The sequence below is a fragment of the Cololabis saira genome, chromosome 14 (assembly GCF_033807715.1).
Source record: "Cololabis saira isolate AMF1-May2022 chromosome 14, fColSai1.1, whole genome shotgun sequence".
Lineage (NCBI taxonomy): Eukaryota > Metazoa > Chordata > Actinopteri > Beloniformes > Belonidae > Cololabis > Cololabis saira.
The window spans coordinates 40,684,587-40,828,765 of record NC_084600.1 but is presented as its reverse complement, the minus strand read 5'-3'; the positions used below and the strand labels follow the sequence as shown (position 1 = coordinate 40,828,765).

The window sequence follows — 144,179 nt, the reverse complement described above, 5'->3', positions numbered from 1 at the left end:
TCATAACAATTGACGTGAGATTTCAGTCAAAGCCTGGAGAAGATGGACCAGCTGAACCCAGACAGCTGGAAAAGCTTGATCTCAGTTCAATGGTGTTTCACGAGCAAGTCCTCCGGCTCAAAGTGGCCCGACATGTACGGCTGCACAAGGTCAATAAAGCTGCCAGAAAGAGTGTCCGTTTCCTTTAGCCCTTGGGGGGTTTGATATGTGTGAGAATCTGCACCTTTTCCTGCAAGTGGGTCAGCATCAGAGAGCAAAGGACCATGTCTTTTTTTCTTTTCAAAAATGTTGAAAACCTGATTTCTTAATCTGTTCCTTTCTTTCTTAATCATTTAAATATTGCCTGGTTCTTAATAACACTCTTTTTTCTGTGGTGTTTCAAGCCCCATACGTTTTATATTGAATTTGGAAGCCACATGTTGACCATTTAAAGGCAAAGGTATCTAAATCAATCGGAATATTGCACAGAACCAAGGACATCCTCACTCATGACTCCCTGAATATGTTATACAGTGGCTTCATCGTCCCATTCATCACTTATTGTGTGGAAATCTGGGGAAATACATACAAAACAATCACAGACCCGAGTTTTATCTTACAAAAAAGAGCCATTAGAGTTATAAACAAAGCAGATTATCGAGAAGCAACAAATAGATTATTCATAAATTCAAATGTGCTTAAATTCAGAGATTTAGTGGACCTTAAAACAGCACAATTTATGTTTAAAATCAACAATAAAACACTTCCTGACAGTATTCAGAAGCTCTTCCAAAGCAGAGTTAGCCAATATGAATTAAGGGGAACATTTATGTTCGATGTACGATGTTCTCAGTTACAGGAGTTAATCTGTGGAACAGTTTAGATACAGAAATGAAAATGTGTAGCACGTTATTACAACAAAAGCACCTATAAATACAAAATGATTAATACATATAAAACAAATACACACACTTTGGGTTATTTGTGTTGTGGAAATTGAAAGGACCAATAAACTAAACTAAAAAAAAAAAAAAATTAAGATTGAACATACGGGAAAATAGAGAATGGCAGCGTGGATGGAATATATCCACAATTAGGAGGATTTAGTAAGTAAATAGATCTGGCAGCAGCAGATAACAGTGATTTGGTTTACATTGTCGGTTGCTTTTCCGAAGGTCAGCAGAGGATTTCAGAGCATCAGCAGTCACCATGAACAACAGCCTCCACCAGAGAGGAGGATGTAGGAGGAGTCAGGCGCGCTGCATCACTGCCCAGCTGAAGCACCATTTGCTATGCAAAGAGGTAGGAGAAGCGTTATTAGAGTCCTGCACCGGGGTGATGGGCCGGTGCAGGACTGTGTCCCAAGAACCAGAACCAAGCAAGGTGAGGCAGCGTTCAGTTATTCTGCTCCTCACCGGTGGAACAAACTTCCTGCAGACCTGAGATCTGCTCCAACTGTAGATCCTTTAAATCAGGCCTAAAAACATAACAATTAAATACTTACCTGCTGTATTCTACTGCCCTTACTTTTTAACTACTTGTGCTTTTTATTATTTTACCTCTTTTCTTATCATTTTATTTCATTTAATTTGTCATTCAAGTGTACTCTTAAATTAAATACTTATGACTTTTGAAAACCGCGCAAAGTTATGGATAAGCCCTGAATGCAGGCATTGTGACGTAGAATTGTCAACTTGGTTTAATTCACCATACGAATTCTTACAGATTACTTTTGTAATACTGTATTTGACCCTGTCTTTGTACGTTTTCACCTTATAGAAACGTAATTCTTGTCAGTCCTGACAGTGCGAAGGCCCTATTGTATCTGTAGGAATTTTTTCTTCTTCTGACAAAATGAGGGCCTTTTTTCCCCCCTAAACGTGCCCCAAAAGTCACTAAATTTTGCACGCAAGCCAGGCCTGGCGAAAAATTTTATATTACATGGTTTGCATTAATGGGCGTGGCAAAATGGCCGAAACCCAACAGGAAGTCGGCCATTTTGAATTAATCGTGTAATTTTGGCTAAATTTATGCCATTCCTTCGGCAATTAATACGGCCCGAATCGTAACGTGCACCCAGGTGTGTTATACATCAAAATGTGCGTCTCCATCCTGCGACGACGCACATTACTTTTCTCAGTCAAAAGCGTTATCGTGGCGACGCTAGACGCCAAAAAGTGCGCCCACCCTTCATCTGATTGGTCCATACAGATAAAACTTTGTGCCTCAAGCCCCATAATACAGTTTGATGTACATGCACGAAAATCGGTACACACCTGTATCATGTCACAACCTAAAGAAAAGTCTCTTGGCGCCATGGCCGAAACCGAACAGGAAGTCGGCCATTTTGAACATTTTGAATTAATCGTGTAATTTTGACGCAATTTATGCCATTTCTTCGGCAGTTAATACGGCCGAACCGTAACGTGCACCCAGGTGTGTTATACATCAAAATATGCGTCTCCATCCTGCGACTACGCGCATTACTTTTATCAGAAAGCGTTACTGTGGCGACGATAGACGCCAAAAAGCGTGCCCACCCTTCATCTGATTGGTCCATATTTGATAGTTCCTACTTTCTGCCATAACTTTTGAATAGTTTGATATAAAGACTTGTGGGTGGTGTCATCGGACATGGTTTTGAGTACTTGACATTCATTGGCCTGAATTAGCCCCGCCCCTTTTTCTGATTGGTCGATATTTGATAGATCCTATTTTTTGCCATAACTTTTGAATGGTTTGATATAAAGACTCGTGGGTGGTGTCATCGGACATGGTTTTGAGTACTTGACCTTAATTGGTGCAAATTAGCCCCGCCCCTTCTTCTGATTGGTCGATATTCGATAGTCCCTATTTTCTGCCATAACTTTTGAATGGTTTAACATAGAGAGTCGTGGGTGGTGTCAACCACTAAATGTCCAGGCCTGAAGAATCTACATCAAGTCATACAAGCTTCCACTGCAGCCTGAACGTGCACAAGGGTGGAGGGCCTGTTCATCGCTGCTTGCAGCTTTAATTTTATCTGTTATTTACTGTTTAATTGTGTCTTGCCCCTTTTAATGTTGATGTAAAATACTTTGAATTACCTTGTGTTGAATTGTGCTGTACAAATAAACTTGCCTTGCCTTGGCTTGGGTTAACCAGCTTAATTTCTATCAGCAGGAACCGGAACTGCTCAGGTGTAAAGCCTGATTTCTACACCATTTGAAGAACTGTTGAGATGTTCGAAAAAAAATAACATATGGTTGTGAAGCATGCAATTTTTATTTTTACTGCAGTTTGAATTGCTACCTTTGTACTACCGTGTAGTATATTAGCTTATCAGCCGGGATCTGGGCTATGATTGGAGGGCAGGATGAAAGGATGGGCTCAGTTTCATTGTCCTCATCCCTTCGTAACAGCCTGAGGGAACCAAACTATCATTTTTTTATGATAGTAAATATAGGTCGGAGTTGGTTTTTATCATTTTGTGTGTTTTGAACTGACTTTTTTAGTGCTTTATTTTGATGCGAGCATAAAAGCTCGGTTTTATGTTGGTTTTTTTTAATGGAAATGTTAGATTTGTTGGGTATTTTTGCTGTCAGCGCACAGTGGTCACAAAACATCAGCAGACAATACGAACAATTTCCACCAAAGCTGCAATTAAACGCCCCGCTCACACGTTTGGTTCGTTCTGCCTGCAGCACCTTAATTCTGCCCGTCTGTGCTGTGTGACAGACACGGAGGCAGAACAGCATAATATTTTGTTAAGGTGTTGGATATCTACAATGTCTTGGGAGTTAATAATAGATGTGTAATGGGGGAGAAATGAGTACTCTGAGAATTGGCAATATGGAAAGCCATAACTGGGGTTCTCCGCGCAGGTGAAACCGCTCCGTCACGAGGACGGTGAGAAAGGCCATGTGACAGCGTTCTGGCCCGCTGTCAGCCCAAGTGAAAGGCAAGCTAAAGATACACCTGACCATTTTCCAGGGGAGTGACCGCTCTCCGGTAACTTGTCTTTTACTTTTTTCTTTTTCCCATCTATTGATTGATTGATTGATTGATTGATTGATTGATTGATTGAATTGTTTATTTCGAACACACAAGGAAAAAAATATAACATTTTAAAACAAATTCAAAACATACAGAAAAAAAGCAACAACAAGAAAAACGTAATACAAACGGGAAAAAAAACAGTGTCCGAAAAGGAGCAGGTAGAAGTAAAACGTATTTAACCCTGCCCCTTTGTTACCTCTATTATAAATTAAACATGAATATTAATAATAAATAGCTGCTAATTTACCTATTAGGCTACATATTTTCCCATTGGTTGAGCCTTTGCACCTAACCAGCTAACAAACACAATCTTTCCTTAACATAACTCCACAATCAAATAACTTCCCAGAATTTTATTTTTGTACCGTTTTTTAAATTGATTTATATTTGTACATTGCTTCAACCCATTCCATAGATCCACTCCAACAACTGAGATACACATGCTTTTCCTTTTAGAATGAACACATTGTTTTTTTTTAATTAAATTTTCCTCTTAAATTATAACCCCCCTCCCTGTCACAAAACATTTTCTGTAAATTGCCTGGAAGTGAATCAGTTCTCACTTTGAATCTATTTGAATCTATTTGAATCTATTGCTAAATAACTTTTATTGACATTATTGAACTGATATTTATATATCGACTCTGGCATGCTTGTACCAGCTGTTTGCCACCCTGAACACTGAACATTAAGCCTCACCTGGAATCATGACGGCTGACAAATTGCTTCAGTGTTGTTGGGACTTTCACCGTCAGCCACCGCCTGTATATCATCTGTGTTCTTCCAGTATTCAGCAGCCGAACTTCTTCAGTTCAGGTTACACCCAGTACTGGAGTTGAGGGGGGATTAGGGAGGATGGAATCCCCCCCTGAAATAAAAAAGGTCCAAATCATCCCCCTGTAAAACTGCCATCCCCCCTTTCCATCCCTTATGTCATTTCATCAATGAATGTGGTTTTACTGCTATTTTAACATTTAGAGTCTTCACCATGTATGTATTTGACCATTTTCACCTGTTTCAAGTACATTTTCACTTGAAATAAGTAGGAAAATCTGCCAGTGAGACAAGATTTATCTTCTTATTACAAGCAAAAAAATCTTGTTCCGCTGGCAGATTGTTCTACTTATTTCAAGTGAAAATCTACTTGAAACAGGTGAAAATTGTTGTTTTTTCCAGTGATGAGTCTTGTTTTAAGTGTAATGAGATTTTTTTTTACTAAAATGAGACATTTTAACTAGAAATAAGACAAATATTCTTGTTAAGATTGTGAGTTTTTGCAGTGATCCATTTTACTTATCCTGTGAAGGACAGAGTCATATTGATAAGTTCAGAAAACAGTTTTTTATTGTTGTGTTTTGATGTATTTGATGTAAGCCCAGTGGATATTTAAAGCTTACAGAAGGCTGCATTTAACTGCTGCTATGTCATTCCTGCAGTATTTCTGCAGGTGTTTTGGTCAGTGCTATTATTTGTAATATATTATATTATTTGTAATCAGCACAAATTATCTGTCCCCATATGATAAAATCCACCATCCCCCCTGTTTTTTTTTACAACTCGAGTACTGGTTACACCCATATCCTCACCCACCTCTGACTCTACTCCTTCACCAAGACATCGCTCGACTGCCCAGACAGAGATATGTCCACCGAGGATCCTGCCAGAGTTTTTCCAGATAGATGATTCCATCTGGTCTCGCATCCGTCGCTCCCATCAACAACTCCCAGTGTGGCGCTGATCACAGCATTCTAACCAGCGTAGCCAAATCATTGTGGCGTAAGCTTTGGATTGTTTAATATCCATTCCCTCCCCTACAAGGTCCCCCTCCTGCATGTTCTTCTTTTCGTCTAAATGAAACTTGGGCCAATCCCAATACACCCCCTACTTTCTACCACTACCCCTAAAAAAGAAGGAACAGATTTTAGAGCACTTGAAATCTTCCCAGGTCTGTCCCAATACTCCCCCTACTCCTACTTTCAGCACCACCACTAAAATCAGGAAGCTGAGAGCCAAAAGCTGTTTTAATTTCAGCTGTAGCGCTGTTAATATGCCACTTTATTAAGTTTTAATATTTTTTCAGGCGTAAAAGTAACTGTTAAGATCCCCAACCTGGGCTCAGTTTATCCAAATAACGCCTGTTAAGAAATTTGATCCGATGTTTTCGGAGATGAGAAGAGCCGCCGGTCCGGGGGGGAGCAGCAGCTCATATACAGACGTGATCGCCGGGTCAACCTGCGCCGTCGTCCCGGGGAGAAACCTGCAGCTCTATGGAGAATTACCGCTGGCTGAAATAAATAATTTAGGAAAATAAATCTAACAGTTGTAGCTACGCCTGTTAAGAAATTTGCTCCGAAAATTTCGGGATGATGATGCCTGCTGGCTCGGGAGCTGATTTATGGTTCCGCGTTAAATCGACGCAGAGCCTACGGCGTACGGCGTACAGCGCCGCGTAACCTACGCCGTAAGCCTGCGTTGGTGTAACGCGGAACCATAAATCAGCCTTTATTCTGGCGAGGTTTGAAAAAGACGGGCAATCGAGTGATTATGTACATTCACTGAGTGAATATTATGAAAGTAAAATATTTCTCGCTAGAAATGTAATCAAAACGCATTTTTTATGCAGAAACTAACTCAAAATATTGATTTTATTCACTAAAAAATAAGAAATGTCCGCCATGTTTTTTTTTTTTTATTCAGTCCGCAAATGACGACGAACAGCATTCTGGGAAATTTTTCTAGCCCTCGGTCAACTAGGGTGCATCTGAAATCCCTAGCTGTGTAGGGCCAGATTGATAACCACTCGCCCTCGATATCGCCACTACCCCTAGGTGAAAATAGGAATTGGGACACCGCTACCCTCACCGGAACGTGCAAAATTTAGGGGTAGGGCTGAAAAGTAGGGGTGGGGGGGATTGGGACTTGGCCTTACTGTAGCATCAATCTCATGCCTTCTCACAGCTGAACACTGCCAACCCCTCCGGGTTTATTTACATCTCCAAACCCTGTGTCCCCGGCCGTGGAGGGGGTCTTGTGATATTTTACCACGAGATGTGAGGTTTTCTCCAATTTCTTGATCATTTGAATCAGTTGCAGTACATTTAGTGGGACATTCTCCTACTGTAATCGCCACAATTTAATCGTTATGGACTGGAAAGATTCATAATTCATGAAGATCTCCTAAAACTCCCACATTCCCCATTATAAAAAGAGCTCTCTCTACTGCAAAATCTGCTCACTATTCTGGACTTATTGGCGCTGGCGATGGAAATCTGAGGGTGTTTTTTGCGACTTTAAACAGTTTATTTAATCCTACTGACTCCCTCTACAACACCTCTACACAACCTCATGTTGTACTTCCTTAATGTTTTACTTCTAAAAAGAATCATCATCTACAAGTCATCAATACAACCTCTAGTTCTTCCTCACTTTCAACCTTTACACTCCCAACAGCTTGTGACATTGCAAAGCTTATCATGAAATCAAAATCTTCTCCTTGTATTTTGGATCTTAATAACAGCAATTATTCATTCTTCCATCACATCCGGTATAGTTCCCTCTTTTCTTAAATCAGTAACTTTCCGCATGCAGTTCATACAGATAAAATGTTTTAGTTCACACTCTTTTCCAGTAACCACAGGTGTTCCCCAGGGTTCTGTCCTTGGTCCGCTTTTCTTCAACATTTATTTATTCCCTCTTGGCCATAACGTCTGCAGATTCAAATCAACTTCCACTGTTATGCTGATGACACCCACCTGTATGTATCCACCAAACCCTCCTCATTCCTTTTACCCACCGAACCATCTTGACTGCCTCATAGATGTTAAGTCCTGGTTTTCCTGCAATTTCCTAAAAAACTCAACAGTGAAAAAACTTTAATTCTGTTTATTGGTTCTTAATCTACTTTCTCCTAAATTTGACAGTTTTCCAATCACAATTCATGGGACAACCATTTCTCCTTATTCACAGGCCGAGAGCTTGGGTGTCATCCTTCACAGCATTCCCTCATTTACAAAACATATCAATAACATTACCCAATGTTTACTTTCTTATTTTATCTTTATTTTATTTTATTTTGTAAAATAACTTGTCGAAATAAAGACAATTCATTCATTCATTCATTCTCCTTTTTGCCTGTTGCTGTCACCGAAAGTTGTTGCCACTTTGGTTCACGCTCTAGTTACTTCCTGTCTCGATTACTGTAACTGCCTCCTCGTTGGTCTTCCTCTCAAATCCATTGACAAACTTCAACTAGTCCAAAACTCTGCTGCCCGAATCACAAGAACTCCCTCCATCACCCGTATCACTCCTGTCTTTCAGCAGCTTCGCTGGCTTCCCATCAAATTGCATTGATTGTAAGATTCATCCTATTAACTTTCAAGACCATCCATGGCCTCACCCCCCCTACCTGAACTTTTACACATCAACACTCCATCTCATACCCCTTTTCCACCAAACCAGTTCCAGGGCTGGTTCTGGTTCTGGTTCTGGGCCAGTGCTGAGTTTGGAACTGGGCTTTCTGTTTCCACTGACAAAGAACCGGCTCCGGTCCAGAAGAACCGGTTCCAAGGTAGCACCAACTAGAGGGCTGCATTGGGATTGGGTCCCACCGGGTCCCGCGGGACCCAACGCGAACTCTTGCGGGAGCAGGCTGTTTGAACTTTGCTGCGGGCGGGAGCGGGCAGACAAAAAAAACACTGCAGGATCGGGATGTAGTCTAGCAACAAGATGGAAATCAATGACGTGGAAAAGAACCTCAAACAAGGTCTTTACAAAACAAAGACAAATCAAGGCAAGTCAGATCTTTGGAGAAACTGCGTATAGTGTCTGTGGAGCATCTTGGAAGAGTCGCAGGGATTGGAACCAGCAGTCGGTCAGCAGCATTCTCTCCCTCCACAGCAATGTAATGGCCAAGTGATTCATTTGTTAAATTAATTTGTTTCATTCGTTAACTTTGTCTATTTTATGTTATTTATTAGTGTTATTTGAGCCACTCACAGCCTACTCTTGTTATAATCTCAATCACATAATTGATGCGCGAAAGGCGAAAAAGCTTGTGCGATGATGACAATGATGGATTTGCATCTAACTTTAGGTTAGGTGACCTATGAACTGTCAATTATCCATCAAGCTCCACAATTATCATGTTAACATTAAATCAGATAGATTTGTCTGGACATTTCTCTTGCAGGACGGGACACAACATCAATGCATCTCTATTATTGTGCGGGCATGAATTCTCAGAGTTTTGCGGGAGCAGGTGGGAGTGTAACACACACGTTGCAGTTGCGGGCGGTAATGGTCAGAAATACAGCGGGAGCGGGATGAAGAAAACAGTCCCGCGCAGGGCTCTAGCACCGACTCTTTGCTGGTCTAGAGGAAAGAACCGGAGTTATTAAGACCAATGGCAATAGCAAGACTGGGAGACGGAGACATTTTCAAATAAACAACAAATTCATCTGGATACAACAAAGCATCATGGGTCTGAGGAGGAGACAACCTGTCTTTTAGAGATGTGTCCACGGAGGAGCTACATGGACCAAGTCCTACTGGAGCTAATAACTTGTTGTTGCTTCAATTTTCACGCAAACGCAGTGACGTAACTGACATGGCTCCTCTTAGCACCTGAGCTGTAGAAAAAAAAAAACGGTTCTCAGCTGGTTTGCAAGTTGAACGAGTTGTGAACCAGAACCAGCCCTGGAACCGGTTTGGTGGAAAAGGGGTATAAGAGACTGCGTTTCCATGCAGTCAATAACTCTTTTAAAACCCGAATATTGTCAATAACCCGAATTTGCACGGCCATGTAAACACCAATAACCCCTTTGAATAACCAGAATTTGCTCATATTCGGGTTTTTAAAAACCCCAATATGACCCCTGGGTTACTCCTTTCCTAACCTGAATATTGGGTCATGTAAACACCAAACGGAATATCCCCATCAAACGGAACAGGAATTTGTTTTCTGCACATGCTCTGTTCACAAGGAATCCTGGTCTTTTGAGTCCAGGAAGTTTTTATAAACACGGAGAAACACAAGACCAGGAGGAGACTAATCACTTCATAAATGTAATGAAGGATATGAACATTTCTGCATTTGTAGACGGTAGAAAGTACCGGGATAGAAGATTTACAAGAAGGTGAGCGGAAAGTTGCGTGAAGCAGCATTTGTTTAGAATTTGGATACAAGAAGAAGAAGCAGAAATGACGGGAATTGCGTCATCACGTTCTCCGTGCGTCGCTGGTTTAATCCAGATATCCCGAATGATTAATTACCATGTTAACGGAATATTCCAAATGTTTCAGTAACCGGAATATTAGCAATAACCCGAATTTTGACTGCATGTAAATGTAGTCAGAGGCTCAGGTCGTCGTCCTCCATCCAGCTCACTGGTCCGTCTGCTCATGTGGTCACCATGGGCTCAGATCCTCCTCTCCCATGTCAACATACGCAATACTGGCTCAGACTTGTAAATCCCTAATGAAGATGCATCTCTTATTCTTTGTAGTTTTTTTTAAATTGTTTTATTGTTTGGCCATTTTCTGCTGCATTGCCCTGTGATTGTTGAAAGGTATGTGTGAGTATAGATATGTGACGCAGGGGTAACAATAACAGGCCGTGCTCTGTTCAGTGTCCCTGCAGTTTGACTTTGAGTTAAATCTGGAGACTTTCCAAAAGGTTTCAAAGAATTTGCCTTGGCACTTTTTGGTGTAATAACATTAGCAAATAGATGGCTGCAATCAGCGAGCTGTAACTAAATTCATACCTGAATAGACAAATAGAATCATTGTAAGCAGGAGAGGCAGAGCATTAAGTCAAATGACTCAGATTCAAAAAGACAGAGAGCAAGCAGAACCGTTGGATGGGAGGAATGAAGAGCTGCATTTCTCTGACCATTTTATTATTATGGACTTCAAATCAACTCATTAGGCGTTTTGCATCCGCCAATATCAATATTTTTCTGCTCACCAAAGTAAATCACGTTGTTGTTTTACGGCCGGTCTAAGAGGTATTTTCAGAATTAGGCTGTATGTGCGCTAGAGGCAATCGTTTAAATCCCACACACTGATGCTATCACAAAGTCACAGTTATTCGCCAAGGATATTTATTTTCCGCGTTCAACTCTGGTTGACTATTAAAAAGTCTGCATTGTTTGACGTCTGCATTAGGCTTCAACTTCTAAATATAAACCATAACAATTTTTTGAAATGAATGACGATCCAGCGGAGTCTGGCGCTGTAATGTTGAGTCATTCGTCCTCTGCAAAGGCTGGGATGTTGATTTACGACTGCTGGAGTGAGTTGTGTGTTCACCCGTATGCAAATTCACAAACTTCTGGCAAATAAAAGTTTGTCAATACGATGGGCTGAAGTTGTGTTAGTGAAGAGGACGTGGCTTCGCTTCCATCTTTTTTTTTTTTTTTTTACCTTGTCTGCACACATATTAATGATTGATATCATGTAGGTAAAAACCGAAGGCATATATATGTGCATTATTGCTATATTTAATATATATATACATATATACGCCTACATACGCATACACATACATAAATATACACATACAAACCCAGTGATTTTTTTTTTCTGTTTTTTTTCTTCTTCGCTTCACTTCTATCTTGACATGAACTCCTTCGTGATTGCTCTGATTTTGCGTTTATTTTTTGTTTTTTACTTTATTCACGTGCGTCAAAAGAAGGTAACTTCATCAGAAATGTTCAGGATGTACATGTGATTGATGTCTCCATGTTGGAACAAGATAATAAATAATACTCCGACTTTGGGAAACCCTCGTGCAAAATAAAGCCCCGTGCTTTGATAATGAACACACGGCTTATGCCGTCTGTGTGCAGAATACCTCGAATTATCACTGCGAGCTGGTGATAATGCTGCGTGATCCCCTCCGTCGAACTGAAACAACTGACGTCGAATACAAACACCTCTTGCACTCAAAATATTATATTTCATCAGACGGCTTTGCTATATATTCACGAAGGCTCTCCGGGGGATAAAACATCTATCAGGAACAGAAGCATACTGGCATACATCCGCTTAGCCACATGTTTTGTGTAACTAATTGGATAACCACACCAACTAAAGCACGAAATTGCCTTTTTTTTTTTTTTTTTTTTTTTTTTTTTTATCCCTCATGCAGCAGCGGTGGATGCGAGCCCTCTCTGCAGGGCGTTGGTGGGGCACAGAGGCGCACACATTTATGAGTCATACATTTAATATGCTCTCCCTTCCTACTCATATCATAAACACTCAGAGAGATGGAAATGAAACATCCCATTTCTTCTCTTTAACCACATCCGAGACTTGGGAGTCGAGAGAGATTCTCTGCTCTCCGTCCTTTTTTGAGTATTTCTCCTCCATCCTGTCTGACTCTTCTGTTTCCTTCTTCTGACTGACACCCAAAATTGCTTTGACTCTCCTTGCTGCGTCTTTTTTTTCTTTCTTTTTTTATTATTTATTTATTTCAGTATCAGTGTAGTGGTGTATCAGTGTATGTGGGCGCTGAGTGTGTCCGTGTGTGCATCGGCTGAAAAGATAAGAGATTAGCATGAGTCAGATAATGATTCAAGACTCCAGGTGGCAAATGCCTCAAATTATGCTCTCCCTCTTTTCTCCCTCTTATTCCCTCTTTTCTGCCTCTCGTTTTCTCTCCTCTTTTGCGCCGCATGCATCCGCCGCCACTGCTGCTCTTTTCGCTCGACGCCTCCTCTCACCAGAACTCCCTCTCGCTCTTGCTCCTCTTCCTCCCCGACTGTTGCCTCCCGTTTCCGCATTGCCTGCAAAAAGTGTGCCAAACTTAATAACCCCCCCGGTGAACCAGGGGGGCGTGAAGAGGTTAACGTGGGGAGATAAAGAGGCTAAAGGCTTGATGGAGGCGCTGAAGGAGGATCAATGGCCAGATGTGGAGAGGGGGGAAACGGCAAGCGTGTCGGATCGGGGTGGGAATCGGGTATACGAATTCGAAGAGCTTACTGAGGGGTGGGGGGTGTTTGAAATAGTGGGACGTAGGAATGTGTAGTGAGAGGGTTACAGAGCGGCGTAGAGGTGGATGGAGGCAGGGATGGAGAGATAGAAGGAGGGGTGGTGATCCTGGGGGCCTGATGACTCATGGCTGCGCTGCGGTTTGTGCGTCACCGGCGCTGGCTGGAGGAGGAGATAGTGGAGAGGTCTACGCATTTAATTACAGCCTGCCAATTTAGACACACTGTACACGCGCGCACCTACACACACTTGTACAAAATAATATCGCAAAACAATTGTCTAGCAAGTGCAGTAATTAGCGGCAGACATGCAGCTGCTGGCTGGCAGCAGCAGCGCCGGGATACCTGCAGACTCCCCGGCTTCATGAGGGGGTTCGGCCGGTCTACGGACAGCCATCCCGTCCCAGACCGTCCTCCAGACACCAAACTTACAAGGGGGCAAAAGAAAAAGCACACACTTACACACCAGAAGTGCCCAAGCACATCTCTGAGCAGCTGCAGCACTCAGCCTGTGACTGGAATACGAACGAGACGCAGACACGTACGGGGCGACGCGCAGGACCCGCTTTGATGACGCAGTAAACACCACTCTTTCAGGCGATGTGGCACGCTTGAGAGTTTTCACAATCCCGCCCCGTGCGCCGCGTGATGCACGCGTCGGTCCCGCTGGCTAAAGGTCACCGGGCGCACGAGCACGGACTTCTGCATCACCTGGTATTCATGATGGGGGATTATTTATGCTGTTTTGGGTTTGTCGGAGGGGCCCAGCAAGGCTCGTGGTTTTTTAAAATGCCACATCTTAGGGACTTAGAGGGGTTTCTGGGTAGAGAAGCTGCTGGAAGCTTTGAAAAGCAAGAGGAAGTAGAATAAGGGTCTCTTGAATACACAGACTGGCCTTTGCAGTCAGTTTAATAGATTTATGATGTGAAATTTGGAAGTTTTCATTCATTTAAAAGAGAATAACACATTTTTTTCCTTTTTTAAACACAAAGGCCTCATTTCGAAAAAAAGAAAAATTTAGATAAGTGTTACGGCTTCCACTATTCCTTTAAATATTTCTTCAGAATGAAATTTGAAAGGTCACATAATAAAAACAACAATTTATATTTAAAAATCCGCTTCAGAAAGAAAACTAATTATGAATGTATTTTGTTTATATCTTAGAAATGTGTTAGATGTTATTTATCCTTCGATACAGGAAAGCAGAAAAATTAAACAATGTTTTTTTATTTTTCAGACCTCAACTTGCGTCTGGACTTGTTTTTTTGGTGTCTTTTTTTGTTTTTTTACCTTGTCTGCACACATATTAATGGTTTTTGGTGTCTTAATTCCTCCCGTCATCAGCAGTCGTTTTCAGGTGTCCGTTTATCAGCACTTGACTCCAATTTCTGAAGGATTTTTTATGGTTTACAGAAATTAAAAGGCCTATATCTTAAAGGAAACTGTCGGGTGACGTGTTTGTTTCATCTTTTGACGTAAAAACCTTTAAAAACCTTCAAAACATGGAATATAAAGACAATCTACATGAAGTCTGAGAGGAGCTTGATTTTAAAGCGTGCTGCTTTTCTGCTTAGTTCTGAATGTCTCCATTTAAGCGATCCGCAGCCTCCTCTCATTCACACAAAAGGCCCACCTTTCCTTTAATTTCTCTTTATTTGACTTCCCCTTCCTGTCCAGACACATTACCCTCCTTGTGCATCAATTACACCCCTAAGAGGCAGCAAGCCTCACTCTTAGACAATAGGAGCAATCAGTTGCCCTCTCCGCCCCCCCCGCGCGTGCCCCTTTACTCCACTCTATTTTCCAGCAGAGAGTGCAGAGAGGATAATTTCTCTAAACAGCAGCGTTGGGAGGAGAATGGCGGAGGGAAAAGGAGGCAGTGGGAGATAAAGAGGGAGGGAGAGCAGGCAGCTGATTGGCCGGGTCCCGTCACTCCGGAGAGGCTCGAGACGCGTCTGACGGCTCAACGCCACATGCAGATGTTTGCCGTCTTAAGCTGCGACGGGCCAAACGGCACAGCTGCTCTATAACCCTTAACACCGGCTCTCTAAAGCGTGAAATAGGCCCAAACAGCCACACAGCGTGACGCTGCGCTCGCATCCACCCAAATCATCCTGCAACAAAGAGGCTGATGGAGGTCGATGCTTAGACACTTCTGAAAAACTCATTACAGAAAAACAACAAATCCAGAAAGTGAAAGTACAAGACGCAGAAAATGTATGTTTCTCAGGTAAATCCAGTGAAATGTCTCCAAATCTTATGTTTTATTATATTATACGGCACAGATTACTTTTGTAATACTGTATTTGACCCGGTGTTCTGCCATTTTTTGCTGCTTTGCCAAAAAATGCTACCTAATGGTTTTCTAGAGCTACAATTTTACTGTTTTACTCCCTAAACCACGTCCTTTTCCCCCCAAGTGGTCCTTGTCTCTTGCCAGGCCGTCATTGTAAATAAGAATGTGTTATTAATGACCTACCTGGTTAAATAAAGGCGAATAAAGCCATGAATTGTTTTTTTTTCTCTCTTTATCGTATAATTTTCACAAAGTGTAATGCAATTCATGTCATGGGTAATGTATTTTGAAGGATCAAATACTCAACATCCCATATTATCAATTTTACATCGTGCAAGAAATGATTGGCGTCGCAATCAAACTTTGAAAATCGACTGTGCGCATGCGCAGAACCACAAAGTAGCATTTTCTGGCAGGGAGCATGGAATGGCAGAACACCGGTCTTTGTACGTTTTGACCGTATAGAAACGTAATTCTCATCAGTTGTGTGAAATAATACCTGGAAACAGGCATTGTGGCATAGAATTGTCAAATTGGTTTAATTCACTGTATGAATTGTTACAGGTTCCTTTTGCAATACTGTATTTGACCCGGTCTTTGTATGTTTTTTAACCGTATAGAAACGTAATTCTTGTACCTGCTGTACTCTACTGCCCTTACTTTTTAACAACTTGTGCTTTTTATTATTTTACCTCTTTTCTTATCATTTTATCTTATTTTGCACTTTGAATTACCTTGTGTTGTTGAATTGTGCTATTCAAATAAACTTGCCTTGCCTAAATTTTACATTTCATACCGAGTATGATGACGTAACAATGCACCAAAATTTCATTCTAATGTGCATTTTTGATGTATGTTTTGAATGACTATAAAGGAACTATTCTATTCTATTCTAGATTGGCAATTAGGTGAAGTAACCAGGAAGCAAGATGTGAAACATGACAGGAAAGGCTCCTGACTTATCCATTACGGCTATTCACGTGTTCATATCTACACTCCTCTTTTAAGAAATTCACTTTTTTTAACAAGAAGTTACAGAAATATGTGCGTTTACTTGAAAAAGTAATTAAAAATGGAAGAATCCTCTATTTTTGTTTGCCTTCAAGTTGTTGTATCGAAGGCCTGAGAGTGCTTGTACCTTTTTGTGGATTTGAAAGAATAAAGAAGGATTTGCTCTTCTACATGTACTTTTTTTTTTTTTTGGTTTTAATTAATTCAGGGGTGTTTTTTCCACCCAAATGTTTTCCAGGTCTTTCAATTTAACGCCTGTTTCCCGTCTATTCATGGCTGCTATCATGAGTCTTCAGCCTCGCTGTCCCGCGGGAGGGAAATCCCAGCTGTCGCTGAATAACTTTTCTGATCACTCCAATAAAGCTAATGTCCTCGGACAATAAAGGTTGCGGAGTCCATTTAACAGCCACTTAATGCATGAGCACACAAGTGGCGCGCAGACACGCACGCATGTGCGCACACACGGCCGCGTTCACACACGCCGTGTCGTGGATTAGCCTAACCAGGCTAATAAGCCGCTCAATGGGACAACTGGGAGTCTTCTGAGGCCGTCCTCAGCCCGGCGTCCCACTGGGGGCCCGGAGGGGTCCCGGGGGTAATTAAAATGGAAATGCTGCATGTGTGTGTGCGTGTGTGTGTGTGCGAGACATCCCACGTGTATTTGCAGTTCCAAGATTAGGTTAATCTACAATTACACATTTTTGGGGGGTAGAAGTGGATGTGATACTTGCAGAATAAGCAACTACAAAACTGCTGTGTGTGTATTTGTGGAAAAATATCAGATTTTTACTCCAAATTGTCTTCATTTGTCTGGGATTTGGCTTTTAGCTGATTCCTTTTAGTCTTTCTTGTATACCCTTGTTTTCACTAGCTGTTGTTTTAACCCAGGTCTTATGGTTTTAAGTTGTTTGTTTTAGCAGGTCTTGCTTTCTAGATAGGGTCGCCACCCGTCCCGTAAAATATGGAATTGTCCTTTATTTGAGAAAAAAATGTTGCGTCCCGTATTGAACTAATACGGGACACGATTTGTCCCGTATTTTCATTAATTTTTACACCATATTCTAGTTGAATTATTGAAATAAGTTAACTTTTACACCATATTCTAGTTGAATTATTGAAATAAATGAACTTTTACAGCATATTCTAGTTGAATTATTGAAATAAATTAACTTTTACACCATATTCTAGTTGAATTATTGAAATAAGTTAACTTTTACACCATATTCTAGTTGAATTATTGAAATAAATTAACTTTTACACCATATTCTAGTTGAATTATTGAAATAAGTTAACTTTTACACCATATTCTAGTTGAATTATTGAAATAAATTAACTTTTACACCATATTCTTCACCTGTATGTATATTATACATCTGGGCTGATGTGGACATACGTAGCATAGGAGGCTATTTCAGTTGCTAGTATGGTTGTCAGTCTCTACAGTCATGAAAGTTCAATGCTATTAAAGCATTTTAAACTTTAAATCAAAGCATTTTGTTTTTCATATAAAATAAACACATTTTTATTCAGTTTAGAAGTTTTAGGGCTTTTTTTTGGCTCCTGCGCTGCTGAAATCAGGGCGTCCCTTATTTCTATTTCTGAAAGGTGGCAACCCTATTTCTAGACCTACTTTTAGGATTTTATGTCATACTTTTAAACTCTTTTAGTGTGTATTTTTAGCGTCATAGCTCGCATTATTAAGTTTTATGTTTTATGTAAAGCGCTTTGCTTTGCATATTTTTATTTTGGTTGAAAACAAAACAAATAAAGATTGATTTGATTTGATTTTCTCAGGACTAATTTTATACAAAGAATACATTCATATATGTAATGCACGAGGAATCTAACGATCAGCAACATCATATATCTTAGTCTCATGTTGATAAAGCTGAATTTTTTTCCAGGAAATTTCATCCAACTTTACCTCCGTGTCGTGTTCGTCAGCACGCCGGTGTTTTCTCGTGACGAAGGCCGGAAGCTAAAAACTGTGAATTGCTGAAACTCCGGCTTCTCTTAGGTTTTTATTACCTGTGTTTGTTCCATCCATCCATTATCTATACCCACTCACACTCACACCTACGGGCAATTTAGAATCATCAATTAACCTAATATGCATGTTTTTTGACTGTGAGAGGAAACAGGAGTACCTGGAGGAAACCCATGCAAGCACGGGGAGAACATGCAAACTCCACACAGAAAGACCCTGCTTTGTTTTTTAAATACATTTATGGAATTACTCTGTCTATTTGTATTGATTATTCTATTACTTAATACATATAGAATAACTACAAATGCAAATCAAAACAACATGATCGATTTCACTAGTTATTATACACTGCAAAAACTCAAAATCTTAACAAGAATATTTGTAATTGTATAATTTTTAGTCAAAAAAAAATCTAATTACATTTAAGACAAGACTCAAAAACAACAATTTTCACCTGTTTCAAGTAGATTTTCACTTAAAATAAGTGGAAAAATCTGCCAGTGGAACAATTTTTCTACTTATTTCAAGTGAAAATTTACTTGAAACAGGTGAAAATGGTCAAATAACACGTTATTTTTCTGGTGATGACTCTTGTTTTAAGTGTAATGAGATTTTTTGACTAAAAATGAGACATTTTAACTAGAAATAAGACAAATATTCCTGGTAAGATTTTGAGTTTTTGCAGTGAGCGAGACTGCATTTGAAAAAGTTCCAATTTTCTTGACCACACAGATAAGCTCCATATCAGACTTCTGTGATGAGTATTTACTGGACGTGTTGATTGATACTCTAGTTAAGTTCTGTGACTCGTAACCTTGCCATACCTTAGCTTCCACTGAATTGACGCCACTGCCTGGGAGTCGAACCGGGAACCTTCTTGTGAGGCAACAGTGCTAACCACTAAGCCACCGTGCTGCCACCTGTGTTTGTTATATTTGTATTATTTCAATATGTTGTCAAAGCTGTCACCGTTTCAGCCTCCCCTCCTCTGTGAGGATGCATCTGAAATGAAATCTTTGGGTCCAGATTAAAGGACAGAACATGACAACAAGAACAGGGGGAGGGATTGTAATGAAGAGGGAGAAGTGAATGAGGTAAATGGAAGTGCGACTGATTTGAGCTTGACGCTCGGGGAATGATTGAGAGGTAAGACAGGAGGAGAAAATGAGTCTGCATCCTCCTCGTCTCTCTGCGTCTTTGTTTCGGCTCGCGGCCCTCATCATCGCCATCATAATTATTTCCCTCTTTCTTTCATTCATCCTCTTTCACCAGCCCCCCCACGTCCCACCCTTTCTCTGTGATGCTCACCACGCCAATCAGATCGCAACATGGCATTATGGGTCATTATACCTGCCGGTGGCCGGCTCTGCAGTCGAGCCGAAAACACGGGGACGAAACCGTTCTCAGGTGCATTCGTCTGGTTATTTGTTGCATCTCATTGCAGAATGGTAAGGTGACGGGGCGTTATGTAATCTGAGGGTCGTCAGAAAGCCCTGATGGAAAGATGCAGCGAGAGAGACTGATGCTGAGAATCACAGGAGAGGCAGAGGTAGAGCCACGAAAACGCTCAGGCAGCGGGAAAAAAAACACTGTGGTCATCTGCAGTGCGATGAGTCACCTGTAGGCAACACACACACACACACACACACACACACACACACACACACACACACACACACACACACACACACACACACACACACACACACACACACACACACACACACACACACACACACACACACACGTATATAAACCAGCCCTAGAAGAAGAAGCCTCTCCACTCCAGCCCACAGCTTTTGAGTTACATGTTGTCTCACGAGCTGCATCATCTGAAAGTGTTAAATGATCAAATCTGAAGGGGAGGGGGGGGTAGATTAAAAAGACAAATCCAACCTTTCACAGCCTCTTTGGGACATTTGACACATCACCCTGATGATGAGATGAGTAGCTAAATGTTAATGAAAGAGAGGAATCCGTCTCTGGATGCTTTACTGCCGGCGTGATGTCGCCGCTCTTGTAATTAGTTCAAATAAAATCTGTGGATGAAATCAGCCATCTGCATCTCGGGTGCATGTTTCCGTCTGCCACCCTTCTGCTCTTCCTCTTCCAGATCGGGTGTGAAAAGGTTGCGTCAAATGTTGCTGCGATCAGAGTGATTCATTTGTTCGTGCACGACCAAAACGCACAAACACGGCAGATGTGAGAGAAATCAGCAGATTGTTAGTCGTGTCTCCGCCGGTGTCTTCCGTACGCCCGATACCAAGTCCGTTAAGAACAAAAACCACCCGAAATTAAACAACTTTGTTATTGTATATGACAGAAACACTTTTAACCGTTTCAGATCCGGCCAGTAGGGGATGAAGAGTGGACACCTGTTGGTTTCTTTTAGCTGCCACTTTAACATCAAGCGCTTTAGATCATCTTGCTTCTCATGGGCCAGAAATGAATATATTTAACAATGAAGTTGAGCCCAAGAAATATAAATACAACTGGAAATTAAAGCTGCAAGCAGCGATTAACGTGCAATTTTCACCAATAAAAGTCAAGGACTCAAAACTAAGTCCGATGACACCACCCATGACTCTCTATGTCAAACCATTCAAAGGTTATGGTAGAAAATAGGGACTATGAAATATCGACCGATCAGAAGAAGGGGCAGGGCTAATTTGCACCAATTATGTTCAAGTACTCAAAACCGAGTCCGATGACACCACCCACGAGTCTTTATATCAAACCATTCAAAAGTTATGGCAGAGAAAAGTATTCTAGGGGGCGCTGTTGAGCTGTTAGGCCACGCCCATTAATGCAAACCATGAAATATCAAATTTATCGCCAGGCCTGGCTTGCGTGCAGAATTTGGTGACTTTTGGAGAACTATCAAATATGGACCAATCAGATGAAGGGTGGGCACGCTTTTTGGCGTCTATCGTCGCCACGGTAACGCTTTTGACTGAGAAAAGTAATGCGCATCGTCGCAGGACGGAGACGCACATTTTGATGTATAACACACCTGGGTGCACGTTACGGTTCGGGCCGCATTAACGGCCGAAGAAATGGCATAAATTGCGCCAAAATTAAACGATTAATTGAAAATGGCCGACTTCCTGTTTGGTTTCGGCCATGGCGCCAAGAGACTTTTCTTTAAGTTGCGACATGATACAGGTGTGTACCGATTTTCGTGCATGTACGTCAAACCGTATTGTGGGGCTTGAGGCGCAAAGTTTTCTAGGGGGCGCTGTTGAGCCGTTAGGCCACGCCCATTAATGCAAACCATTAAATATCAAATTTTTCACCAGGCCTGGCTTGGTGCAAAATTTGGTGACTTTTTGGGCACGTTTAGGGGGAAAAAAGGCCCTCATTCCGTCGGAAAAATAAAAACGAGAACGAGGATAGCAGACTTTGAGATACCTGCATCTTTTACCAGCCAGTGATTCTTTGCCTGAACAGAGTGTCTTGTAACCGAAATGACGGTTACAAGAGCTGCCTGGGCCCAATTGTGGGCCTTTTGGTCACGCATACACCCTACAGTGTTGGAGTATCTTTGGTTCAGTGTTAGACAGGTTTCATGAGGAAGGCAGAGTCTGTTGTCGGCTCTAAGCTCGTCACCCTGGAAGAGGTGGAGGAGGAGAGGATGCTGGCGATCATGGACCATCTCTCTCATCCGTCTACCAAACACTGGAAAAGCTGGAGAGCAGCTTCAGCGACCGACTCATCCATCCTCACTGCTCTAAGGAACCATGCAGGAAATCCTCCCTACCGACTGCAATTAAACTATATAAGCAGTACTGGAGTTGAGGGAGGATGAGGGGGGATGGCATCCCCCCCTGAAATAAAAACGGTCCAAATCATCCCCCCCTTTAAAACTGCCATAACTCCTTTTCATCCCTTATGTCATTTCATCAATGAATGTGGTTTTACTGCTATTTCAACATTTAGACTAATCACCAGAAAAATAACTCCAGAAAAATAACTTATTTAACAATTTTCACCTGTTTCAAGTAAATTTTCACTTGAAATAAGTAGAAAAATCTGCCAGTGGGACAAGATTTATCTTCTTATTACAAGCAAAAAAAATCTTGTTCCACTGACAGATTTTTCTACTTATTTCAAGTGAAAATCTACTTGAAACAGGTCAAAACGGTTGTTTTTTCCAGGGATGAGTCTTGTTTTAAGTGTAATGAGATTTTTTTTTACTAAAATGAGACATTTTAACTAGAAATAAGACAGATATTCTTGTTAAGATTTTGAGTTTTTGCAGTGATCCATGTTACTTATCCTGTGAAGGACAGAGTCATATTGATAAGTTCAGAAAAGTGTTTTTTATTGTTGTGTTTTGATGTATTTGATGTAAGCCCAGTGGATATTTAAAGCTTACAGAAGGCTGCATTTAACTGCTGCTATGTCATTCCTGCAGTATTTCTGCAGGTGTTTTGGTCACTGCTATTATTTGTAATATATTATATTATTTGTAATCAGGACAAATTATCTGTCCCCATATGATAAAATCCACCATCCCCCCTGATTTTATTTTACAACTCGAGTACTGTCTATAACTATTTTAAAAGTGTTAAAATAACACTCAAAAGATGGGAGACAGTTGTCTGGTGTTGAATTTAAGTCAATCATGATATAACACCAGTGATTTTGCTGTGTGCATCTTCCTCCTCACCAACCACATCTCATCACTTTGAGAAACGTCCTGTCGGGTTTTTTCTCTTTGTCCTGCCTCCAGCTCCGTCTCCAGCATCCTTGTGCTCTCCTTTCCTTCTTCTTTACAAGCCCAAACCACCTAAAACTAAACCAACATGCCTTCTCTCCCGTTGTCTCCAGAATGACTCATCTGGACCGCTGCGACCATGTGACCGTTTCAGTCCCTTCCTCGTCACTTCCTGGGGAAATCTGGAAATCAGCGGTGCCAGCTCCAGTTCTGCCACCTCTATTTTTGGTAAATGCCACCGTCTCAGACAGAATCATGCAGACGGGCTGGTCTCACTTCCACCTTGTACATCCTTCCCTTCATTTCTGCTGCCACTCTTCTGTCACACCTAACTCCAGACACTCTCTTCCCATCACTCCACTCTTGCCTTGCACTTATTTGTTTCACCTCTTCACGTTGCTCTGAACAGAAGAGCCCAAGTATTTACATTTGTTAATTTCCTCTTAACCTCTTCCCCTTGTATCATCCCACCAGCTCTCTTTTCATTTACAAGCCTCCATCCTGTCATTCTGCCACTGACCTTTCATCCTCTTCTCTCCGGTCCATCTCTCATCCATCTCCTCTCTACTCGCTCTACACATCACAGTGTCATCTGCAAACATTATAGCCGATGTATAAACGGTAAGAAATTGTGTCTTGGGTCCCGTTTACACGTAGCAAAAACAGTGGCGTTTTCATGCGTTTTGGCCGTTCTTTTACACCAGGGGTCGGCAACCCAAAATGTTTTAGAGCCATATTGGACCAAAAACACAAAAAACAAATATGTCTGGAGCCGCAAAAAATGAAAAGTCTCGTATAAGCCTTAGAATGAAGGCAACACATGCTGCATGTATCTATATTAGTTTAAACGGGTGGAAGATTTTTTTTTTCATTATGCACTTCGAGAAAAAAGTCAATGTCGAGAAAAAAGTCGAAATGTCAAGAAAAAAGTTGAAATGTTGAGAAAAAAGTCGAAATGCAGAGAAAAAAGTCGAAATGTCGAGATTAATGTTGAAGTACAATCTTGAGAAAAAAGTTGAAATGCCGAGAAAAAAGTCAAAAAGTCGAGAAAAAGTTGAAATGTCGAGAAAAAAGTTGAAATGTCGAGATTAAAAAGGAAAGGAAAAAAGAAGAAAAAAAGGAAAAAAAGAAGAAAAAAGGGAAAAAAAGAAGAAAAAGGAGCCACTAGGGCAGCGCTAAAGAGCTCTAGAGCCGCGGGTTGCCGACCCCTGGTTTACACGAAAACGAAGCTCAAAGTCACCAAAAATTATCATTTCTGAAAACTCCGGCCAAAGTGGAGATTTTCAAAAACTCAGATTTCACGTTTGCTTGTAAATGGAGGGAAACAGAGATTTAGGCTTCAGAACGTCACATTATGCGACAGAAACGTCACCAGCGTCATGAGTGCGACCTGTGTTTACAATTTGTTTGGCCACCATCAATATTTTCTTGTATTTTACCTGCTTTATATTCTAAAGTCACACTTAAAAGTAACTCCACTTCTCTGTCACTCCAAACCAAAGACTCTCGTTCCGTCTTGGAAGTAACTGGAAGTTATTATTGATGTTTTTTTCCAGGATTCTGATTGGCTAGCATGACTTTATCTTCTCGTTACACTGCCCCCTGCAGGTTTGGATGCTCATAGCACCTTAACAGTGTATTTATGCGGGTTCGTGTAAATTATGGTATTTTTCAAAACGTAGAGGGGGAAATATCCGTTTTTGTAAATACGTGTGTGTATCTATGTGTAAACGTGGCCTTGGACTCAAAATTTGTGTAAAGTTAATGCAACTAAGTACGTTTATTACAGCTTAGTTAAACACCCATTACCTCAATTAGCCCCTTTTGCTCAAAACTAGATAATACAATTGAATTAATTCGTGCATATTTTTTATTTTCATTTATTTAATGTGCTACATTTACAATAGTGCTCTACAAAGCTGTTGAAACAGTGCTTATTTTTTAAATTAACTTTTTTATTATCATTATTATTGTGGCCCATTATATGACGGAAAACATCCTGCACATCTGTGATCCTGCAGAACATAACACGTCGTCAAACAGCTTTCATCTTCCTGACCAGATGTCTGAAAACTGAAAGTGACAGTTCATTTAAATCTGAGAGTCATTTATTTGTCACATTTTAGGAAAGCCGAATGTTTGGAGCCGTGGCTTGAAAATATCACGGAGGACATTATAACTAATGACTGACATGGCTGATTAAGTTATCAGTGCAGTGCCGACTCCTTATTCAGCAGCTCTTAAAAGGGGGAAGAAAAATATGTTTTCAGCACAAGGCAGAGCTTATATCGTTAGAGTCATTTGAAATGTGTAATATTTGTAGGATGGTGCATGTGCTGGTTGTGTGGATCATGTAAGGTGTTGCCTAGGAATCTGGGTGGGGCTAACAAGATGACGCAGAGCAGCAAGGTTATCTGGATGTAAACCGTGTAAATGGCTGCAGCTGAGTTTGAATTTGTTTTGGATTCAAGACTTGAAGATTTTGCCTTTTTCTGTGAAAAGTGAGCAGAAGACGGCACTCAAATGATTTCTTTGTAAGATACTGTAGATGTATTTGTAGAGGCAGGCTACAGCAAAAGTTTAACTTACTCTTTGTGATGGGCGTGAGTTTGAACCCAAGAACAGCACAGATCGAGGCCGGTGGAAAAGTTCAATTTAATAGCCAAGAATAAGGTGGAACCTGCCAAAGCTGAACGTTAGTCCACAACCTGAGCAGGCCAAGATTCAGTCCTTCTTATATGCAGAAACCTTCAGGAATACGAGCAACCGGGAACCAGACCGGCAACGAGCAGGCAGAGTAGTCAGGAACAAGCTGGGTTGAACCAACAAGACAATCCAAAGAAAACTGCTAGAAGGCTTTGGAGCTAAGACTAAGGGCCAATCCCAATTCACCCCTTTACTTTCTACCACTAGCCCTTGTAATGTTCCCTAGGGATTGGGACACCACTTGCTACGTCACTGCGTGGTTTACGTTCGGGTACGTAAGCGACTGGTAGTTACGTTTGCACATACGTCACACCATATCAGGAAGCCCAGAGATAAAAGCTGTTTTAATTTCAGCTGTAGTGCTGTTAATATGCCACTTTATTAAGTTTTAATATTTTTTCAGGCGTAAAAGTAACCGTTAAGATCCCCAACCTGGGCTCAGTTTACCCATATAACGCCTGTTAAGAAATTTGATCCAAAGTTTCCGGGATGAGACCAGCCTGCCGGCTCGAGAGCTGATTTATGATTCCGTGTTAAATCGATGCAGAGCCTACGGCGTAGTGTACGACGTACGGCGCGTGTAACCTACGCCGTAGGCTCTGCGTTGGTGTAACGCGGAACCATAAATCAGCCTTTATTCTGGCGTGATCTTTGCAACAACGGGCAAACGAGTGATTATGTACATTCACTGAGTGAATATTATGAAAGTAAAATATATATTTCTCGCTAGAAATGTAATCAAAACCCATTTTTATGCAGAAACTAACTCAAAATATTGATTTTATTCACTAAAAAATAAGAAATGTCCGCCATGTTTTTTTTTTAATTCAGTCTGCAAATGATAACGTAATGCATTCTGGGAAATTTTTCTAGCCCTCGGTCAGCTAGTCAAAACCCTCGCTCTGTAGGACTAGATTGATACACACTAGCCCTCGTTTTGGCCACTAGCCCTAGATGAAAAGAGGGATTGGGACACCACTACCCTCACGGGAACGCGCAAAATTTAGGGATAGGGATGAAAAGTAGGACTAGGGGGGATTGGGACTGAGCCTAAGGCTGAGTGGAAGGAGTGGGTTTATATCAGGTGAGGGAGCACAGGTGAAGCTGCTGCACTGATGAGGTGAGGGACCAGGTTCAAGCCCCCCAGGATGGAAACCCAGGATGAACCTCTTTGGGCCCCTGAGCATGGCACTTGACCCTAATTGCTCCCGGACGCCGGAATAACGGCAGACCACTGCTCCTGGTCTAACTAGTGATGGGTTAAAAGCAGAGGACACATTTCGGTGTGTGTTTCGATATATACTGACTAATAAAGATCATTATTATTAATATCAGGTGAGGGATCATGACTGTAGATGTATTTCTGTTTCGCAGACGAAAGTTTAACTTACTCTTCTAAACAACACACCTTTCTGTGGACTCATCCTCATCACTCTGATTGTGTCACCTGGTTTTATGTCTCTGATTGGTTGTAGCAGCATCATGCAAAAGGCAATTTGGTAAGTAGCCCTTGGATGAGTAGGCCCTATGGATAATTTTCAGACCCTACATCTTTCCACATGTGGTTCTACGAGTATTAGGGCCAGGCAGGAGAAAAATAAAAATAATATTTTAGAGGAGGAAGATTTTTTTTTCATTATGCACTTCGAGAAAAAAGTCAAAATGTCGAGAAAAAAGTCGAAATGTCGAGATTAATGTTGAAGTACAATTTCGAGAAAAAAGTTGAAATGTTATGAATATTGAGAAAGATGTCGAAATGTTGAGAAAAAAGTCGAAATGCAGAGAAAAAAGTCGAAATGTTGAGAAAAAAGTCAAAATTTTGTGAATAAAGTTGAAATGTTGAGAAAAAAGTCGAAATGTCAAGGAAAAAGTCGAAATATTGAGAAAGAAGTCGAAATGTCGTGAATAAAGTGGAAATGTGGAGAAAAAAGGCGAAATTTCGACTTTATTCTCGAAATTGTACTTCAACATTAATCTCGTCATTTTTTTCTCGAAGTGCACAATAAAAAAAAACCTTCCAGTCTCAAATTTTTTTATTTATTTTTTCTCTTGCATGGCCCTAATACAAAAAAAAAAAAGATCAGGTCTCGTCATCTCTCATTGTAATTCTCTTCATACTATACCGTTTCCGTTCTATACCGTCCCCTGCAAGGCCCCACCATCTCACTAACACCTTCCTAAATGATCACCTAGATGAATTCAGTCTATTTCTATCAATAGTAGCTGCTCCAGCTTCTCCAGCACCAGTGAAAGCCGAGGTTCGAGGCGTGGAAGTGGAAGTGGCCGCTGGTCGGCCGTCAGCGTCGCCGCAGGACCTCCGGCACCTTTCAAAGCATTAGTTAAAGGATTTATGTAAGTTTCAGGAGGCGGCCAACGTCCCGGTGTGAGAGACCACAGAGAAGTTGTTAGCCTTTTCACTGCGTTACCATGGCAGCAACGTCATTGACAGACATTATTATTATTAATATTTCCCTACCTACCGAGTTGAAAACTTTACATTGTTGAGGGGGCGAGTTCCAACCAGTTCCAACTTTTCCTGTTATTGCTGCTTTCATCCTTTTAGAAACCGTCACTGGGACTTTAAACTGTAGTCCGATCACATATTTAATCACCCTCTGTTCAAACACGATGCGCGGCACGTGGACAAACATCCCCTTTGGACCACGTCCTGGACCGGTTCCTCCATCGTTTTATAACGTCTGATTCCTCTGCAACACAAATCACAGTTGTTTTAATATTCGATTCATTCATTGGTTAAATTTGAGCCTCTACCGAAGGAGGATCGAACTAAAAGGTCATATATTTACTTAAAAGTTGCATATTTGGGGATTTTCCCCCAAAAATTGGAAATTGAGATGGTTTTAGACTAAATAATCGACTCAAACTAAATCCAAATCACCCCGACCCACGACCTAGAGCATTATGAAGCAACATAGATGAATGATTGAATGATTATAAAAGAGTCAGAACGGCATCATGACCGCTTCCAGTCTTCAAGATGAAGATATGCGGCACACAAACCGTAATTTTCTTCACCTGCATCAAACTGTAATGAAAAAAAAAATGAAATAACAGGTGAGCATGAAATGATTGGCAGTTTGGACGTCTTTGGTCACTGCTGCGTTTATGTTGCAGCTGATTTCTAATCTTGTTTTACAGACATTCACAGGAAAACGCCGCGGTAGACGGATCCACCCCTGCAGGTTTATCATTATTATAATTATAATTATGCTGTGAGATGTTAAACCCTGGCATTGAACAAGCTAGTATTTTCTGTGATCACATGAATGAATGAATTAATTAATCTTTATTTCGGCTTGTACAGAACAAGATGAAAAGGAAGAGAAAAAAAAAAAATCAACATTTCTTTTGCCGAAAAGGTGTAGGCTGAAGCCGTAGCTTATAGTGCCTACCCTTTTTTCTTTTGATCAGCAAAAAAATATGAGACATTATCTTTTACTCAGTGAAAACAAACAATACATAAAGAAGAAAAAAAATAAATAAATAAGTAAGACAAAATATAAAATTGACATTTCACATCCTAGAATGTTTTTGATAGTATACTTTATAATTATAGTGTTTTATATTTATTTACAATATTTTCTTTAAACAATTTCTTAAACTTGACGATAGAGCGACACATTTTTAGGTTGTTATTACAACTATTCCAAATTTCTTTTGCCTTAACTGATGTACATTTCTTTTTAATATTTGTTCTTGCTGTCGTCATCTCAAACATGAGTTTCCCCCTCAGGTCATAGCAGGTTTCTTTTATCTGGAACAAATCCTGAATGCAGTTTGGAAGCAGTTTCTGCTGGGCTTTAAAGGCAAATAAAACAGTTTTCTGCTCTACTATATCATGGAATTTTAAGATATTATATTTAATAAAAAGATTATTTGTTGGTTCATAATAGTCGGTTTTATTAATTATCCTTAAAGCTCTTTTCTGTAATAGAAAAATAGGGTTTGTATTTGTTTTGTAGGTGTTACCCCATATCTCCACACAATAAGTCATGTATGGAACTATGAGTGAGTTATACATTAAAAACTGTGCTCTTTGACAGAAAAAATAATTTGTTTTATTTAATATTGCTAGGGTTTTAGACATTCTTGATTTTACACTATTTATGTGTGATTTCCAGCTAAGTTTATCATCAATTATTACCCCCAGGAACTTATTTTCATATACTCTTTCTATTTCCATACCACTAATTTTAATTGTTATATGATTATTTTTTTTTCTAGTGCCAAAAATTATGAACTTAGTTTTAGTTAGGTTTAATGATAACTTATTGATATCAAACCATGCCTTCACATTTTTCAGTTCTCCTTCCACCACATTCAGCAGCTGTTCCAAATTCTTCCCTGAACAATAAAGGTTTGTATCATCAGCAAACAAGACATAATTTATTATTTTAGACACTTTACAAATATCATTTATATATAATATGAACAATTTAGGACCTAGCACTGAACCTTGTGGGACACCGAAGGTGACTCTTTCTAGTTCTGATTTAACATTATTTAACTCAACATATTGAAATCTGTCATCAAGATAACTCTCTATCCATGAATTGGCAATCCCTCTGACACCATATCTCTCTAATTTATTTAATAAAAGTTTATGATCTATGGTATCAAATGCTTTCTTCAGGTCAATAAACACCCCCACTGTATATTCCCCTTTCTCAATAGCAGTTGAAATTTCCTCTACTAGTTCCATCACAGCCATTGAGGTGGACCTATTACCTCTGAACCCATATTGATTATTGCTCAGCAGATTGTGTTTTTCTATGAATTTATCGAGTCTATTGACAAACAATTTTTCTATTATTTTTGAGAATTGAGATAATAACGAAATTGGTCTGTAATTATTAAAAAGGTGTCTATCTCCGTTTTTGAAGATGGGTATTACTTTGGCGGTTTTCATTTTATTAGGGAAGATTCCAGTTTGAAATGATAGATTACATATATAGGTCAGTGGTTTTACTATGTTTACTATAATATTTTTAACTAAAGACATATCTATATCTGTCCAATCAGCAGACCTTTTATCTTTGAATTTATGCACAATATCAAGTATGTCTATTTCTTTAACTTCACTTATATAAATTGTATAATAATTTCGTTCAACTAGATCTACTAAGCCTTCCTTATTTGCCGGCTCCACAATCTCATTTGCCAGGTTATAACCCACATTTGAGAAGTATGTATTAAATTCATTGACTATTTCCTTTGGATTATTTACTGTTGTTTTTTTGTCCTTCGTAAAATAATTGGGATAGTCTGCTTTGCCCTTACCTTTCCTAATTACACTATTTATTACCTTCCATGTCCCCTGTGTATTACTCCGATATTGTTGTAGTAATTTATAATAATGCTCTTTCTTCTGAATTCTTATAATTTTTAATAATTTATTTTTATAAGTTTTGTATCTATTTTCGGTTTCTTTCGTTCTATGTTTTAAAAAGTTTTTATATAATAGATTTTTCTTTTTGCATGCATTTTCAATCCCCCTTGTTATCCAGGGGTTATTTTTGTTCTTGGGCTTTGCAGCTTGTTTTCTTAAGGGACAGTTCTTGTCATAAAGGTCCAGTAATGTGGCTAGGAAAGCATCATATGCTTTGTTGGGGTCTTTGTTAACATAGACCTCCTGCCAGTCCTGCTCACTAAGGTCCACATTAAGGGCTGCAATGGTTTCTGGTGTTTTCAATCTGGAAAGGTTATAGATGTTTTGCTTGGGTTCTTTTTTGGCCTTGAAGAAATTATGTAAGATGGCAAAAACGGGAAGATGGTCACTGATATCATTCAACAGCAGTCCCCCTGTTATTTCAATATCAATTTCATTAGTAAATATATTATCTATCAAAGTTGCTGAGTCTATTGTGATTCTGGTTGGTTTTAGTATTATAGGAAAGAGGCTACTGCTATACATTTGATTTATAAAGTCTATTGTTTTATTATTTCCATGTGGATTTAGAATATCTATATTAAAATCCCCACAAACTATATTCACTTTGTTATTATTTATATTACTAAACATATCAGCTATTTTATTATTAAATCTATCTAAACAAGTACCAGGAGTTCTATATATGCAGCTGATCATTATATTTTTAGCTTTTTCGTTAATAATTTCAATAGTTAAGTATTCTATAAGATTTTCTATTTTATTTGACATGCTTTTGACCATTTTACATTTTAAAGCAGTATCAACATATATTGCAACACCTCCTCCTTTTTTACTGTCTCTATTTGTTGTAAACATCTCATAGCCATCAAGATCCATATCGTAGCCTTTGTTGTCATCAAGCCAAGTCTCTGAAATTGCTATAATGTTAAATTTCTTAAACTTCCCAAGATATTTTTTAATTTCTGTGAAGTTTCTGTATAGGCTTCTGCTGTTGAAATGCACTAGTGACAGGGCACCTTCCATGTTGACATTACTAATAAATTGTTCATCTGTATAGTATTCACAGTTATTACTTATAGTATTATAGAAATTATTGTCTGGATCAAGATTTTGGTCAATACCATAAAGTTTGTGCTCATTGCGATCAAAGGTTTTAAAATTCAAATTTTCATATTTACTATATAAACTGTTCACATTTCCCTCTAAGCATGATGTATCTGTGTCTGTGTCTATGATTTCTCCATCCTCCACTCCTCCAAACGGAAACAAATAATCCTCAACACAAAACGCCATAATTACTTTGTATGGGCAACAATTGCTCTCCGCACACACAGCCTTGCAGTTTGTTCCTTTTGTTCACAAGCAAGCACACACATACGCACACACCAGAATCAAATAACCGAATGGACAAAATCAACGCACACACGCAAACATGCTCACACACACACATACCAGAATCCAGAATCCCCCCACAAAATAAACGAAAAAACAAAATCAACAAACGGCTTTCCTTAAACTTAAAGTCTGAGCCGCCATAAATCAAACACAGCCATGAATGCATGTCATTGTCCTCTGAGAAGAAAAAATATAGAAAAAGCATCCACTTCAGTTCGATACAAAAACATATCCATAAACAACAAAAACAGCACTGTCTTTCAGTTACTGTCCGTGCCATCAAGGCCAAGGTCCTTAAAATAAGGATAGGAAGCCCAAAACATTGTCTAGAAAGCCATTTGCGAGACCGGTCAAGTGGCAACGCAAGAATAAACCCGCTCCAAGCAGGGCGGGAATAATCCATGCAAAATATATTAAAAATCCAAGGAAAAAATACTCCATACAAAAAATGAATGCAATCCATGTCATGAGCATCTTCTCTTTCGAGTGGTAACTCAAAAGAAAAAATAGATAGAAAAATTAAAAGAGTGGAAAAAGGATCAAATAAACTTAAGTGGAGTTTCACCATATTAAACTCTAACCTTTGAGTCACGGTATAAATCTGGTTCCTCATTTGAACCGGGCTAGATCTTGCAGCTCTCTTACCGTGATCACCTTGCTTTCTTCGGGTGTAGATCCCTTTGTTTTAATAAAAACTTTGCAGTTTCTTACCCACGTAGCTTGGATTTTTTTCTGTTTCCACAGGTAGCGGGCCTCTCGGGCGATCTCAGCGTTCTTTTTTGTCAGATGTTCGTTGATGTACACCGCGGTCCCCTTCAGCAGCTTGCCCTGGCGTAGCAGCTCTATTTTGTGTTTCCTACTTACAAAGCGTATGATTATTGCCGGTTTGGCTTTGCTGTCCTTCCTGGGGAGTGTATGGCATGTCGCGATGCTATCCTTCTGGATGGTCATATTTTTCCCTTCAAAGAAGTTTATTATTTCGGTTTCCAGCGTCTCCTGCTCTTCTGGACGCAGCTCCTCGCCTTCTTTGGCTCCTGGGAGCGTAGCTGCTGTTCTTGCGTAGGATCGATGCTTTGTCTCCAGCCCGCTTATAATCAGATCCTCCATTCTGGAATATTGTTCCAATTCATCAACTCTTCGTTCCAGACCATTGATTATTTTGTCCTTTTCTTTCAACTGAGTTTTTAGCTGCCTGACTTCACTCACGAGCTCCAGCAGCGTAACTTGCTGTTTAGCTACTGAGCTCATCTCTTGGGTCAGGTAATTCAGAGATTTTTTTATTTCCTCCATATCGTCTTCAATTGTGCTCGTGACGGTAACTGATTGACTTGATGCTTTCTTTGGTGGCATCTTGTGTTCTTATTTTCGTTGCTTTTTAATTAACTTTTTACCAGTAGTTCGCTCCGTCCACGGCGGGTTTTGATCTCCGAAAACAGCTGATCCGTCCAACAGCTGATCCGTGTGACGTCACGTCCATCATAGACCGATTCACTTTGATTCATTAGTTTTAGTCACATTTATTCTCCTTTTAGTCGTGTCAAGTTAGATTGAGGGCTAGCCTCTTAAATAAACCCTTTTCACACGATCTCTAAGATGTAGCTTTGTGTGCATGCTCGGAAGTATGCGTATGCGCACGCACCCACAGACGCACATTGCAATCATTTTTGTAAATTTGATGATGTATTTGTATGTATTTAGCTATTTATTTACTTTTTTTTTCTCTCTCTCTTCATGTGCTGCTTTTGTAAAGTTTTATTACCTTGTTTACTTATTTGTATTTATCTCTGGTGAGAATGCTTCATAAGCCCACCTTGGGTTTCTTTTTTCTCACCTGCACTGCAGTAATTATTGTATTGTCATTATTTCTTTGTATTCCTTTAATATGTGCGAATTAATAAAACAAAAAAAAAACTAAAACTAAGTTTCAGTCGACTAAAAGTCTGAGCATTTTAGTCTTATTTTAGTCAGAATTGACCATTTTAGTCAAAGACTGTATTTAGCCAAACCCATTTTGCAATTCAAACAAGGTTATCTTATTATTATATTATTGTTATCTTATAGACTCAAGAATACATTCATTCCAGATACAGAAGACTCTAATTTGATTTTACAACATATTTATTTTTCCGCATTTCTCCCCGTCTTTTTCTTTTTGCACGACACATTGGGTTTTCTTTTCCACGTCTATGTAGGAAAGTGTATCCAAAGATGGATCTTCTTCTTCTCCAGCCCCAGAGAAGATCCCAGCGTGGCCGGCCATCGGCCCCTTTCTCTATGTAACTTTGTTTTTAATGGACGTTAACTAGAGCTCTGCGTTAACGGCATCAGCCTCTAACTCTGCAGCTGATTCTGGATCTGATTCCTGCTGCAGCGACTGGGATTGAGGACTAACGTCACCCAGCAGAACTAAACCAGAGAAACTACTGAAAACATGGACATTAAACCAGAGAAACTACTGAAAACATGGACATTAAACCAGAGAAACTACTGAAAACATGGACATTAAACCAGAGAAACTACTGAAAACATGGACATTAAACCAGAGAAACTACTGAAAACATGGACATTAAACCAGAGAAACTACTGAAAACATGGACATTAAACCAGAGAAACTACTGAAAACATGGACATTAAACCAGAGAAACTACTGAAAACATGGACATTAAACCAGAGAAACTACTGAAAACATGGACATTAAACCAGAGAAACTACTGAAAACATGGACATTAAACCAGAAACTACTGAAAACATGGACATTAAACCAGAGAAACTACTGAAAACATGGACATTAAACCAGAGAAACTACTGAAAACATGGACATTAAACCAGAGGAAACTACTGAAAACTTGGACATTAATGATTTTTGGTAGAACATTTCGTCTTGTTTTGGTCAACGGAAATGAAGACACATTTTAGGAGAGTTTTTATTTGTAATCTACATTTTTTTCTACTGATTTTTCATCCGTCTGCGATATTGCATTATATATTTAATTATCGTTATCGTCACATGACCAGCATTTCTTTTTCTCTACCTCAAACTGCTGCACCTTAGATGTTTATTTGTATATATGTCAAGAAATACCACATTTGTTTATGTGTTTATTGTTATTTACTGCCTAAAGAGCGAAATTACCGGAGTCAAATTGCTTGTTGGACAATGTTCGAACCTGGACAATAAAGATGATTCTGATTCTGATTTTCGTTGCGTCTCATCTCGTTTTCTTCAGGTGATAAAGGTTCGTTGACGACGATATTTAATCCTAATTTTCGTTGACGAAAGCAACTTTACTGACAACTTGACTGCATCAGTGGCAGTACATGCAATACTGCATTGTACTGCAATATTATTTGGTGTAATACTTACCCAAGTCATCTAAAAAAATTAGAAGTTTTACAGAAAAAAATTATCCGTGCCATCTCTTGGACTGAATTTAACTCACCTACTCGACATCTGTTTGCCCACTATGGTATTCTTCGACTCAGAATATAACTACTTCCATAATGCATGTACAATATATCAGGTGGTCTCAGGTTTGAATCCCAGATTAACTAAACTCATCCCAATCTCCGTTGGTCCCCTGCACACCCACAAAACTAGACACAAACACCTCATTATAGGGAAAAAACGTAAACTTGTGGGAACAAGTTTGAGTGTTGTGTGTCGGCAGTACTCGAGTTGTAAAAAAAGAATCAGGGGGGATGGTGGATTTGATCATATGGGGACAGATAATTTGTGCTGATTACAAATAATATAATATATTACAAATAATAGCACTGACCTAAACACCTGCAGAAATACTGCAGGAATGACATAGCAGCAGTTAAATGCAGCCTTCTGTAAGCTTTAAATATCCACTGGGCTTACATCAAATACATCAAAACACAACAATAAAAAACACTTTTCTGAACTTATCAATATGACTCTGTCCTTCACAGGATAAGTAAAATGGATCACTGCAAAAACTCAAAATCTTAACAAGAATATTTGTCTTATTTCTAGTTAAAATGTCTCATTTTAGTAAAAGAATCTCATTACACTTAAAACAAGACTCATCACTGGAAAAAACAACAATTTTCACCTGTTTCAAGTAGATTTTCACTTAAAATAAGTAGAAAAATCTGTATGTGGAACAAGATTTTTTTGCTTGTAATGAGAAGATAAATCTTGTCCCACTGGCAGATTTTCCTACTTATTTCAAGTGAAAATTTACTTGAAACAGGTGAAAATTGTCAAATAAGTTATTTTTCTGGTGTTATTTTTCTGGTGATGACTCTAAATGTTGAAATATCAGTAAAACCACATTCATTGATGAAATGACATAAGGGATGGAAAGGGGGGATGGCAGTTTTACAGGGGGGGATGATTTTGACCATTTTTATTTCAGGGGGGATGCCATCCCCCTCATCCCCCCTCAACTCCAGTACTGTGTGTCGGGGACCACAGATTTGGAATGAGCTGAATGAACCTTAAAAAGTCACAGTCCATCTCCATATTTAAACAGCAGTTAAAGAATCAGTTGTTAAACTCATATATATAAACGTACACTCCGGGATCACAAAATGTTTCATGTTAAGTGTTTGTAATGTGATACGTTGCATGTAAGTGGTAGTCTAGTATAATGTGCATGTTGTTTTGTTGTGTTATGTGTGTATTAAGTGCAAGTGCATGCAGAGCCGGATTAAATAAATGGACTACACTAGGCAGACTGTGATTTTTGGGCCCCCCTCCATCGATGTTATTTATGAAATCTTAAACTTACCAAAGTTACTAATAAAACTTAATTCACATTTTACATAGCAAAGTCATAGTCAAGTTGGTTCTTTGTATTCCAAAATCTATCAGACTATTTTTAGATTTTTATTTATACGTTATTACAATGCTCTATTAAATGCTATTAAATTATCCTTATCTTATCGATTGTGAGCATTTTGCAGAAAATCTTAATTAAATGTGTTGATTAAATTGAATAGTTAAATAAGAAGTCAAATCTACAAAGACCAATACAATTTGCAGTAAGACAAAGTGCTGCTGTAGTATGTATGTCTGTATGTGTATATGTATGTATGTGTATGTGTATGCAGAGCCGTTTGAGAGATTTGCGAGGCCCTGTGTGAAATAGCCAGGGGGGCCCTCGCGCGTGAGCGTAGCGAGCGCGCGCGAAATTTTTGGGTTTTTCGGGTCGGATCGGGTGTCTATATGCGCAATTTTAACTCTCCAATTAGCAAAATACTGGATACCTTCCCCTGCCTCATCATCATCTGGGCTTACCTCGACGCGGGGCCCCACGGCTGCTTGAGACCCGGGCGGATCGGTGATTTTTGTAACAAATTTATCAAACTTGCCTTTCAGAGAGGCATTAAACTCTTCCATTTTCTTTTGTTTTTTTCTTTTTTCATCCCCTGATGGAAATTTCCTGAATCTGTCTCGTTCTCTCGACATTGTGTGAAAGTTTGTTCCAACTCCACCCGTCTGGATCAGAGCACCTTGTGTCTGCGCTTGGTCTGATCAGTTGTATTGAACAACAGACACGCGTCATCATTGCACATATATTTATTGATATGCACAGACTAGTACACATTTAGGTCTGTAATGGAACGTGACTGTTGATATTTATAAGGAAAAAAACAAAAAAAATGGGGAAAAAAAAAAACGGCCCATAGCGCCAGGCCCCTTGGGGCGCCAGGCCCCTTGGGGCGCCAGGCCCCGTGCGGTCGCACGGTTCGCACATCCCTTGCGGCGGCCCTGTGCGTATGTATGCGTATATATATATGTATGTATACTAAATATAGTAATAATGCACATATATATATGCCTTAGGTTTTTACCGGCATGTTATCAACCATTAATATGTGTGCAGACAAAAAAAAAAAAAAAAAAAAAAAAAAAAAATTCTTTTTTTTTTTTTTTTTTGTCCCTCTGTCTGGGCCCCCCCCCTGTCGGGCCCTAGGCACGTGCCTAGTCTGCCTTTGCGTTAATCCGGCTCTGAGTGCATGTATGTATTCCTGTCTACTGTATGTATGTTCATTGGCTCCTACCATAAGCTTTTGATAGCTTCTCCAGGAGACCAATTCACATGTGTGAAAGTGAATAAACTAACAAACAAACATGGAAACACCATGAACCTGTGCCGGTTTCTAAAGATGAGGATCCATCTTCTTCTTCTTCTCCAGCCCCAGAGAATATCCCCGCGTGGCCGGCCATCGGCCCCTTTCTCTATTTAACTTTGTTTTTATGGGATATTGGGATTGAGGACGTGACGTCACCAGCAGCAGAACTAAATTAGAGGAAACTACTGAAAAATGGACATTAAGGATCTTTGCTAGAACATTTCGTCTCTCTTTGGTCAACGAAAATGAAGACACATTTTAGCAGAGTTTTTATTTTGTAATCTACATCTTAGTCTGATTTTTATTCCTCTGCGATATTGCAATATATATTTAATTATCGTTATCGTCACATGACCAGCATTTTTTGTTGCGTCTCATCTCATTTTCTTCAGGTGATAAAGGTTCTTTTACGATGATATTTAGTCATAATTTCCGTTGAGGAAAGCACCTTTAAGGGTCAGTCCATCTCATTTTAAGGTCCACGTTGCCTCCTTTCTTCAGATAAACTGGGGCAACAAAATGATGCATCACTGAGTTAAAAACGTTAATTTCTTAATTTCTTGGTGAGAATGTACTTATGCATCACTCTTCAGTCGCACACCTGAGTGTGAAGGCTGCAGGTGAGGGAAGTGAGGGAAAGAGCCATGACCTGTGCCGGTTTCCAAAGATGAGGATCAAGCATCATCTCTGACAATAACTCTTTTGTTTTTCCGATCGATTTCTGATACCAAATGCTGCATTTCTGCCTTCACCACTCGTCACAGCGTGTTAGAAATGGGTTTAAACAGCCGGGAGGCTTTGAAATGCTCTGGAGGCGAGGCCACAAACATCTCCCGCTTCACTTCCTCGGCCGAGATAAGAGGAGAAGCTCCGGAGGGTGAAACTAGGAAGTGAGAGGAGCAGGTTCCCCTTTCCCTCCAAGGTCAACCAGCCGCTCAACAGTTAGTTGCATGTGTCAGCCATCACAGAGCCGAGCTCTGAGATGATTCATGCGAGATGTCCCTCAGAAACCTGTTGTTTTTCACGCACACGCAGCACCCCGAGACACCCGTCGCTGCTGTCCTTTTCTGTGTTTACAGCGTGCAGAGACGCCAGGGCTTCATGGCGGGAGCTGTGAAAAGGACAGTGTGTCACGGGGGGAAAGCGAAAGCCACACAGTGTCGCATTGTTTCCCAGGCTGGATGAGTCACAGGAGACGTATCGGGGTTGGTGGCATTTCAGAGAGGGGCTCGTCCATCGCATTACGGCAGCGCTGCTCAAATCAACGCCGGGATCACAACGTGTTCCCATGGTGCCTGTTTTAGCAGCTCGGACATGGAATTGATTAAGGCATAGCCTAACCTAATTACTGGAGAGGCTCAACAGTCACATGTCAGCATGGTAATTTGTTTTGGAGGGGAGAAGAAGAATGCCACTCCTCCACCCGTCCGTCTCTCCGAAAACAAAAGCTGCAGAAAATTCCCCCAAAACAAAATCAGCCCGTATTTAAAGCACCTACTTTATAATTTGAGTGCAGCTTTTGCTATGACTGTTTCAAGTAATTGCTATATGACTCACCGAAGAGCATCAGTGGCTCACGCAGCAGCGAGAGAGCAGGCAGCAACATTCTTCTCTGCTTTAGTCACGGCTGAATTACTTTTAATCTGTACTGTCATTTTTCGGGCGAGATGGGTCCACGCTTCAATTATCGGCTCATTTTGACAAAGTCTCAAATTCGAGTGCAAGATTTAGGCTGGAAATGTGGTCACAAATATGTTTTGAGGGACCCCACCCCCCCCCTCTCATTCAGGGTTTTACCACATTTCAAAATAATGGCTTTTGCTGGGGTTCATTTTTCTCTGAGTGGCTGCCTTTTGATTTTTTTTCTCTCTCGTCTGCACTGATAAAAGGAAAATTACACAAGATTGCCCCTCGTACAAAAGGCGCAGCTTTAAATGGATTTTTTTTCCCCTCCACTTTCGGCTCACACACATGTGAATGTCAAGTATATGCAGGTGACGGCCGGAGTGAGATCCCTCTTTTCCCTCCCCGCTCCCCTTTTTTCTCCGTTTTTCTCTTTGTGTCTCGCTGGTTTCCCCCCCGACCAGCCCCTCGCCTCGCCGCTGTCGCCGCTGCCGACGGCAGATAGCGCCAGATAGACCCGCGCCGCGCGGCCAATGTGTGGCGTGTGACGGCCTGTGACGTGGGCGTCACGTGTCGCAGGCGCTTTTAGGGTTCCACAAGAAGCAGCTTATTATTGTTATCATTTCCAGGCATCGTCATTATCAGCTGGAGCAGACGTGGCGGGTGTCTCTGCGTCATTGTTCGCATCCCCAGCCCCTTCCAGCATCACCGGCCGGTGGGCGGGAGGGGGGGGGACCACGTCAAAAACCTCCTCGGCCCACCCTCTGCTCTTTCTCTTTTTGGTCTCTCTATTAAACGTTCACTTCTTTTGTCTCATCCAGTCTTTCTTGTTCTGTCGCACTCCATCGTTCCCCCTCAGCCTGGTTGCTGCCATTATCCCAACCCCGACATCGTCCGTCCGAGACGACCCCCCCCCAACACACAAAAGCCCCCATGCATTCCCTCCACTCTCTCCAAACCCCACCTCCACCCTAATCCTAATCACACCACCACCGCCGTCATCAGTCCTTATCTCTCTCCACCAAATCTGCTGTGACTCAAAACAATTTCCTCTCATTTGTGATTTCACCCCCCACCCTCCGTCAACATACCGACCCCCTCGTATAAACCTCCCCAACGCCCCGTCCGCCCGCCCGCCCGCCCGACCAGAACCCCACCCAAACACACACCAGCACGGATCCAGTGTCCTCCAGTGGAGCTGGGGGGGAACTGCAGCGTGACGTTGTTCACCGCTGGTTGGTGGGCCGGGTTTACGTGGAGGGTGGAGGGTCCGTGCACTTCGCGGCCATCCGTTTTTTGTTTTGAAATGACTAAATAAAAGTAGAGAAATAATCCAAAATAATCCGTTTCCCATTTTTTTTGTTTTGATAATAACCAAAGTAGAAACTTTTTGCACACCGGTTATGCAGAAAGGTACGACGGAGTATTAGGGCCAAACTAAGACAAAAACATTTTGGAAATTACGAGAATAAAGTCATAATATAATGAGAATAAAGTCGTAATATTACGAGAATAAAGTCGTAATATTACGAGAATAAAGTCGTAAAATTACGAGAATAAAGTCGTAACATTACGAGAATAAAGTCGTAATGTTGCGAGAATAAAGTCGTAATATTATGAGAATAAAGTCGTAAAATTACGAGAATAAAGTCGTAACATTACGAGAATAAAGTCGTAATGTTGCGAGAATAAAGTCGTAATATTATGAGAATAAAGTCGTAATATTACGAGAATAAAGTCGTAATATTACGAGAATAAAGTCGTAAAATTACGAGAATAAAGTCGTAACATTACGAGAATAAAGTCGTAATGTTGCGAGAATAAAGTCGTAATATTATGAGAATAAAGTCGTAAAATTACGAGAATAAAGTCGTAATGTTGCGAGAATAAAGTCGTAATATTATGAGAATAAAGTCGTAAAATTACGAGAATAAAGTCGTAATATTACGAGAATAAAGTCGTAAAATTACGAGAATAAAGTTGTGACATTACGAGTAAATTACGAATAAAGTCGTAATGAATAAAGTGGTAATTTATGAGAATAAAGTCATAATATTATGAAAATAAAGTGGTAATTTATGAGAACTCTAACAGGAAGAGCCTCTTCTCCCTCTGTTAAAATGAAGAATATTGAGCATCTTGTGAAGTTATATTTATATATTTATAATATATTACAACTTTATTCTCGTAATATTACGACTTTATTCTCGTAATTTTACGACTTTATTGTCATAATTTTACGACTTTATTCTCATTACATTATGACTTTATTCTCGTAATTTTACGACTTTATTCTCGTAATATTATGACTTTATTCTCGTAATTTTACGACTTTATTCTCGTAATATTATGACTTTATTGTCATAATTTTACGACTTTATTCTCATTACATTATGACTTTATTCTCGTAATTTCCTTTTTTTGTTTTTTTGTTTGGCCCTAATACTCCGTCGTAGAAAGGTGCGTCGGAGGAGGAAAGCTGCAGCCAATTTTAAAAAGAAAACTCCCGCACACGTTCTTCTCACCAAACTACAATTTTATTGGGCCAACGTGTCGGTCATCAGATGCCTTGAGAAAGGTCGATGACCGACACGTTGGCCCAATAAAATTGTAGTTTGGTGAGAAGAACGTGTGCGGGAGTTTTCTTTTTAAAATTGTTTTGATAATAAAAAATGGAAAACAGAAAACGGATCGTTATCCGTTATCCGATTTCATTGATGTGTTTGAAAATCGAAATTGGGAATTAAAACAGCGAGTGGAAAACTCTTTTCTCTATTTCCTATTCGTTTCCAACGGGGGGGGCAGTGTGTTAGAGTTCAGTACATGTTATTGATTGGACGCTGCTTTTTTTTGGACGCTGCAGCTGAACGGACTGTCACAACATCACTGCAGTTTCATGACAGAGTGAAGACAGATTACAGATTAAACTCATGTTTCACTCCCAGGTTTCAGATTTGATTTATTTTCTGTTTCAACATTAAAAAAATCTAAAACTGTTAATTTTCAATCTGATGAACAAAACAACCAGAAACAACTTTCTTCATTTATTACTGCGCATGTGCAATCCCCCCATTTGTTCAATCCTTGTTTTCAGTATCCTTGGAAACGAATAGGAAATAGAGAAAAGAGTTTTCCACTCGCTGTTTTAATTCCCAATTTCGATTTTCAAACACATCAGTGAAATCGGATAACGGATAACGATCCGTTTTCTGTTTTCCGTTTTTTATTATCAAAACAAAAAACGGGAAACGGATTATTTTGGATTATTTCTCTATTTTTATTTTGTCATTTCAAAACAAAAAACTACCACCACCAGTACCACCATCGAATGAATTGACACATTAATTACATCAAAATATAACATTCCGGTGTGTAAACCACCTACTTCCAGCTACAAATAATAATAATGATAATAAGCAGCAACAAATAATAATAATAAATAAAATTAAAATTAAAACAAAATAAAATAAAATATCCCACACTAGAAAATTAACAAAAAAAATACAAAAAAAAATACAAAAAGAATACACCCACAGAAATACCAACCCACACGCACACAGCCCCCCCATACCCAAGTCCATAATTAGATCATATCATAACTCACTCCACAACAGCCAATACCAACCCTTACAGACAATTGAACCAATCCATACAATAATAATATGCAGTCCATGTCACAGAGAAACACACACACATTGAGTATTTTCTCCCATATAAGTTTCCTTTCTCCTTCTATCCCAGGCTTTAAATAAAAATTCAGAAAAAAACTAATATTTTCAAAAAGATATTCAATTAAAACGCCTTCCTCCATACTTAACAGATCTAAATCAGGATTATAAATTCTTTCAAACAAAACGTGACGTAAATCATGATATAAAGGACAATGTAAAAGAAAATGAATTTCACTCTCCACCCCATTTAATTCACAGTACTGACATATTCTATTTTCTTCAGGTTCACCTCTATATCTTCCTGTTTCAATATGCAGGGGTAATATACCACATCTTAACTGTGCACAAAGTGATCTCTTACTTTTAGCCACCAGTACCACCACCAGTATCACCAGTACCACCACCAGTAGTAGCAACTGAATCTGGACATAATAAACGGAGTATTTGACTTTTATACTCCGGCGTTTTGCAGAGTTCCTGGCTGATTTCAGTTTCTGTAATCAGGGAACGACGAGGCGAATGTTTATGCTCTTTGATTAGACGGTGACTGAAAGTGAGGGAGCTTGATGTGGCAAGAAATCTTAAGTGTTTGAATTTCAGCAGGAACAAAACAGCACCACCCACTGGGAGGTTTCCATCCCACAACCGGACGGAGAGGAGCGTGACGGCTGCTACATGGAGAAGTACTACAGTACATGAAGGGTTGACAGAGTACAAGCACACGTGATGGAGCGGAGTGACATAAACAAGAAACAAGCTGCTCCTGACTGAGAAACACAAGATTCAGTCGTTGGGTCTTTGATGGGATCAAACGCTCGGTTAGATTCCTGCAGGTTGTGTTGGGGAAGGAACTTCAGCTGATGTCTTTACCTGTGTGTTGGAATATAATCAGATGTGGAACGTGACTAGATACATTAACTGTTATACTTGTACTTTACTTGAGTATTTTACATTACTATCTACTTGCAGTCCACGACATTTCACAAGATATTCATTTTGCAAGTTTAGTTACCCGTGTTCAGATGGGGTGTTTTGCACACTGCATAGTATCAGTAATTTCCAAACTTTGATATTTGATTTGTTTCAGAAAGTAGCTTTGTTGCATCGTAAAAGTTGTAGTTTTGGTTTTGTTTTTTTGTTTGTTGTTGTTTTTTTTAATTTTTTTTAAAAATTACGTTAATTGGAAAGTGTTTTTTTTTGTCTTTCAATATGCTCAAAATATGAAAACTGTTTCCCAGGTCCACCCTTTGAATAAATAACAATGATAATAATAAATAACCTAAAACTAATGATGCATCCTCTGATGAAGGGAAGCAACCTGCATCTCCAAAGCTTCTTTTCTGATGTTCCACCTCGTGATGGTCCGGTTACGTTGCAGAGCCGTCACGCATGATGAGGCTGCAAGGAACAAGTTCCAGTACATGTTTTTTTTTTTGCAATTCAAGTTTTTATTTCTTAGTCTTTCGTGTTTGACAGTACAAAACTTTACATTGTGAGACATTTCTTATCATATACATTACATGTAGTATCAGTGTCATAGCAAAACCAAAATAAAATTAAAGCTGCAAGCAGCGATGAACGGGCTGTCGCGCATGCAATTTGCACCAATTAAGGTCAAGGACTCAAAACTAAGTCTGATGACACCATCCACAACTGTTTATGTCAAACCATTCAAAAGTTATGCCAGAAAATAGGAACTATCACATATCGACCAATCAGAAGAAGGGGCGGGGCTAATTCGCACCAATTAAGGTGAAGGAGTCAAAACCGAGTCCGATGACACCACCCACGACTCTGTATACACGATTAATTCAAAATGGCCGACTTCCTGTTCGGTTTGGGCCATGGCGCCAAGAGACTTTTCTTTAATTGTGACATGATACAGGTGTGTAGCGATTTTCGTGCATGTACGTCAAACCGTATTGTGGGGCTTGAGGCACAAAGTTTTCTAGGGGGCGCTGTTGAGCCGTTAGGCCACGCCCATTAATGCAAACCATTAAATATCACATTTTTCGCATCAAAATGAGCATAGTTGAATATTTCAAAAACCGTAATAGCTAGCATGATGAGACTTTTTTCAATGTTGTAATGATGTCTGTACGATAAACCGTTGCCTAGCAACAAGCGTCCAAAATAAAACGATTTTTTTTTTTAAATTGAAAGTTAAATATCGCAAAAACCGTAATAAGTAGCATGATGAGGTTGTACAGTGCTTTAGTGCCAATCGGGCCGAGTTTTTGTAAATTTGAACGATGTCTCTGCACTAAAGTTTGGCCGAGCAATAAGCGTTTAACGATTAAATATAAAATTTTTCGCCAGGCCTGGCTTGCGTGCAAAATTTGGTGACTTTTGGGGCACGTTTAGGGGGGCAAAAAACAACGTCGGAAAAATAAAAACGAGAACAATTCCTACAGATACAATAGGGCCTTCGCACTGTCAGTGCTCGGGCCCTAATAAAGATACAGTGTGAACGTTACTGTTCGTAAAGCGGGTAAATTGATGGTTACATAGCTGGAGAGCAGATCCATACAATGGATTATAGTGCTGGATACAATGGTGCCTTGGTCTTGTTTGTATTGTTCAACCTTTTGAGCATAAGTTCATGTGAAGCTGTCTTTATCATAATGTTTATCCATTCTTTCAGTTCAGTGGGTTTGGGTGTTTTTTACAGTTTCAGTATCGTCCTGGCAGCCGTTGTAGTCCCTGCCATGATTACAGAGAATTCTCCGCTTGTTATGTCGTGTATTTGGCTTCTGTCTCCTAATAGGCAGAATCTGGGAGATAATGGTATTTCACTTCCCAACCAGTTGCTCAGATTGTTCACAACCATTTTCCAGAAAGGCAGAATGACAGGACAATCCCAGATGCAGTGTAGTAGAGTATGTTTTTGACATTTCCAACACAGGTTATTATTTATTATACCTGCTCTGTTGAGTCTTTGAAGAGACCAGTAATACCATTGTGTGATTTTATGTATTGTGTAAATTTCCCTTTAGATTCCCTAATGTATTTCCCATTGTTAGATATGATTCTCAGCCACTCCTCTTTATCCATCAAACATCCAGGTGTCTCTCCCATATTATTTTCAGGCTCCAACAGTCATCACTGAGCAACTGGTTGGTTGTTCTAAACCAGGGCTCGGCAACCCAAAATGTTGAAAGAGCCATATTGGACCAAAAACACACAAAACAAATATGTCTGGAGCCGCAAAAAATGAAAAGTCTAGTATAAGAATGAAGGCAAATGGCGGAGGCGAAATGTCAAGAAAAAAGTCGAAATGTTGAGAAAAAAAATCGAAATGTCGAGAAAAAAGTCAAAATGTCGAGGAAATAGTAAGAATTTCAAGAAAAAAGTCGAAATGTTGAGAAAAAAGGCAAAATGTCGAGGAAATAGTCAGAAAATTCAGAGAAAAAAGTCGAAATGTTGAGAAAAAAGTCGAAATTTTTCGAGATTAATGTTGAAGTACAATCTCGAGAAAAAAGTCGAAATGTCGAAAAAAAAGTCGAAATGTCGAGAAAAAAGTCAAAATATCGAGGAAATAGTAAGAATTTTGAGAAAAAAGTCGAAATTTTGAGAAAAAGTCCAAATATCGAGGAAATAGTAAGAATTTTGAGAAAAAAGTCGAAATGTCGAGAAAAAAGTCGAAATTTCGAGATTAATGTTGAAGTACAATCTCGAAAAAAAGTCGAAATGTCGAGAAAAAAGTCGAAATGTCGAGAAAAAAGTCAAAATTTCGAGAAAAAAGTCGAAATGTTGAGAAAAAAATCGAAATGTCGAGATTAATGTTGAAGTACAATCTCGAGAAAAAAATCAAAATTTCGAGAAAAAAGTCAAAATGTCGAGAAAAAAGTCGAAATGTCGAGATTAAAAAAGGAAAGGAAAAAGGAAGAAAAAAAGAGAAAAAAGAAAAAAGAAAAAAAGAGAAAGAAAGAAAGAGGAAAAAAAGGTCAAACATTTTTGAAAAAGCTCCAGGAGCCACTAAATCTAGTGGTAGAGCCGCGGGTTGCCGACCCCTGTTCTATAGAATATAGCGGCTTGGTGACACTCTGCAGGTAATGTGAAATAGTCCATGATGTGGTTTCCATCCTTGTACAAAATCCTAGATGTGATACAGTCTCTGATCTGTAGATATTTCCGAAAATGTCCAGTTCCAGTACATGTTAATGTAAACCATTATTATATTATTATATTAAAATGCAAAAGTCCAAAGTGGCTAAACTCTGTGTGAGATTTACCGTTTTACTATTTGTACTGTTCTTTTAAAACACTGAACGTCATCATCGTAACTTAGGTGAACCAGGGTGAAGCTCTGTTACTCATGAAGTGGCTTTTAGCATAATCAGTCAGACAATGACTAAAAATTACTTAATTCCTTTGAACTTTGGTATAACAGGGAAGTTATTTTGGCAACAGCTTCTGTTCAGATGGAGGTGGAGAGATGTGAGCCCCTGCAAGGTGGGCAGACACAGCCCTGGTCATTGATTATCACCCTGGTAATTAGTCCTTCACACCTCCCAACTCTTGTCTCTTTGTCTGAAGGAAATCGTTGTGCGTGGACGTAGTTTTTGCTTGCGCCTGGGTTCTGTTTTCAGTCAAGTTTTCGTCTGAAGATGGAAGGCTTCGCATCAAAAACCACATGTGGAGGGGTGGGGGACCAGACCAAAGCAGACAAATCACTTCCTCCTGCAGCTCGCAGTGTTGACTCATGCTGCGGATCCTTCCTCTCAAGGATCAGGCTCAGGGCGTCTGTGGACTACAAGAATGAAATGTTTCAGATTGTAAAACTGGCAGGACCCGTGGTAAGAAAAACACTCCAATGCAGTAGCTGGATAGATGTTGTACCTCCAGTTTAAACATGTTAAACACTAAAAGGTCACTGCAGTAATGATGATGATGGTACAGAGTGAACTGGATTACATGAAGGAGCAGTTGTCTCGTCCTTTTAATCGATAAACGGACCTTTTCGTTCGTTCGTTTGTTTTGGTTTATTTGCAAAATGTAAAAAAAAACAAGAAAAAAGACCAGAAAATACATCAAAAACATATTCCACCCCTTTTCCACAACTAAACATAAATTATATGTCTGTATTTATTTTTTATACTATACACTAATTGGTATAAATATATATCATTTTTACAAAAATAACCTGTTTAATACAAGATGTAAGCTCTATAATAAATATAATATAACTATGATATAAATATAATATAACTATGATACAAATATAATACGTATTATATAATATATTATTATATATAATATATTATATATATAATATAATATATATATATATATATATATATATATATATATATATATATATATATATATATATATATATATATATATATATATAATAATATTATATATAATATATATTATATTATATATTACGTAAGTATATGAACATACAAAGACAACATGACAAAATACCAGTACACACAAAGCTGGTGATCTTTAAACACCGTCTTCACTTTTATACCTTAAATAAACAATTTCTTTATATTTCTTCTTAAATTGTTTTATGTTTCTACATTCTTTTAACTCCAAATTCAAACCATTCCACAGTTTAATTCCACAAACTGATACACAAAAACGTATTTTTGTTATAGCTACGCACAAATAAAGATTTGAAGTTTAGGTTTCCGCTTAAATTATAACCCCCTTCCCTCCCAATGAATCATTTCTGAATGTTATCCGGTAGCGAATGATTTTTTGCTTTAAACATTACTACGAGTTTTAGTACTTTAGACTGTAAGAATAGTAGACCTTTAGTTTTAAAAGGCCACAGTGAGAGACTGGTGCATGTTTTCTAGCTGAAACCTGCTTTGTTTTGATTAACAAACAGAAGCATAAGACTTTATGGAGAAACGGTGTCTTTTAGTGGTAAAAGTATGACAATAAAACAGATTGCAACTCTATACCAACCTGGTTGAACGCCTCAGAGGCATCATTAGTTGAGTTATGAAGTACAGAAGGGTTTGCAATTCGCAGCCATTTCAGCTGCTTTTATAAGAAGCTATAGGCGATATATATACTGACAAAACAGATCTGTTTACTTTTTAGATCTGACTGTGTGATGAGTGAAGCAGTAAGCAATCCATCATTTATCCACTTTTCCCTGAATGCTGTCATTGCACAAACCCCCACCTTGATAAATGAGGGCGTTTATTTCTCCTTTGTGCAAACGTTTGGTGCCAACAACCTGCCATAAACCTATTCAAGTAATCACAAGAACCGTGGTAAAACACAAAGGAAGTACAAAGCAGCTGCAGCTAAATCTACACTTGACACATGTCATCTGCCAGAGCAAATAGGAATCCTTTTTTTTATTTCCTATTAAGCCTCCTCAAACTAAATTTATGTTGTGATTCATACCCCAGTCAGCTCCCGTTACGTGTTGGACTTCAGCGTTTCATTCATGAGTGTTGTGACGAGGGAGTTGGATGTTGTTTTTCAGTTCATTTCACAGTTGATGAGCTTCTTCATCGGCTTCGTCAGCATGGTGTTCTGCGGTCACCTGGGCCGGACGGAGCTGGCGGGGGTGGCGTTAGCGATAGCAGTGAGACGTCTTTCCCTTTCTGCTGTCCAAGGCAGTTTAAGAGCTTTACGTTCATCTTTGCAAGTGCGTCTATTTCTGAACTTTCACCTAATAATATCTGATTTTGTTACAGATTATAAATGTCACAGGCCTTTCGATTGGCTTCGGTTTGGCGTCAGCATGTGACACTCTCATCTCCCAGGTATCCACATTTCATCTTGTTTATACGACCTGGTCGGTCCTGACGAGTCACAGTCTCATTTATATTCTTGCGCACAAGCATATTTGATTGTAGCCTCCTGTTTCTCCATCAGACTTACGGGATTGGCAACCACGAGCATGTTTGATTGTAGCCTCCTGTTTCTTTGTCAGACTTACGGGAGTGACAACCACAAGTGTGTTTGATTGTAGCCTCCTATTTCTCCGTCAGACTTACGGGAGTGGCAACCACAGGTGTGTTTGATTGTAGCCTCCTGTTTCTCCGTCAGACTTACGGGAGTGACAACCACAAGTGTGTTTGATTGTAGTCTCCTGTTTCTCTATCAGAATTACGGGATTGGCAACCACAAGTGTGTTTGATTGTAGCCTCCTGTTTCTCTGTCAAAATTACGGGAGTGACAACCACAAGTGTGTTTGATTGTAGCCCCCTGTGTCTCTGTCAGACTTACGGGAGTGGCAACCACAAGCGTGTTTGATTGTAGCCCCCTGTTTCTCTGTCAGACTTACGGGGATGGCAACCACGAGCATGTTTGATTGTAGCCTCCTGTTTTTCTGTCAGACTTACGGGAGTGACAACCACAAGTGTGTTTGATTGTAGCCTCCTGTTTCTCTGTCAGATTTACGGGAGTGACAACCACAAGTGTGTTTGATTGTAGCCTAATGTTCCTCTGTCAGAGTTACGGGAGTGACAACCACAAGGGTTTTTGATTGTAGCCTCCTGTTTCTCTGTCAGATTTACGGAAGTGGCAACCACAAGCATGTTTGATTGTAGCCTCCTGTTTCTCTGTCAGACTTACGGGGATGGCTATCACAAGTGTGTTTGATTGTAGCCTAATGTTTCTCCGTCAGACTCACGGGAGTGACAACCACAAGCGTGTTTGATTGTAGCCTCCTGTTTCTCCGTGAGACTTACGGGAGTGACAACCACAAGTGTGTTTTTAATGTTAGCCTCCTGTTTCTCTGTCAGACTTACGGGATTGGCAACCACAAGCATGTTTGATTGTAGCCTCCTGTGTCTCTGTCAGACTTATGGGAGTGGCAACCACAAGCATGTTTGATTGTAGCCTCCTGTTTCTCCGTCAGACTTTCGGGAGTGGCAACCACAAGTGTGTTTGATTGTAGCCTAATGTTTCTCTGTCAGAGTTACGGGGAATGACGACCAAAAGGGTTTTTGATTGTAGTCTCCTGTTTCTCTGTCAGATTTACAGGAGTGGCAACCACAAGTGTGTTTGATTGTAGCCTCCTGTTTCTCTGTCAAAATTACGGGAGTGACAACCACAAGTGTGTTTGATTGTAGCCCCCTGTGTCTCCGTCAGACTTACGGGAGTGGCAACCACAAGCGTGTTTGATTGTAGCCCCCTGTTTCTCTGTCAGACTTACGGGAGTGGCAACCACAAGTGTGTTTGATTGTAGCCTCCTGTTTCTCCGTCAGACTTACGGGAGTGACAACCACAAGTGTGTTTGATTGTAGCCTCCTGTTTCTCTGTCAGATTTACGGGAGTGACAACCACAAGTGTGTTTGATTGTAGCCTAATGTTCCTCTGTCAGAGTTACGGGAGTGACAACCACAAGGGTTTTTGATTGTAGCCTCCTGTTTCTCTGTCAGATTTACGGAAGTGGCAACCACAAGCATGTTTGATTGTAGCCTCCTGTTTCTCTGTCAGACTTACGGGGGTGGCTATCACAAGTGTGTTTGATTGTAGCCTAATGTTTCTCCGTCAGACTCACAGGAGTGACAACCACAAGGGTTTTTGATTGTAGCCTCCTGTTTCTCTGTCAGACTTACGGGGGTGGCTATCACAAGTGTGTTTGATTGTAGCCTAATGTTTCTCCGTCAGACTCACGGGAGTGACAACCACAAGGGTTTTTGATTGTAGTCTCCTGTTTCTCTGTCAGATTTACGGGAGTGGCAACCACAAGCGTGTTTGATTGTAGCCTCCTGTTTCTCCGTCAGACTTACGGGAGTGACAACCACAAGTGTGTTTTTAATGTTAGCCTCCTGTTTCTCTGTCAGACTTACGGGATTGGCAACCACAAGCATGTTTGATTGTAGCCTCCTGTGTCTCTGTCAGACTTATGGGAGTGGCAACCACAAGCATGTTTGATTGTAGCCTCCTGTTTCTCCGTCAGACTTACGGGAGTGGCAACCACAAACGTGTTTGATTGCAGCCTCCTGTGTCTCTGTCAGACTTACGGGAGTGACAACCACAAGTGTATTTGATTGTAGCCTCCTGTTTCTCCGTCAGACTCACGGGAGTGGCAACCACAAGCTTGTTTGATTGTAGCCTCCTGTTTCTCCGTCAGACTTACGGGAGTGACAACCAAAAGTGTGTTTGATTGTAGCCTCCTGTTTCTCCGTCAGACTTACGGGAGTGGCAACTACAAGCGTGTTGGAGTGATTCTCCAGAGGGGAGTTTGGATTCTCCTGCTAGCTTGTTTTCCCTGCTGGGCCGTGCTCATCAACACTCAGCCGATCTTGCTGGCTGTGAGGCAGAGCAGGGACGTCGCCAGGTGAACCTTTTCCACAAAATCGTTGCATCATATTCACTAAATTACTCAAATCCACTCTATGAACCTACTACTTATGCATCGAGTTACTCTGGGAGGATTTGTTTTCCAGTTATATTTGTTCTGTTTGCCATTAAGGTTGGCTCAACTTTATGTGAAGATATTTCTGCCAGCTCTACCAGTAAGTTCAGCTCCATCACTATCATCTGCATGAAATGGTAGTTGTGCAGCATTAACAGTGTTATTAACCCCAACTCCCCAGGCTGCCTTCATGTACCAGCTGCAGGGGAGGTATCTTCAAAATCAGGTGCCTTTGCTGAGCAGAACGAAACACCAACTGGGAGCTGAGTTACAATCAGCAGGGCCACTGACATTGCAACGACTCCCTCTATCTCGCAGGGTATCATGTGGCCCCAGGTGATAACTGGAGCCGCGGGGAATATTTTAAATGTCATTACCAATTACGTGTTCCTCGGGCTTCTGGATCTGGGAGTTGCGTGAGTACACCCCCCCGTCTACTGTAACGGTATCAACAAGGGTACACTGTTTAGTCCATGGCAGTAACCGTGCACATGCTCTTTTTCTTCATTATTATTTGGTTTAATCCACCGGGAACGGCTGCAGAGGCTCCGCAGCCGCCAACGCCATCTCCCAGTACTCCCTGGCTGTGTTGTTGTTCGTGTACATCTCCTTCAGAGGGCTCCACAAAGCTACATGGGACGGTAAGTTTAGGTGCTGATTGAATGCTGAGAGCTGTGATCCAGCGCTCTGGAGGCCGACGCCACCAACTCTCCTCCTTTTGTGTAATTTGACATCCTCAGTTGACTTGTACTACGGAAGAGTGTTAGGGCCATGCAGGAGAAAAAATATTTGAGAGGGGAAGATTTTTTTTTATTGTGCACCTCGAGAAAAAAAGTAGAAATGTCAAGATTAATGTTGAAATACAATTTCCAGAATAAAGTCGAAATTTCGTGAATAAAGTTGAAATTTCGCTTTTTTTCTCAACATTTCAATTTTATTCACAAAATTTTGATTTTTTTCTCAACATTTCGACTTTTTTCTCAGCATTTCGACATTTTTTCTTGAAATTGTACTTCAACATTAATCTCGACATTTCAACTTTTTTCTCAACATTTCGACTTTTTTCTCGACATTTTGACTTTTTTCTCGAAATTGTACTTCAACATTAATCTCGACATTTCGACTTTTTTCTCGACATTTCAATTTTTTTCTCAACATTTCGACTTTTTTCTCGACATTTCGACTTTTTTCTCAAAATTGTACTTCAACATTAATCTCGACATTTCAACTTTTTTCTCGACATTTCGACTTTTTTTCTCGAAGTGCATAATAAAAAAAAAATCTTCCTTCTCTAAAATATTATTTTTATTTTTCTGCTGCCTGGCCCTGATACTCTTACTTACTTGTACAGACATAAAACAAGGTGGCGAGTCATAGCTGTTGCAGCTTTTGGGTTAATATACATGCAGCGAGGTTGTATGGATGACTGTTGCATTGTGGTTATGTGCTATTTAGATGAGTATCGGTGCATGCCGGTCCATCCTTCACACCTCCCATCATCTCTCAGGTTGGTCGAGAGAGTCCCTGCAGGAATGGGGCTCTTTCCTCCGCCTGGCCATCCCGAGCATGCTGATGTACTGCATGGAGTGGTGGCTGTACGAGATCGCAGGGTTCCTGGCAGGCGTCATCAGCGAGACTGAGCTGGGGGCTCAGTCCATAGTTTATGAACTGGCTACTATTGTTTACATGGTAACATCCGCCTTTTCTCTTTCTACCAAAGTGTTTCGAACATTAGATTCGTTCTTCTGACCAGTACGTTTCCAGTATTTGTCTGTAGCTTCCTTGTCTTCTTTTGCTTCATGGTTTTCCACAGTTCCCCACGGGATTCTCCGTCGCTGCCAGCGTTCGGGTCGGGAACGCTCTCGGCGCCGGGAACACAGAACTGGCCAAGTTGTCCGGCAAGGTCTCCCTCGTCCTGGCATGTATGAGTGAAATATGTCCCGTGCAGTACTCGAGTTGAAAAAAAAATCAGGGGGCATGGTGGATTTTATCATATGGGGACAGATAATTTGTGCTGATTACAAATAATATAATATATTATAAATAATAGCACTGACCAAAACACCTGCAGAAATACTGCAGGAATGACATAGCAGCAGTTTTCTGAACTTATCAATATGCCTCTGTCCTTCACAGGATAAGTCAAATTGTATTTCTAGTTAAAATGTCTCATTTTAGCAAAAAAATCTTATTACACTTAAAACAAGACTCATCACTGGAAAAAACAACAATTTTCACCTGTTTCAAGTAGATTTTCACTTGAAATAAGTAGAAAAATCTGCCAGTGGAACAAGATTTTTTTGCTTGTAATGAGAAGATAAATCTTGTCCCACTGGCAGATTTTTCTACTTATTTCAAGTGAAAATTTACTTGAAACAGGTGAAAATTGTCAAATAAGTAATTTTTCTGGTGTTATTTTTCTGGTGATGACTCTAAATGTTGAAATAGCAGTAAAACCACATTCATTGATGAAATGACATAAGGGATGGAAAGGGGGGATGGCCGTTTTACAGGGGGGATGATTTGAACCTTTTTTATTTCAGGGGGGATGCCATCCCCTCTCATCCCCCCTCATCCCCCTTCAACTCCAGTACTGGTCCCCTGACCAAAACTTTTCTGTTCACATCATTTCATTCAGACTTAACTGTACAGCTTACTTTTAGTTTTAATTTAACTTCTGCACCTAATGATTCTTTTTAATTGTTTACCCTGCGCACAATTTCAAATATAACTTCTAATTGAGGATAGTTTTGGGCTACTTTGAACATTTTTAACAGATAACCGACGTCCTTAAATTGGTCTTCTTTTGTTCTGCTTTACAAGTTTCAAAAGCCGCGGGATATTAAGTCCTTTATTTTGTCTGACTGTTGTTTTGCTTTTAAATATTGTCAACTTTGAAAAGTATTATTTAAAAAAAAAAACAACGTGTTTCTTCTGCCTACCCCAGTTATTGTCTCGTGTTTCATTGGAGTGTGTCTGGGTGTAACTAAAGACGTGATCGGTTACATTTTCACCACAGATCAGTAAGTACATGGTACAAACCTGCAACAATATTTGATCTTTTTACACTTTTAGACTCTGGCACGTCATTTATTGTCAATGTATAATCTCAGAGTAAACTGTTCCTCACCAAGAAGTTCACTTGGATTTTCACTTTCACACACGTGATGGAAGAGTTTATATGCAAAAGTACTTATTTAACATCTAAGAATGATGTTATTTCTGTTAATTTGTCTTAACTTCCAGAAACATCCTTGAAAGGGTGGCTGACGTCATGAAGATGTACGGTTTCATCCACGTTGCCGAGGCCTTTGCAGTGAGACAACGTCACTTCATTTTTTTTAGCAGAGTGGGAAAATGAAAAAGATGGCCCAGATGTTGTGTTTTTGTTTGTTTGTCATCCTTAGGGAGTGACGGCAGGCATCGTCAGGGGGGCAGGCAAGCAGGCGATGGGAGCCCTGTGTAACTTTTTAGGGTACTACTTCGTTGGCTTCCCAATTGGAGTGTCTTTGATGTTCCCAGTCAAAATGGGAATCGTAGGTGAGGACGGTGGAAACACCAACGTCGTAAGTGAACAAATGAATGATAACAATCTGTCTACTTGTCCTCTCTGTTGCAGGGATATGGATGGGGCTTTTAATCTGTGCTTTGTTGCAGTCCGTCATTTATGTAATTTATCTGTCCCGACTGAACTGGAATAAAGCCACAGCGGAGGTAAGTGGGTTTACTATAACCAGTACTGGAGTTGAGGGGGTATGGGGGGGATGGCATCCCCCCCTGAAATAAAAACGGTCCAAATCATCCCCCCTGTAAAACTGCCATCCCCCCTTTCCATCCCTTATGTCATTTCATCAATGAATGTGGTTTTACTGCTATTTCAACATTTAGAGTCGTCACCAGAAAAATAACACGAGAAAAATAACTTATTTGACAATTTTCACCTGTTTCAAGTAAATTTTCACTTGAAATAAGAAGAAAAATCTGCCAGTGGGACAAGATTTATCTTCTCATTACAGGCAAAAAAATCTTGTTCCACTGGCAAATTCTTCTACTTATTTCAAGTGAAAATCTACTTGAAACAGGTGAAAATTGTTTTTTTCCAGTGATTGAGTCTTGTTTTAAGTGTAATGAGATTTTTTTACTAAAATGAGACATTTTAACTAGAAATAAAACAAATATTCTTGTTAAGATTTCGAGTTGCATATTGCATATTGATAAGTTCAGAAAAGTGTTTTTTATTGTTGTGTTTTGATGTATTTGATGTAAGCCCAGTGGATATTTAAAGCTTACAGAAGGCTGCATTTAACTGCTGCTATGTCATTCCTGTAGTATTTCTGCATAGTGTTTTGGTCACTGCTATTATTTGTAATATATTATATTATTTGTAATCAGCACAAATTATCTGTCCCCATATGATAAAATCCACCATCCCCCCTGATTTCTTATTACAACTCGAGTACTGACTATAACTGAGATCTGTGCATGTTTGATGGTGGAAGTGACGTGTGGTTTTATTATCGTACTTTCTTCTTCAGGCACAGGAAAGAGCAGGGGTCAGTATCATTCAGGACTCTGGTGAAACATGTGTCCACGCAAAAACCCGTCAGTCCATCTCTCTGGGTCAGAGAGAGGAGAAACTGGATGCCGTCGCCGCAAACCAGCAGACGTCACGAGACGTGGCCTTGTCAGGCCGGCAGCTGGTTGTACGACGCGGCCTCGCCGTGCTGCTCATGTTCGCCATTCTCGCCGTGGGAGTCATCGTCAGCGAGCTGCTCGATAGATAACTTTCATTAGACGAATGAACACTATTAGACCACATGTGTGAACCACGACTCAAAGCTGAGACGTCAAGTGTGTTTAGTAACGTAGCTAAGTCCTTGTCTGAGCTGCTGGTAGTAAAAAGAGGGTTACAGCCTCCACATTAGTGGGTGGGGCCTGAATAGAGTTGCCACCCGTCCCGTAAAATACGGAATTGTCCTTTATTTGAGAAAAAAATGTTGCGTCCCGTATTGAGCTAATACGGGACGCGATTTGTCCCGTATTTTCATTAATGCCCCATACACACGTCTGTCACACACACATCAACACTAAATTTAACAATAATGAACAAAATAAAACACTGTGAACCAATACGGACATAATGCTCTTATTTATTGATGTCATAATATACAGGTGAAGTTCGGAAAATTTAAATATATTGCAAAACGTCATTCGTAGTAAATTTAACGAAAGGGAAAAAAAACATATTATTTCCCCACTACATTCAAAGTGAGATATTTCAAGCCTTTATCTGTTATGATTTTGGTGATTATGGCTCACAGTTTATGAAAACCCCAAATAAAAAATAAATTAGACAATATTTTATGAAATCAATAAACAATTCCATCATCAAAATTATAACAAATAAAGGTTTAACATATCTTTCTTTGCATGTAATAAGACTAGGTAATATATTAGTTTCACCTTTTAAGTTGAATTATTGAAATAAATGAACTTTTACGCCATATTCTAGTTGAATTATTGAAATAAGTTAACGTTTACACCACATTCTAGTTGAATTATTGAAATAAATTAACTTTTACACCATATTCTAGTTGAATTATTGAAATAAATTAACTTTTACACCATATTCTAGTTGAATTATTGAAATAAATTAACTTTTATGCCATATTCTAGTTGAATTATTGAAATAAGTTAACTTTTACACCACATTCTAGTTGAATTATTGAAATAAATTAACTTTTACACCATATTCTAGTTGAATTATTGAAATAAATTAACTTTTACACCATATTCTAGTTGAATTATTGAAATAAATTAACTTTTATGCCATATTCTAGTTGAATTATTGAAATAAGTTAACTTTTACACCACATTCTAGTTGAATTATTGAAATAAATTAACTTTTACACCATATTCTAGTTGAATTATTGAAATAAGTTAACTTTTACACCACATTCTAGTTGAATTATTGAAATAAATTAACTTTTATGCCATATTCTAGTTGAATTATTGAAATAAGTTAACTTTTACACCACATTCTAGTTGAATTATTGAAATAAATTAACTTTTACACCATATTCTAGTTGAATTTTTGAAATAAATTAACTTTTACACCACATTCTAGTTGAATTATTGAAATAAATTAACTTTTACACCATATTCTAGTTGAATTATTTAAATAAATCAACTTTTACGCCATATCCTAGTTGAATTATTGAAATAAATTAACTTTTACACCATATTCTTCACCTGTAGCTATATTTTACATCTTGGCTGATGTGGACATACGTAGCATAGGAGGCTATTTCAGTTGCTAGTATGTTTGGCTGTCTGTACAGTCATGCAAGTTCAATGCTATTAAAGCACTTTAAACTTTAAATCAAAGCATTTTGTTTTTTCATATAAAATAAAAACATTTTTATGCAGTCTAGAAGTTTTTGGGGCTTTTTTTTGGCTCCTGCGCTGCTGAAATCGGGGCGTCCCTTATTTCTATTTCTGAAAGGTGGCAGCCCTAGTCCTGAAGGGCCTGAAAAACAAATATGTGTAGATATCTGCGTGATCATAACTCAACCTATGTCTGGAGTCAACTCTCTCTCAAACATAACCTGACCTATAAACTCATATAAGTGACTTATAAATGATCATATTAAAAGGTAATGTCACAGACAAGACCAGCTCTTACAGTCGTGCCTCTGGCGCCCGAAGCGTTTCAAAATCTCAACCAACATCTGACACACTTAAGACCCGAGGTGGAGAATAGGTGCTTCAGAAAAACTGGTCATTTCTGACCATTACAGAAGGAAAATATACCTGCGCCATGACATAACGGGATAAGTGGTGTCTGGAGACTGAAGAAAAACATCATTTCCTGGAAGTGGCTTTAAGGACAATTTTCTCGCTCTTTCTGTGTTGTAATTAAACTCCGTCACCTTCGCGGTTGTTGCATCAGACATGTTTGGAAACTGTACTGAGAAACAAGCACAACTGAAACACGGCCAGGTGCTAAGGAGCTGCAAGATGTTTTCCTCCATTTCAAGATGTTAAATCTGAATAAGAGCCATGATTAGAAATAACAGGAATAAAGTATATTTATGCTACGCCTCGTTTGTTCATGTGTACGATGGTTAATACGTTTTTGTCTCTTTTTCTGTCTTTCTTTTCTTCTTGCTGATAATGAAATGTGTGTATTGCCACCCTGCAACACACTCACTGGATGGAGGAGACCAACCAGAATCCACCTCAGATCGCTACCTCTGGATGTTCAAGACTGTCCATGAGTTTAAAACAGAAACATCACCTGAAGCCTGAATTATGGTTCTGCGTTAAACCAACGCAGAGCCTACGCCGTTGCCGTGACGCCGTCGTGAACCCTTCGGACTTCTCCGTCACTCCATTTCGCTGCGGTGCAATACCCCCCAGAGCGCTAGTTGATACTTTGTTTAGCTTCCAGCTTTTCCAGTCAGAGTGAATCAAAGAGATAAGGACAACTATTGTGCAAAAAACCAAAACAAACCCAAAAAAAATCTGTAGTACTGCTTCCCGAACCGGAACCGGAAATGCGTTGCTACCAAGCAAACCAATAGTAGTTACATTTTTTGGGAGGTGCACGTCAGGCTACGCGTAGGTTTAACGCAGAACCATAATTCAGGCTTTAGTCTCAGTCTTGCCTGAAGTCAGTAAAGAAAAACAGTTTCTGCATGTATTAACGCCTCTAGGGCTCACCTATTTATAGATCTTATAAGGTCTACTGGGCCTTTATTTTATTTTATTCATCCATTTTGTTCTTGATCTTGCTTAACAATTTTAGCTAATTAAGTCCTGGATCAAGCTTTGGCTCCATACAACATAGAACTATCCCCCATTTGGGTTTTGTGCTAACAAACCGTAACACCCTTATAAACTCAACCACTACCGTTTTCCAGGTTTGTGACAGGTGCTATCAAGCTAGCCTGACTTTCCTCTTTAAGTGCACCTACACATCACCTACCCACATATCACCTATACATCAACTATACATCACCTATACATCACCTATAGCCTACATCATCTATATATTGCCTATGTATCATCTATACATCACTTATATATCACCTATACATCGCCTTCATTCATTTGAAAGTCAAAGTTGAACTGAAACTAGCAGAAGTTTCAAAATATTGTTGTTGGATCATGTTTGTTGGTGAGAATTTCAAATTCATTAAATTCGAAGTATTGAATTTTAGTTATTTTGAGGAAATTGGATATTTCTACTCAACAGCCACCGAGTCACGTGGGCTCAGTTTTTAACTTCAACCTCAATAACCGTGTATTAAGAGATGATGTGACTCTGTAACAAAGATTTGTTAAATGTTTGGGAGATAAAATCTGGCAACAAAGTTGTTTATGTTTTATTAAACTGATGTATTAATAAATATTGATATAATGATATTGTTTAATATGCTCAATAATATAGGCTGACCAAACGTCCTCTTTTCCCCGGACATGTCCTCTTTTTACGTCCTGTCCGGGGCGTCCGGGCGGGTTTTATAAATTGATGATAATGTCCGGTTTTCCTTTTGTGTGTGTGTATATGTGTGTGCGCGCGCTAATTCGACGCAGAGCCCACGCCGTAAGGTACGCAGCGATGCGCAACGTACGTGCGGGTCGCTGCGTACCATACGGCGTAGGTTCTGCGTTGGTTTAACGCGGAACCATAAATCAGTTTACGGAGGTCCCGGGAGTCGAAAGTGTGCCAGAAAGCATTACCTCCTGAAATAAAAACGGTCAAAATCATCCCCCTTGAAATAAAAATAAATGTGGTTTTACTGCTATTTCAGCATTTAGAGTTATCACCAGAAAAATAACAGCAGAAAAATAAGTAAATTTTCACTTGAAATAAGTAGAAAAATCTGCCAGTGGGACAAGATTTATCTTCTCATTACAAGCAAAAAAATCTTGTTCCACTGGCAGATTTTTCTACTTATTTTAAGTGAAAACCTACTTGAAACAAGTGAAAATGTATGTTTTTTCCAGTGATGAGTCTTGTTTAAAGTCTAATGAGATTTTTTTAAACTAAAATAAGACATTTTAACTAGAAATAAGACCAATATTCTTGTTAAGATTTTGGGTTTTTGCAGTGATCCATTTTACTTATCCTGTGAAGGACAGAGTCATATTGATAAGTTCATAAAACTGATTTTTATTGTTGTGTTTTGATGTATTTGATGTAAGCCCAGTGGATATTTAAAGCTTACAGAAGGCTGCATTTAACTGCTGCTATGTCATTCCTGCAGTATTTCTGCAGGTGTTTTGGTCACTGCTATTATTTGTAATATATTATATTATTTGTAATCAGCACAATCTGTCCCCATATGATAAAATCCACCATCCCCCCTGATTTTTTTTTACAATTCGAGTACTGACTGTAACTGTAATTATTTTAGACATAATAAAAAAGTTGAGTAACTTCTGAGAAGCCTATCTGAATTTCCGTCTTTGAGAGATATTATTTTGTAATATAACTGAATATTATATCCATACATATTAACTTTAAATATATTAAAATGATAACGAATCTTTGAGTAAACTGCGAGTATCATTTAAGTAGGCTATCTCGTGGCCGGGCTGAGTGTCCTCTTTTTTGAAAATCTAAATATGGTCAGCCTACAATAATATAACTGAGATCATCTGTGGTTACGTGGGTATTTCTGCACCCACTGATTACTCACATGTCCCTATGCAGACAAACGGTGTATTTCTTTTGTAAAAGGACGGCGAAGCTTTTAGCATTAGCTCTCCTCCCATCCCAAGTACAGAAATACATTGATTGATAATGATCCCAAACCCATACGTGGAACACAATGAGCTGCTGCGTTGGCTCATACAAGGGAGAAGTCATTTAGTCTAAATCTTATTTTTATTGCAAAGGGGGCGTGTAATGAACGTGCAAGGTGTTAAGGGCATCTATTGAGGCATTTGCAAACATAATACAAACCTTTGGCTTTTCTTTTGGCCGTTTTAGTCTTTGATATCTCCAGATGAAAACAGAATCATCCATCTGCTGCAGCTTTGTTTCCACCAGACTTCACATCGTAGAGCGTTGAGGTGCTAACGCCAACACCATCACCTGGCTGCCATGGCGATGCAGCAACACGTGGTTTCAGATCAGGCTTCTTATACTGGAGTTCTGGGATCTTTTTTTTTAATCTTTTTTAACAAAAGCATGCTGACAAGACGTTGAGAAGTCGTTTTGTTTTAAAGCCTAGCATGTAACTAAGTAGCTGTTGCTAGGGTTGCCACCTTTCAGAAATAGAAATAAGGGACGCCCTGATTTCAGCAGCGCAGGAGCCAAAAAAAAGCCCCAAAACTTCTAAACTGAATAAAAATGTGTTTATTTTATATGAAAAAACTAAATGCTTTGATTTAAAGTTTAAAGTGCTTTAATAGCATTGAACTTGCATGACTGTACAGACAGACAGACAACCATACCAGCAGCTGAAATATCCTCCTATGCTACGTATGTCAATATCAGCCCAGATGTAATATAGCCTACAGGTGAAGAATATGGTGTAAAAGTTAATTTATTTCAATAATTCAACTAGAATATGGTGTAAAAGTTAATTTATTTCAATAATTCAACTAGAATATGGTGTAAAAGTTAATTTATTTCAATAATTCAACTAGAATATGGTGTAAAAGTTAATTTATTTCAATAATTCAACTAGAATATGGTGTAAAAGTTAACTTATTTCAATAATTCAACTAGAATATGGTGTAAAAGTTAATTTATTTCAATAATTCAACTAGAATATGGTTTAAAAGTTAATTTATTTCAATAATTCAACTAGAATATGGTGTAAAAGTTAATGAAAATACGGTACAAATCGTGTCCCGTATTAGTTCAATACGGGACGCAACATTTTTTTCTCAAATAAAGGACAATTCCGTATTTTACGGGACGGGTGGCAACCCTATGTTGCTACCAAAACCAAGCCGTCGTTTTCCCTCCAAGAGTCAGTCACACGCAGTTCTGCCATCTCCGACTCCTTCGGGACTCCGGTAAATATGCAGCAGCAGTTATGTTGCGTTTTCAGCTCAACAAATGCAGGATCCATCAGATAAACGCCAACTGTGCAGCCTTAACCGCCCCAACCTCCATTAATAATAATAATAATAATAATTAAAGCTGCAAGCAGCAATGAATGGGCCCTCGCACCCTTGTGCACGTTCAGGCTGCAGTGGAAGCTTGTATGACTTCATGTAGATTCTTCAGGCCTGGACATTTAGCGGATGACACCAGCCACGACTCTCTATATCAAACCATTCAAGTTATGGCAGAAAGTAGGAACTATCAAATATGGACCAACCAGATGAAGGGGGGGAGCGCTTTTTGGCGTCTATTGTCGCCACGGTAACGCTTTTGACTGAGAAAAGTCAAGCGCATCGTCGCAGGATTGAGAGGCACATTTTGACGTATAACACACCTGGGTGCACGTTACGGTTCGGGCCGCATTAACTGCCGAAGGAATGGCATAAATTTCGCCAAAATAACACGATTACCGTATTTTCTGGACTATAAGCCGCACCCGTATATAAGCCGCATCCGCTCTATTTTTAAAAAAATAATGAAAAAAAGATAGACAAGCCGCATCCGCTCTATTTAAAAAAAAAGATATGCAAGCCGCAGATATTTATGTTGTGTTAGATTAGATATTTACTACATGTACAGAACGATTTTGAACTGTAAATGATGTACATGTTTGTACCTAAATAGATCCTTTCCTAACAGTGTCTTTTAAGTCTTTTATTATACTTTGCTGATTAAAACGGGACAGAACCAAGAGAAAATAACCGGTATTTATTTTTCTATTTATCTGTTTGAAATCTGCTTCTACCTACTTCTATCTGCTAAAGAAGAAGTAGCGTATTCTTCTTTGCATTTATTTTGTCTTAGTTTTGATTCTAATTCCGGTTAGCACTCCCCCTAGCGGTGGAAGAAAAATCCACAGAATAGCCGCACCTTTATATAAGCCGCATGGTTTAAAACCTAGGAAAAAAGTAGCGGCTTATAGTCCAGAAAATACGGTAATTCAAAAAGGCCGACTTCCTGTTTGGTTTCGGCCATGGCGTCAAGAGACTTTTCTTTAAGTTGTGACATGATACAGGTGTGTACCGATTTTCGTGCATGTACGTCAAACCGTATAGACGAATCCGGCGACCGGTTTGTGTGCGCCGCCATCTTGCGGCGGCGCCATTGCTGCGGTGGCAGGTGTCAATCTGCCACCGCAGCGCTGTTATTGTAACCCGACGCTCTACAGCATCATTATAGCTGGATTGATGATGTTAGACAGTGGCCTTCCATAAATAATGAAGGTATCTTAAATTAATGCTGATGTTAATTTATAAATAATGATTTGTTTGAGCGATAAGCAGGAAAGAATAGAGGAATAGGGAGATAAGGGAGTGTATGATTAAACACTGTAATATAGCTCTCTCCACCTCCTCTCCTTACGAGGCACGTCTGCACAATTAAATATTACCTGTTTATTTTTTGTTTTATTTTAGGTATCCAAGAATATTTTATTGATCGCCTGGCGTCCGATGACGAAAAAAAACGCAATTACAGGTCTCTAATTGAAGGGCAGAACTATCTCAGCTCCGGATGATACAGAATACATACATACATAACCCCAATCTGCAGATAAAACTAGTTTGTTGAGGAAAAAATATCAACTCTATTTGTAGCTGCAGAAGAAAAAAATAATCTCACGAGGAAAAGAAAAATATTGCTCACGCCATCGGAGCCTCTTCAGCATAAAAAAAAAGAAAAGAGAAGTAAGAGTAATAAAAAAGATGTAGGCTACTGTATGTTGTTATATTATACTAATTTATTGAAACACATGGCGAGTCAAACATTTACCAAAGCAGCTGCCAAACACTAAACAAGGTAGTAAGACGGTGGTTCTGCAGAACTGCGGCAGTAAATCCTCATCGGAGCTTCATTCTTTAGTAGTGATTTCATATGAACCCAAACCGTTAATAATCATTATTTTTCTCCATATACCGCTCCCTGGCTTCCTTGTTTAAGGTATCCAGGTAAATTCCAGTTCCTTTCCAGCAGTTTAACATCTTTTTTTGCGTTCCGTCTGTTCACTTGGTGTTTCTATAATACATCCATGGCTGGAGCGGAGGAGCGGAGCCGCCACCGCAGTAATGGCGGCCGCTCGACTTCCGGGTTTCGCCGGATTCGTCTATAGTGGGACTTGAGGGAAGTATCAAATATGGACCAATCAGATGAAGGGGGGGCACGTTTTTTGACGTCTAGCGTCGCCACGGTAACGCTTTTGAAAGAGAAAAGTAATGTGCGTCGTCGCAGGCTGGAGACGACCCGCTCTACCACCTGAGCTACCTGAGCTTTTCAAACAAGCAATTCATTGCTTTCTTTAATCATACTCTTTATAACACCCGGGTCAATACAGTGCCAGAATAATGTTCTACAAAGTGATTTTAAAAATAAAAATAAAAATCACCTGCCAGTTTGTACAAACAATTCAGTCTATAAACTTTACACATAAATGCATTTTTAACCATCTCCTTCTAAAACAATCGGGTTACATGCAACTCTAACAAGACGGTGGGTGGACTGGATTGGTGACGTTTTGGTGACAGGTGTGATTAAAACAACACAAATCCATTCATGTTAAATTCAGAGGATGTTTCTTTTGTCCTCCAGAGATAAACAAATCTGGCGGGCGCCAAGTACAATAAACCTCTTCTGCCGGAGAAGTTTAACTGCAGTTATATAAAGATCTTTGATGTGGCCACGACGAAGCCTGTTGACTCACAAGCTGCGGCACTTCCTGTCAGACGTTTGTCACGGTCGCATCAAGCGCCTGTATAATAATCCCACATTATTCAACATGTAAATCAGGTTTGATTCAAACATGGTAACGTCTCTCTCGCAGGCTCCTCACGGAGACGGCAATCTGGGCTGGCTCACCTCCAGAGGCTGCAATCAGTAACACGCTGTGGCATCATTAACAAGTGACAAGCGACTGGGTGAAAGATTTGCTGCCATCGCAGGACTAGGTGTCCTGATTTACTCCGGTCGCTCCAGGAATTGCATATTAACTTTCCCTGGCTGCACATTCTCAGGTGAGAAGGAAACAGAGGGTTTTAGGCCGTTGCATCCGGTCCATCAAGAGCAGCCGCTTTGCTGTCAGTTACTCCTCAGACTCTTCACATGTTATCTTTATTGACCCAAGTATATAAAAGTACACTATGTTAATCTAAAATACAGTAATAAAAGTATTTATTGATCAGTTCTGTTCTGAGGAATTCCAGGGCAGAGCAACAGTGATACAGGAGGGAAATGCAGCTATGGTAGATCACCTGCATACGTGAACTTTTAAGTATAATCTAAATATATCCAATCAGTCTTGTATGGAAGAGTTTTAGGGCCAGGCAGGAAAAAATAACACTAATATGAACAAGACTCATCACTGGAAAAAACAACAATTTTCACCTGTTTCAAGTAGATTTTCACTTGAAATAAGTAGAAAAATCTGCCAGTGGAACAAGATTTTTTGCTTGTAATGAGAAGATAAATCTTGTCCCACTGGCAGATTTTTCTACTTATTTCAAGTGAAAATTTACTTAAAACAGGTGAAAATTGTCAAATAAGTTATTTTTCTGGTGTTATTTTTCTGGTGATGACTGTAAATGTTGAAATAGCAGTAAAACCATTGATGAAATGACATAAGGGATGGAAAGTACAATTTCGAAAAAAAGTCGAAATGTTGAGAAAAAAGTCAAAATTTAGAGAAAAAAGTTGAAATGTCGAGATTAATGTTGAAGTACAATTACGAGAAAAAAGTCAAAATGTTGAGAAAAAAGTCGAAATGTTGAGAATAATGTTGGAGTACAATTACGAGAAAAAAGTCAAATATTGAGAAAAAATGTCAAAATTTCGTGATTAAAGTTTAAATGTTGAGAAAAAAGGCAAGATTTCGACTTTATTCACGAAATTTCGACTTTATTCTTGAAATTGTATTTCGACATTAATCTCGACATTTCGACTTTTTTCTCGAAGTGCACAATGAAAAAAAATTATTTAAAAATATTTGAGAGGGGAAGATTTTTTTTTATTGTGCACCTCGAGAAAAAAAGTAGAAATGTCAAGATTAATGTTGAAATACAATTTCGAGAATAAAGTCGAAATGTCGTGAATAAAGTTGAAATTTCACTTTTTTTCTCAACATTTAAATTTTATTCACAAAATTTTTATTTTTTTCTCAACATTTCAACGTTTTTCTCAGCATTTCGACTTTTTTTCTTGAAATTGTACTTCAACATTAATCTCGACATTTCGACTTTTTTCTCGACATTTCAACTTTTTTCTCGACATTTCGACTTTTTTCTCGACATTTCGACTTTTTTCTCAAAATTGTACTTCAACATTAATCTCGACATTTCGACTTTTTTCTCGATATTTCAACTTTTTTCTCGACATTTCAACTTTTTTCTCGACATTTCGACTTTTTTCTCGATATTTCGACTTTTTTCTCGAAGTGCATAATGAAAAAAAAATCTTCCTCCTCTAAAATATCATTTCTATTTTTCTGCCTGGCCCTAATATAATAATAATACTCTTTTGTAGTCTTGCACCATTTAAAGCAGGAGGAAATGATTTAGACTCAGTGTGCTACAAGGTGTTAAATATCTCACAGTGCAACGTATAAATCACATCAAGCATCAGTTAAAACATAAAACGAGACATCTGCGCGGCGTCTCGGGGAGGAAGTCGTGCTGCTTTAGCTGGTTTAGCTGTTGGTCCCGCTAAACCTCCCAGACATGGTCTCTGCAACCTTCCTTCATCCGGTCAGAACCGGTGCCGGAGTCGGCCTCCAGCGCTCTGGATTCCCTCAGCAGTGTCACGGAGACGGGTTTCTGAGCACGACGTGGAGCGAGGAAACCCTCTCAAGCTGTTTCCACGGAGTCCGACACTCGTCACTCTCGAGAGAAATGTTTGTGCGCTCCGCTTGCAGGTCCCGGGAAGTGGGCTCAGAAGTCGGAGGTGGGGTTCAGGGGAGCCAGCGGCGTGGGCGTGGAGTCGTTGGCCCAGCTCAGGGTGAAGTTGGCCCGGCTCTGGGAACCGGGCTCCGGCGGAGGGAACGCGAAGTGGAAACCAACGCAGATGAACAAGATGGCGACTGTCCCCAGCAGGGTGAGCCCCCGCCGGAGGATCAGCTGCGGGACGGGAAGCTTCTCCGCAGGGCTGGAGCTCGCTTTGCTCGGCTCGCCGTCCGTCTCCGTCCGTCCCGCGGCCGCGTTGTTGTCCTCGTCTTCCTGGCGATGAGCGCTGACCGGCCTGTAGCCGCCCGGCTTTTGGGTCGTTTCAGCGTTGGCCTTCGGGAAGCAGAAAGGAAGCTGTTAGCGAGTGTGTGAGAAGAAGCCTATGGAAGAGTATTAGGGCCATGCAGCAGAAAAAATATTTGACAGGGGAAGATTTTTTGGTAACCTTTTCTTTTACAGTACAGTAATAACCAGGTAATACCATGGTAATTACACTGTAATTACCTAGTAGTATCTTGTATTTACAAGGTAATTACATGGGAACTACCGGGTAATTTACCCAGTAAGTACTAGGTAATTATTACGTATTTTCTTGTACCATGTAATTATGTGTATTTACCATGTAATTACATGGTAAATACCTGGCTGATTAAACTAAACATTACTAGGTAATTACAAAGACATTAGATTGGAACTATGAGGGAAATTACAGGTATTTACTAGGTTAATATTGGTAACTACCAGTCAATTTACCATGTAATTACTCTGAAATTACATGAATTATTTCTAAGTAAGTACCAGGTAATTACTAAGTATTTTTCTGCAAACTACCAGGAAATTATAACCTATATTTGAGGTAGTTACCAGCTAATTACACTTCAATGACCATGTAGTTACCTTGTATTTACTATACATTTCATGGATAACTACCGGGTATTTACCCATTCATTATTGATTTATGTATTATCAATGGATTGGTGCAGGTACCCCCGAGGGCTGTAAATGACTCTATTGACCTTGTAATTAACCTGATAGTTACCATGTTTTACCTGGCAATTGTAGTTACTTGCCCAGTAATTCTATTTCCTAAGTAATGTAGCGACCCTGCAGTAATGTTCAGTTATGTTAGTAATGTTGTCATGTTCAGATGTTCTGTTTAATGTTAAGCCTGTGGGTAGAGAACAGGTAGGGGCGGGGTAAGCACGGGAGTTGTGAGTGTGAGTGTGAGTGTGCGCATGCGTAGAGCGGCTGAGCGGCGCCCGTTAGGAGGCGCGTCAGTTGAACAGCTGTTGAGCGGAGTTGAACAGCTGATTGAGTAAACTCAGTGGGGTTTTTATTGTTTTGGCGTGGTTACGGCCATCAGTAACCCATTTCTGTGACAGATAATAAATCTGTTAAACTGGTTTACGCTTCCTCATCCTTCTGATACATCCTGATCGCTACATTTGGTGTCAGAAGTTAAACAACGGATTTTCCTCCACCCTGCTCTGCCAACGTCAGCTCTTCCTCGCCAGTTAAACGTAATGGCAGCACGTCAGGAACGATCCGGAGCTCGCCAGAAGGTCAAACAGGAGGGGATGGACGGTGTATGGCGTGATTATGACAATGCCCCAGAACGTTTGTCTCGCCTTAGACAGACAGCCATAGAGCTGGCTGCTGCTGCCGGTTTCGACTCACCCAGCGCGGGGCGGCGCTCCAGCAGGGGAGCTCCTGCCGAAAGTGACGTGGTGCCGGATGTAACCAAGGATGGTGGCGCCCATTATAACCAGTTCCAGGTGAAAACACCGAAATACAATGGTAAAGCGGACTGGGAAGCCTTCCAGGCTCAATTTGAACTGTTGGCTCAGGCTGTGGGCTGGTCTGAGGACAAAAAGGCACTCCAGTTAGCTCTGTGCCTTACAGAAGAAGCCTTATCCTGTTTGCTCCTACTCAGCCCATCCGAGAGGGCGGACTATGGGGCCTTGGTTGGGGCTCTGAAGCGGCGGTTTGGTCAGTGCAGCCAGCCTGGTGTGCTGCGTTCAGAGCTGTCAAGCAGACAGAGACAGCCAGGGGAGCCGCTCCGCATATTGGCTAATGACATTGAAACCCTGGCACGGAGAGCATACGCCCACATGTCTCCTGAGGTGCAGAGCGAGCTGGCCAGGGACCAGTTCATCCGAGCCATAACCCCAAGAGAGCTGCGCATCCAGACTCAACTGGCACACCCCCGCTCTCTGCAGGAAGCACTGGAGCTGGCGTTGGAGAGAGAGGTCGTTGGAGGAGCAGTAGAGGGCGGCCACCCGGAGAGCAACCCTGTTGTGAGGACGGCGATGCAGGGAGACCCAGGACAAGAGAAACCAGCATGGGCGGCCGAGTTGACTGAACTGATCCGTGCTGTGTCTCTACAATCACCACAGAGCGGCACCCGCCCTCGCCGGGGCCCCCTTGTGTGTTGGCTGTGTGGCCAGGCTGGCCATATAAGCGTGAGGTGCCCCAGGCGTGCTGATATTCAGGGAAACGCCCCCGGGTCTGTGTAAATGGGACGACACAGACCCCCACCCCGGTGTCCCACCCTGCCTTGATTTCATTGGACGGAGCCCAGCCGCACGGACGGGGGAGCGGGGCTCCACTCCCCCCAGAAGCAGATGACATCGCTGAATCTGTGAGGGTCGTTGGTTGGACTCACATGGGGGATTTCTGCCATGTTCCAGTCACCCTGGCAGGGGCTCCATGTACGGCCCTTGTCGACACCGGCTCCACAGCTACATTAATGAGACCGGACGTGGTTCCAGCAGGGACACAGTTGACACCCACTCTTGTGAAGCTGCGAACAGTGACTGGTGGGTTAGCCCCCATGCTTGGGAAAGGGGTTGTGGCTATACGGGTGGGGGGGCTGTCAGTGTCTTTTAGGGTGTGGGTTGCAGAAGTACAGGATCCCTGTATATTAGGACTGGACTTCCTGAGGGCTGCTCGCTGTGTGCTAGATCTGGGGAAGAACACACTGGCCTTTCCAGGGGGTCCCACAGTTGAAATGGTGCACCCCACGCTAGCCACGTCACCACACCCACCAACCTCGAGAGTGGCTGAAACACACACCCCGCTCCAAATCCCCCCTCCTGCAGCAATGCCCCCCAACACCAATGCTACCCCCAGCCCCGCCCCCAGCCTCACCCCCACTCAACAACCCACAGCTGGGAGTCTGGGAGTGGACAGACTGGCAGCAGTGAGGGAGGTGTGGAAACGCAGCTGTGATAGCTTGGAATCTGAGCAGCAGGAGGAGCTGTGGCAGGTATTGTGGGAGTTTAAGGACATTTTTGCTTTGACGGAAGAGGAGGTGGGCCTGACACACTTGGTGCAGCACGAAATTGACACAGGCGATGCACGGCCCATCAAAACCCGCCCCCGCCGCCTCCCCCTGGCCCATCAGACAGCAGCAGACAGTGCTATTGATGAGATGTTGTCAACCGGCATCATTGAACCCTCTGACAGCCCCTGGGCCTCGGGGGTTGTGATGGTAAATAAGAAAAGGAGTCCAAAGATGAGATTCTGCGTGGACTACAGACCGCTGAATAGTGTGACCAAGAAAGACTCATACCCGCTGCCCCGCATCGACGAGTGTCTGGACTTAGTGTCCGGCTCGTCCTGGTTCTCCTCCCTAGACCTGCGCAGCGGGTATTGGCAGGTGCCCCTCAGTCCTGAAGCTAGACCAAAGACAGCTTTTTGCACTGGACGGGGGCTGTGGCAGTTTCGAGTTCTCTGCTTCGGCCTGTGCAACGCCCCGGCCACGTTTGAACGGCTAATGGAAAAAGTGCTGGCCGACGTCCCCCGACAGAAGTGCCTGGTCTACCTGGACGATATCCTGGTCCACGGGAGCTCCTTCCAAGCGGCCTTAGGAGCTCTGCGACAGGTTCTACAGAGGATAGCAGCAGCGGGGCTGAAGCTCCACCCCGACAAGTGCTGCTTCATGAGGAGAGAGTTGGAGTTCTTGGGACACAGAGTCGGAGGAGAAGGCATCAGCACCTTGGAGGACAAGGTGCGGGCAGTAAAGGACTGGCCAGCCCCCACTAATCTACGGGAGCTGAAGAGTTTCCTTGGACTTGCGTCTTATTACAGGCGGTTCGTGCGCGGCTTCTCCTGTATAGCCGCACCCCTGTTCTGCCTGCAACGGAAAGACTGTGATTTTGCCTGGACTCTTGAGTGCGAGCTGGCTTTCAGCTCTTTGAAGAAGGCCAAGACGGAGTCTCACATCCTCACCCCCCCAGACCTCAACCTACCGTTTGTCCTGGACACAGATGCCAGTGATGTTGGGATGGGGGCAGTGTTGAGTCAGGTGGGGTCAGAGGGGGAGAAAGTGGTGGCGTACTTCAGCAAAACCTTCAACAAGGCGGAACGGCGCTATTGTGTGACACGCAGAGAGTTGCTTGCAATCGTGAGAGCAATCAGCCACTTCAGGTATTACTTGTGCGGCCTGCCCTTCACGGTGCGGAATGACCACGCAGCCCTCCAGTGGTTGATGTCTTTCAAGGAGCCTGAGGGGCAGATTGCACGCTGGTTGGAGGAGCTGGCGCCATACGTCTTCACAGTGGAGCACAGGGCTGGGGCTCGCCATACCAATGCTGACGCCATGTCCCGGCGTCCCTGTGCTCCCAGCGGCTGCCGGTACTGCGAAAAGAGAGAGGATCGGGAGAAAGAGCTCCGGGCAGGGGAGGAGCAAGATCACACACACCATGGGGCCGGGCCGGTCTGCAGAGAGACGCAGGTTATTGACCCAACTGACTGGAGAGCGCAGCAGGAACAGGATGCTGATCTACACCCGGTGCTGAGGTGGGTGGAGTCAGGACAAAAGCCACTGTGGAATGAGGTCGCTGGGTGCTCGCCTGCCACCAAAGGACTGTTTTCAAAGTTTGAGGCTCTCCGGCTGATGGATGGAGTGCTTCAGAGAGCCTGGAAAGAGACTGCTACAGGGGAGGAGAGGTGGCAGGTGGTGGTCCCCAGAGCTCTGAGGGAATCAGTGCTTAGAGCCTCTCATGGAACCACGGGAGCAGGACACTTTGGCGTCTCCAAAACCCTGCGTCGACTCCGCCAGAGTTTCTACTGGGGCCAGCTCAGGAGGGATGTTGAGGACTTTTGCCGTCGCTGTGACCTTTGTACAGCGCACAAAGGTCCCACTGATCAGTCACGTGCCCAACTTCAACAGCTGGCAGTGGGGGCCCCGATGGAGAGGGTGGCAGTGGACATAATGGGCCCGTTCCCACGTACAGAAAAGGGGAACCGTTATGTCCTGGCCGCTATGGACTATTTTACAAAATGGCCAGAGGCATATGCTATACCCGACCAGGAGGCGGTGACCGTGGCAGATGCTCTGGTGGAGGGCATGTTTGCCAGATTCGGAGCGGCTGAGGTCATCCACAGTGACCAAGGTAGAAACTTTGAATCTAGAGTGTTCACTGCTATGTGTGACCGGCTGGGCATGCAAAAGACACGGACTACTCCTCTCCATCCGCAGAGTGATGGACTGGTCGAGCGTTTCAACAGGACTCTGGCAAAACAACTCGCTATCCTCACCGCGGAGCATCAGCGTGATTGGGACATGCACCTCCCTCTCGTCCTATGGGCCTACAGATCGGCTGTGCAGGATTCCACCTCATGCACACCAGCCCTGCTCATGTTGGGGCGAGAGCTAAGGACACCAGCAGAAATGGCTCTTGGCAGACCCCCAGACACACCGACAGTCCCACCGGGACCGGAATACGCCAGGAGGCTCCAAGATCGGATGGAGTCAGCACATGCTTTTGCCCGTGACCAGTTACAGAAGGCTGGCATGAGACAGAAAAGAAATTACGATACAAGAGCTAGAGGGGGGGACTTCAAGGTCAGGGACTTGGTGTGGGTGTATAGTCCAAGAAGAAAGAAGGGCCGGTGCCCTAAGTTGGACTGTCACTGGGTGGGCCCCTGTGAGGTATTGGAGAAGCTGGGAGAGGTGGTCTACAGGGTCCAGCTGCCACCTAGAGGGAGACGGGTGGTCCTCCACAGAGACAGGCTGGCCCCATACAGAGGTGATGCACGCCCACGTCAGCGCCTCAACCCCCCTACACCTTCTCAGAGAAACCAGGCAGTCACACCCCCGGATTCAGTGACTGTGTCCCCCTCTGATTCCCCACACTCTCCCCCACCCACAAACTCACCCCCTGCTCTTAGGCAGGATGTTCCCAGACTGCAGGTGCAGCCGCGTGAGTTCACCCCAAGGCGGCCTCAGAGAATGAGAAGAGCCCCGGGCCACCTCAGAGACTTTTTATGCCACCCCTCGGGGCGAGGGACTTAGTAAGGGGGGGGTAATGTAGCGACCTTGCAGTAATGTTCAGTTATGTTAGTAATGTTGTCATGTTCAGATGTTCTGTTTAATGTTAAGCCTGTGGGTAGAGAACAGGTAGGGGCGGGGTAAGCCCGGGAGTTGTGAGTGTGAGTGTGAGTGTGCGCATGCGTAGAGCGGCTGAGCGGCGCCCGTTAGGAGGCGCGTCAGTTGAACAGCTGTTGAGCGGAGTTGAACAGCTGATTGAGTAAACTCAGCGGGGTTTTTATTGTTTTGGCGTGGTTACGGCCATCAGTAACCCATTTCTGTGACAGATAATAAATCTGTTAAACTGGTTTACGCTTCCTCATCCTTCTGATACATCCTGATCGCTACAGTATTTACCCAATAAGCACAGAAATAATTACCTGATATTTACCCATTAATTGAAGTGAAACTGGACTGTAAAAGAAAGCCATTTACAGAGCACCACCAGCTGAAAAATAGCAGATCTACAAATTTATAGTCTAGCAGATTACGTGCAGAGTGAATTAAGCACTTCTGTCATTTTACGTTTTATTTTTATGCTTTTATTTTGAAGAGCACCGTTTTTCCTCTGTTACTTCCGTTATTTACGAAGCTTAACTTCCTGTTCCTGTCCGAGCACGCTAACGCTGCTCCAGAGTTGGTAAAATATGCAAGCAAATGATTCACTTGTCATATTTTGTGTTGAAACTTGTGAAAAGTTATTTCATTGTGATTCGCCCAGTGTTTTTGTTGTTTACATGTCTCAAATCTAAAAAAAATTGAGATTAAGGGTGATGCAGATAATACTGGGGTCCTTGACATGCCAGTTTGAGATCTAAATATGTTGTTATATCGTTATTGAATGCAATGTATTTTTTATTTGTTGCATTGATTGACTGTACAATATGTTTTTATACAGAACTTTGTATTTTTTTCTTTATCCTTTTGATGAAAAAAAAAGTCTTTGACAGATCACCTGGTTTGGCATATTTGTTACAAGGTGGTGGTGTGTGAGGGGGTATATGTGAGGGGGTGTGGTCCAACTTTCTAATTGCGGGGTAAAGGGGAGGTAATTATCAGACGTTTTGCCAATTGTTCAAATCTTTATAATTATAATCTACAATTACCAGGTAATATTATGGAAACAACACACGCTTTCTTTTAAAGTCCAGTTTCACTTTACTTACTGAGTAAAACCCAGGTAACAATTTCTGTACTTATTGGGTAAATACTTAGGAAATAGAATTACTGGGCAAGTAACTACAAGGTAAGTACCTGCCAATTGCCAGGTAAAACATGGTAACTATCAGGTTAATAACAAGGTCAATAGAGTCATTTACACCCTCGGGGGTACATGCACCAATCCATTGATAATACATAAATCAATAATGAATGGGTAAATACCCGGTAGTTATCCATGAAATGTATAGTAAATACAAGGTAACTACATGGTCATTGAAGTGTAATTAGCTGGTAACTACCTCAAATATAGGTTATCATTTCCTGGTAGTTTGCAGAAAAATACTTAGTAATTACCTGGTACTTACTTAGAAATAATTCATGTAATTTCAGAGTAATTACATGGTAAATTGACTGGTAGTTACCAATATTAACTTAGCAAATACCTCTAATTTCCCTCATAGTTCCCATCTAATGTCTTTGTAATTACCCTAATGTTTAGTTTAAACAACCAGGTATTTACCATGTTATTACATGGTAAATACACATAATTACATGGTACAAGAAAATACGTAATAATTACCTAGTACTTACTGGGTAAATAACCCGGTAGTTACCATGTAATTACCTTGTAAATACAAGGTACTACTAGGTAATTACAGTGTAATTACCTTGGTATTACCTGGTTATTACTGTACTGTAAAAGAAAGGGCTACCGATTTTTTTTTTATTGTGCACTTTGAGAAAAAAGTCAATGTCGAGAAAAAAGTCGAAATGTCGAAATTAATGTTGAAATACAATTTCGAGAAAAAGATTGAAATGTCGAGATTAATGTTGAAATACAATTTCAAGAATAAAGTCGAAATTTCGCCTTTTTTTCTCAACATCTCAACTTTATTCAAGAAATTTTGACTTTTTTCTCTACATTTCGACTTTTTTCTCGAAATTGTACTTCAACATTAATCTCGACATTTTGACTTTATTTTTTTCTCAAAGTGCATAATGAAAAAAAAATTTTCCTCCTCTAAAATATTATTTTTATTTTTCTCCAGCCTGGCCCTGATACTCTTCCATAGAAGCCTCTCCGTCGTACGTCTGCTTTAATAACTCGTGGAGACAGCAGCTCGGCGGGAACCTCACACTCACCGTGTCCACGCAGCCGGCGATGTCCGGCAGCATCCCTTCATTCAGGATTGTACTGCCAGGACGTTTCGGTGTCAACCCCATGGTCTTTCCCGCTCGCAGCTGAGCCTGGAACCACATTTAAAGAGAAATCAACACATACAAAGAGATAACAGATAAACGACCTAACTCAAAATCCAAAGAAAGGAGTGCAGTGGTCCAAATCTCTACTCTTCTGTCTGCAAGCCAGCTTGAAATCTAATGTTTCTTTTGAATTTTGGGGCATTCTTTTACACATTTTAGATCACATCATTTTTTTTTAGGTAGATAAAAGATTAAAAAAAAAAATTTTTAACTGTTGCTGCTGTTCAGCTGCTGTAGGCGCAGTGCAGAAAATCTTTCCCCAATTAAAGTTAAAATTTTGGAGTTAAAACAACAATTCTAGCCCTAATGTTAGATGGTCCTTCCTCAAGTGACCAAAACGGCGTGAATCAAAGCAGTTTTGAGTTAGGATGGAAAATATGTTTGCAGCAAAAAGGCATATTAATGTTAAAATAAAGAGCCTTTTTAAGGCTCTGACAAGACTTGAGAATGTCGTTCCACTCGATAGCGTCTCTAGAGACCAACCAAAGTCAATTTAACTTCACGTTTGTATAGAAAGTGTTTTAAACGCTCTGTTTGTACTCGTTCATGGACTTTGCTTTCATTTTAGCTGACCGGTACTCGCATATTTATGATGAAATAGGAACTCTCCTCTTTCTGCATCTCTTGATAGTAGATATTGATAGTTATCTTATTCATGGGTGTCAATCACATTGATATTACCATGAAATGATAACATAAGCTTTTGGCCACATTATTGTGTCGGCTTTGGGTCGGTGTTTCCATTGAATGGTGTTTTTCGAATAAGCGTATTTCTCCTAACTCTCCGTAACTCATCCTGCAAACTCTGCATAACTCTTCAAAACAATGAAATGCAAAAAGTCAGTGTTGAAGAAGATAGATAAAAATATCTTTAAAATCCTTCTTTTACAAAGATTGGATGGAGAAAGGTATCTGGTCCATGACGCATCTGTTGGAAACTGGAGGTGATTTTTTAACATATAATGCTTTCATTCCAAAATATATTGTCTATTTGTACAAACAAGGTTATAACTGGGATTAATAATTTAATTATATTGGCTAAATTTTTTATTCATAAATGTCGCTTTTTGAAAATTAAACAATCTTTATTGCATATTTAAACAAAATAAGTCAGTACAAAAAATATTTAAAATCTTGCACAATCCAAAAAGCCCAGCATCTTCAGAAGTATCTTTGTTCCCTAATTTGTGACTGACCACTTGCGTTTTTTCTTTCTTTTGGTTTGTTTGTTTATTCCTTTTTTTCTTTTCGCTGTGTATCTTCTTGTTTTTGTTTTACTCATTGGTCGCTCAGTGCTCTTTGATGAAAATTTTTAATGTATAATGTGCATTGTTTTTTTGTAAATTCAATAAAAAAAATTTAAAAAAAGATAAAAATATCTTTAGTCTGATAAATAATCATGATTGCTGTCAGTCACATGACTATTCAAGGATTAAGTGTTATAGTCCATCATCGTATCAATGAGGCCAAAAACAGCTGGAAACTAGATTCTGGTGGCGTCAGATCGACCGGCTACATCAGATGCAGCGCTGCCAGAGACGTGCAAATACAGAAAATAGTGTTTCCATGACACTTTTGCTATAAACTGGATTATTAAGTCTGAAAAACCACCTCGTGAAAGCTTAAAAAGGTTTTTCCGTATTTGGGTCCAGCGATCCCTCCTGATGGCAGCGAACCCGTTCAGGGTTTTTGGGGATGTTGTAAAAGGTTAAACCATTTATTTGAGATTAGCTGTTATCGCAGCCCACGGCGGCAGATAGAAGGCTCATTGGAAGCGGGTCCTGATGATGATGTCACATGACACCCATGTATACAGACTTATCACCGGAGAGCAGCAGCCGGACGGAAGTGCCTGCACAAACACGCCTTTGTATACACTTTTGATACACACACAAAGTCAGAATGAGCTCGTATTGTCTGTACGGACCTATCACTTAAGGGGGAATGACATTTTTCAGTCTTGTCAGTTTATTTGGATTTGGAGTTTATTTGGATCCTTTGTCATTTGGGCGCAAACACATATGTTGTGTTTGCAGCAACCTCTGGTCCTGGACAGACCTGTCCCTTTACAGTCCCCGTTTTATTCAGAGGTGTCAAAAGTATTCACATTCATCACTCAGGTAGAAGTATAGATACTAGAGTTTAAAAATACTCCTGTAGAAGTTGAAGTATCAACTCAAGTTTTTTACTCAAGTAAAAATATAAAAGTACTGGTTTCAAAACTACTTAAAGTATAAAAGTAAAAGTAATGTAAGGGGGAAAAAAGCCATTAAGGACAAAAGCCATTGAAAATGAATGCATCTTAGTATAATGCAAATATATTAAAGAAGCATATATGTGTACTATTGAGCATTAACATGTGTTTCAGAGAGCAGTAGATATGATGACTAGTTGCCTATAAGTATTGTAATGGTGCAAAAAGTCAAACTTCATGTTCATGTTATCATTTATCCTAACCTTTATTGGAATGTACATCCAAGTTTAGTTGCAGGAATCTGAGGGAACGGATGTAAGAACAAAACTGGACAAGAACATCTGAAACAACCACAACCAAATTCACTCTATCTTGATGGAGCAATTTAACTGGATAGCTTTTTATAAAGGCCCAAATGAAATAGAGTAACAAGGCTGTTTTTAAAATGTAAAGAGTAAAAAGTACAGATAATTGCGTGAAAATGTAAGGAGTAAAAGTAAAAAGTCGTCTGAAAAATAATTACTCCAGTGAAGTATAGATAACCAAAATTTCTACTTAAGTAAGGTAACAAAGTATTTGTACTTTGTTACTTGACACCTCTGGTTTTATTCATGCAGGCAGTCCATTGTGAAGGTGTTAGTGTTTTGAGAGGAAGAAGGGAGTATCTTACCTTCTGCGTTACTTTTTTCCAGTTGAGTCTAGAGATCAGGATCAGGTAGAAAACCACCATGAAAGAAATAGCAACGGAGAGACCCAGCCAAAAGCCTGATGGGTTGGACACACACTCATTAGAGGTTTTATATTTACTTGAAACGAAACAACAGAAATAGCACTAGTTGTACAAAAAAAGCAGTCAAACAAGCATGTAAAGCTGACATGAAGTTGTGGTTTTGTTTATTTTGTTCACCTAGTAGCTCTCTGGACTGCAGGGAAGACAGGTAAGGAAAAGCTGCTGAAGGACCCAGGGGGTTTAACGTGAGCGTATTACGTCGTGTGAATGATGGAGGCAAAACCTGACACGTCACAAAAAAGCAAGGCCACACGCTGATTACTAACAAGTGGATTTTTGGAAGAAAGAAAAAAGCTCCAGCTTATGTCTGTACCGGGCAAAAAAAGGTTTGCTGTTACTGTGTCAGTGAAGTTAATGTTAACATGAGGTGAGCATCAAAAAGCTTAAAGGGGACCTAGTATGGCATCTAATACCTATTTTAAACAGGCCTTGAATGTCTTAAAAACAAGCTTTTGATTGTTTTTGCTAAATAAATGAGAAATTCAGCCTCTGAGCCATGTCTTTATCTTCCCATTCTCTAACCTCATTATCTATGCAGGATTCTGAGTGGGCGGGGCTATGATAATGAGGCTTGTTACAACCAAAAACGTTATAACGGCCAATAACGTAATAACTGCCAATAATGTAATAATTTTGGCCATTTCAAATGTAATAAAGCCAATATTGTAATAATGTGCCAATAATGTAATAAAAGTTTTGAGTCAATAATGTAATAACTTTTTGCCGATAATGTAATAATTCTGTAATAATTTTTTAATACCAGGCCAATAACGTAATAACCAGCCAATAATGTAATGCCTTATTACATTATCGGCAAAAAGTTATTACGTTATTGGCTCAAAAGTTTTATTACATTATTGGCACATTATTACACTATTGGCCTTATTACATTTGAAATGGCCAAAATTATTACGTTATTTAGATTTCGATTTTAGATTTATTTATTTGCACAGTTAAACATTACAAAAATAAAATTACCAACTTTACAAATTAAAGTGCAGGAAGAGGCGAAAACTCAAAAGAGCTTATCAGGTGCCTCCACCTATAGTTAACATAAAATTTAATATCATACTTATAAAAACAAAATATACAAATGAGCAGTTAGAAATCTATAAATGATAGAAATTAAAGGAAAATTACAAAGAATTTACACAAAAGAGAAATGATCGGATATATGAAAAACGATATATATACGTTATTGGCAGTTATTACGTTATTGGACGTTATTACGTTTTTGGTTGTAACAAGGCTCTGTGCTGATTGGCTGCCTGAATGACGCGATACACCGCTACGAAAAAATGGTGGAAGCTCCGACCGGCGGAGTTAGTTGTGGGCGTGGTTTCACGCATCGGAGGCCAAACTATGTAAATTGCGCCCGTCGTTACGTAACGAAAGAAGTCACATCACACTGGACGGCTCATCCGGGCGGCTGTACAGACACTGCAGAATTTGGTTGCTTTCCTCCTTCTCTGAGTTGGCAGGCTGAGGGGAGACCACTTTATATATGTTAAAGAAAGAGAAAAACATGTTTTTCATAATAGGTCCCCTTTAACGTTCCCTCCTCGTCCTTCTCCTTCCTTCGACCTATAGAGGGAAGTCGCATGACGTCACAGATGCGGCTTCACGGCAGGTTACGCCCATTGAGTGTCAGAAAGACTGAGGGTCAGAAAGACTGAGTGTCAGAAAGACTGAGGGTCAGAAAGACTGAGTGTCAGAAAGACTGAGGGTCAGAAAGACTGAGTGTCAGAAAGACTGTGTGGCAGCGTAAACTTTCAGTTTGAGCAACTGGAAAACATCTAAAATGGGAAAGAGCTGTTGTGCGATCGACTGTACTCATAGATTTAGCAAGAAATCGGAGTTATCGTTTTACAGACTGCCGAAAAATAAGCTTAAGAGAGACAAATGGATCGCTGCAATTCACAGAAACAACTGGATTCCAGACACCGAAACGTGGATTTGTGGTTCCCATTTTGTATCAGGTAATGTCGGATTTTTGGGTAGCTAACGTTAAACGGTCAAATCATAAAGTTCGGTGTCCTCATCACTTTAATTTCTACAACAAATCCTGCCTGAAGTAGGACCAAGCGTCAAGACTTTTGTACGCCTTCAAGCTTTGCTTCGTGTATTTCCCCGGCGTAGAAATTAAGTCCATATTAATATCAGGAAACTGGATTCGTGTCCAAATATTAATGTCCATGGACCACTGGTTCTTGGTAACTGTACCAAATATTAATGTCCATGGACCACTGGTTCTTGGTAACTGTACCAAATATTAATGTCCATGGACCACTGGTTCTTGGTAACTGTACCAAATATTAATGTCCATGGACCACTGGTTCTTGGTAACTGTACCAAATATTAATGTCCATGGACCACTGGTTCTTGGGGTAACTGTACGGGTCACTGTCAAGTCCAACTGACGCTAATTTAAGCCGATAATTGGCTGTTATCACGTCTTCTCCACTATTTGCAGCTGTTTTTGCCACTCAGTGCGAGTAAGGGGGCTGGTCCAGTGGGAAAGTGACGTCAATGCAAACCCTCTATTTCAACTTTATTCTCGAAATTTCGACTTTATTCACGAAATTTCGACTTTATTCTTGAAATTGTATTTCAACATTCTTCTTCCTTAAGCCGAAAGGAGAAGAAGAAGAATGTTGAAATACAATTTCAAGTATAAAGTCGAAATTTCGAGAATAAAGTTAAAATACATTCAACATTTGAATACATTTGACTTTTTTCTCAACATTTCAACTATATGTTAAAGCAAGAAAAAACCTGTTTTTCATACTAGGTCCCCTTTAAAGCTGACCGTTTATACACATGTCTGTTTACCAGAGTAACTGTACTCTAACTAAACGTTTGCTTGGTGTACTGGTTTGGTCCGTAGGTGGAACAGGCTGCACAAAAGGCCCGGGATCACGTCCGGAGATCATATCCTGGCCTTTGGCCCTTCACATTCCTCTCTCACTACATTCAGAATAAAGACGTCTAGTTCCCAAAAACGTATTCTTATTTCACATAGAGAAAGACAGATTAACTGAATGTAGAGGACTCGGGAGACGTGTTATTATTTATATTGATCAGATCTTAGTAGCGCGCTGCTCGTCTCTGTTGCATCATTGCAGGGGTCGCGTTCATGGCTGAAATATGTAGTTGTTCAAATGAAAGGGTCAATAGAGTGATAGATTCATTTTAATCAGGTTTATCAGAGCTGGGAATCGTCCAAAAACCCACAGGACCTCGAGGCCCAGATTTCAAGACCCCTCTATTATTGGTTTAATTAATAAAATCAAATAAAAAGGATACAATTCTGTGCCTGCACTATATTTTAAGCTATTTGAATTCCACCTGGCCATAAAAATCTCATTTTGGACCTTGTTAACATGTCCATATGTTCAGAGACATGTCATGAGCAAAAAACATCACTATTGTGGGGTAGTTCTGGTTTGAATGTGCAGAGCACCACCTGCAGTCTCAGGGCGGAACCACATCTCTGTTTCTGCTGGAAGACGGAAGGATGGGAACATGTTCAAGGATCGGTTTGCAAAAGCGACGCAGGCGAAACCTGACATGTTCTGTAACTGGGTTCTGCAAAGCTTCATGTCTAACCTAAAGAAGTGGATTCAGTTTCTGCAGAAACTCTGCAACGTCTCAAAAATGACATCAGATAGAGCAACGGCAAGGGCGAAAATCCCGGGGGGGAGAGGGGGGACAAGTCCCCCCCATTAGTAAAGCTGTCCCCCCCTAGAATAATTTGAGACAGAATTAATAATTTTGGAACAATGCAGTAGTATTTAGTAGTGATGCACCAAAATGAAAATTTGTGGCCGAAACCGAAATCGAAAATAATAATAAACAGTAAAATCTCATTACACTTAAAACAAGAGTCATCACCAGAAAAATAACTTGTTATTTGACAATTTTCACTTGTTTCAAGTAAAGTTTCACTTGAAATAAGTAGAAAAATCTGCCAGTGGAACAAGATTTATCTTATAAGCAAAACAATCTTGTTCCAGTGGCAGATTTACTTATTACTTACTTATTTTAAGTGAAAATCTACTTGAAACAGGTGAAAATTGTTGTTTTTTCCAGTGATGAGTCTTGTTTTAAGTGTAATTAGATTTTTTTTAACTAAAAATGAGACATTTTAACTTGAAATAAGACAAATATTCTTGTTAAGATTTGGGGTTTTTGCAGTGTATTATGTCAGATGTGCTGTATTATTGCCACCTTCCACCTAATACCATTGTTTTGTATTGCTCTAAGAAAGGTCTTCTGCCTGTTTGCGAGATAGAGATGAAAATGTCAAAATGCTGTATTAAAGGAAGGCTAAAACTTTTATTCCTTGTCCCCCCCTGGATTTATTCTCTAAAATTTTACTGTTTATTGTCCCCCCTAACTATGAAACGGGATTTTCGCCCCTGAGCAACGGTCTTAAAAGTTAACAGACATCAGTGAGTTTGCTTTTATCTTCCAGCCAAGGTGAAGAAGTGCTCTAAGCTTGCAAATGAACAATCGTCGGTGGGACACGTTTACGTGCAGATGCTACAGGTGTATGAAATGCAGCTATTGCAGCTAAGCCCTGAATGCAGGCATTATGATGTAGAATGGTCAAATTGGTCTGATTCATTGCACGAATCGGCACAGATTACTTTTGTAATACTGTATTTGACCCGGTCTTTGTATGTTTTGATCGTATAGAAACGTAATTCTCGTCAGTTATGTGAAATAAGACCTGGAAACAGTCATTGTGGCATAGAATTGTCAATTTAGTTTAATTCACCGTACGAATTGTTACAGATTACTTTTGTAATACTGTATTTGACCCGGTCTTACGTATAGAAACGTAATTGTTGCCATTGTAAGAATGAGATGTACCTGCTGTATTCTACTGCCCTTACTTTTTAACAACTTGTGCTTTTATTATTTTACCTCTTTTCTTATCATTTTATTTAATGTTAATTCTTATTTACTGTTTAATTGTGTCTTGCAGCTTTTAATATTGATGTAAAGCACTTTGAATTACCTTGTGTTGGATTGTGCTATACAAATAAACTTGCCTTGCCTATTAACATAACAAAGACTTCGGCCTATTGTGTCTGATACAGTAACAGTAACAACCCAACAATGATGCAGATATGTGCTGGATCTGAATAAAACTGTACATTACATCATGGATGTAACAGATGAGATACGATGTAAATCCTTGGCAACTGTGTTTAAAATCTATCATAATAAAATAAAATTGGCACGTCTTTGTTTATAAGGCCATTCTCGACCTGCTTCCAGCTTATTTGGGGAGGAATCTCTCTCAAAAAAGCACTGAGAGGCAGAATCTTCGGATGAGGACTTATTTTTATTGGCTGTACTAAGGATCCGCACTGGACAAGCTGGCAGGGCTTTCAGCTCTGCTGCCCTCTCTGCTTGGAATGAGTTGCAGAAAATCGTAACATTGAATAATCTGGTGTCACTTGATGCTTTTAAGGTTCTTCTGAAAGACTTGGAAGCAAGTTCAACTGGCTGTAGATGCTCTGACTGCTGATTTTGTTTGTGATCTGTATTTCTGATTTGTTATTAACTGTTTTGTTATTGTTTGTTTGTGCAACTTTGTGTTTGTGCTGCTGCCTGTCTTGGCCAGGACTCTCTTGTCTTTTGTTTTCTGGTTAAATAAAGGTTATAATCAGTACTCGAGGTGTAAAAAAAAAGATCAGGGGGGATGGTGGATTTTATCATATGGGGACAGATAATTTGTGCTGATTACAAATAATATAATATATTACAAATAATAGCACTGACCAAAACACCTGCAGAAATACTGCAGGAATGACATAGCAGCAGTTAAATGCAGCCTTCTGTAAGCTTTAAATATCCACTGGGCTTACATCAAATACATCAAAACACAACAATAAAAAACACTTTTCTGAACTTATCAATATGACTCTGTCCTTCACAGGATAAGTAAAATGGATCACTGCAAAAACTCAAAATCTTATTTATAGTTAAAATGTCTCATTTTAGTAAAGAAATCTCATTATACTTAAAATAAGACTCATCACTGGAAAAAAACAACAATTTTCACTTGTTTCAAGTAGATTTTCACTTAAAATAAGTAGAAAAATCTGCCAGTGGAACAAGATTTGTTTTGCTTGTAATAAGAAGATACAGTAAATCTTGTCCCACTGGTAGATTTTCCTATTATTTCAAGTGAAAATTTACTTGAAACAGGTGAAAATTGTCAAATAGGTTATTTTTCTGGTGTTATTTTTCTGGTGATGACTCTAAATGTTGAAATAGCAGTAAAACCACATTCATTGATGAAATGACATAAGGGATGGAAAGGGGGGATGGCAGTTTTACAGGGGGGATGATTTGGACCGTTTTTATTTCAGGGGGGGATGCCATCCCCCTCATTCCCCCTCAACTCCAGTACTGGTTATAATAATAATAATAATAATAATAATAATAATAAGTTTAAATGAGCATGAATTTATCAAGCTCTAGACATTATTTCTAGACGAAGATGAAGCAGTAAAAGTTATTGCTTAATCCAGCACTGAAGTTCTTGACGTTCTTAAAATACACAATTTTGGTGAGCATCTTTAGACCTTTCCACACATCACATTATTCGTAAGAACCAACCTAATATCCTGAGTTTGGCGGTGAACATCAGCGCGATCCCCACCGGCAGGCCGATGCAGTAGTAACACACCAGGTTGGACAAGGCAGCAATTTTCTGCATCCCACTTCCTATGAGAATCCCTGAGCAGACGCACTGGCAGAGACAAAGAGGACACTTATTCAGAACCGGCGAGCAAACAGCTCCGGGTAGCAGATAAGTCCGACACGGTTCTATGTCGTAAATGAGCAATACATAAATGTAAATAATAGTAAATCACAATGTAAAACCATTTAACATGGAGTCCCACAAGGTTCGATACTAGGACCGCTTCTTTTCATTATATGTAAATGATTTTGAGAACTCCTCTAACATCCTGCATAAAGTTATTTTTGCGGATGACACAAACGTATTTCTTTCACATAAGAAGCTGGAATATCTCCAAAACCTTATAAATGAAGAATTGACCAAGGTGGACTCCTTCACTCAAATAGAAACCGAAGTAATATTTAACATATACAAATAAAGATAAATGGTAGAGCTATTGAGAGGGTAGAATTTATTAAATGTTTGGGAATATATGTGGATGAATTTTTAAACTTTAGGAAACATATTGATGAACTATCAAAGAAATTATCTAAATATGTCAGCTTATTTTATAGGCTGAGACATTTTCTTCCTCTTGAAGCTCTCCTAACTCTGTACCGGTCTCTATTTGAACCTCATTTAAATTATCGTAATGTTTTATGGCGTAATACATATCCAAGTTATGTTGAAAAATTACAGATCTTACAAAAGAAAGTGATCCGAGTTATATCATTGAGCAAATTTAATGCTCCCTCTGATCCTCTTTTTTATGGATAGAAGCTTCTGAAACTTACTGAGTGTAACATTTTCCACAATGCCTGTGTAATGTACAATGTAGTGTTTATACTCAATGACAGACTCTGTCATCTCATCCCCATTTATGCTCCCACTCATGAACACACCACAAGGGGAAAACAACTTTTAAAGGGAAAGAAAAGGAAACTGAAATGTATGAGGGGCCGTACAAGCCATAATTCATTCTGACCCTCTCACACACATACATTCTTCTTTCACATACATATATTTTCACTCTCACACACATACATTCTCCTTTCACATTCATATATTTTCACTCTCACACACATACATTCTCCTTTCACATACATATATTTTCACTCTCACGCAAGACTTGCTCATCTTATCCTAACCTGATGCTAAATAGCATCATGCATAGCAATCATGCTAATAAAAGTCATTGTGTTTTCGTATCTAGTGCAGTTTTGCATTTCAGGAGTAAGTAGCAATGAGAATGACATTCGCAATTTTTTTAATAACGTCTTACAATGTATTGAACGACTATGGCCATTTCCGAATTCGCATACTGTACTACAAGTATACACTGATTTGGCCAAAGTGTAGTAAGTAGTATGCTGTATGTGAACAGAAGGAAATCTGCAGTGTGCGAAAAATACCCGGATGTTTTACTGATTTAGAAAAAAATCCGCAGCATGCATCAGACCCATAGACATATATAAAGGCTAGATGACTCGTCCGCGCTGCTGCCAATGCAGAGCGACGTCGTCACGTGGCGGCCATCTTGCCACAGGAGAGCTCGGTCACTCATAACATTGTGTTTAATGGTGCATGTACTGCTTAAACAACCTTAACTTGCTCAATTCTCAACAGATTTTCAAACAGTTTGGTTTGTTATGAACATCAGAGATGTAGTTATGACACTGCATACTTGTGAATAATTATAAACATTGAAAAACGTACTTTTGTATGAAAATAACAAGAAACAGATTTTTTTGATCCCCGGAACATCGGATCAAATTTCTTAACAGGCGTTATTTGGATAAACTGAGCCCAGGGTGGGGATTTAACGGTTACTTTTACTCCTGAAAAGATGTTAAAACGTAATAAAGTGGCATATTAACAGCGCTACAGCTGGAATTAAAACAGCTTCTAGTCTGCTTTTAAATCTCAGCTTTCGCGGACGTTTTGGTGCGAAATGCATTCTGGGATACACTGTAGCACACTGCTGTGTGAACGGTCTGCTGGAGCAGCGTACTGAATCGTTCATTTAGTAGGCAGTATACAGTGCATACTTTGCAGTATGTAGCATGTAGTGCGGTAGTGTCCGAATTCGGAAACGACCTATGAGTTTCATCTCCCGCTGCCATGCTTATTGTGACCCGGATGACGCTCCTCAAGCTTCTCAGCCAATCACAGCGCGATAAATGACCTGCCTTCCTTTTCCACTATACTCCTTCCGTTTCCACTATACTTTCACTCACATACATACATTCTTCTCTTACATACATATGTTCTTCTCTTACATACATATATTCTTCTCTTACATACATATATTATTTATAGTTGTGCGTGAGAGCAAAATGTATGAATGTGTGTGTTAAAATATATATGAGAGTGAAAATGTATGAATGTGTGAGTGAAAATGTATGAATGTGTGAGTGAAAATGTATCAATTTGAGAGTGAAAATGTATGAATGTGAGAGTGAAAATGTATAAATATGAGAGTGAAAATGTATGAATATGAGAGTGAAAATGTATAGGTGTAAGAATGAAAATATACTTATGTGAAAGTGAAAATATATGTATGTGAAAGGAGAATGTATGTGTGTGAGAGGGTCAGAATGAATTATGGCTTGTACGGCCCCTCATAGAAATGTACAAGTTTCAGAGTAACCTGCAAAGGTCCAAAAATTTGGAATGAGATTGATATAAAATGCTATAAAAGAGTCTGGATCTCTCTCAATTTTCAAAAAGAGACTAAAACAAAAATTGTTAATAAATTATGTCTCTTCTTATTAAATTATGTTCATGTACCAATACCTGATGTATTATTTTTACAAGAATATCTTTGTATCTAGGAAATCTGAGGAAGTTTTATTGTATGTTTTTTCTTTTTTATAAGGTATATGTATATGTATTATATGTGTAATTTATAGTTTTGCTGTGTGACTGGGTCCCTATTCATAAGTTATTGATTGATTGTTATCTGTATTTGTGTTTTTAAATTATTTGTAATAAACTCTGTGAATGTCTTGACTCGTGGAACAAGACCAGAACAGCAAACTTACCAGTAGCGCGTCAAAGAACTGAAGAAATATGTAGAGGGTCAAGTTCTCTGACACGATTGACACTATGGTGCTGCAGATGAAATATAAGAAAATGAGATCATCAACACAGAGTTCCTTCAGAGAGGACGGATGAAAGTGTGCTGGTCTTAAACTCACACGTCAGAGGTGAATATGAAGCCGAGGACGGACTTACAGCTGGCGAGGACAACACCCTGGACCACTGCAAGCACTCCTACAGCGAAGCCACAGGTTCGTACAGGTCATGCATGTTCACACAAATATCTGACACATTCTAGCAATAAAGTCAGGCTGGTATCTATTTTCTGCTTATATTTGTGCTGACAAGGCAAAACTAAACCCTGAGATCTAAAGCCGCCCCCGCAGGGAGGATCACAGCTGATGACAGCTCATTTCCTCACACCATGTGCATACGTCTTCATACCTGCCAGAATTAAGGAGACTTTGCAGGTAACGATGGCTCTTTCGGTGTTACCGGCGCCCAGCGCATTACCGACACGCACGCAGGTGGCCGCATGGACGCCTAGAGGGAACTACAAAAAACATGTTTTACTGACTGATGTCAATGATGGTTCTTCTACAGGGGACAAAACAACAACAACACATTTCCAAAAGGCAGAAATATAATAATAATAATAATAATAATAATAATAATAATAATAATAATAATAATAATAATAATAATAATAATAAATAAATAAATTATTATTAAGAAGAATATTTATAATAATAAATTATATAATAATAATACATATTATCATTATATGATACTTATTATTATAATAAATATTATAATAAGAAGAAGAATATTTATAATAATACATATTATTATCATAAATATTATAATAATTATAACTGCAATCATAATAATAATTATTATTATGATAAATATAATAATAATGTTATTATTATAAATATAATAATAATTGTTGTTTTTATTATTATAAATATAATGATAAGAATGATTATTATAAATATAATAATAATAACAAGAAGAAGAAGAAGATTTATAATAATAAATTATTATTATTATAATTATTATTATAAATATTGTAATAATTATGATTACAATAATAATAAATATTATTATAATTATAATGATAAGAATTATTATTATCTATATAATAATGATAATAATAATAATAATAATAATAATAATAATAATAATAATAATAATAATGATAATAATAGCCAACCATACCATGAAAGTTATTGCTCCTACTTCTAATAACACATGCTGGGCGGCAAGATCCGTCTCTCCCAGCACACCTGATGGGATAAAGAATCAGACATCACAGGGTTAACGAGTGGTGGTTATAGCCATCTTTAGGATAAATAATTATCCAGGTAAATAGTCAACAACATGTTTTCTGATGATGGAAACACAACCGTGAGTCTGACCTGCGAGGAAGCCTCCGATTTCCCAGATCCACCACTCAAAGAAGACCATCAAAGCGCTGGGAACCGCCAGCTTCATGAAGGAGCCCCATTCTTGCAGAGAGTCAGTGGACCAGCCTGAGGACAGTTTCAGACAGATTCACACACATGCATCCCTCATCTGACCCAGATTAACGTCTGAAATGTTTGCTCAGTCCGCTGGCGTTTGATCTCACCTCCCCACGTCTGCAGATGGAGTTTCCTCCATCTGATGTAGCCAAACAACAGCAGGCAAAGCATGATCTGAGAAAGGCTGTTTGCAATTGCTGATCCCCTGTAAATACACACAACAGAACAGCTTCATTTTGCAACTAGAAGAGCCGCAGATGTCAAGTGACACTAATGAAAAGTGCAGCATGTTTAGGATGCATCTGTTACAGAGGAAGTGCAAAGTTACACCGTGGTATAGGGTTGCCACCTTTCAGAAATAGAAATAAGGGACGCCCTGATTTCAGCAGCGCAGGAGCCAAAAAAAAGCCCCAAAACTTCTAAACTGAATAAAAATGTGTTTATTTTTATATAAAATTTTTATATAAAAAAACAAAATGCTTTGATTTCAAGTTTAAAATGACTGTACAGACAGCCAACCATACTAGCAACTGAAATAGCCTCCTATGCTACTGTATGTCCACATCAGCCCAAATGTATAATATAGCCTACAGGTGAAGAATATGGTGTAAAAGTTAATTTATTTCAATAATTCAACTAGAATATGGTGTAAAAGTTAATTTATTTCAATAATTCAACTAGAATATGGTGTAAAAGTTAATTTATTTCAATAATTCAACTAGAATATGGTGTAAAAGTTAATTTATTTCAATAATTCAACTAGACTATGGTGTAAAAGTTAATTTATTTCAATAATTCAACTAGAATATGGTGTAAAAGTTAACTTATTTCAATAATTCAACTAGACTATGGTGTAAAAGTTAACTTATTTCAATAATTCAACTAGAATATGGTGTAAAAGTTAACTTATTTCAATAATTCAACTAGAATATAGTGTAAAAGTTAATTTATTTCAATAATTCAACTAGAATATGGTGTAAAAGTTAATTTATTTCAATAATTCAACTAGAATATGGTGTAAAAGTTAACTTATTTCAATAATTCAACTAGAATATGGTGTAAAAGTTAATTTATTTCAATAATTCAACTAGAATATGGTCTAAAGGTTCATTTATTTCAATAATTCAACTAGAATATGGTGTAAAAGTTAATGAAAATACGGTACAAATCGTGTCCCGTATTAGTTCAATACGGGACGCAACATTTTTTTCTCAAATAAAGGACAATTCCGTATTTTACGGGACGGGTGGCAACCCTAGTTACAGAGGAAGTGCAAAGTTACACTGTGGTATAAAGATATAGTCTAGGAACAATGGCCCCTACCCGAGGTACAACCAACCACAACAATGATTTTTATTATGTTCAGGGTCTCCTGTTAGTGAAATTGGATGTTGTGGTTTTTTATTTTGCGGGGAAATTAGTTTTTTTGGCTCTTCTTTAGAACTACTCCAAACCCTGAAAAGGGGTCAAATTGGCCCAGTTTGAATAGGGGGAAAGTGAGGAAAAAAAGGCCATAACTTGAGAATGCTCACACTTTTCTGCATCAAACTTGCTGAGGTATGAGCCAGGTGGCTGTCCACCATCATCAAACAGTCAGCAAATGATTTGCCTGAGAAAATAGTGAAATATAGCACTGTAATCATACCTTTAGTTTAGGCGTTTACTTTTTGATAATAAGAACATATAGGACTCCTTCACTTTTATCTCATTTATCAGAAAAACATAAATCCCTATAAAATATACTATTACTTAGTTGTCTTGGATGCTATTGACTACTGGCTACAGCCGGACGCCTATGACGCCCGTGACGCTTTCAGTGTGAACGCAGGGTAACGCTGCTCCAGAGTTGGTAAAATATGCAAGCAAATGATTAACTTGTCATATTTAGTGTTGAAACTTATGAAAAGTTATTTTATTGTGGTTCGCCCCATTTTTTTGTTGTTTACATGTCTTAAATCTGCTTCTGTGAGGGTCTCTGGAAAAAAAATTTAGATTAAGGGTGATGGCCAAATGCAGATAATACTGGGGTCCTTGACATGCCAGTTTGAGATCTAAATATGTTGTCATATCGTTATTGAATGCACTGTATTTTTTATTTGTTGCATTGATTTGACTGAATGTACCTATATTTTCAACACTGTGCCTAGTTTTATGTTTTACACTATGCAATACGTTTTACACTGTACAATATGTTTTTATACAGAACTTTGTATTTTTTTCTTTATCCTTTTGATGAAAAAGAAAAGTCTTTGACAGATCACCTGTTTTGGCGTATTTGTTACAAGGTGGTGGTGGTGTGTGAGGAGGTGTGTGTGAGGGGGTGTGTGTGAGGGGGTGTGGTCCAACTTTCTAATTGCGGGGTAAAGGGGAGCTAATTATCCGACATTTTGCCAATTGTTCAAATCTTTATAATTATAATCTACAATTACCAGGTAATATTATGGAAACAACACACGCTTTCTTTTACAGTCCAGTTTCACTTTAAATACTGAGTAAAAGTAAAACATTTCTGTACTTATTGGGTAAATACTTAGGAAATAGAATTACTGGGCAAGTAACTACAAGGTAAGTACCTGCCAATTGCCAGGTAAAACATGGTAACTATCAGGTTAATTACAAGGTCAATAGAGTCATTTACACCCTCGGGGGTACCTGCACCAATCCATTGATAATACATAAATCAATAATGAATGGGTAAATACCCGGTAGTTATCCATGAAATGTATAGTAAATACAAGGTAACTACATGGTCATTAGAGTGTAATTAGCTGGTAACTTCCTCAAATATAGGTTATAATTTCCTGGTAGTTTGCAGAAAAATACTTAGTAATTACCTGGTACTTACTTAGAAATAATTCATGTAATTTCAGAGTAATTACATGGAAAATTTACTGGTAGTTACCAATATTAACTTAGTAAATACCTGTAATTTCCCTCATAGTTCCCATCTAATGTCTTTGTAATTACCTAGTAATGTTAAGTTTAAACAGCCAGGTATTTACCATGTAATTACATGGTAAATACACATAATTACATGGTACAAGAAAATACTTAATAATTGCCTAGTACTTACTGGGTAAATCACCCGGTAGTTACCATGTAATTACCTTGTAAATACAAGGTACTACTAGGTAATTACATTGTAATTACCATGGTATTACCTGGTTATTACTGTACTGTAAAAGAAAGGGTTACTGTGTTTACTTCAATCCTACTCCGTTTCGAACATGTTGGTATATATATATATATATATATATATATATATATATATATATATATATATATATATAAATTTGTATATTCTGTTTTTTTACTTTTTTTGTACTTTTTTTTTTCATTTTTGGAGAGGGGAATTTTTACTTTTTTGTACTCTTTTTTTTTTCTTTTTTTCATATTTGGAGAGGGGAATGCCAGGTGGCTGAACTAATAGGAGACCCTAAAGATAATAAAAATCATTGTTGTGGTTGATTCTACCTCGGGTAGGGGTATCTGGAAAACTAAAGCCCTTTTTTGAGGACTTGTTCCTAGACTAATAGGGGAAGGTGGAAGTGAAGCCTCGGCAGCGAGCAGCTGGGTGTCTGATTGGGGGGTGGGAGGGAGAGGAGAGACACCCTGATGGATCTAATGTTTATCCAGCTGGAAGACGATGAACTCCTGTCACAGTTCTCTCTCTGCCCTGAGCTGCTTTGGATTCTAAATAAAGTTGAAAAAAAACAAACTTTCTCCCACTGCTGAATCAATTTGTAAAACAGAACAAACGGCACCATGCCGGGATGGCTGAATAGACTTCTCTGACCTCCTCCTCTCTCCAAACGTCCACGTATTCACCCAAATTCCTCTCCTCCTTGGACGGCTAAGTCGCTCCGTTTCTCAAGCTAAGACCGTTTGAGAAGTGTGTTTGATCTTATATGGGTATTGTGACATGAAAAACAAATTTTTCTTGATGTTTTGTGTTTTGTTGGGTGTCTTGACATCAATTACACCCCAAAAAAACAAACTTTTAACATTCAGTGTATTGTGTGCTTTCTGGGATTTTCCGCATAACTGTGCAAAAACGGCGCACCTGGTTTGGTGGCGGATCGTTACGTAACGACCCGCTAAATCACCGCCCCCTCCACCCAGCTCCCTGCCTCCTCTCCTCTCCAGCGCACCATAAAGGCTGATTTATGGTTCCGCGTTACACCGACGCAGAGCCTACGGCGTAGGGTTACGCGGCGACGCGCACCCTACGCTGAACCCTACGGCGTAGGCTCTGCGTCGATTTAACGCGGAACCATAAATCAGGCTTAACACGGAGCTGTTTAGAGCCTCTTTTGTTCTAATCACCGGAGGAAAACTGCTAAAAAGACCCGCGGCCACTGACTGGACTTAAGATAAGGGGACAGTGCTGCTTCGCATGCCTTTATTTTTGTGATTGTTTGCAGTGGACTGCTTTGCCGTGCTGCTTTTCCGTGCATGCTTCGCCTGTCGCTCCCGGCTTAACTCTCCGACGCCGCTGTTAGCGTATTGCTTGCGGGGAGCTACGGTGCTTCCAGTCCTCTGGTCACGGACATCCCCAGGCTGTAGTCGCCCTGTCTGGGCTGTGTGTGTGGGTGTTTGTGGTTCGGTGCGCGCGTGTGTGTGGAGACGGCAGAAGTGTGTAGCAGTTGGTTGGAGGAGGTTTGGAGGAGGAGCGGAGCAATGATTGACAGGAAAGGGGGAAAAGGAAGCGTTTTTCACGGCGCAAAAAAACACCGTCATAAAAAGCCAGGCATGGAGTACTAGAGTGAAGTTTTTCTTGTTACACTCTTTTAGACACATTTGAGGGATATTGGCCAAGACTTTTAATAGTGTTAAAAGCATGTTAAAAATTATGTCACAATACCTTTAAGACCTGATATCAAAAGTTAGGGGGGGAACTTACATGACCCCCAGCTCGAGTACGGTGATTAAGAGAAAGTTGATCCCCAGGTTGAAGACGTTGGCTGCTGCTGCTGTGTACATCTGGGGCAGAATGATTCCCTGACACACAAACAGGACAAGGAAGTCAGGAAAAGAACAGGAAAAGAGAGACAACACATCATTTACTGGGGGTTGCTCATGCATTTGTTTCCCCAAAAGGAATCTAGACTTAACCCTTGTGCTGTCTTTGGGTCAAAATGACCCAATTCTTCTATCCTTCTTTCCTCCTGCTCTCTCCTTCCTTCTCCCTTTCCTCTTTTCCTCCTTTTTTACCCTCCTTTACTCCTTTTTCTTCCTACCTCCCTTTCGTCATTCGTTCCTTTATTGCCTTCTTTGCTTTTCTTTCCTTTTTCCTTATTTTCTCCATTCCCTCCTTCTTCCATCCCTTCTTTCTTTCCTTTTCTCCCTTCTTTTCTCCTTTCTCCCTTCCTTCCATGTTTTCCCCCTTCTTTCCTTCCTTCCATCTTTTCTCCCTTCCTTACTCCCTTTCCTACTTCCTTCCTTCTTTCCTTCTTTTCTTCTTTCTTCCTCACTTCCTTCCTTCCTTCCTTCCTTCCTTCCTTCCTTCCTTCCTTCCTTCCTTCCTTCCTTCCTTCCTTCCTTCCTTCCTTCCTTCCATCTTTTCTCCCTTCCTTCCTTCCATCTTTTCTCCCTTCCTTACTCCCTTCCTTCTTTCCTTCCTTTCTCCTTTCTTCCTCACTTCCTTCCTTCCTTCTTTCCTCCCTTCCATCTTTTCTCCCTACCTTACTCCCTTTCCTACTTCCTTCCTTCTTTCCTTCTTTTCTCCTTTCTTCCTCACTTCCTTCCTTCCTGACTTCCTTCCTTCCTTCCATCTTTTCTCCCTTCCTTACTCCCTTTCCTACTCCCTTCCTTCTTTCCTTCTTTTCTCATTTCTTCCTCACTTCCTTCCTTCCTTCCTTCCTTCCTTCCTTCCTTCCTTCCTTCCTTCCTTCCTTCCTTCCTTCCTTTCTTCCTTCCTTCCATCTTTTCTCCCTTCCTTGCTCCCTTTCCTACTTACTTCCTTCCTTCCTTCATTCCTTCTTTTCTCCCTTCACCCTCCCTTGACCCAAAGACAGCACAAGGGTTTTAAAAAAAGCCATGAAGTGAAATTCTGAGTCCTGGGAACGTTTCACATCACGTCAAATAAAGCTGTTTGTGAAACTGATTCTAAGGAGTTCCTGCATGTCTGAAACACATCATGCAATATTACCTCCAGTATTTCACCTGATTATGGCTCCAAACATGAAATTACCATAAAAAATGAAGATATATTATCTTAAAAACAAAGTTTTGTTCCACTGTGTGCTGACCAGAGGTGGTAGTAACGAGTTACATTTACTCCGTTACATTTACTTGAGTAAGTTTTGGGAAATGTTGTACTTTTAGGAGTAGTTTTGAATCACTATACTTTTTACTTTTACTTGAGTAGATTTGTGAAGGAGAAACTGTTCCTCTTACTCCGCTACATTAGGCTACGTTGAGCTGTTACTTTTCTTTTATCCCTTTTATCCACGTACGCGTCAATCTCATGACATCACTGAGTGATTCTTTGGGAAAAATGTTTGTTTTTGCATGTTTTGTCACATTTACACAGACTCAAACACACACAGAGTTTCTATGAGTTCATGGGCTTGTTCTAGTTCTGGTTAAAAAAGAAAAGTACAAAGGCTTGAAATTTTGTGCTATCTGTGCTTAATTAATTTTTTTTATTCTGTTATTATTTTATTTATTTTATTATGTATTAAAGTACTTGAATTTACTTTAAGATTATTTTAATTTAAGCTATTTTAAATTTTTTATACATTTTAATTTATTTTATTATTTTATTGATTTAATTTTAGTTTGAATGGTTGTGTTAAAAAAATAAATCAGACGTTACTCAACAGTTACTCAGTACTTGAGTAGTTTTTTCACCAAGTACTTTTTTACTTTTACTCAAGTAATTATTTGGATGACTACTTTTTACTTGTACTTGAGTCATATTATTCTGAAGTAACAGTACTTTTACTTGAGTACAATTTTTGGCTACTCTATCTACCTCTGCTCCTGTATTTCACCTGATTATGGCTCCAAACATGAAATTGCCATAAAAAATGAAGATACATTATCTTAAAAACAAAGTTTTGTTCCACTGTGTGCTGACATGAATCAGCAATTAAAACAATACACCTATACTATATACTATACTTCATGTATAGTTTAATGACTATACATGAAGATGGACCTCGTATACCTGATGAAATGTACCGGTATGCTTAAACTCCTCAGTGTCGGTACACCAGGTACAGGTGTACCTCCAGACAGTGATTGGAGAGTTATTTCAGCAACATGAAGCAATCCGGTCCCTCTTTTATTTTCCTGTGTTTGATTTGAAAAGGAAGAACGTCCTACTGAAACACGCCCTCGTCGTCTTACCTGGTTCTGAAGGTAGGAAACCTGCAGCAGGTGTAGGAACATGGCCTGTAACAAGGAGAAGTGAAGGTCATGGAACCATGAGAGAGATTCTGCAGCTTCGTTATCAATACCTTCAATTATCAATTATCAATTATCTTATGAGCATGCTGCAGTAGAGTGTTGAATATGCACGTCTGCTCGTGATGTCATCAGTCATGTTGAAGAGTGAATATAACATAGACATAAGAACTCAAAACTCACCTCTTCCGAACAGCTTTTAATGTGTGATTTGTTTCTTATCCTTTATCTTATCTTTTATCTCTTATCTTTTTATCCTGTAGTTTTTTATTTTAATTTCCTTGCTCTCGATGTTTTATCTTTGTGTCTGCGAACCGTCTTTGAGATCTTTTAAAAGTGCTATATAAATAAAATGTATTATTATTATTATTATTATTATTAAATGTAAATCAGCAAACGTCAAATTAAAAAAGCTCTAATCATTATCCTGGAAAGCTGCAGTTCTTACACGGACTTTTCTTTATCTGCATGCAATTGAAACCTAAAATATCCTTTATTTTATGTCATGCGTTTCATATTTAAGATGCAAAAAGCTTTGACTTCTTTGTAATGTTGTCATGCCTATTCATGACACTTTAAAAGACTTTATAAGGGACTCAATGAAATATCTTAAAATGTAAAAATATCGACCCTGGATTGTGTACTTTGGTGACTTGTGGGATGATTTCTGTCCCTCTCTATCCTCCTAACACGTTTTATGGTGCTTATTTCATCTCATCCCTGCATATGTTTCTCTCAGTGCACATATCTTTATTAACGCTGTCCCCAAGCGATGAGATGGACACAGAAAAAACACAAATATCTGGGGTTTATCCTAAAAAAACGTGCATCCCGACATGCTCTGCTAGCATAAACTGTCATTGCTAAGGTGTATCTTGTAGTGCTTTCCCCTTTCTGATTGATTGATCCAGATTATTCTATTCTATTCTATTATAATTTACAAACATGTTTTGCATTTGGATGGAAAAAGGAGCAACATACACATGCATTGCACTCACTGGAACAGCTGGAATGAACACCATCACGTAGAGCTGCGCAATCCTGAAAATAAGCAGGGGAAATCATTTAATTTAGTTTAGTTTAGTTTATTGTTTTGCACAGTTTTAAAAATATACAGGAAATATCAAATATAAATACTATAGGTGCAGGAAGAGGCAAAAAACCCTCCACCGAAGTTATTCAAATTTCATGTGTTATAAAGAACACAAGATTTACACAGAAAAACAAAGTAAAACGAAGTATTTTTCACGGAGTTGAGCAGAAACATCCCTGAGAATTCCCCCCCCCCCCTCCCTCCCCGTTGCTTTGATCCTTACTGTTAAATCCATAAAGTGAACATAAAACACAAAGCAATGAAAAGTTGGAAATCTGCACTTGAGGTCAGAACGTAGATCTAACAACTTGGTAAAAGTGCATTGAATGTTGAACAATATAAAGATACAAAGCGAGATAAAACAAATGTCAGTCAGCACTGCTGATAAGAATTACAGCCGCGGCACTAAAGATAAAGAGACGCTCTCTTTTGTTTGCTTCTTATATATAAGCCCTGAATGCAGGAATTGTGACGTAGAATTGTCAAATTGGTTTAATTCACTGTACGAATTGTTACAGATTACTTTTGTAATACTGTATTTGACCCGGTCTTTGTACGTTTTGACCGTATAGAAACGTAATTCTTGCCATTTTAAGAATGTGATGTTTACCTGCTGGACTCTACTGCCCTTACTTTTCAACAACTTGTGCTTCTTATTATTTACCTCTTTTCTTATAATTTTATTTCATTTTATTTGTTATTTACTGTTTAATTATGTCTTGCTGCTTTTTTTCTATAACTTTTTATTTTTTCCTTTTTCACAAATAACAGAACTTTTCCCCCATACACCGACAATCAAAAAGTGCATATTAAGTCGACATTAATACAGACAGCAAGATTACTTATTAAGACAATTCCCCTTCTTTTACTACAACCTATTTCTATCAGTATCCAAATACAACACAACATCTCCCCATCTTTGGTCAAAAGTGTCCATTTTCATTTGTAGCCTTGCGGTCATCTGTTCCATTATGTAAACCTGCTTCAGTCTCTGCTTCCACTGTGTTACTGTCGGTGATTTACTGTCCTTCCAATTCACAGTAATAATTTTCTTGGCAATCAGTAACAAAATCTGCAGTATATATCTCTGTTCTGCGTTATACGTTTCCTTTGCTACAGCTCCCAACAAATACACTATAGGATCCAGAGGAACATTTACCTTAACAATATTTTTCATTTCTGCTTCAACATTTTTCCAAAACACTTGAATTATTGGACAATCCCAAAAGATATGTGTGTTATCCCCAATTCCTCCACAATTCCTCCAACACATTTCAATCAAAGGTGTCTTGACAAACAAAGAAATATTCAGGGGAGTGTTAAAATATCTCATTTTTAATTTCCAATCAAACTCTTTCCATAATTGACTATTTAATCCCTTGTGACTGTCCATACATAATTCTTCCCACAGACTATCTTCGATTAAAATATTTAGTTCCAATTCCCATTTTTCCTTAATATTCAGTGTGTTTTGTGTATCAGTTGAGATTCTTTTATATATCTGAGATACATGCTTTTTATTTGGGATACCCTTCTCTATTATAGAAATAAAATATTGTTCAATTTTATTTGGACTTTTACTAACTGTCTCTCTCTCCGTGTGGCTTGTCAGATAGTGTCTTATTTGGAAATATCTGTATAAATCATTTGATACAAGTCCAAATTGTTCCTGAAGTTGTTTAAATGATTTAATCACTGTACCATCAAATAATTGATTTATTGTGATAAGTCCCCTATTAGCCCATATTCGGTACCCACCATCCCCTATTGAAGGGGGGAACTCTGGATTACCTAAAATCGGCATGGCTCTCAAGATTGAATTTGGGCCCCCTAACCATTTTTTAACTGTATCCCACACTTTCAGGGTGTGTTTGATCCATTCATTCTCAATCTTAAGTCTGTTAATAGATTTAATACTAATAAACGGCAGTACAACCCAACCCGTTTCCTCGTCTTTCGCTATCCAAGACACTATTGCAGTCACCTGAGCAGCCCAATAATAGTTTTTTAAATCGGGCAAGCCCAAACCCCCCTTATCTTTTGCTAAGGTCAAGGTTTTAAGTCTTATTCTGGGTCTTTTGTTCTGCCAAATGAATTTAGAGATCAATTTATTTAATGTCTTGAAGAAAGAGACTGGAACTTTTACCGGTAAAGCTTGAAATAAAAACAGGAGTCTCGGAAGTATATTCATTTTTGTTGTCTCAACCCTACCAAATAGAGAAAGAGGAAGGATCTCCCAACGTGTCATGTCACCTCTTATTTGTGTAATTAGTTTATCATAATTGGCTTTGAATAGTTGCGTGGGATGGGGTGTGATGACAATTCCCAAGTATCGAAATCCTTGCTTGGACCAACGAAAAGAGACAACATTATTTAGTTGCACGGGCCAATTTCCCGAGATCATCATTGCCTCTGATTTATTTTGATTAATTTTGTAACCTGAGATTTCCCCATATTCACCAAGACAACGGATGAGTGCTGGAATAGAGTTAAGTGGGTGTTTTATCATAACCAAAATGTCATCCGCAAAAAGTGCTATTTTATGAACCGACCCTTCCTCATCCGTCAGCCCTTGAATCTCCTCATTTTGGCGAATAGCCTCTGCTAGAGGTTCAATGCTAATCGCGAAAAGGATCGGCGACAGCGAGTCTCCCTGTCTCACACCCCTCTCCACCCTGAAGAAATCAGAACAATGACCATTAATCTTCACTCTCGATTTGGGATCTTTATAAAGCAAACAAATCCAACTGGTACATTTTTCTCCAAAGCCCATTTCTAATAGCGTATGTTCAAGAAATTCTAGGTCAATTCTATCGAATGCTTTCTCCGCGTCTAAGCTGAGAAGCATCGAAGACTGTCTATTTTTTATTGCTATTGACTGTATATTTAAACACCCTCCTTATATTACTTGTTCCATGGCGTCCTGTAATAAATCCTGTCTGGTCCGGTTTAATTAATTTCTTTATGTATTTTTGTATTCTGGTTGCTATGATTGACGTTAATATTTTATAGTCCACACACAAAAGGCTTATGGGACGATAACTAGGACACTGCAAGGGATCCTTCCCCTCTTTATGTAGTACTGTGATAATTAGACCCTCCAGAAAAACGCGGGCAAAAATCATTGATTATGCGGGCTAAAATCATTGATTATGCGGGCTAAAATCATTGATTATGCGGGCTAAAATCATTGATTATGCGGTTAAATGTGCGGGTTTTTTATGTGCTTTTATGCGGTGAAATTGCGGAATATGCTGGAAGTTGCGGAATATGCGGAAAGTTGCAAAATATGCAGGAAGTTGCGGATTCGGCGCTGAGCTCTTCCCTCTTCGCTCGCCGCTACTCATCATCATCATCATCATCGTTTATTAGTCAGACTCGAGGTCCATGATAAAAACATACAACACTCAATACATAAGAACACAGATTAAAAGAATGCTGATTGTACTGAGGGAATCCTTGTTAGTTTCTTGTCCTCCGTTTAGTAATATGCTTAATTCAGCGGGCTGTCTCGTCTGATCTGAGGTCGTAGACGAAAAAAAAAAGGAGAGCGCAGGTGGAGAGCGGGGCGGTGGCGGCCCGGAGGCCGGCCGTCTCTCTCCCTCCAGCCCGCGGCTCGGTGCTCGGGTGATTGCCGGGCGCACCGGCGCGGTGAGGGGACAAGCCAGAGAGCGTGCGCAGCGTGCGCAGTGGTACGCGGTCAGCGGTCAGCGCGGAGACCAGAGTCCAGACGGGTCCCGCACGTCGCGACTGGGCGTCCCGACATGTCCCTCACAACACTTACCCCTTTTCCAAACTTTATGCGAAAATGTGAATTGTGAAATCAAGCGAGCCCCGCATAATCCCTGCATAATCGCATATTTAGCGCGGACATATGCAATTATCGCGGGAAATATGCGCCCTTTTAGGAATAAATCTATCCCCGCGTAATCTGCGCCATTTGGTTGATTATGCAATGAATTATGCGATCGCGTAATCGCGTTTTTCTGGAGGGCCTAGATAATAGCTTCCGACCACGAGTCTGGGGGATCACCTGAATTCAGAACATAGTTATATACCGGCTTACATAATACCGGGGCGAGGTCACTCACTAAAACTTTATAATATTCTCCCGTAAAACCATCTGCTCCTGGTGATTTGTTGTTTTTGAGTTTAGCTATAATTTCTTTTATTTCATCTTCTCTAATTGGCTCCACTAATTTTGTCGCTTCTTCATCTGTCGTCTTGCTGCTTTTAATGTTGATGTAAAGCACTTTGAATTACCTTGTGTTGAATTGTGGTATACAAATAAACTTGCCTTGCCTTGCCTTGCCTTAAAACACAATTACAGGACTGTCTCAGAAAATTTGAGTATTGTGATAAAGTTCTTTATTTTCTGTAATGCAATTACACAAAAAAAAAATGTCATACATTCTGGATTCATTACAAATCAACTGAAATATTGCAAGCCTTTTATTATTTAGATAGGATATTTGAGTTTTCTTAAGCTGTAAGCCATGATCATCAATATTAAAATAATAAAAGGATTGCAATATTTCAGTTGATTTGTAATGAATCCAGAATGTATGACATTTTTTTTTTGTGTAATTGCATTACAGAAAATCACAATATTCTAATTATCTGTATACAGAATTTGAGGGCAGCACGTGGGTTTTATGGATTTACCTGGCCACCTCTCCCTCCTGGTGCATGAGGAGGAGGATGTTGTGAGCGTTGATGAGGAGACCCCAGCAGGGCAGGCAGAACAGCAGCAGGATCAGCACGCTCCTCTGGAGTATTACTCCAACCCGCATCAGGTTCTTACCGCCGAACGTCTGCAAAACCCAGCAAGAAAAACTGACCTCTTGGTTTCAATGAAGATGTTTTTTCTGTTTATTCATCAACCGGCTCTAATGGAGGGATACCTGAGACTCCTCACCTGTGAAATGAGCGTGTCACAGGCCACGCCGAGGCCGTAGCCTGTTGAAGTGGTGGTGAAGTTAATGGTCTGAAAGTTGAGGAAAAGGTGGTGTTATAAAGTCCTTGTACTCACATTGTATTTATCTTTAATGGCTATAAATTGCCTGAGAATATGTGGCCTTGTTATCATTATACTGTAGACTAAAGCTTGAGACAGTTGAGACACTCTACCTTTGTGACATGTGTCCCATATCAAAGGGCGCACAAGCAGTACTCGAGTTGTAAAAGAAAATCAGGGGGGATGGTGGATTTTATCATATGGGGACAGATCATTTGTGCTGATTACAAATAATATAATATATTACAAATAATAGCAGTGACCAAAACACCTGCAGAAATACTGCAGGAATGACATAGCAGCAGTTAAATGCAGCCTTCTGTAAGCTTTAAATATCCACTGGGCTTACATCAAATACATCAAAACACAAAAATAAAAAACACTTTTCTGAACTTATCAATATGACTCTGTCCTTCACAGGATAAGTACAATGGATCACTGCAAAAACTCAAAATAAGAATATTTGACCTATTTCTAGTTAAAATTTTAGTAAAAAAAATCTTATTACACTTAAAACAAGACTCATCACTGGAAAAAACAAAAATTTTCACCTGTTTCAAGTAGATTTTCACTAGAAATAAGTAGAAAAATCTGCCAGTGGAACAAGATTTTTTGCTTGTAATGAGAAGATAAATCTTGTCCCACTGGCAGATTTTTCTACTTATTTCAAGTGAAAATTGACTTGAAACAGGTGAAAATTGTCAAATAAGTTATTTTTCTGGTGTTATTTTTCTGGTGATGACTCTAAATGTTGAAATAGCAGTAAAACCACATTCATTGATGAAATGACATAAGGGATGGAAAGGGGGGATGGCAGTTTTACAGGGGGATGATTTGGACCGTTTTTATTTCAGGGGGGGATGCCATCCCCCCTCATCCCCCCTCAACTCGAGTACTGGGAATAACGATGGATTTGTAGAAGAAATATATTATCGGATATGCTGCGATTCATGGCAATTATTTATGCCTTCCTTTTTAGTAAATTAACATTTCGATTTTGCATTGGAAACTTCTCGCGGGCCGCATGTGCGGCCACGGGCCGCACATTTGACACCCCTGCTCTAAACGTTTTTGGTGGCAGAGTGAGTCCAGTTATATGACGTCAATACAGCACCGAATGTATTGATCTGAACTATGACGCCTATGTGGATTGACTGATTCGACTGGTTTCAGACTGATTTTGAGAAAGACGGTTTTTAGAAATGTTGGCGGGAACAGAAAACGCACCGGTTATGATCGGAGCATGGATTTAAAGGAGCCGTCTGTAAGAAATGGCCAAAACTGGTACTGCAGTCACTTTCAAAATATTGTTGAGCGGCGTGTACCCTCCACCTCCTCCCCCCGACCAGAGGTTGCCAGGTAGGCTGCAGAATGCAGCAGGAACGTAGGCTGCCATGGCTGTGATAATTAGAGCCGAGCTGGCAACCCGGATGCCGAAACAATACTGACTTGGTGATTGGGAGATAGGTGGAGGGTGGAGCTTCAGAAACAATACTGACTTGGTGATTGGGAGATAGGTGGAGGGTGGAGCTTCAGAAACAATACTGACTTGGTGATTGGGAGATAGGTGGAGGGTGGAGCTTCAGAAACAATACTGACTTGGTGATTGGGAGATAGGTGGAGGTGGAGCTTCAGAAACAATACTGACTTGGTGATTGGGAGATAGGTGGAGGGTGGAGCTTCAGAAACAATACTGACTTGGTGATTGGGAGATAGGTGGAGGGTGGAGCTTCAGAAACAATACTGACTTGGTGATTGGGAGATAGGTGGAGGGTGGAGCTTCAGAAACAATACTGACTTGGTGATTGGGAGATAGGTGGAGGGTGGAGCTTCAGAAACAATACTGACTTGGTGATTGGGAGATAGGTGGAGGGTGGAGCTTCAGAAACAATACTGACTTGGTGATTGGGAGATAGGTGGAGGGTGGAGCTTCAGAAACAATACTGACTTGGTGATTGGGAGATAGGTGGAGGGTGGAGCTTCAGAAACAATACTGACTTGGTTATTGGGAGATAGGTGGAGGGTGGAGCTTCAGAAACAATACTGACTTGGTGATTGGGAGATAGGTGGAGGGTGGAGCTTCAGAAACAATACTGACTTGGTGATTGGGAGATAGGTGGAGGGTGGAGCTTCAGAAACAATACTGACTTGGTGATTGGGAGATAGGTGGAGGGTGGAGCTTCAGGCCAAAACAAAAAATGACAACATAAACATCAGTTGAGGGCTGCAACTCCTCTTTTTAAACTGGAATATCCTGGCTTGAGTGCTGTTGTCAGTGACATAAGTATTTGAAATGAACATGATTTTTAAATGTCTGTTGACATATCGGGGTAATTTTATGATTTGTTTTATTATTGCTCTTACATACAGCTCCTTTAATATCCGGCTTCACATTACACATGTGCTCCTCTAAAGGTCACAGAGCTTTGGTGGAACATTGGTACATACGCTTGTACCATCATGCAAGTTGTTTAATAACAAGTTGCTTAATATGTTCCAGTCGACCTTGGTTTACAATGTAACTGTGTGTTTTCCCCTGATGTTTACTTAGTTGCTGTCTGGGCTCAGAGTAAAAGGCACTGACAAACACCCGCTTGGCACCGTCTTAGCACCGCTCAAAGCGCTTGGTCTGGGTCCTACCGCTGAGGCCAGGGCATATCCAGCCAGCTCCGCGTTGCCGATGTGACCGCAGAATATGGTGATAACAAACGGCAGGAGGAAGTTCAGGATCCGAGACAGCAGCTGTGGAAACAGAGACCGTCACTGATGGAGCAGCGTGTTGCTGTCGCCTGCACTCAGGCAGCTTAACATTACTCAGCAAAGTTGCTGCAAGACAGTCATGCGAAGTAAAGATTGCTGTCATACATTGTAAGTATAGGCCTGATTTTGCAGTCAATGCACATAATAGTTCACAAGTCTTGACTGGGTAAAGATTTAGCAGCACTTGTGCAGAGAGAGGACTGAAACAGGTGAGCTGGTGTTTGCCAAAAAATGCTCCCTAATGGTTTTCTACCTTTGTAGAGCTACAATTTTATTGTGTTTTACTCCTTAAACCACGTCCGTTTCCCCCCAAGTGGTCCTTGTCTCTTGCCAGGCCGTCATTGTAAATAAGAATGTGTTATAAATGACCTGCCTGGTTAAATAAAGGTGAATAGTCGAATGAATATCAAATAAAGCGATAGAATTGTTTTTTTTCTCTCTTTATCCTATAATTTTCACAAAGTATAATGCAATTCATGTCATGGGTAGTGGATTTTGAAGGATCAAATACTCGACATCCCATATTATCCTTTTTACATCGTGCAAGAAATGATGCAAACTTTGAAAATCGACTGTGCGCATGCGCAGAAACACAAAGTAGCATTTTCTGGCAGGGAGCATGGAATGGCAAAACACCGGTCCCTGCAGCGTCTGCCTACTCACCAACGGGCCCGTGAGTCGCAGGACGTGGTACAGTTCGTCCCTGTAGGCCGGCGGCAGCCAACGCTTCACACACGAGCACCAAAAGAGTTTGGAGCTGGCCCCCGCTGGCTCCTCGTCCCCCGGAGGCCCCGTCGCCTTCGCCGGAGGAGCTCGGGCGACGGGCACGGCGCCCGGCGAGGGGTGTGCGGTCTCCAACGAACCCAGCCGCTCCATTCAAACGGGGGAACGGAGGACACAGGAGGGAAAGAGGAGGAAGAAAAAGCTACAGAACTGCCGAGGGAGTGTGGAAGGAGGGAGGGATGGAGGGAGGGAGAGAGGGAGAGGGGGGTGGCCTATCCGGGTTTAGAAGCACAACACGCTCACCATCTTTAAAGTTATTGATTGCTCAATGTTGTTTGAGGGAGTGTAACTTCTTAGTGTAATTGCTAATACATGCAAACAACACAAAGAGAAGAAATAAGGTACTTTAACCCTGGATTGGGAGGGTGGGGGAGTTTAGGGGGTGATTACATATGTACAGTAACAGTATCATCTGCATAAAAACACACAAAACTTGGACAGACAGTCCGTGGCGGTCCACTGACCGAGGGGTCAAATGGATATTAATTGATTCAGAGTTACTGTGGGAGCTAATACACGGAGTGTGTGTGTGTGTGAGTGTGTGTGTGTGTGTGTGTGTGTGTGTGTGAGGGCTTTTCCAGGGCTCAGGAGTAAAGCTGTCAAGGAATGCCGCACGTGCGTGGAGCTTTGATGGCTTCGATCAGCTGCATGCATGGATGTTTGCGAGTCGGCAGATCTTATCTGCCTCCCAGTTGCACTTTGACTCCCACTTGATCCCACGTTTGCCCTCCTTGTGTAGTTTCTGCGTAAAGAAAAAAAACACAGGTCACATGAGCCAAGGAACCTGCCTTTATCCCTTTAACCCTTGATATGTTCATAAATAATCTGGTCGGAGCGACGGGGTTAATTCAATCACAACCTATCTTAAGCTACTCCAGCAAACAGAGTGGGGAAGTGCAGCGTTGATAATGTGCGTTTCGGCACAGTAGTTGATCATATTTCCATGATTGGAGGAAGCCATACCATAATACTGTAGGTTGGGATGTGTTGGAGGAGGAAGAAATGTGTGTGCACAGGTTACGAGCCGGGCAGGTTGTGCAACGCAGCAGGGAAAAAAAAGGGCCATTCTTCTTTCGCCGCTACTCATGTGGCAACTGTGAATAACCTTCGATCTTTGATGAAACTGTACACATAATGATTCCTGAAGCGGTGGGGGGGGCAAAAACCCGCAGAGCCAGAGTATGTAATGCATTCAAGAAATAAATGACCAAAGACTAGCAGCATATCATTAAAAAGAAGTTAATGCCAAATAATGAAACGATTAAAGAAAACACAACCACAGATAACATAATGCACATGATCAATAATGAGATATGTCTGCTGATGAGTTACTACTATAAGAAATAGTCTGTTTAACAGCAAACAGCAGCATGAGGAACTTTTTCCTCAGCTGATCAATGCTTCTCTCTAGTGGGTAAGAGAGGGAGAAGCGATGCCTCTGATTCCTTGCTTACTATATATTTACAGTTTATATTATTTATTTAGAGTATATATATATATATATATATATATATATATATATATATATATATATATATATATATATATATATATATATACATATATACAGGACTGTCTCAGAAAATTGGAATATTGCGATAAAGTTCTTTATTTTCTGTAATGCAATTAAAGAAAAACAAAAATGTCATACATTCCCGATTCATTACAAATCAACTGAAATATTACAAGCCTTTTATTATTTTAATATTGCTGATTATGACTTACAGTTTAAGATTAAGATTCCCAGAATATTTTAATTTTTTGAGATAGGATATTTGAGTTTTCTTAAACTGTAAGCCATGATCAGCAATATTAAAATAATAAAAGGCTTGCAATATTTCAGTTGATTTGTAATGAATCCAGAATGTATGACTTTTTTTTTTTTGTAATTGCATTACAGAAAATCACAATATTCAAATATATTGAGAGGACATTTTTTTTCTTTTAATTTTTTAATGATTTATTTTCTACTTCACATAAAACATCAATTTCCTTGACATTAAAACATCAGTAATGCAAGGGTCTTTATTCGTCCAGATTTTGGGATCTTCGTGACCCAATCAATCGATCGATTGAATATTATGACATATTTGATAAAAAAAACTATTTCTCAGCTGGAAGGTCTATTGATCAGCCAAATCTGCTCCAGAATCTCCAGGAGGAAGTGATGTCACACTCTTGTTGTCCTCTCTCTTCTCAAAATCCTGACAATAGCAGCTACGTTGCCATGGCGACACACCGTATCTGATTGATATCTTTTATTTCGAATATACGCACAAAAAAAAATAGATAAAACAGCAGAACAATAAATCAATAACATAAAAAAGAACAATAATAATCACTTAATAATAATGTACCATCTAGAACAAGGTAGGCGAGAATTAATAAATATAATAGCAAATGTTTTGTGCTGGAAAAAGAGTCGAGTAGGAAGAAGTAGAAAACGTATGAACTCAATACTGTTTTTTTATCTGTGTAAGCGTGTAACGTCTGGATAGCCAGGATGGTGCGATGGTTCTCTCGTGAAGAGGAAAAAGGTGATGCACTTCTCCACAAATTAATGAAAACTTCAAAAGCTGAACAGAAAGTACGAGGAGTTGACAGTCCGGTCCGAGTTCAGGCACAAGTTTGATCATTTTCTAACAGCAGTCGTAGAAAGACTCAGAGAATATGAAGAAATCTCTGTACTCTGAAGAGGGCTGGAAAACAATGCTGAGACGTATTTTCAGACCTCAAAAACCGATATTTTACCGTTCACGATAAACAGTCAAAAAAATTCCAAAAAAAGAAAGAAAGAAAGAAATGAGCCAGAAAGAAAGAAAGAAAGAAATGAGTCTGAAAGAAAGAAAGAAAGAAAGAAAGAAAGAAAGAAAGAAAGAAAGAAAGAAAGAAAGAAAGAAAGAAAGAAAGAAAGAAAGAAAGAAAGAAAGAAAGAAAGAAAGAAAGAAAGAAAGAAAGAAAGAAAGAAATGAGCCAGAAAGAAAGAAAGAAAGAAAGAAAGAAAGAAAGAAAGAAAGAAAGAAAGAAAGAAAGAAAGAAAGAAAGAAAGAAAGAAAGAAAGAAATGAGCCAGAAAGAAAGAAAGAAAGAAAGAAAGAAATGAGTCTGAAAGAAAGAAAGAAAGAAAGAAAGAAAGAAAGAAAGAAAGAAAGAAAGAAAGAAAGAAAGAAAGAAAGAAAGAAAGAAAGAAAGAAAGAAAGAAAGAAAGAAAGAAAGAAAGAAAGAAATGAGCAAGAAAGAAAGAAAGAAAGAAAGAAAGAAAGAAAGAAAGAAAGAAAGAAAGAAAGAAAGAAAGAAAGAAAGAAAGAAAGAAAGAAAGAAAGAAAGAAAGAAAGAAAGAAAGAAAGAAAGAAAGAAAGTTATCGGGATAAATGCCAGAAATTATCGTGATAATTTTTTACATAATATGTCCTCTTTAAATTACTAATTCCTTATAAACAGTCTGTAAATCAGCTCATTGTTGGTCAGCCTTTCAGGTTTATAATAAAGTTTTTTATTGATAATGTGACCATGGATTATTGCAGAATCTAAATATCTGATATAGGAAACCAGGAACCAGGAAAAGGAGATGAATCAGAATTCTTTCTCAAGACATTTTTGTTTCCTGTCTCTCACAGGGAGAGACAGGAAGCTTCGCCAAGAGATTCCCTTTAAAAGTCTGGTTTCGTCTTCACATCCACACCCAACAGGTTTTAGTGTCTCTGCCAATAAAAAGTTACCTTGTGTTGGCACATTAGAGCCACAATAAAAAAGAATAAAAATATTCCCAGGTGGGAGGGTGTAGACAGGAACACAAATAAAATTATGACGAAGCCAATTAAACGGAGAGAGGGGTTATAAAAGCGCTTTAAAGGGCGTATAAGAGCCCGTCACATCCTCACACTCGCACACAACACGAGGGAATTTAGAGGAAGCAACAGCCAGCGACAGGTAAGTGCCCCCTCACCTGCACCAGCTCACCTGGGGATCACAAGGTACATGTTCTGCTTCGTTTCAGTGGAATTAAACCTTACGTAGGTGTTCAAAAGAAGAAATATTCAGTATCATGGTTTCTTAGTGTGCTACTTTTCTCACTTTTATGTTGTTTTGATTTATTTGATCAAGAAAAATCTTTGAGTTTAATGTTAACTGTTTTTTTCTTTCATGTAATCTTGAGTCTCATCCGAAGGACACTGTGTGTGGTGTCCCCCAAGGGTCAGTTTTAGGACCGATATTATTTAATTTATACATAAATGCAAGGGCGCAATTTCAACTGGGGACAGGGGGGACATGTCCCCTCCACTTTTCAAAATCATGTTTTTGTCCCCCCCACTTTTTACAGTTTAAAAACTAACGGTAGGCTCAGCCTGTAATTGCAAATCATCAAGACTGTCTGTGCGAAGGCTCCTGACGGCACGGCAGCACGGCTGTGTTGCAGGTAGGCTGTGCAGAGATGAGTAGCCAAATATTACTCAACGTTACTTTATACCTTAACCTTAAGATTTCAAGAGAAGTGGTACTGTGAATTTCCTTGGCTCCATTATAAACAAGGAGTCAATGGAATCCTATGTTTTTTTCTGTGCCCAAGCTTTTGAAAAGGAAAAATCAAGCCTGGCCAAGAATGCAGATCCAGCATTTTCCCAAAACGGTTTCCATATCAGGAAAAAAAAGTTAAAAAGTGTCTAAAAAAGTAAATGCATATTAAAATTGTTTGATCATTAAACACAAGTAAGACCAAATTCATGGTATTTGGAAATTACAAATCAAACAGTCAAATTCAAATTCAAATAGATCCAGATAGTCCAAATAGAAAGAGTTAAGAAAATAAAATTCCTGGGTGTAATCATTGAAGAAAAGATTAGCTGGAACTCTCACATCAAACTTGTTCAAACCAAACTGGCCAGAAGTATCTCGGTTTTAGCAAAGGCAAAACATTTATAAAGCACTATTCATCCTATACAACGCACTGGTTTTACCGTATTTAAATTACTGTTCGGAGGTCTGGGGGAACAGATAAAGAAGCTCTCTCCAACCCTTGTGCATATACAGAAAAGAGCAATGAGAATTATACACAATGCAGGTTACCGGGATCACACTAATCAATTATTTCTACAATCAAAATCACTAAAATTTCTGGATTTTATCAGTTTCAACATCAGTAGTCCCCCCTGGGCCCCCCCTGGGCCCCCCAGAGATCTGCAGGCCCCTGCAGTCCCACATAAAGGGGGTCCACCTAAGGCTGGTTGGATAACCCTTACAGTTAAATCCTAATAGATCACGTGTTTGGTCCCTCGCCAACGTGACAAAACCCACTCAAGCACGGGAAGAAACCTCCACCCAGACTTCCCCGTGTTTGTATATAATCTTTAACGTCCATCGGAGCTCTTTCTGACGACCCTTCCTTCATACGCAGGTTCATCCAAGAGGATCTAAAATGACGTTAATGTCTGCAGCCCCAGTTCCCCTCCTGCTGCTCTGCTTCGTCAGCCGCACATGTGGTAAGATCTTCATGTTTCTACTGGAGGAAGTGCAATCTTACCAGGAATATTTGTCTTATTTCTAGTTAAAATCTCTCATTTTTAGTCAAAAAATCTCATTACACTTAAAACAAGACTCATCACTAGAAAAATAAATAACAATTTTCACCTGTTTCAAGTAGATTTTCACTTCAAATAAGTAGAAAAATCTGCCAGATTTTTTTTGCTTGTAATGAGAAGATAAATCTTGTCCCACTGGCAGATTTTTCTACTTATTTCAAGTGAAAATTTACTTGAAACATGTGAAAATTGTCAAATAACAAGTTATTTATCTCATTACACTTAAAACAAGAGTCATTACCAGAAAAGTAACCTGTTATTTGACAATTTTCACCTGTTTCAAGTAAATTTTCACTTGAAATAAGTAGAAAAATCTGCCAGTGGGACAAGATTTATCTTCTCATTACAAGCAAAAAAATCTTGTTTCACTGACAGATTTTTCGACTCATTTTAAGTGAAAATCTACTTGAAACAGGTGAAAATTGTTGTTTTTTCCAGTGATGAGTCTTGTTTTAAGTGTAATGAGATTTCTTTGACTAAAAATGAGACATTTTAACTAGAAATAAGACAAATATTCTTGTTAAGATTGTGAGTTTTTGCAGTGTGTTCACTCCTTCACTCTTTGAGACGTCAACACCAGGAATAATAGCTGCAGTTTTGCTGCAGCTAATGGGGATCCAAATAAAACTATAAAACTATAAACTATAAACCTTCTTCCTCCTCTCCTCCCAAGCCGTGAACATCACCTCGACCCCCGGAGCCAACGGCGCGGGCGTCGTTCAGGTGCAGCTCAACGGGGCCGTGACCCTGACCTGCACGGCGGAGGCCGCTGACGGAGAGCTGGTGTGGCTCAGGAACGGCGCCACCGTCAGTCTGAGGGAGCAAAACAAAAAGGCTTCCAGCAGTTTGTGCGTCACACCCGCCATCCATGAAGATAACGACGCCACGTTCACGTGTCACCTGGGCAGCAACGCGTCAGAGACGGCGTCCGTCACCCTGAACGTCACATGTGAGTCCCTGGAGGAATGCTGCAGTTTTCTTTAATAAATAATACAGATGTTTGTCAAACAGTTTGATCCCTGGAAACACGTTGGAAACACGTCACACACATAAAATACACACATACAGGACTGTCTCAGAAAATTAGAATATTGTGATTTTCTGTAATGCAATTACAAAAAGAAAAATGTCATACATTCTGGATTCATTACAAATCAACTGAAATATTGCAAGCCTTTTATTATTTTAATATTGCTGATCATGGCTTACAGCTTAAGAAAACTCAAATATCCTATCTCAAAAAATTTGAATATTCTGGGAATCTTAATCTTAAACTGTAAGCCATAATCAGCAATATTAAAATAATAAAAGGCTTGCAATATTTCAGTTGATTTGTAATGAATCCAGAATGTTTGACATTTTTGTTTTTTTAATTGCATTACAGAAAATAAAGAACTTCATCACAATATTCTAATTTTCTGAGACAGTCCTGTATGTTCACTCTTATTACTGATTCTAGCGGTCATTAAATCTAATAACCATCATCATGTCATTTTGGACATTTTTATTTTACTTTGGTTTTCCTTTATTCATTTATTTATTTATTTACTTTCATTTTCAGTCATGGTTAAACTCCAGATTGTCCCAGATGTCTTCATATAGTCATTTAAGTCATTTAAAGCCACCTGAGCTCGGCTTGCTGCCAGTGTTTTTTTATTCTAGCTGTTCACAGAACCCCCCCCCCCATTAGCACCTTACATAATAAACATAAATACCAACAATGAATCAAATACACAAATAATACTTAAGCTAAAATAATTAAATAATTCCAAAGAGAAAATAAATAAATTAAAATAAAATAAAAAAGGGCCCAATATATACATTGGGTCCAGGTCAAATGAGACGCCCTTATACCCATCAGACACTGTCATTTTTTTTAATTTCATAAAATCAGCACCTAAAATCAGAAGAGGGAGCAAGGAAGGACACACACCAAACAGGGCAGTGAAGGCTCTTCCTGTTACCTTAGATAAAGTTCAAAAAATCTCAGACCAAAATTTAACTAGAGAGGGGCAGCTCCAAAACATATGTGAGTAGTTTATCCTGATCTGTTTCAGACACTGTTTTAAACATTTTTGCAAGCCGAGCTTTAGTATGACCCTCCGACAAAGTTCTTGATTCCAACAGAGATGCAGAGGCTCGTTCGGGATAAATGAGGAGCTGCTTTTGTTTTGTCTTTCTGTTAAGTTTGATTGTTTGTTAATATTGATTTTGATTTTATTCTGATTTGTCTTAAACATGCACAAGCATAAAAACAAACGGTGTATATAATAATATTAAAAAAATAGCACATTGCGATGAAGTGCAAGTTTGAGAAGGAACTGAAGGAATCAAAGCTTATCAAGTTCAGCCCCCGTTGCATTGTCATATAGTATATAATACAATTATATATAAAATACAATTACATATACAGGACTGTCTCAGAAAATTAGAATATTGTGATTTTCTGTAATGCAATTTCAAAAACAAAAATGTCATACATTCTGGATTCATTATAAACCAACTGAAATATTGCAAGCCTTTTATTATTTTAATATTGCTGATCATGGCTTACAGTTTAAGAAAACTCAAATATCCTATCTCAAAAAATTAGAATATTCTGGGAATCTTAATCTTAAACTGTAAGCCATAATCAGCTATATTAAAATAATAAAAGGCTTGCAATATTTCAGTTGATTTGTAATGAATCCAGAATGTATGACACTTTAGTTTTTTTAATTGCATTACAGAAAATAAAGAACTTTATCACAATATTCAAATTTTCTGAGACAGTCCTGTACACATATATATATATATATATATATATATATATATATATATATATATATATATATATATATATATATATATATATATATATGTGTGTGTGTGTGTGTGTATATACGTACATATACATACATAAAGACATACATACACATACACACCTATACATATACACACACATTCACACATTCATACAAATTTCTTCTGGCCACAAGCTTGGAGTATTTGAAACATACGGATAGGTAGAATCTAATAAATAAATCAAGTGGATGTAAGTTATGTGGATCCTCCTGGACTTGACAGGCATTAATGTGTGTTTCTGGTCCCCTCAGATCCCCCACAAGCCTCTGGGTCGGAGCAGGTCGCGGTGGAGAAGGAGGCCCAGCTGCTCCTGCAGTGTGACATCTGGGCCAACCCCCCCGTGTCCTCCGTGGCCTGGACTCTCAACGGCAGCGTGGTGGACCTGGTAGCGGGGGGCTTCACCGTGACCAACGACGGCTTCAGCAGCTGGCTGCAGGTCCACCGCGCCGACCAGAGCCTGCATGAAGGCACATATCAGTGCACGGCGCATTACTCCATCAACGGGACCCACCCCGTCCCCGGGACCTACAGCAAGGAGTTCCAGGTCACCGTGACGGGTGAGGTCACTCCACCAGGCTGCACGGGGGGACTGAAGCCACGTCTGAGGGTTTAGCGCTGTTATTAGGCGCTTTATGGCTTCATATACCGTATTTCCGCAATATAAGGCGCACCACATTATAAGGCGCATCTTCAATAAATGACGTATTTTAAAACTTTTTCCATATATAAGGTGCACCGCATTATAAGGCGCACTAAATGTCTGGTAAAATACCGTACTATAGTGGCTGGGGTTGAGTTACGTATCTACCTGATGGAGCTGCGCTACAGGAAATTGCGAGTCAGCGTCGCTGCTGTTGTCTTGAACGTCTGTGACGATTCCTGACGTTTTTAGCGCCGTTACTTCACCAACACCAACTACATTACCCACAATCCCCCTGACTACAGTAACAGAAATTACCGTAATTACCATATATAAGGCGCACTGCATTATAAGGCGCACTGCCGGTTTTTGAGAAAATTAAAGGCTTTTAGGTGCGCCTTATAGTGCGGAAAATACGGTATATGCATACATATATATATATGGGATATATATATATATATATATATATATATATATATATATATATATATATATATATATATATATATATATAAACATATATATAAATATATAGAAAAGATATATATATATAAATATAGAAAACGGCCCAATATATTATATATACCGTATTTTCTGGACTATAAGCCGCTACTTTTTCATAGTTTTTCAACCATGCAGCTTATACAAAGGTGCGGCTATTCTGTGGATTTTTTTCCACCGCTCGGGCGCTCTAACCGGAATTAGAATAAAAACTAAGACAAAATAAATGCAAAGAAGAATACGCTACTTCTTCTTTAGCAGATAGAAGTAGGTAGAAGCAGATTTCAAACAGATAAATAAATACCGGTTATTTTCTCTTGGTTCTGTCCCGTTTTAATCAGCAAAGTTGCTGCCGTGTTAAAAGACACTGTTAGGAAAGGATCTATTTAGGTACAAACATGTACATCATTTACAGTTCAAAATCGTTCTGTACATGTAGTAAATATCTAATCTAACAACATAAATATTTGCGGCTTGCATATCTTTTTTTTTTCTTAAATAGAGCGGGTGCGGCTTATATACAGGTGCGGCTTATAGTCCAGAAAATACGGTATAGGTATATATATATATATATATATATATATATATATATATATATATATATATATATATATATATATATATGTATATATATATATATATGTATGTATATATATATATATATATATATATATATATATATATATATATATATATATATATATAAATATATACAGTCCTCCTGCAGCGGTCGCAGGTTTGATTCCCGGCCTCCGCACCGTTGCTGCATGTCATCCCCATTCTCTTTCTCTACCCCTTCCTGTCTGCAACTTGAATAAAGGGCCACTAGAGCCCAAAAAAAAAAAAATATATATATATATATATATGTATTCTTTATATATATATATATATATATATATATATATATATATATATATATATATATATATATATATATTATATATATATATTATATATGACGAGGGCTAATCGTCTTCTTCCTCCTCCTCTGCAGAAAAGACCCTGAAGTTCCCTATGATGCCCATGATAGCCGGGGTGGTGGTCGTGTTCCTCACGTCGCTTCTGGCCGTGGTTTCAAGGTGGAAAACAATCACAAAGGTACCAGAAACAAACTGAAACAGCACAAAGAAACGCTTCTCAAAAGCTAGAGCCTTTAATAACTGAACTCTCTTCCAACAGTGCTGCAAGTAAGCCGTGCAGAAGTGACCTGGCCTCCGCCCTTTACCCACGAGAGAAGACGTGGAGGCATCACGACTCGTCATGTAGAAAAGAATTTGACCAAGATTTTGTGTACCTAGTTATTTAATTTCTTTAATGTATTTGTCTTATTTAAAGGGATGTTTTGACTAAACCGAATGCTTATATCTGTATTTGAGTATGAAGCTACAGCTCAGCGTCACCAGCACACAATATTCCATATCAATTTGTGTATTTATAAAGCTCTGTGTGGTTATTTGGAGTTAACTAGACCCTTTAAAAGGTTTCATTATGTACATATTTAATTTTTAACCTCATAACACAATCAAAGGTCAGTCGTTGGCATGTAAGTCTCTATGAAGACATCTATGAACGGTGGAACTTTACGACGACCCTGTTCCCTGCGAGTGTGGTGACACTGGGCTGCACGTGTGTTTGATTACCGATTATGCAAAAGTGGATTTTAAGACTTTATTACCTGTTTTTCTTGTTATTATCTTTGAATAAAACAAACTACAACAAAAATTCTCACTGACGTTGCAAGTAAATAAAAACCACAGCTTCAGACGTGGGTTAATGATTGAATTTATAATGTTAGTGAGGCTTGTTTTGCAGTAACTTATCTTAGAGTTATGTTTGGATTTTCCTTTTTTACTATTGTTAATAAATCCTTGCATTAGTAAAAGGATTAATGTAGCCATTTTAGCAATAAATGCATGATAAAAACAAGTGGTCCATCCAAATTTCACCAATTAGTGCTCTTCATGTCTGTCTTCCTCTGGTCGGTTCAGAACTCTACAGGACTGTCTCAGAAAATTAGAATATTGTGATTTTCTGTAATGCAATTAAAAAAACTAAAATGTCATACATTCTGGATTCATTACAAATCAACTGAAATATTGCAAGCCTTTTATTATTTTAATATTGCTGATCATGGCTTACAGCTTAAGAAAACTCAAATATCCTATCTCAAAAGAATTGAATATTCTGGGAATCTTAATCTTAAACTGTAAACCATAATCAGCAATATTAAAATAATAAAAGGCTTGCAATATTTCAGTAGATTTGTAAGGAATACAGAATGTATGACATTTTTGTTTTTTTAATTGCATTACAGAAAATAAAGAACTTTATCACAATATTCAAATTTTCTGAGACAGACAGACAAAAATAATATTGCCAAGAAGCTTTGTTATGAGCTAAAGGAATAGCAATTAACTTTTTCACAAGCATTCACAATCAGAAGACATTTTTGATCTCTTGTTTCCACATCTATACTGAACTTTAGCTGCTGACTCACCAAAACAGTGGAGCCTTGTTAAAATCATGTTATACATTTACTCTTTATGTGACGAGGGGACAAGGACTGCAGGGTTGTGAAGGTCAAGGTCTACACGTCTGGAATAAATCACTCAAGAAACTCACATAAAACAATGTGATGTGAGCAGCAGGCAGCCGTGACCTCAGGCCCAACCAGTGATCGGAAATACCACACGTTTAATCTCGGATTTGAGCCTTTTACTGTGAAATGTTGCTCGTTCTTGCAGCTTTGAATCACTGATCAGAAATCTTCTTATTTGGTTTGATTCATGTGAAAACTTAAATTTGAAGTCTCTATAAATATTGCTACAATATAGATGTTTTTATATGATTAAATGCTCAGATTGCTTTGTGATGACTGTGTCGTCAAGGACGAATCGTCCTTTTATGTCGTCCAGAATGGCCTTGAATGACAAACCGATTTTTGCCTCGTCACGTCACTGTGACGTCACGGGATGCTGTAGGAGCCTGAAACCTTTTTACCAGCATATATTATTATATTATTAACATTTTAATGCACTACACGTTTCTGTAAAATATGGAGAAGTAGATTAACGGTTACAGGGAATAAATTGAACTGCTTCATAAGAATAAAATAAAGATAACGTCTCTAATCACTGCAGCTGTGGAAAGTAACTCACACACTGGTCTATGGGGCCATCTGCTGGTGAGTTACTGTCACACATCCATCCATCATCCATCATCATCCATCCATCATCCATCCATCCATCATCCATCCATCCATCCATCATCCATCCATCCATCATCCATCATCATCCATCCATCATCCATCCATCTATCCATCCATCATCTATCCATCCATCATCCATCAATCCATCCATCCATCCATCATCCATCCATCATCCATCCATCTATCCATCCATCCATCATCCATCCATCCATCATCCATCCATCATCCATCCATCATCCATCCATCATCCATCCATCCATCATCCATCCATCTATCATCCATCCATCCATCCATCATCCATCCATCCATCATCCATCCATCATCCATCCATCATCCATCCATCATCCATCCATCCATCATCCATCCATCATCCATCCATCCATCCATCATCCATCCATCATCCATCATCCATCCATTCATCATCCATCCATCATCCATCCATCATCCATCATCCATCCATCATCCATCCATCATCCATCCATCCATCCATCCATCCATCCATCCATCCATCCATCCATCCATCCATCCATCATCCATCCATTCATCATCCATCCATCATCCATCCATCATCCATCCATCATCCATCATCCATCCATCCATCCATCATCCATCCATTTATCCACCCATCATCCATCATCCATCCATCCATCATCCATCATCCATCCAACCATCATCCATCCATCCATCCATCCATCCATCCATCATCCATCATCCATCCATCATCCATCATCTATCCATCCATCCATCTATCCATCCATTATCTATCCATCCATCATCCATCATCCATCCATCTATCCATCATCCATCTATCCATCCATCCATCCATGATCCATCGATCCATCCATGCATCCATCATCCATCCATCATCCCTTCATCTATCCATCATCCATCCATCATCCATCCCTCCATCCATCATCCATCCGTCATCCATCATCCATCCATCATCCATCCGTCATCCATCATCCATCATCCATCCATCATCCCTCCATCTATCCATCATCCATCCATCCCTCCATCCATCATCCATCCATCATCCATCATCTATCCATCCATCATCCATCCATCTATCATCCATCCATCATCCATCCATCTATCCATCCATCATCTATCCATCCATCATCCATCAATCCATCCATCCATCATCCATCCATCTATCCATCATCTATCCATCCATCCATCCATCATCCATCCATCATCCATCCATCCATCTATCCATCCATCTATCCATCATCCATCCATCATCCATCCATCATCCATCCATCCATCATCCATCCATCCTTCCATCCATCCATCCATCATCCATCCATCTATCCATCATCCATCATCCATCCATCCATCATCCATCCATCATCCATCTATCCATCATCTATCCATCCATCCATCCATCATCCATCCATCCATCATCCATCCATCATCCATCCATCATCCATCTATCCATCATCTATCCATCCATCCATCCATCATCCATCCATCCATCATCCATCCATCATCCATCCATCATCCTTCCATCCATCCATCCATCATCCATCCATCTATCCATCATCTATCATCCATCTATCCATCATCTATCCATCCATCCATCCATCCATCCATCCATCCATCCATCCATTTTCTACACCTGTTACATATATAGATATAGGATGTGTTTCTCTATATGTATACCGTGTGTGTGTGTGTGTGTGTGTGTGTGTGTGTCTGTGTGTGTGTGTGTGTGTGTGTGTGTGTGTGTGTGTGTGTGTGTGTGTGTGTGTGTGTGTGTGTGTGTGTGTGTGTGTGTGTGTGTGTGTGTGCATGTGTGTGTGTGCCATTCATGTGTAAATGTGCAAATAAAGGCTCATAATCAGATGTTAATATATGAAAATGACAAACATCACTGTGTCTGCAGAATCACAGAAACACAAGTTATGTTTTTATACTTGACAAACAGGGTAGATGTGAGGAATAATTTCCTATTTAATTCAAGGGGGGATAAAAGAAAAGTAATTTCCAGTTTCTGGCAACATCCACCAACAAAGACGGCAGGATTGTCTGCAGAGATGCCGTCCAACACCGCTGACAGGAAAAGCCATCATTCCCATTGAACTGCTTGAATATCCATTAAATATTGATTTAATTGCATGACTAGTGTGAAGATGAGAGTGTTATTCACTAAGAGAATTCATCTAGGATGAAGGATGATGCTTTTTGGCTCCATATCTTTACAGTTTTACACTTTTTCTTCAAATCAATTCAACTCAGCCTTATTTATATTGAGTCCATTACAGTATAAATTATCTCTAGGTGGTTTCCAGAGACCCGGAGCATGACCCGTGAGTGATTATTGAATAAACAATGGCATGCAACTTCTTTAGTGGGAGAAAAAGCCTCAGGCCAAGGAGAAAGAGAAAAGGAGGGAAAAAGCAACACAACAAACTCTAAGAACAATGGAGGGCAGTTATGCCGATGAGATGCTTCTCCCAAGCAGAGAACATCAGCTCTTCTGTCTTTGTAGATCCACATGTTGTTCTCATGCCTGCGGGTTTTCTTCACGTACTCTGGCATCTTTTCATAGATCATATAAACACATACTATCGCTTGTCTCTGTGGCTCTGCAGTGAACCGACAACCTTCCTGGATCAGGGAACAGGAATAACTTTCAATACCCCCATGACCCTAAACAATGTCCCCTATTGTAAATATTAACTTTGCTGATATAGATATAATATATTCTGTATTATTCAAACACATTTGTTTTCAAAAATGCAATTTAACGGTAACGAACCAGACAAGAAGAAAATTGCAATCCATATTTGACAGATGTACAAATGAATTAGTCACCACGGTGATGATAGTGGGATATTGAAATGTATGAATGTATCTACAAAGAACCATCTCTCTACCCAGTAATATCAATCAATCAATCAATCAATCAATCAAACTTTACTAATAAAGCACTTTTCATACATTATATGTAGCACAAAGTTTTTTACGTGTTTAAAAATTGTACAATTTAAAAAGTTAAAACAGGGCCCAAACCCCCCACCCCTCACACAAACCCCACTTCCCTATATACATACTGTATAACATCATGAGAATTAAATGTAAAAGTAAAAAAAAAATCATCAATAAACATCCTATTTTATTGGAATGGTTAAATATATTGTAAAAACTTTGCCTTAAAAGATTACCATTCCCTGTCTTTAAGTGCTGTTGAAAAGGTCTTTAAGCTACTTTGAATCTATTGGTTCAATTGTATTTTATTAAAATTAAACCTTAATAAATAACATAAAATCCGTACAGGAATATTTGCCATCCATTTGAAATGTAGGACTTTTTTGTATAATAAAACCTGTGAAGCCTTGAATGAAATATTTCAGCTAAGAGAATGCGGCGTCCCCCAAAATTAGAAATCTCAAATATTATCTTTTACATAGATACATTTGACAAATCTACGGAAGAGTATTAAGGCCAGGCAGGAAAAAAATAAAAATAATATTTTAGTGGAGGAAGATTTTTTTTCATTATGCACTTTGAGGAAAAAAGTCGAAATGTCGAGAAAAAAGTCGAAATGTCGACATTAATGTTGAAGTACAATTTCGAGAAAAAAGTCGAAATTTTGAGAAAAAAGTCGAAATTTCGTGGATAAAGTTGAAATGTTGAGAAAAAAGTCAAAATCTAGTGAAAAAAGTTGCAATGTCGAGATTAATGTTAAAGTACAATTTCGAGAAAAAAATCGAAATGTTGGCGAAAAAAGTCAAAATTTCGTGAATAAAGTTGAAATGTTGAGGAAAAGGGAAATTTTGACTTTATTCCTGAAATTGTATTTCAACATTAATCTCGACATTTTGACTTTTTTCTCGACATTTCACAAGTGCACAATAAAAAAATAATCTTCCCCTCTCAAATATTTTTTCTCCTTCAGGCCCTAATACTCCTCCGTAGTTTTTGTTTATAAATTGTGTTCAATAAAATAAAAAAGAGGACATTAATACAAATTGTTCCTTCTGTAATTTTCATCCAGAAACAGTTGTTCATTTATTCTGGCTTTACTCTCATTCGAAAAAACTATGGGCAGATCTTAGCAAATTTATTATTGACTCTTTTGCTATAGATTTTAATTTACATTGGGAAAATGTTGTTTTTGGTTTCCATTGTTTCCCTAAGAAAGAAGGAAAATGTTACTTTTTGATAAATCTGTTTCTATTTTTTGCCAAATTTCATATTCATAAGAGTAAATTTTCAAGGAAAACCCCTTGCTTTTATGTTTTCCAGAAAGAAATTGAACTTTACTTAAAATTAATCACTAAATCAACAAATGAAAAGGCTATTAAAACTGTAGACTTGTGTAATATGTATAATCTTCTTGAATAACAAACATCACCCCTGGTACATATTCTGTATTTTATTTGTATACTGTTCCTGTATACTATTTTGTGATAATTCTTTTAGATAAAGTTTTAAAAAAATCAAAATAAAAAATAAAATAAAATAAAATTAAAAAAAAGTGCGCCGTCCACGTGACGCGACGTCTTACGTCACCGGTTTACGTAAGGGGCGTGGCTTAGCGAGGAATGTCCATCTGCTGCTCCAGCGCCAAATTCAAACTGCAGGAAAACTGTCTGCAGGAAAACACACCACTCTCTCAAGCTCTACTTTCAGGTAAGTTGTCGAGTCGGTTCATGCTTTTGTGACGGAGTTTGTGCCGGAGTCGTGTCTGAAAGTGAACTTTTAGAGAGCGGTTCTCTGGGATCATCCACGTTTACATCCAGGGAAACTTTAACCAACAGTTCTGGGCGTGGTGATCCACAAAACCTATTGTTCCTGCCGGACGAGCTTTCCCTGGAATGTAAAACTCATTCCTGTTTAAGGCATAAAGGCCCTGTAGTTTCCTGCTCTGGCTGTTTTGTTTGGAGTTATCTGAGGGATAAAAACAGCAGTCTGCTGGATCTTTGTCCTGCCCAGACTAAAACCAGGAGCTGCAGGTTAAAGAGGTTAAAGCTGCAGGGTCAGGTGTTTTCACCTTTCTCTGTCCCTGAGCTGTTAAAAATGTTCAGTTTTTCTGTTTCTTAGTGTGTTCCTCTCTGTGAGAAACTGTTGAATATGCACAAGCCTGTGAGCTGTAAGGGTTATTTATATTATATTATTATTATATTTATATTATACCTCAAGTATTTTTGAAAATATTTGTAAATTTTTTGTAAATATTATCCATTTTTTTTTGGTGTTTACTATTTTTTTCTCTCTTGTACATACTCTTTTTCTATTTTTTATATTGCTCTTTTTATTATTTAACCACTTATTGGTTATTTCTATTTTAATTTTTTTGTATAAAGTGTGTGTGTGTTTTGGCTGCTGCACGACTGAATTTCTCCTCTGGGAGATAAATAAAATCTTCTATTATTTACAGGAGAATATCAGGGTCACTGGAATAGTATTAGGGTCCTTAGAAGAATATTAGGGTCACTGGAAGAGTATTAAGATCACTGGAAGTGTATTGGTGTCAGTGGAAGAGTATTAGGGTCACCTGAAGTGTATTAGGATCAGTTGGAGAGTATTAGGGTCACTGGAAAAGTTTCAGGATCACTGGAAGAGTATTAGTGTCGCTGAAAGATTATTAGGATCACTGCAAGAGTATTAGGATCACTGGGAGAGTATCAGGGTCACTGAAAGACTATTACGGTCACTGCAAGAGTATTAAGATCGCTGGAAGTGTATTAGGATCAGTTGGAGAGTATTAGGGTCACTGGGATAGTATTGGTGTCAGTGGAAGAGTATTACAATCATTGGAAGGGTATTGGGGTCCCTGGAGAAAAATATCTGAGAAAAAAATTCAGACTTCAGTCTCCGAGCTGTGTTTTCCTTTTTCTCCAGTGACAGTAATACTCTTCCAGTGACCCTAATATTCGTGTTGTGCTTTTTCTCTATGTACTTTTTTTATTGCATGAATAATTTTTGAGATGTTCCCTTGTTCTCTGGTGGTAGCCTAGTGGTTACAGAGGAGGGTTGGAGTCTGGAGGACTCCAAGCCCCTGGATTGCAACCAAAAGTCAACCACCTTGGGCCCCTGAGCAAGGCCCTTAACCCTTACTGCTCCCCGGGCAGTAAGGGTTAAGGGGTTAAGCAGTGGTCTGCTAGTTCAACTACAAAATGGGTCAAATGGGCAGAGAAAAGAATTTCCCCATTGTGGGACTCGAAGGGAAAATTTCTTCTTCCTTTAAAAAACACGTATACATACCGTATTTTCTGGACTATAAGCCGCATCCGCTGTATTTAAAAAAAAAAAAAAAGATATGCAAGCCGCAGATATTTATTGTGATATTTGCTACATGTACAGAAGGATTTTGAACTGTAAATGATGTACATGTTTGTACCTAAATAGATCTTTCCTAACAGTGTCTTTTAACACGGCAGCAACTTTGCTGATTAAAACGGGACAGAACCAAGAGAAAATAACCGGTATTTATTTATCTATTTATCTGTTTGAAATCTGCTTCTACTTCTATCTGCTAAAGATTAATCTTCACAGCTTCTGAGCACATGCTGAACTTGCGTGCAAGGATGTTGGCCTGTAATACTGTATTTGACCCGGTCTTTGTACGTCTTGACCGTATAGAAACGTAATTCTTGACATTGTAAGAATGAGATGAACCTCCTGTACTCTACTGCCCCTACTTTTTAACAACTTGTGCTTCTTATTATTTTACCCCTTTTCTTATCATTTTATTTCATTTTATTTGTTATTTGCTGTTTAATTATGTCTTGCCGCTTTTAATGTTGATGTAAAGCACTTTGAATTACCGTATTTTCTGTACTATAAGCTGCATCCGCTCTATTTTTAAAAAAATAATTAAAAAAAGATATGCAAGCCGCAGATATTTATGTTAGATTAGATATTAAATACATGTACAGAAGGATTCTGAACTGTAAATGATGTACATGTTTGTACCTAAATAAATCTTTCCTAACAGTGTCTTTTAACACGGCAGCAACTTTGCTGATTAAAACGGGACAGAACCAAGACAAAATAACCGGTATTTATTTATCTATTTATGTTTGAAATCTGCTTCTACCTACTTCTATCTGCTAAAGAAGAAGTAGTGTATTCTTCTTTGCATTTATTTTGTCTTAGTTTTGATTCTAATTCCGGTTAGAGCGCCCCGAGCGGTGGAAGAAAAATCCACAGAATAGCTGCACCTTTGTATAAGCTGCATGGTTCAAAACCTATGAAAAAAGTAGCGGCTTATAGTCCAGAAATCACGTTATATGATTTGTATTATTGTTGTCCTATAATAAAGAGCAGTTTTGTGTTTCCTGGCTCCGGTGCAGGCTGTGCGGTGATGGACGGGCTTGGTCGCGCTGTGGTCGGGGTCTGGAGGGCCCACACGGTCCTGGACGAGTCCGACGAGGCCGAGTTCTCCCCGGAGGCCCCGGATCGCTTCAGGAAGCTCCGCTCGTCCTCGTCCCTGAACTCCCTCCGGATGTCTCTGCGGAAACGGCTGCCGCTGCGCTCCGTCCAGGCCAACTCCCTCCCCGAGAACCCCACCTGGGAACCCGAGAACCCGAGCTGGGAACCCGCCAAGGAGCCGCCCAAGGTCGGCGCGGTGCGCACGCTGACGCGCAGCGCCAAGACCTCCATCAACGGGATGTACCAGGTGGGACTTCTTCTCATTTTCCCCTGTGGATCTGTGTATCACTCTCTTTTCCTTAAAGGGGACCTATTATTGCATCTAATGCCTATTTTAAAGAGGCCTTGAATGTCTTAAAAACAAGCTTTTGATTGTTTTTGCTAAATAAATTAGAAATTCAGCCTCTGAGCCATGTCTTTATCTTCCCATTCTCTAACCCAGGGGTCGGCAACCGGCGGCTCTAGAGCCGCATGCAGCTCTTTAGCGCCGCCCTAGTGGCTCCTGGAGCTTTTTCAAAAATGTTTGAACTTTTTTTCTTTTTTTTTCTTTTTTTCCTTTTTCTTCTTTTTTTTTTTTTTTCCTTTTTTCTTTTATTCTTCGTTTTTTTCTTATTTCTTCCTCCTTTTTTCTTTTCTCTTTTTTTTCTTCCTTTTTCCTTTCCTTTTTAATCTCAACATTTTTACTTTTTTTCTCGACATTTCGACTTTTTTCTCAAAATTTTTAGTCCAATATGGCTCTTTCAACATTTTGGGTTGCCGACCCCTGCTATGATCTCATTATCTATGCGGGATTCTGAGTGGGCGGGGCTTTGATAATGAGGCTCTGTGCTGATTGGCTGCTTGAATGTCGTGATACACCGCTACGAAAAAATGGCGGAAGCTCCGGCCGGTGGAGTTAGTTGTGGGCGTGGTTTCACACATCGGAGGCCAACCGATTTAGATCACATTTTGGTTACGTAACGACGGGAGCAGAATCTGAACGGCTCGTAGATCCACATCACACTGGACGGCTGTACAGACACTGCAGAATTTGGTTGCTTTCCTCCTTCTCTGAGTTGGCAGGCTGAGGGGAGACCACTTTATATATGTTAAAGACAGAGAAAACCTGGTTTTCATAATAGGTCCCCTTTAACGTTCCCTCCTCGTCCTTCTCCTTCCTTCGACCTATAGAGGGAAGTCGCATGACGTCACAGATGCGACTTCACGGCGGGTTACGCCCATTGAGTGTCAGAAAGACTGAGTGTCAGCGTAAACTTTCAGTTTGAGCAACTGGAAAACATCTAAAATGGGAAAGAGCTGTTGTGCGATCGACTGTACTCATAGATTTAGCAAGAAATCTGAGTTATCGTTTTACAGACTGCCGAAAAATAAGCCTAAAAGAGACAAATAGATCGCTGCAATTCACAGAAATAACTGGATTCCAGGCACCGAAACGTGGATTTGCGGTTCCGATTTTGTATCAGTAATGTTGGATTTTTGGGTAGCTAACGTTAAACGGTCAAATCATAAAGTTTGGTGTCCTCATCACTTTAATTTCTACAACAAATCCTGCCTTGAAGTCGGACCGAGCGCCAAGACTTTTGTATGCCTTCAAGCTTTGCTTCGTGCATTTCCCCGGCGTAGAAATTAAGTACATATAAATATCAGGAAACTGGATTTGTGGTCAAATATTAATGTCCATGGACCACTGGTTCTTGGTAACTGTACCAAATATTAATGTCCATGGACCACTGGTTCTTGGTAACTGTACCAAATATTAATGTCCATGGACCACTGGTTCTTGGGGTAACTGTACGGGTCACTATCAAGTCCAACTGACGCTAATTTAAGCCGATAATCGGCTGTTATCCCGGCTTTTCCCAACTAGTTGCAGCCACTCAGTGTGAGTAAGGGGGCTGGTCCAGAGGGAAAGTGACGTCAATGCGTACCCTCTATTTCAACTTTATTCACGAAATTTCGACTTTATTCACGAAATTTTTACTTTATTCTTGAAATTATATTTCAACATTCTTCATCCTTAAAGCGACACTACGTAACTTTTCCACCTTAATATCATATTTCCAGAGTCATTGTGATGGTACATCAACTTCCAACAGGTTTAATGACACCTCTGTCATGATCTGAGGGGTCTGTATCGCATTCACTGGCACTATGTAACTTTGAGGAGCATGGTAGGAACCCTGCCACACTAAAAAACTACAAATTTTACGACTTTGACTGCTTTACGGCACATACGTCACTTCCCCCTCCTTCCCGATTCGTAGTCGAGACAAAAATGGGCGGGGCTTGGAGCGCAGAGGCTGAGCTCAGCAGAAGCTGGTGTTGAGCTAAACGAGGAGCTGGTATCATGGCCGAAGCAGCGAAAAAAACGAAGAAAATAAAAGTTTTTACGGAGCGGAGGAGGCGAAAAAAAGAAAGTGGGAGAGTAACAAGCTAAATGCCCGGTGGAGAATAAACATTGGCCCGGCGTTCTCTCGCTACAAGCCCTTGTAGCGCCGTCGTCTTGGACGAGATGGTTGAAGGATGTAAAGACGTTCATCACCTCCAGGTATGCACTTTTGTCAACACCTATGTCAGTGTGTTTTACAAAAACAATTATCCTGAAACTACTACAGCTGCTGTAAGTGTTGCTACTGTATCAAATGTCAATATCTATGTAAACCTTTTGACTCTTCAGGTCTGTATATACAGATACTTATACACTGATGGTAAAAGCAACAAATTTGTAGATATAGTAAAATATAGCCAGAAAAATGAAATATATAGGCAAAGTATACACTTCCAGATGAAAAAAATACAATATAAACACCATATAAGCATATAAAATAAATGTACTTTGTTGGAATTATATTAAAATAATAACAAGAGTAGTAAAATAAACCTTATGGTGTTTATAATGTGTCGTTTTATCTTGTGAGTGTATAAATATATACATTTCTCTAATTTTTCTATAGCTATACATTACTTGCTTTTACTTTCTGCATAATTACAGTGACTTCAACAAAGAAAAAAATTCAAACTTGTGATCAACAAAATATGTTGAATGATTTATAGGTCAGTAATTATCAGAAAGACATAATGTTTTTTGTATCTTTATTCTCACACTCTGCAGGACTACATCAGATCTGGAAAACTTCCAGAATCACATCCTCATGCAGGGAAGGTTCTCCTACACTCCAGCAGTGAATCATCAGGGAAGGTTCTCCTACTCCAGCAGTGAATCGCACGCGGACTCTCCCAGCACGAAACATGGATGGACACAAGATGCTACTGCTACTATAGTCATTGTATTTATTTACAGTAACTTCTTACTGTTTCATAGTTCAGTTTTTATTATCAGTTCATTATTTTTAGTTTATTTTTCTACTACTCTATTTACACTTGTTTACTTTATTCACAGTAATTTATCCTGTCATACAGTTGTTCATTACTGCTACTGTGATACAGATTACTTATTGTTTATAATAAGTATGTATGGGATAACTGCTATCACTATGCAAATGACAAAGTTCAAGAATGTTCTATTTTCTGAAAGGTGTGTAAATAAAAGTCTGTCTTGTTTTGCACAAATGTCTTTATTTTAAAACACACAAAAACAACTGTACAGGAAAAAATGGAACAAAAAAAAAAACAATATCAAAATATTTGCAGTAATCCTCATAAAGGTTCCATTCTAGAGAAGACGGGGAGCCCTGAAACCAGTGTACTGTCCCATTGGGTCTGGAAAGGTGTCTCTTATTTTCCAAACATCATGCTGCCAGAGCACAAACTGGCGATATGTATATATATGCATATATATATGATATATATGCTGCGTGTCGGTTCTGTCTTTGTGGGGGTTCAAACTCTGATGATGCAGAGGTAGAGGTGTTCTCACGAACAGCAGATTCCTGATAAAACAAGAGACAGAATTGTTATGATACAAATGTAAATGTAGAATTCTATGATCAATAAGAATCAAAATTTGAATGTTTTTACATAGTACTGGGGATTCGTCTTGGGTTTTGGTAATTCTAAAATTACTGACAATATCAACAACAGACAGAGAAATAATAGTGATCATAAAAATGTGTAATTCGCAATGAGGAAGCTTTATAAAATAATAATACAATTGAATAGAATTACAGCACTAGAGGAAATAATGCAATGCAAAGAAAATGTATAGAACATTTCTAGTATTTTTCCTGAGAGCTGTAAAATTGTGCAGGGCTGATCTGCAAAATATAAGGAATGGGCATTCAGTTATTCACAGGTTATAAAGTATTTTTTTATTTTGTCAGTAAGTATGTTGGACTACTAATTTATGACGAAGTCCCTCTAAAAAACGTGACAGGAAAAAGGTGCAGAGCGTATGAGTTTGTAGGGCGCATTATCTCGCTGAAACAACTTAATAAAACCAATTTGAACTTAGTGTTTTTCAACATCGTCATATTATATTGTTTAGCCAAAAATAGATACATTACCTCTTCATTATCCATCCTGCAAACGACCGCTGAAAACAGAAAAGTCGTTTTGAAAGTCCGTCTCCTCTCATCAAAACAAATGCAGCGGCGGGGACGGGGGTTTTCCGGCAGTACGCGCTGGTGCTCATGGGAAATGGAGTGTTCTTTCTGGTAAAGCACTACCGATTTTTCTCCAAAGGAGGCGCCAAACTCAACAAAGCTGAAAGTTCCGTTGTGCTGCTTTAAGCTGAAAGGAGGAGAAGAAGAAGAAGAAGAAGAAGAATGTTGAAATACAATTTCAAGAATAAAGTCGAAATTTCGAGAATAAAGTTGAAATACATTACAGAGAAAAAAAAATGAAATACACTTTTCTCGAAATTGTACTTCAGCATTAAAGGAGCCGTCTGTAAGAAATGGCCAAAACTGGTACTGCAGTCACTTTCAAAATATTGTTGAGCGGCGTGTACCCTCCCCCTCCTCCCCCCGACCAGAGGTTGCCAGGTAGGCTGCAGAATGCAGCAGGAACGTAGGCTGCCATGGCTGCCATAATTACAGCCGAGCTGGCAACCCGGATGCAGAAACAATACTGACTTGGTGATTGGGAGATAGGTGGAGGGTGGAGCTTCAGAAACAATACTGACTTGGTGATTGGGAGATAGGTGGAGGGTGGAGCTTCAGAAACAATACTGACTTGGTGATTGGGAGATAGGTGGAGGGTGGAGCTTCAGAAACAATACTGACTTGGTGATTGGGAGATAGGTGGAGGGTGGAGCTTCAGAAACAATACTGACTTGGTGATTGGGAGATAGGTGGAGGGTGGAGCTTCAGAAACAATACTGACTTGGTGATTGGGAGATAGGTGGAGGGTGGAGCTTCAGAAACAATACTGACTTGGTGATTGGGAGATAGGTGGAGGGTGGAGCTTCAGGCCAAAACAAAAAATGACAACATAAACATCAGTTGAGGGCTGCAACTCCTCTTTTTAAACTGGAATATCCTGGCTTGAGAGCTGTTGTCAGTGACATAAGTTATTTGAAATGAACATGATTTTTAAATGTCTGACATATCGGGGTAATTTTATGATTCGTTTTATTATTGCTCTTACATACAGCTCCTTTTAATCTCGACATTTCAACTTTCTCGAAGTGCATAATTTAAAAAAAATCTTGAAGTACAATTTCGGGAAAAAAGTCGAAATGTTGAGAAAAAAGTTGAAATGTCAATATTAATGTTGAAATACAATTTCAAGAATAAAGTCGAACTTTTGCCTTTTTTCAACTTTATTCACGAAATTTTGACTTTTTTCTCTACATTTTGAATTTTTTCTCGAAATTGTACTTCAACATTAATCTCGACATTTCGACTTTTTTCTCGAAGTGCATCATTTAAAAAATGTTTTCCTCCTCTAAAACATTATTTGTATTTTTCTCCTGCCTGGCCCTAATACTCTTCCGTATCCTCCAGCGGTTCCAGAGGACCAGGGAGTTTTCCCAGGAGGAGTGTCTGGTGCAGACGCCCGGTCGGGGGGAAGATGCGTCGTCGTCCTGCACCCCGAGTCGGACCCCCGGCCGGGCCGGGACGCCCAGATCTGCAGCCACACCCGGCCGCACCCCCGGGCGAACGCCCGGCCGCACCCCCGGCCGCAGGGGCAGGAAGACCCCCGAGGCCTCCGTCCGCGGGGTGAAGGCGGGCGGCGGCAGGAGGCAGCTGGTCCGGATGGCGGCGCTGCGGAGCCCCTTCGCTTCCCCCAGCAGTCAGAACCAGACGCTGTGAGTCACCGCCGTCTGCTACGTCCAGATCCAGATCCAGATCCAGATTCAGATCCCGACGACTTTATTCATCCCTTTGGGAGATTCCCTCGGGGAAACTGACATCTCCATCTCACTGTCGTATACAGGACTGTCTCAGTAAATTAGAATATTGTGATAAAGTCCTTTTATTTTCTGTAATGCAATTTAAAAAAAAAAAAAAAAAAAAAAAAAAAAAAAAAATGTCATACATTCTGGATTCATTACAAATCAACTGAAATATTGCAAGCCTTTTATTATTTTAATATTGCTGATTATGGCTTACAGTTTAAGATTAAGATTCCCAGGATATTCAAATTTTTTGAGATAGGATATTTGAGTTTTCTTAAGCTGTAAGCCATGATCAGCAATATTAAAATAATAAAAGGCTTGCAATATTTCAGTTGATTTGTAATGAATCCAGAATGTATGACATTTTTGCATTACAGAAAATAAAGGACTTTATCAAAATACGGTATTCTAATTTTCTGAGACAGTCCTGTACAAATAAAACACCCCAAAAAAACAAACACCCATATAAAGGCAAGTTTATTTGTATAGCACAATTCAACACAAGATAATTCAAAGTGCTTTACATCAACATTAAAAGCAGCAAGACACAATTAAACAGTAAATAACAAATAAAATGAGAAAAGAAAAGAGGTAAAATAATAAAAAGTAAGGGCAGTACAGCAGGTATTTAATTTAAGAGTACGCTTCAGTAAATAGTAATGTTATACTTGATATAAAGATAACAAAAATAAAAAGTGCATTGCCATAATTAGAATTATATGGCTAGAAAGGAAATAAGTGTTATGTAATATTGTAGTTATTGCACAGTCCAGTTTGTTGTTGGTCAGACTGACTGAGCCCCACCAGTCCCGTTCAGTTCAGTTTTTATAAATATGTCTGCAGGTTTCTCTGATCTCTCTGTTTTTAACCGTCGTAGGAAGTTCGACCAGGACCTGGAGTCGGTGTCCAGCGGACTTCGGAGGCTCAAGCGTCTGTCCAAGGCCTTCGACGACATCATCGGCCGGGACAAGAGGTAACGCTGCTTTTCTGGGAGGGGTTTTCTCAAATGATCTTTAATTAAAGGAAAGTTAAATCTCTTATTGATGGCATGTGTGTAGGTGAGTAGTGTGTGTGTGTGTGTGTGTGTGTGTGTGTGTGTGTTAAAGTTGCTTTCGTCAATGAAAATTATGACTAAATATCGTCGTCAATGAACCTTTATCACCTGAGGAAAACTAGACGAGACGCAACACAAAATGCTGGTCATGTTACGATAACAATAATAGATATATAATGCAATATCGTAGAGGAGTAAAAACGAGACTCAAATGTAGATTACAAAATAAAAACGACCAAAACGAGACGAAATGTTCTACCAAAGATCCTTAATGTCCATGTTTTCAGTAGTTTCTCTGGTTTAATGTCCATGTTTTCAGTAGTTTCTCTGGTTTAATGTCCATGTTTTCAGTAGTTTCTCTGGTTTAATGTCCATGTTTTCAGTAGTTTCCTCTGGTTTAATGTCCATGTTTTCAGTAGTTTCTCTGGTTTAATGTCCATGTTTTCAGTAGTTTCTCTGGTTTAATGTCCATGTTTTCAGTAGTTTCTCTGGTTTAATGTCCATGTTTTCAGTAGTTTCTCTGGTTTAATGTCCATGTTTTCAGTAGTTTCTCTGGTTTAATGTCCATGTTTTCAGTAGTTTCTCTGGTTTAATGTCCATGTTTCCAGTAGTTTCTCTGGTTTAATGTCCATGTTTTCAGTAGTTTCTCTGGTTTAATGTCCATGTTTTCAGTAGTTTCCTCTGGTTTAATGTCCATGTTTTCAGTAGTTTCTCTGGTTTAATGTCCATGTTTTCAGTAGTTTCTCTGGTTTAATGTCCATGTTTTCAGTAGTTTCTCTGGTTTAGTTCTGCTGGGTGACGTTAGTCCTCAATCCCAGTCGCTGCAGCAGGAATCAGATCCAGAAGATGCAGCTGCAGAGTTAGAGGCTGATGCCGTTAACGCAGAGCTCTAGTTAACGTCAATTAAAAACAAAGTTACATAGAGAAACGCAGGGATCTGCTCTGGGGGGGAGAAGAAGAAGAACCATCTTTGGATCCACTTTCCTACATAGACGTGGAAAAGAAAACCGAATGCGTCGTAGAAAAAGACGGGGAGAAATGCGGAAAAATAAATATGTTGTAAACTCAAATTAGAGTCTTCTGTATCTGGAATGAATGTATTCTTGAGTCTATAAGGTAACAATAATATAATAATAAGATAACCTTGTTTTAATTGTAAAATGGGTTTTGTTAAATGCAATCTTTGACTAAAACTAGACTAAAATGGACAATTCTGACTAAAATAAGACTAAAATGCTCAGACTTTTAGTCGACTGAAACTTGACACGACTAAAAGGAGAATGAACGTGACTAAAACTAATAAAAACTAAAATGATAGCTGAACCGAAAGACTACAGGACTGTCTCAGAAAATTAGAATATTGTGATAAAGTTCTTTATTTTCTGTAATGCAATTTAAAAAAAAAAAAAAAAAAAAAAAAAAAAAAAAAAAAAAGTCATATATTCTGGATTCATTACAAATCAACTGAAATATTGCAAGCCTTTTATTATTTTAATATTGCTGATTATGGCTTACAGTTTAAAATTAAGATTCCCAGAATATTCTAATTTTTTGAGATAGGATATTTGAGTTTTCTTAAGCTGTAAGCCATGATCAGCAATATTACAATAATAAAAGGCTTGCAATATTTCAGTTGATTTGTAATTAATCCAGAATGTATGACTTTTTTTGTTTTTGTAATTGCATTACAGAAAATCACAATATCCTAATTTTCTGAGACAGTCCTGTAGATGAGTAGTGTGTGTGTTTGTGTGTGAGGAGGCATCAGTCCTTTTCCTCCCATTCATTCCTTATCTGCACAAAGGAGACACAAGTATGTGCCGTTGTTGAACCCCAGACTCCCTCCTTCCCCCCGACATTCCTCCCGCCTCAGTTTGAATCCTGCTCTGTCCTGCTGGTATTCGGATGGGAGGGGTCCAGGGTGGGAGCTGGAACTGGAGCCAGATGTAATGACAAATATGGGCTCATAACTTCTGGATCTTGTTGCATCACTTCCTGTGTTGAAATTCAAACTGTTGGATCCGTGAAGAGTCGGGGTGTCGGCCGGGAGGGAGACATGAGCAGCTGTTCACATCGCTGCCGTAGAATCTAAACACGTTTGTTTCTCAACAGGCATTTCAACTACTCTCTAATGGAGTAGGGGAGAAGGTAAATGAAATAAATAGTCTCTCCGAGACTGCTGAAGTGACGTGTTACTAATGTTGAAGCATGAAGCTGCATGGCCGAGCTCATCTGGCTTGATTTGGACGGCTTGTGAGGCAGCGTTCAGTTATTCTGCTCCTAATCGGTGGAACAAACTTCCTGCAGACCTGAGGTCTGCTCCAACTGTCAGCTCCGTGCAATGGTTTGCTGAGTCCAATACTGAAGGGAGTCACTAAAAACAACTAGAACAGCTTCCCCCTTCAATTTTCTGACATTTTAAATAGGTTGCCTTCAAAAAACAAGGTAAAACAATGTTATCACAGAAATCTGCTTTTTGGCCTTCTCTCAGCGAGAAACACTAATTTTGCATCTGAAACACGTGCAAAGGTTTGCTGAGTCCAATACTCATGGAACTCAATAGAAACAACTAGAACAACTCCCCCTTTCAATTTTCTGACATTTTCAATAGGTTGCCTTCAAAAATCAGAAGTTAAAACAGTGTTATCACAAAAATCTGCTTTTTGGCCTTTTCTCAGCGAGAAACACTAATTTTGCATCTGAATCAGGCCTCAAAACATTACTGTTTAATTAAATACTTACCTGCTGGATTCTACTGCCCTTACTTCTTACACAACTTGTGCTCTTTATCATTTTACCTCCTTTTCTTATAATTTTATTTCATTTTATTTGTTGTTTAAGCATACTCTTAAATTAAATACTTTTTTTTTTAAAACTGCGCAAAGTTATGGATAAGCCCTGAATGCAGGCATTGTGACGTAGAATTGTCAAATTGGTTTAATTCACCGTACGAATTGTTACAGATTACTTTTGTGATACTGTATTTGACCCGGTCTTTCTACGTTTTGACTGTATAGAAACATAATTTATGCCATTGTAAGAATGACCGCCTGGATGAGGAACTAAGAAAAGTAGCTCAATTTACAAATTCAAAAAAAATTATAAATCTAAAATATTAGATAAATATAGAACACTAATATAAATTATCTTGATATTAAATATCCAACTGTCTAAATGATGCTGTCCTCAATCGCGAGTGACCACATTTATTTTCTTCTCTTCTTTGTTCATTTTCTTTGTTTTGTTCGTTCATTTCGTTTTCTTATTATCTTTTTTTCCTTTTCTGCCTTTTGTTGAAAAGGATAGGCTAAATAAACCATGAGGCTTCAGCTTATACCTTTTTTGATTAAAAAAAAAAAAAGGAAATGTGTACATGTGTGTGTATATATATATATATATATATATATATATATATATATATATATATATATATATATATATATATATATATATACAGTGTATATGCAAACATCTTTAATGTAAATGACCAAAACAAAAATAAACTAAACTAAACTAATGAGATGTACCTGCTGTACTCTACTGCCCTTACTTTTTAACATTTTGTGCTTCTTATTATTTTACCTCTTTTCTTATCATTTTATTTCATTTTATTTGCTGTTTAATTATGTCTTGCCGCTTTTAATGTTGACGTAAGGCACTTTGAATTACCTTGTGTTGAATTGTGCTGTACAAAGGTCTGCAGCCATCGTGTGATGGATAACCCTGAATGTCAACGCTCCTCTCCTCCGTCCAACTCCTGTTTCTTTCTGACTTTCCGTACTTTTCCCATTTACCAGCTTGTTGATAAATGTTTCTGTTTTAACGTCAGACAACGAAGCAAGTTGTTGAAACTGAGTAACTTCTTGCAGACCCGGCGTGTGTAGTTCCTGCACTGATCCCTGTTCTCTGTTGCAGACCGGGTTCCAGCCAGACGACCTCCGGGGGCCCGGTGATGAGGAAGCTGGACCCCAACGGGAAACTGAGCCGCTCCAAGCTCAAGCGGCGAGCCTCCAACCTCTCCACCTCCCTGGGGGGGTGGGCCCACACCGCCGTGAGCTCCCTCCACAAGTCCAGCTGATCCACAAATCCAGCAGCTGATCCACAAGTCCAGCTGATCCACAAGTCCAGCTGATCCACAATCCAGCTGATCCACAAGTCCAGCTGATCCAGGACCTGTCTCACATTTATTATTACATTTCCGTGTACGTCTGTCACAACACAGGGAGACGATTATGTGGCAGCGTGTCTTCTGTTTTTATCCGTGTTGTGTTTTATTATTATTATAGTATATAGTATTATTATTATAGTATTATGATATTATAGTATATAGTATTTGTGTTTACACGTCAGATTAGCTGAGTTTGGGTCAAATATCCTCCTCACAGCTAAATAGGGATTTTCTATACCATCTTGTATGTTTCTGTCTTTGCTGCTACAAATAAATGTCTTAGTTACATTACATTTTTTTTTTAAAGTACTAATGTATTTAGTTTATGTTCACTCGTATTCTGAAATCTCCTCAAAGAACAAAAGGGCAACGTTTTTGTCAAGCTAACACTAAATGTACTGACGGAGGACAGATTCTCCTCTATTTTTTTTTATGTATGCAATAATGATACTAATATTTTTATGCCTTTTTTTTTTTTTTAATGAAATTTTTACATCTTTTTTTATTCAACGGGAGCCAGTTTTTTTTACTTTTTTTTGTATTCCAATAATGCACCGTAGGCGGTATTTAAACGGGAAGGGTGTCTGGGTCGCTGCTGCACCGACGCTGGTCACATTCATCATCTGCTAATGTGATGGGAGAAGATTTAATGGCTCATTACCAGATGACGCCAGTGATGATGATGTTATAAAGAAAAGTCCAGCAAATTATGAGTGTAGTGACAGCCAAGCTAACAGCCTCAAATGAAGCATATCTTTTTTTTTTCTTTTTTTTTTTTTACATATAACTGAAAAAGGGAGAAACAGTGCCTGAATGTGAAAAAGCATGTGAATAATAAAACTACTAAACTTCAACAAAACCAGTGTGTGTGTCTAAGTGTTTTATTATACGTCTGCCTCCGTGCTTCTCAGATATCCAAATGTATTACTTATGTTATTACAACCAGAATCACAGTTCTTCTCTCCACAATTACAGGACTGTCTCAGAAAATTAGAATATTGTGATAAAGTTCTTTATTTTCTGTAATGCAAAAAAAATGTCATACATTCTGGATTCATTACAAATCAACTGAAATATTGCAAGCCTTTTATTATTTTAATATTGCTGATCATGGCTTGCAGCTTAAGAAAACTCAAATATCCTATCTCAAAAAATTAAAATATTCTGGGAATCTTAATCTTAAACTGTAAACCATAATCAGCAATATTAAAATAATAAAAGGCTTGCAATATTTCAGTTGATTTGTAATGAATCCAGAATGTATGACATTTTTGTTTTTTTAATTGCATTACAGAAAATAAAGAACTTTATCACAATATTCAAATTTTCTGAGACAGTCCTGTATTCTAATTATCAGGGTGGCTGTGGTTTCTTAAAAAATCTTAAATTCCATTTTTGATCAAATTAAGCCTTTAAATGTCTTAGTTTGTCTTAAATCTCAATCCAAGGGTCTTAATTTTAGAGGGAATGTATCCAGTCATAATTAAAAAGTGTATTTAATCGTTTTGAGGAGAATGTCCTGCGGATGTTCTAAATCTGTGTTGCCAAATTGGGCAAGTTTCAGCCCAGTTGGGCTCCTGTCCTTTACAGCAGCAACCAGATGGTGATGGAGGAGGTGAGGATGGTGTAGAACTGCACCATCAGTTTCTTTGGCAGGTTGAACTTCTTCAGCTGCTGCAGGAAGTACATGCTCTGCTCTGGGAGGTGATGATCAGCTCCCACTTGAGGTCCTTGTCTTGTTATGCCCTCTCTTTGTTGTGTATATTGTGAAGGTGCTTGTTATACGTGTATTTTTCATGTTGGTAATAAAAATTAAATAAATAAAAATGTAAACTCAGTAAGGGTACACTGAAAATAATCAATTTAAGCGCATGTAAATATAACGTATTTAAATCTGTGATATTAACAATTAAAAATGAAGTTTGTTGCTTTACATGAATACATCTAGTTTTAAACTTAATCTGCATTTGTTCAAAAAACAAGATATTGTGCATTTTTTTCCTTAACAAGCAGTATTTATGTAATCCCAGGCAATCTTTTCATTTACACACAAACAACAAGCAATGATCTTTACTTTTCCTTTAACAATTTTAATCTATTGATCTATTTTAAAAGTTAAAGGTGCAGTAGAATGAGGTAGATATTATTATTGGAAGGATATATATATATATATGTTTATTATATATATGTTCATTATTGTCTCTTCATATTATAAAAAAAGATTCTGATTCTGATATATATATAGATGTATATGTGTATACATGGATATATATTTATATACATGGAGATGTTTATGGATATACAGATATATATGGATATATGTTTATTATTGTTTCTTCATATTATAAAAAACAACAAAATAATATATATATATATATATATGTGTGTGTGTGTGTGTGTGTGTGTGTGTGTGTGTATATATATATATATATATATATATATATATATATATATACACATATATATAGATTTATATGTGTATATGTATATATTTATATAAATATTATAAATATATGATATATATATATATATATATATATATATATATATATATATATATATATATATATATATATATATATGTTTCTTCATATTATTAAAAAAAAAAAAATATATATATATATATATATATATATATATATATATATATATAAAGATAGAGAGAGAGATATATGTATATGTGTATATATAAAGATAGAGAGAGATATATGTATATGTGTATATATATGGATATGTTTATCATTGTTTCTTCAAACTATATTAAAAAAACCCTCAGTATTGTCAGCATTACCACTAAAAGCGTGGACAACAGCGCCCCCGTGTGGTGGAGTCTGGCCGGTGCATGTGAAACGCGCAGCGTTGCCGTTTGTCCCTCTGCGGCCGCCGTCGCCCCGCCTATATATATATATATATATACACATATATATAGATTTATATGTGTATATGTATATATTTATATAAATATTATAAATATATGATATATATATATATATATATATATATATATATATATATATATATATATATATATATATATATATATATATATATATATATATATATATGTTTCTTCATATTATTAAAAAAAAAAAAAAATATATA

The 144,179-nt window shown here is 39.2% G+C and overlaps 4 protein-coding genes and 1 long non-coding RNA gene across 5 annotated transcripts; 4 read left to right on the top strand and 1 right to left on the bottom strand.

Annotated features, from left to right (window-relative positions):
- The first annotated feature begins 39,417 nt into the window (after nt 1-39,417).
- LOC133459386 (multidrug and toxin extrusion protein 1-like) lies at nt 39,418-58,146 on the top strand. The gene is made up of 16 exons (XM_061739277.1): nt 39,418-39,533; nt 48,667-48,736; nt 50,398-50,499; nt 50,612-50,680; nt 53,060-53,208; nt 53,344-53,386; nt 53,468-53,512; nt 53,605-53,702; nt 53,830-53,927; nt 54,794-54,975; nt 55,100-55,208; nt 56,234-56,309; nt 56,533-56,602; nt 56,694-56,826; nt 56,906-57,000; nt 57,822-58,146. The coding sequence occupies exons 1-16, from the start codon at nt 39,418-39,420 to the stop codon at nt 58,068-58,070; spliced, it is 1,704 nt and encodes a 567-aa protein (XP_061595261.1). The 3' UTR covers nt 58,071-58,146.
- A 10,669-nt stretch (nt 58,147-68,815) lies between these two features.
- Nucleotides 68,816-109,532, bottom strand: slc47a1 (solute carrier family 47 member 1). Its single transcript, XM_061740624.1, has 17 exons — nt 109,284-109,532; nt 108,501-108,602; nt 105,762-105,830; nt 105,509-105,657; nt 100,749-100,791; nt 99,694-99,738; nt 97,241-97,338; nt 92,445-92,542; nt 92,233-92,346; nt 92,033-92,100; nt 91,256-91,364; nt 90,970-91,045; nt 90,814-90,883; nt 87,706-87,838; nt 80,947-81,041; nt 77,963-78,067; nt 68,816-69,675 (listed from the first exon to the last, which is right to left on the bottom strand). The coding sequence occupies exons 1-17, from the start codon at nt 109,494-109,496 to the stop codon at nt 69,331-69,333; spliced, it is 1,932 nt and encodes a 643-aa protein (XP_061596608.1). The 5' UTR covers nt 109,497-109,532; the 3' UTR covers nt 68,816-69,330.
- Nucleotides 109,533-114,736: 5,204 nt separating this feature from the next.
- Nucleotides 114,737-120,685, top strand: tmigd1 (transmembrane and immunoglobulin domain containing 1). The gene is made up of 5 exons (XM_061739207.1): nt 114,737-114,879; nt 115,652-115,927; nt 118,074-118,379; nt 119,958-120,061; nt 120,143-120,685. The coding sequence occupies exons 1-5, from the start codon at nt 114,816-114,818 to the stop codon at nt 120,152-120,154; spliced, it is 762 nt and encodes a 253-aa protein (XP_061595191.1). The 5' UTR covers nt 114,737-114,815; the 3' UTR covers nt 120,155-120,685.
- A 6,036-nt stretch (nt 120,686-126,721) lies between these two features.
- LOC133459384 (putative uncharacterized protein DDB_G0290521) lies at nt 126,722-141,186 on the top strand. Its single transcript, XM_061739276.1, has 5 exons — nt 126,722-126,809; nt 129,476-129,801; nt 135,461-135,765; nt 136,733-136,828; nt 140,825-141,186. The coding sequence occupies exons 1-5, from the start codon at nt 126,722-126,724 to the stop codon at nt 140,985-140,987; spliced, it is 978 nt and encodes a 325-aa protein (XP_061595260.1). The 3' UTR covers nt 140,988-141,186.
- Nucleotides 131,964-132,865, top strand: LOC133459321 (uncharacterized). Its single transcript, XR_009784047.1, has 3 exons — nt 131,964-132,102; nt 132,667-132,717; nt 132,754-132,865. It is a non-coding gene; the product is annotated as an uncharacterized LOC133459321 (long non-coding RNA).
- Nucleotides 141,187-144,179: the final 2,993 nt, after the last annotated feature.

Bases quoted from the DNA above. Each gene is read 5' to 3' on its own strand.
- LOC133459386 (XM_061739277.1), top strand. From the start codon at position 39,418: ATGGGTTTAAACAGCCGGGAGGCTTTGAAATGCTCTGGAGGCGAGGCC. The intron at 39,534-48,666 runs GTGAGAGGAGCA...CTTCCTCTCAAG, and splicing joins CCGGAGGGTGAAACTAGGAA to GATCAGGCTCAGGGCGTCTG. The intron at 53,209-53,343 runs GTGAACCTTTTC...TTTGCCATTAAG, and splicing joins CAGAGCAGGGACGTCGCCAG to GTTGGCTCAACTTTATGTGA.
- slc47a1 (XM_061740624.1), bottom strand. From the start codon at position 109,496: ATGGAGCGGCTGGGTTCGTTGGAGACCGCACACCCCTCGCCGGGCGCC. The intron at 99,739-100,748 runs GTGAGTGCAATG...TCCTTGTTACAG, and splicing joins TGTTCATTCCAGCTGTTCCA to GCCATGTTCCTACACCTGCT. The intron at 92,543-97,240 runs GTAAGTTCCCCC...GTGTATTTACAG, and splicing joins GTACTCGAGCTGGGGGTCAT to GGGATCAGCAATTGCAAACA.
- tmigd1 (XM_061739207.1), top strand. From the start codon at position 114,816: ATGACGTTAATGTCTGCAGCCCCAGTTCCCCTCCTGCTGCTCTGCTTC. The intron at 114,880-115,651 runs GTAAGATCTTCA...TCTCCTCCCAAG, and splicing joins CTTCGTCAGCCGCACATGTG to CCGTGAACATCACCTCGACC. The intron at 115,928-118,073 runs GTGAGTCCCTGG...TGGTCCCCTCAG, and splicing joins CGTCACCCTGAACGTCACAT to ATCCCCCACAAGCCTCTGGG.
- LOC133459384 (XM_061739276.1), top strand. From the start codon at position 126,722: ATGTCCATCTGCTGCTCCAGCGCCAAATTCAAACTGCAGGAAAACTGT. The intron at 126,810-129,475 runs GTAAGTTGTCGA...GCTCCGGTGCAG, and splicing joins CTCTCAAGCTCTACTTTCAG to GCTGTGCGGTGATGGACGGG. The intron at 136,829-140,824 runs GTAACGCTGCTT...TCTCTGTTGCAG, and splicing joins ATCATCGGCCGGGACAAGAG to ACCGGGTTCCAGCCAGACGA.